This window comes from Heteronotia binoei, chromosome 20, assembly GCF_032191835.1.
Source record: "Heteronotia binoei isolate CCM8104 ecotype False Entrance Well chromosome 20, APGP_CSIRO_Hbin_v1, whole genome shotgun sequence".
In the NCBI taxonomy this organism is placed as follows: Eukaryota; Metazoa; Chordata; class Lepidosauria; order Squamata; family Gekkonidae; genus Heteronotia; species Heteronotia binoei.
The window spans coordinates 67454-179155 of record NC_083242.1 but is presented as its reverse complement, the minus strand read 5'-3'; the positions used below and the strand labels follow the sequence as shown (position 1 = coordinate 179155).

General features: G+C 56.6%; 4 protein-coding genes across 5 annotated transcripts; 3 read left to right on the top strand and 1 right to left on the bottom strand.

Annotated features, from left to right (window-relative positions):
• Window positions 1-41388: 41388 nt before the first annotated feature.
• On the top strand, window positions 41389-47318 carry KDM8 (lysine demethylase 8). Its single transcript, XM_060260698.1, is given in 10 exon segments — window positions 41389-41984; window positions 42233-42405; window positions 45080-45212; window positions 45445-45486; window positions 46428-46476; window positions 46479-46516; window positions 46518-46577; window positions 46964-47011; window positions 47013-47057; window positions 47150-47318. Coding segments are annotated over 10 exon segments (1311 nt in total). The 5' UTR covers window positions 41389-41426; the 3' UTR covers window positions 47315-47318.
• A 562-nt stretch (window positions 47319-47880) lies between these two features.
• On the bottom strand, window positions 47881-57523 carry NSMCE1 (NSE1 homolog, SMC5-SMC6 complex component). The gene is made up of 7 exons (XM_060261002.1): window positions 57397-57523; window positions 53129-53250; window positions 51697-51774; window positions 50721-50867; window positions 50446-50562; window positions 48452-48572; window positions 47881-48125 (listed from the first exon to the last, which is right to left on the bottom strand). Exons 1-7 carry the CDS (start codon window positions 57521-57523, stop codon window positions 47905-47907), a joined length of 933 nt encoding a protein of 310 aa, XP_060116985.1. The 3' UTR covers window positions 47881-47904.
• Window positions 48103-108553, top strand: PDPK1 (3-phosphoinositide dependent protein kinase 1). Of its 2 annotated transcripts, XM_060260695.1 has the most exons (15): window positions 48103-48112; window positions 89618-89642; window positions 93890-94144; window positions 94956-94998; window positions 95336-95473; window positions 95746-95890; window positions 96976-97073; window positions 97471-97546; window positions 98129-98197; window positions 102857-102953; window positions 103674-103847; window positions 104151-104368; window positions 104862-104919; window positions 106599-106751; window positions 107266-108553. In XM_060260695.1, exons 2-15 carry the CDS (start codon window positions 89619-89621, stop codon window positions 107371-107373), a joined length of 1656 nt encoding a protein of 551 aa, XP_060116678.1. In that variant the 5' UTR covers window positions 48103-48112; window position 89618; the 3' UTR covers window positions 107374-108553. The 2 variants fall into 2 exon arrangements, with proteins under 2 accessions (XP_060116678.1, XP_060116677.1); XM_060260694.1 differs by lacking the exon at window positions 48103-48112 and having other exon boundaries at window positions 89480-89642.
• Window positions 57946-84462, top strand: LOC132588569 (uncharacterized). Its single transcript, XM_060261000.1, is given in 26 exon segments — window positions 57946-58030; window positions 60637-60769; window positions 61309-61420; window positions 61719-61899; window positions 63049-63192; window positions 64778-64877; window positions 65651-65717; window positions 65817-65896; window positions 66076-67027; window positions 67029-67320; window positions 71092-71190; window positions 71976-72096; window positions 72555-72748; window positions 73010-73185; window positions 73566-73737; window positions 73846-73948; window positions 74175-74259; window positions 74952-75233; window positions 75357-75586; window positions 78359-78457; window positions 81335-81531; window positions 81949-82094; window positions 82277-82454; window positions 82892-83009; window positions 83227-83311; window positions 84001-84462. Coding segments are annotated over 26 exon segments (4893 nt in total).
• Window positions 108554-111702: the final 3149 nt, after the last annotated feature.

Below are 111702 nucleotides of genomic sequence, written 5' to 3'. Positions count from 1 at the left end.
GAGGAGAGGGAAGGAAGGAAGGAGGGAAGGGAGGAAGGGGGCCATGTGTAGCCAGTTCAGAGTCCACAAGAGCCGGCCCACAAGAAAATGAGGCACAGGCATGCCAAAACTTACAGCCAACAGCTGATTTGGAATCACCTCCAGCTCCTTCCTTCCTCCATCCCTCCCTCTTTCCTTCCTCCCTCTGTCCCTCCCTCCTTGGTGTAGTCAGTTTGGTGTAGCGGTTTAAGTGTGCGGACTCTTATCTGGGAGAACCGGGTTGATTCCCCACTCCTCCACTTGCACCTGCTGGAATGGCCTTGGGTCAGCCAGAGCTATCACAGAGGTTGTCCTTGAAAGGGCAGCTGCTGTGAGAGCCCTCTCAGCCCCACCCACCTCACAGGGTGTCTGTTGTGGGGGAGGAAGGTAAAGGAGATTGTGAGCCGCTCTGAGACTCTTCGGAGTGGAGGGCGGGATATAAATCCAATATCTTCTTCTTCTTCTTTCCTCCATCCCTCCCTCCTTCCTTCCTTCCTTCCTCCCTCCTTTCCTCCCTCCTCAGTGCTGGGACCAGTTGTGAGTCTGGCACTGGGTCACTGTGGGCTGAGGGTGGCAGAACTTCTCCCAGGGCTGTTCTCTGCAGAGCTAGACTGGGAAGAATCCCAGCATGCAGTGGGGGTGGGGGGAGCCACTCAAGCCCTTCTTGGGTATGCCAGGTCTCCAGGGACCCTGCTCCCTTTCCTCCTCCCAGAGCCAGAGTCCTGCCCCCTGAGGGAAGCCACTCTTTCCCATTCTGACTCTGTTGACAGCCCCTCATGTGGCCTAGACTGCCTGGCACCCTCAGCAAGGCTTAGTTCTGGTGCTCCCCTCCCCCCACAGATAACATCTCCAAGACACCAAAGTCAGCGCCCCCAGCAGGCCAGCGTCCTAGGCGATCCCCTAGTTTGCTTACTGGCAGGGCCAGCCCTGGCTGCCAGCCAGAATCGCTGCCTGGAGATGCCCTCCTGGTTTTGATGGGTGGGCTCTGCTGCTTAGGAAGAGAAGGGGAGCGTCTCCCTGGACACCACGGGCAGCAGCAGCCTGCCCCTCCCCTGAGGCCCCCAGCCCAGGGCAGCCAGCAGAGGCCTGAAGACAGGCAGGCAGGGGTCAAAGAAAAGCTTCCTTCTCTGGAGGAAAGCCCTCCCACAAGCAACGCACACCCAGGAAGTCCCGCCGAAGCAGGGCCTCTTGGCCTGCCAGGGGAAAGGCAGTCTGCATTATGACAGGAGGTCTGTGGGGAGATTAATGGACCATTCACCAAGCAGCTCCTACCTCATCCCTCCTGCTAAATAAGTTTTCAGCAAAGGATAATTTAATGGTCAAGTGTAACCTATTAGAGCTTGGCTGAGTAACTGTCCTGCCAGGGGCTTTATTTATGGCTTCCTTGGAGAATATCGAGGGAGGGGGTGTGCACACAGGCTGGGGGGGGGGATGTAATAGCAACAGGGAATAATGCAGCCGGAAAGGGAAGGACTCACAATGTTCCTCCAACACGGGCACTTGCCCTGTGACTGGCCTTGGGGCTGGGCTGATGCTGAGGGCTCGAGGGTGTTGCTGGAACAGCATCCAAAGAGCTGCTTCTCATCCCTCAGCTCCTGGGGAGGATTTGGCCATCCTGGAAAATCCACAAGAGTCTGGAGGGAAAGAAGGCCTGCTGCTCCATGAGACTCTCACTCCAGGGCCCTGACAGAGGAAGAGAAGAGCCTCCTTGTTTTCGACCTCCAGGCCGGCAGGGAAAGGGCACTGGAATCCTCCACTGGGACTGTGCAGATTTGGGGGGGGGGGGGATCCTGGTGCTTCCAGCATGGCCTGAGCTGCACTGAGGGTGGTGCAGAAGCCCCAAAGGGGCCTCCAGGCAGGGGGTGTGCCGTGGCGGAGGTGCAGGTGGTGGGTGACTGGGGTGCTGCTTCATCTGTCTGTGAAGAGACCATCCCTCGCTCCTTCTGGAATGTGCTGGTCAACCCAAAGGAAGAGCAATCCCCAGCAGGTGTAGTGGTGGCCTCCAGCTGCACAGCTCAAATCTGGAGGCTGCAAGCCAGTCTGGACAGAGAGGTCTTCCTGTGCTTCTCAAAGAACCAGTTTCCCACTAGACCTTGAATCCTGGCTTAGCCCTGTCCCCAAACGGACATTCTATGCTAGAATCAGAGAAACCAGCTCTGTGATTCACACTATGATTCTAGTGTAGAAGAATGTCAGCTTGGGAAAAGGCTAAACCAGGATTAAAAGTCTAGTGTGAAGCTGGTCCCAGGCTCAGGCTCTGGGAGTCTCTGGGGCAGGGAGCTTCGCGAGCACCTGTTGCAGAAGAGAATGGCTCCCACTGGGCAGCTAGAGGCTGCTCCTAGCCAGCATGGCCCCGGGGGGGTTCCTTGGGGTCAGGGAGGGATTCCAGAAGGATTTGGCCGCCTGGAAGAACCCAGGAGGAGTGAATGGAGGTGTCTGCTGCATCCTGTGGGGCGGCCACGAAGGCACCATCCTTCCCACTAGGAGAAGCAGAACAGAAATCCCCACTGCTGCCGCTGGACAGCTCCACTCTTACTGGGGGGGAGGGGAGAGGGCAGTGTGCAGGCTCAGCATCATAGGCCTGCAAGGCCAAAAAAGCCATGACTGAGCTGATTTCTGGCCTCCATGTTTGGACCAAAGGGGGGTGGACGGTGGACCCAGCCTGTCCTTGCGGTTCCAGGGAACAACATCCTATGCTGCCCCCTGCAGAGACCCACGATCCCCTTGGCCCCGCAGGGCCCCTCTGCTTCCTCCATCCTCCAGGCCCAGTCAGGTTTGCATGCACAGGCAGTGGCCATTGGTGGGGGGGCCTCCTCCTCCTCCTCCCCCCCCCACCAAACAGTTTCCATCTGGGGCTCCCTGCCGCCCTGCCGGCCCCCAGAGCTCAGGGAAGATGGAATCCAGAGGTGGCAGCAGGACTCTTCCTCCTGCTCGGCTGACTCAGCAAAGGGCACAGCTCCCCCCACCCGCCCGCCCACCAAGCCTTGTGATGAGAGCAGGCCCAGTGAGGTTACTGCAAGCTGGCTGGTGGGCAACCAAGGACCGCCCCCCCAACCCCCTTTGTGCTGGCCCCAGGGCTCCCTGTGCTTTGCACCCTTTGCAAGACGGCAGGACTTGTGATCTGAGGCACCTGCCCTTCCTGGCTTTCTCTGGGGAGAGCTGCCCCAGACCCCCACCCCCCCGCCCCAGACACAGAGAGGGAAGGCCTCCCTCCCCTCCCTGCCAGGAGGAGCGGCTTCACTCAGTGGGGGGAGCCCAGTGGACATCACGCCCCCCTTGGCACCTGTTTGCAGTTGGTGGAAGGCGGCCTCCCCTGGCATGTCCAGAGCCTCTCAGGAAGAGGTGCCTCCTGCCTTTGCGCAGCTGGCAAATGACAGGCAATCATGCCGTTGCCGACGCCGGAAAGGGCAGCTGGAGAGCTGCAAATCCAGAGGCGGCAGCACAAAACTCTTGTAATCTAGCCTGACATGTCAGCTGTACAGCCACAAATCCTGTAAGCAGCAGACCTGACCAGAGCCTCTGAGACCCGGCTGCCCCCTCCCCCTCCCCCCCACGGGGACAGGCACTAAAGACCGCCCCCCCCCCCGGGGTTTCTCTTGCACCCCTCCTGGGCCTCGTGAGGCAGGCGGGGGTGGCCTGATGCTCTGGGCCAGGCAGGAGAGGGTTCTGCCAGACTCCAAGCCTCCCCCACCCCACAAACTGAGCCTGGAGCTTTCCTGGACAGCCCCCCCCCCCCAAAGATTTGCAGGCCTCCCAGGCCCAACCTGAGCAGGTCCATGGCCTATCGCCAGCCCACTGCTGGAGCCACGCCTGCCCCATGGCCTTGGTCAGGGACTCCCACCTCAGAGGGAAGCAGAGAGAGGCACCCAGACCTCAGCCTCGCAGCCCCAAGGTCACAGGGCCACAGCCTCAGGGGCAGCTACCACCTGCCGGCCAGGGCATCTTCCTGCGGGCCTTCTTGGGCCAGGCTCTTTCTCTCTCAAAGGCTTCAGCCCTGGCAGGAAGCCCCTCCCATGGAAATCAGCTCCTCCCCTGCAACCTCCCCCCCCCACCAGACAAGCCTTCCCCAGAACATGTGTGCCCCGCCCCCCGCCCAGGAGGCAGCTCTCTCACTCACTTCCTGGCCCTTGGAGCCTTCAGCCACCTGGCACAAAAAACAGTAGCAGCACTGTGGAAACAGAGGCAGAGAGAGACAGAGGCAGAGAAAGAGAGACAGACAGAGAGAGAGGCAGAGACAGAGAGAGACACAGAGAGAGAAAGACGCAGAGAGAGAGACAGAGAGAGGCAGAGAGAGACAAAGAGAGAGACACACAGAGAGAGACACACACACACAGAGGCAGACACAGAGAGAGAGAGAAGCAGAGACAGAGAGAGGCAGAGAAAGACAGAGATGAGAGAGGCAGAGAGAGGCAGAGACAGAGAGGCAGAGAGAGGCAGAGAGGCAGAGAGAGACAAAGAGAGAGACACACAGAGAGAGACAGGGGAGAGAGGCAGAGACAGAGAGACAGAGACAGAGAGAGAGGCAAAGAGAGAGAGACAGGGAGAGGGAGGCAGAGGCAGAAACAGAGAGAGAGGGAAACACAGAGAGAGAGGCAGAGACAGAGAGAGACAAGCAGAGAGAGAGACAGAGACAGAGAGGCAGAGACAGAGAGAGACAGAGAGAGAGAGGCAGAGAGTGAGACAGAGAGAGAGGGGCAGAGAGAGACAGACAGAGAGGCAGAGGCAGACAGAGAGAGAGGCAGAGACATTGACAGACACACACAGAGAGGCAGAGAGAGAGAGACAGAGAGAGAGACAGAGAGAGAGACAGAGAGAGAGAGGCAAAGAGAGAAACAGAGAGAGAGGCAGAGACAGAGTTAGAGAGGCAGAGACAGAGAGAGACAGAGAGGGAGAGGTTGCTGGACACAGGGACGACAAGGCCCAGAACCCGTTCTGTGGATTTTCCCTGCCAAGCTGCAGCCGCAGCTTCCTGAGCTGAGGCAGGAGGTGACCCTCCGAAGGAAAGGAGCGCTTGGGAGGCGGGAAGAGCCAGGGAGCACCTCACTGGCAGTTCACCTCCCACCTACTTAAGGCTGGCCCATTTAATTAACACAGTAATTGGAGTCCCTGCTTCCAGCCCTCAGACAAATGCAGCCTTTCAGACGTGATTTAATGCTTGCCCTGGATCCTTCTTGATCGATGCACTTCCGAGGCCTGATTAATAGACACCTCTTGGGGAGGAGGGGCTGCCCGCCCGCCTGCCTTCTCTGCCCGGGTGCTGCTCTGCAGGCTCCGTCTCTCAGGCCTGCCCACCTCAGAGCAAGGGAAGGCTGCTGCTGGCTGGCTGACCCCCTGCCCTTGTCCAGAGGCCCCAGCCCAGCGGCTCCTGAGGCAGGCAGACCCCGCTGCAAGCCAAAGGCCAAGGCTGGCGTGGCTCTCCAGTCCTCTGCAGCGGCTGGCGATCCTCTTCCTTGCACAATGGTCCCACAGGCAGGGTTGTGAAGGTCAGACGGGGAGGCGGGGAATAATGCGGGGCTAAGGACATGCTTAAGGAGCCCCGTGGTGCAGAAGCTGGAAAGCTGCTGTACTGCAGTCGGAGCCCTCTGCTCATGACCTGAGTTCGATTCCAGTGGTTCAGGTAGCCGGCTGAGTTTGATTCTAGTTGGTTCAGGTAGCTGGCCCAAGGTTGACTCAGCCTTCCATCCTTCTGAGGTCAGTCAAATGAGTCCCCAGCTTGCTGGGGGGAAAGCGTACATGAGTGTGGGGAAGGCAATGGCAAACCACCCCGTAAAAAGTCTGCCATGAAAACGTTGTGAAAGCAGCGTCACCCAGAGTCAAAAACGACTGGTGCTTGCACAGCGGACCTTTCCTTTTCCTAAGGACATGCTGGTGAGCGAGAGAGCCCTCCCTCCTTATTTCAGAATGACTCCAAAGGCCATCTGAGATGGGCTGCATCAATAAGTATGAGATCGGCCACTCATCGTTCTTCCAGACAGTGCTGAGACTCAGCCATGGAACCTTCCCTTTAAAGGAGACCAGAGTCAGAGGAGGCCACCCGCCTTCACTGGGGCCTTCAGGGCAGGACTGCCTGCAGTCGGAAGGTGAGCTAGGCCAAGATGCAGGTGCAGAGCTGAAAACCAACCAAGCCCTGAGGGAGGCAAAGGAGGCCAGACATGCAGGCTGGGAGGGAGCCCTGCTTCTGAGGCCTGGGCAAGACGATGGCAGGAGCTACCGGTGGGACATGCCTGCCCCACAAACACCTCCCTCCCATCCCATCCCCGCCCCTCCCCTCCTGCTGCAGCCACAGATCTTGCTCCTCCGCCTCCTGTGGCACTTGGCTTCTATTTAGCAATGAAAATAAAGCGGGGCGCACAAATCAGTCTCCATATTCTAAATGGCTCCATTGTTGCTTTTATTACTTTCCCCATTAAAGCTGTCACAATCTGGGCCCGTGCGGAGTCTCCCCGGTGGCTGGCCGGCCGCAGTGGCTGTCATCTCCTCCTCACTGGATGATTTACATAGCCCCCTTCCCCCCCCCCCACAATCCAGCAGGAGGATTATTACCAGCTCCAGTAAGGCATGCTGCTCCCTTGCCTTGAGGGCGACACCTCAGAGAGGTTAAGATAGCAACACGCAATAAAACACACTTGATCATTGCACAGAGTCAGACCCCTGGCTGGACCCCCTCATCTGGGCAGGCGGCTTGGTGCTCCACCTTGGCGCAGGAGTCTAAGAAGGGCCAGCCAGTTCCCCCCCCACACACACACACACACACCACCTCTCTCCCTCTCCCTTTCTCTGTGGGCCTGAATCGTGCCGGGGCGGAGGGGGGGGGCATTCCTGGATTCCCCTTTCCTCTCTGGAGAAATAAGAGGCCTGACTTCTCCTACCCCAGCAAGACTGTTTTGGGCTCTCAAGCGGAACGGAAAGGCTTCTGCCCAGATGTGGCACCTTTTGGACTGAGGTACCAGCAGAAAGAGGCAGGCGTTATCTGACGTTGTGGGAACACATTCACAGGCAGTTCTCATGGTGGCTCAGTGGCAGAGCATCCGCTGAACCTGGCAGCCTCTCCAGTGGGAAGGACCAGGTCGCAGGTGCTGGAAAGACCCTTCTCTGCCTGAGACCCTGAGAGCGGCTGCCAGTCTGAGTAGGCAAAACTGAGCCTGAAGCACAAGGGGTGTTTGAGTCCGTCAAAGGCAGGTTGGTGCATCTTCCCCAAGCAAAGACTATCTGCTAGTCTGGCAAAACTCTTTCCAACATGAAGAGCCTTCAGATCAAGAGCTCCTCCCAGCTGCTCCCACCCCGCTCAGTTCCAGCACCGTGGACAAGAAGGATTCCAGAAGTTCTGTGTCTGAATAGCTTTTAAAAGGGGCCATTGATGACTCTTTCATGCAGGGCAGGAGACATTTCTGTGTGCTGCTGGCAGGGGTAGAAGCAACCTCAGTCTGGGCTTGCCTCTGTCTTCATCTGCCTCTCAAGAATCCACCAGCCGACCCTCCCCGGAGCTTGTCTACCAGGTGGGGCCCAAAAGGCGGGATGGAGGGATTTGACTCGTGCAGGCCTCCTGGGAGGTGAAGCTGTGCCACAGACTGGGAATGCAGTCACTCTCACAGTCCCTCTCTCAGGAAGTGGCTGCCACACCTCTGGAGGAGCACAAAAGCAAAACATGACCCCGGCAGCTGGGACTGCATGGAAGAGCCTCAAAAACACCAGCGGGGGAGTCAGATTCTTTCTCTGCATCACTGCTTTCCCACAACACCAACATGCCTCATGTTTGGACTTTTGCAATGCAGTTGCTGGGGATCATTGCTGAGAGGTTGCCCATATTCAGCACACTGTAATCCCTGAGCCCAACTGGCCTGAAAGATTGGAGAGACACAGAATCTGCAGAGAAATCCATTTTCTGAGACCCAGTTTGGTGTAGTAGTTAGGAATGAGGACTCTAATCCGGGAGAACCGGGTTTGATTCCCCACTCTTCCTCCACATGCAGCTAGCTGGGTGACACTGAGTCTGTTGCAAGTTCTCTCAGAGCTGTTCTCTCAAGAGCAGTTCTTGAAAGGGCTCTCTCAGCCCCCACCTACGTCACAAGGTGTCTGTTGAGGGCAGGAGAAGAGAAAGGGGATTATAAAATGCTCTGAGACTGAGTGAAGTGTGGGGTATAAATCCAAATCCAATCTCCTCCTCTGAGCACCCAGCACTTGAACTCCATGCTGGGTGGGGGAAGAAGTGTGCAATGGGTGGGGGGTACCTTTCAGCTATCTTCATCATCTTGGAGTAGAATTTGTGGTTTAACCCATGCTGCACACCACACCTCTGCCTTAGCTCTTCTCGGCTGTTAAGGTGAGTTTTTGGAAGACAGCTTGAGGAGCTAAGAGTTGATGTGCCATCTGGACCACACGATTCTTTTTGACCGCTTTTGAAGTGTTGTGAGTTCGGCTGTATGGAACTCCCGTCCTCAGCTCCTCGTTCCTTCGAAAGGACAGCCGTGTCTAGGAAGACGCCTCCCATGCACCAAACACATTGGTTCCAACCCCCGCTTCCCAAGCACCTTGCCTGCCCAGTTGAAGCACGTTCCCCTCGCATTGCAGGAGGCCCTGAGCACAGCCCGCCAGACCCAACCATTTCCAAGGCTCTAATCCATGAGAGACACTCACAGCGACCTTCTTAGCACATTGTCTAAGCCAGACCCATCTCCCTTCCATGGATTTCTCATGACACCAAGGAAATATGGCTGCTGCTTCTCTGTGGCAAACTAAGGCCTCCTGGTGGAAGGGAAGATCAGCAGCCCCGGGAGGACACTCTTATGTGGTGGTCATTTCAGGGTGGCAGGAGCCAAGCAGCAGCAGCAGCTAGGCAGGTTGGGTAGCACACCTGCCCTCTGCCTTTGCCCTTCTCAGTGGTGAAGCTGAGTTGTTGGGAGGAAGGGGAGGCAGGGGCTGTGGGCAAAATGTTGAGCGCCTCTTCGCTGGTTTCAGGTTCCCTCCCAGGATTTCTCCCTGTATTTTCACAGACTAGTAAATGGTCTCCGCTTCATTATCTTAAAAGCACATGTAAGAGACTCTCCCAGATGCCTGGCGAACAAGTGTTCCGGCAGGGCTGTTTCAACCAACTCACAAGACAGATCTCTTCTGGCAGCAGCAGCAGCCACCCTTCCCTCCCCCCCTGTAGCAGGAGACACTTCCATGGGCCCATTTTAAAAGCCAGCCGCAGCAGGGGGGTCCTGTCCTCTGCCTGTGAGTGACGCCCTCCAAGGATGTGCCTCTCCCCACCAGTCAATGGGGGCCCCAAGGGGAGGGGGGCAGCCTTGGCCTTCTTGCTAACAGAGGCACTGGGCAGTGACCCCCCCATCAGCCCTGGTGCATCCTTCTCCAGTGGGGGTGTGGTGTGGGGGAGGGTGTCTTGCAGCTGCGCTGGGAAGGATAACATCTGCAGAAGATTCAGGGCTCTTCTGCTGAATGAGAAACCGAAATGGGACTCCTCTCAGCCACCTGATGCCCTGGCACTGATTCCAGACCCCTGGGGAGGTGAGATCCTCCTGCTGAAGCACAGTCACCCAGTTTGAGGAGCCCCCCCTTCCCCTTGCCCCGGAACTCAGCGGCTTCTCCTGCCCTCTTTCTAGCTGGCAGCTGCGGCTGGTGCTTGCTCTTCCCCCCTGCTGACACAGAGAAGGCAGGGATGGCTGCTGGAACCCAGGCCGGGCAGGCGCTGGAGCCCTCCTCCTGGAACAGAACAGTTGCACTCCGGCTCCCGGCAATTAAACTAGCCATGCAAATCCAAGTGAAGGCATAGCGGCCTCTTACAGGGTCATAAAATTATGGCCCGCTTGAGATCACGATGTTGTAAATCACAGACAAGTGAGCCTGGGACCAGGAGCAAGAGGGGAGCAGCCTGCCCAGTTCTCAGCGATGCTGCTCATCCCCCAAGAGCTACGGGATTGTGAAGCCAACAGAGGCAGGCAGCAAGGAGGGGCCCACGCTCCTCCTCTGGGTGGCTGCTGGCTGTGGCTTCCCTCTTGCTTGCCTGAGGGGCTCCCTTGTGGTGCTCTTCTGCAATGGGATTGTGCCCAGGGGCCATGGTGCTCTGTGGCAGAGCCTCTGCTTGGCACACAGAAGGTCCCAGGTTCCACCCCCACTGGCATCTTCAGCCAAAAGGACCAGGCAGGAGGTGACAGAAAGACCTCAGCAGGAGACCCCAGAGGGCAGCTGCCAATCTGAGAAGACAACACTGACCTTGATGGACCAATTGCATGTGTGTGTGAGAGAGAGAGGGGGGGGGGGTGCTGTGGCAAGCCTGTGAATGAATGCCCTCCAAGGGATGGAGGTGGGAAAAGTTCAGGGGCTCTGGCTCTGGGTGACCTGGGTGTGCTGTGAAGGGAGGGAGGGGAGGAGGGAGGGCTGCCCTTCCTGCCACCTGCAGCCTCTGGATTCCATCGGAACCTTTACTGGCTCTAGAGGCAGATGTGTCTGATGAACGTGGCCTGGCTTCTTCAGAGCTGGCGGGAGCTCTTGGGTCATTCAGAACAGGCCGGTGATCCTGGTGTTGCTGCTGGTGAGGAGGACTTTGTGAGTCCCAGCAGGATCTGGGAGGTGCCGTGATGTGTGCATGGGGGGCGGGGGAGAGGGATGCCCACGGAGGGAGTGGGGCCAGAAGGGGTTCTGCTGCTGGCTGGGTCCCCCACCTTGAAGCAGTACAGCAGCCCGCAGACCTGGCTCAGAGAGCTGGCCTGCCCTAACCGGGGGTCTTCAGCCGGGGTCTCAGCCCACATCTGCTGGCTCTAGCCAAGGCCTGCCATGACCAGAAGGGGGGTTCCGCCCGCCGAAGGAAGGGAGGGGGGGAAGGGAGGGAGGGAGGGAGGGAGGAAGGAAGGAAGGAAGGAAGGAAGGAAGGAAGGAAGGAAGGAAGGAAGGAAGGAAGGAAGGAAGGAAGGAAGGGAGGGAGGGGAGGGAGGGAGAGAGGGAGGGGTGAGGGAGAGAGGGGGGTGAGGGAGAGAGGGGAGGGAGGGGGGAAGGGAGGGAGGGGGGAAGGGAAGGAGGGGAGGGGAGGAGAGAGGGGAGGGAGGGAAGGAAAGAAAGAAAGAAAGGGAGGGAGGGGGAGGGAGAGGGGGAGGAAGGGGGAGGGAGAGAGGGGAGGGGGAGGAAGGAAGGGAGGGTGGAAGGGGAGGAGGGAGGGAGGAAGGAAGGAAGGGAGGGAGGGGTGAGGGAGAGAGGGGATGAGGGAGAGAGGGGAGGGAGGGGGGAAGGGAGGGAGGGTGGAAGGGAAGGAGGGGAGGGAGAAAGGGGAGGGAGGGAAGGAAGGGAGGGAGGGAGGGGGTGAGGGAGAGAGGGGATGAGGGAGAGAGGGGAGGGAGGGTGGAAGGGAAGGAGGGGAGGGAGAGAGGGGAGGGAGGGGAGGAAGGAAGGGAGGGAGGGAGGGAGGAGGGGAGAGGGAGGGAGGGGGAGGGAGAGAGGGGAGGAGGGAGGAGGAAGGGAGGGAGGGTGGAAGGGAAGGAGGGAGGGAGGGGGAAGGAAGGGAGGAGGGGGAAGGGAGGGAGGAAGGAAGGAAGGAAAGAAGGGAGGGAGGGGGTGAAGGGAGGGAGAGTGGAAGGGAGGGAGAGAGGGAGGGGGGGAAGGGAGGGAGAGAAGGAGGAAAGAAGGGGGAGGGAGGGGGAAGGGGAGGGGGAGGAAGGGAGGGAGGGAGAGTGGAAGGGAAGGAGGAGAGGGAGGGAGGGGGAAGGAAGGGAGGGAGGAAGGAAGGAAGGAGGGAGAGAGGGGGGAAGGGAGGGAGGGGGAAGGAGGGAGAGAGGGAGGGAGAGAGAGAGGAAGGAAGGAAGGAAGGAAGGAAGGAAGGAAGGAAGGAAGGAAGGAAAGGAGGGAGGGAGGAGGAAGGGAGGGAGAGAGAGAGGGAAGAGAGAGAGAGAGGGGGGAAGGGAGGGAGAGAGGAGGGGAGAGGAGGAGGGAGAGGAGGAGGGAGGGGCGCTTCTTTCAAGAGGATCTTCCTTCATCAAAGATGTTTGTTTTCTGCTCTGGCTGCGCTCCCCCCCCCCATGCCAAGCCCCTTGCGGAAACAAAAGCTCTCTGAGCAGGCTTTTAATTCACAGAATGGTAGTTCTTCATCTTGTAATTTCAGCAAAGTTTCAGACGCGACTGGGAAAAATACAAATTGGCTGCAAGCTGCATCCCGCCCGCCCCCTGTGTCTGGGTGTCTGATTAATGCCTTCCATGATGGGCCTTGTGTGAGAGAGGGGCACCCCCACAGCCACATCCCCCCCCTCACCTGTCATTAAAAGAAGCCAAGCCAGAGGCTGAAAGAAGCAGCACTGACTTTCAGGCTTCTCTCTGCAGGGCCTTGGTAAGGAAAGCAGGAAGCCAGAGTAGGGTTGCGAGGTCAGGGCTGGAAAATACCTGGAGACTTTGGGGGTGGATCTGGAAGTGGGTGGGGTTTGGGGAGGGGAGGAGCCTCAACAGGGTACCACACCAGAGACTCCACCCTTCAAAGCCGCCATTTTCTCCAGGGGAGCTGATCTCTGCCAGCTGGAGATCAGTTGTAAAAGCGGAGATCTCCAGGCCCCACCAGGAGACTGGCAAACCCTAGATGCCCAGGGAGCAGGGCAGCCCAGGAACTACCTGGGCTTGGTGGACTGGCGGAGACTTCTGGGATTCTGGAGACATGCAGGGGTCTTGAATTTGGAGGCTGGGGGAGCAAGAACTCAGGCTCCGTCAGAGGTGGTCACAAAGGAGTCTTGCTTATCAGCTGTTTGGAGCTGTCTGCATTGGCACAAGCACTTCAGGTGACTTCAGAGCTCATTGCTTATTGGCTGCATGAAGTTCCTGGCACAGGCACACCCACTTTCAGATGTCTCTTAAAAATGTGTTATGTTATTGCTGCTGCAATTGGACGATATATGCTTTATTCCGGCTTGTACATCTGTGATGTGAAGAGCTTGAGAAGTTGTTGAAGGTTTTGTAATCGGGAGCACGGCTGGACATTTTTGATTATGCTTATAGAGTTGAAGTTACAACTTGTGATTTCTGAACTCTATTCTGTAACTTTCGCCGCAGCGCACCCCTGCCTCCCCCCTTCCCCTCCCAAGGTGTCCCTGGGCTGGCCTTCAGACATTATGGTCACCCTACTTTAAATGGTATATATTATTGTTAGTTGACAGAAATTTCCATTTGTTTTTTGTCCCCAGTTCATTCCTGTCCTGTCTCCACCTGGAGGCTGGCAAGCCTAGATGCCCGGTGGGGGGGGGGAGGAACTTGGTGGAGTCTTGAGATGGGGGGAGCAAGAACTCCCCATTCCTTGGGGGAGGAGAGGGGAGGTTCCAGCAGCCTCTCTGGGCTCTGAGGCGGCAGCAGCTCTTGTCCGGCTGAAATGAGAACTCCAGGCCAATTGCATTTCACAGACTCCTCCTCTCCTTCTGCCCTCTCGGGAGAGAAGCTAAGCCAGGAGACCGGGAGTGGAAGAAGCTATTGGCCACCATGACAGGGCCCCAGACCCCTCCTCCCCCCCCCCATGCCAGGAGATCCTACAGCCCAGGAAGGATCCCTCTCAGATCCCTTCAAGGGGGAATCTCGGAACTGACTGTGCTTTATTTGGCAACTCAATGTCCAGAGCCACTGGGGGAAGGCAAAAACGGATCCTTTGCACACTTACTGGCTTGTTTTGGAAGGAGGCAAAGAAGAGATGACTTGGGGGGGGGGGGGGATGGCACTCCCAGCCTCGCCTTCCTCTAGGAAGATCTTGTGCGGAGGGGAATGAAGTGCGGTAACCCCAGCCAGCAGGGAGCCTCTTTCTGGGCAGCTGAAGAGGCCTGGCCTCCCCTGGCCTGTGGCCTGTCAGGCAGGGCACCCAGCTGGGTGTTTCTCCATGCAGATGATTGAGCCTCCCTTTGGGAAGGAAAGGGGCTGGTGCACGCAGCTGGGGGGGAGGTCTGACTTCACATCACCAGGGTTGTGTGAGTGACCCCTAAATGTAGGATTCGCATGGTGTGATGTGGCATTTCTGATTGAGGGGGGGGGAACTGCCCTGCCCTAGACTGGGCATCTTTCACCCCCCTGGCATGGCTGGAAGCCAGAAGTGTGAAATGTCACAGACCGGCAGCCGATCTTCCTTGGGTGACTGAAGCCACAGAAAAGAGCCCTGCACAGCCAGCCTGAGTGGGGGGGGGGGTGCCAGAGCAGGTGTCTGCCAGGGGGTGTCCGGGGGGGGGGAAGCCTCACCCAGCCTGCAGGAAGGAGGGGCTGCAGCTGCCACCCGCTGTCAGTCCAAGTGCTCCATTTGTGGAGAGGCCTTCCTCAGTGCCGCCATTTGAAAGGCTAACTAAAAGCCTGCAGGATCTTGCCTGCATGCCTGGGAACTGCGCAGTGTGCATCTCACGTCATCTTGTGCACTTGGCTGGACAGCATAAGCCTGCTGCTCTAAGCAGCCTCCCAATCTCATTTCTTCACTCTCCGCTGTGGGCAGCAGCAACTGGGCCCTGGAGGACTCTGTGTGCGGCTCTAGGGCCGTGCCCCCTGGACAGAACCAGGGCACAGCCCTCCTGGGGCCTGGAAGGAAAGGAACCAGTCGTGACCTTCCAAGGGCCTCAGCAGCTGCTCCACACGTGGCACGGGCGGTGGGGGGGGGGGGAGTGTCATTCCCGGGCAGTTGCTGGGCTTGAGAGAAGGTGCTCTGATAAGGACATCTGTGCTTTAACGTGATCAGCCATGGGGGGGGGGGGCGAGGGGGTGGTGGTGGGGAAGGGGCCTTAGCGGGCACTGCCAGTACTGGTACAATTCTCCCTAATCTCTGAGGGGTCCATCCTGCCAACCTCATTTGCAGTAGAGTTAAAGCATTTCAAGTGCCTGGGTGTGGGGGGAGGAAAGAAGTTGTGCAGAAGTTTCCATTTCCTGTTCACATTTTGTTTTCAGCACAAACCAACGTATGCCGCTTTTGAATTTAGAACATTTAATTTCAATTTAGCACCTTGATACTTAACATTGCAGTTAGATGCGAGGGAACTTCTTGAAAGGGATCCTCAAAGCTCATTTCAAAGACAAAATTCTAGAAGTCCCATTCAGAAGTCTTGCCAGATTTCAATTGCTTGGGACAGAAATGTTGTTGTGGCTGTTTTCATTTCTGTGTGGGTTTTTTTGACACTTTGAAGCTGGGAAGGAACCTGTTCTGGCCCAGCCCAGAAGAGCCACTGTCTGAAACAGGAGTGGGCCACCAGAGGAGAAGGGGCTCTTAGTCCAATCTCGGGCCCGAGGCAACCCTTGGTGGGTGGGGTGGCTTCATTGTGGCAAACGGGGCATGAGCATTCTCCATTAGCAGCAGCGGTTTTGCCCAGGAGGCAGCATCTATCCGTCTGGCAGTCCGCTGGATTCCTTTCTCCCAGCACATGCGTAGCAGGCAAAGGAAGAAAGTCCCAGGAAGTTTTCTTGCTGGCAGGAAAGTGGCGTTTGAAGCCTGCCCCGTTTTCAAACATTTTATCAGCAAGTTTTCAAAGAAGCAGCTGTGCCAAGGAAGCCTCGGCAAGAATTCGCCCTCTCAGCGCTACAAAGCGTGTCAAACCGGAATCAAACAGCTTAGCCACCTGTTTCCACTTTTCAGGCAACCAATCATTGTTTTCAAAGTAACAAAGCTGTTTCCCATTTGAAAGCTGCAAATCAAAGTTTAATTATTTTGTCCTTCAGAGCTTCCCACTATCTTTTCACAGAGGCTTTTTCAGATAGGAAGGCCTATCGCTGGCCGGCGTAAAGAGGGAAGAAGAGGCTGACGGCTGAAGACAACACTCTAAAGGACAAAGGCTCTTGTCAATCTGGAGCTCCCCACTCTGGAGACAAAATGTGCCTTTTATCTAAACCCCAAATTTGGGGCTTCAAAATCTCAATGAAATGCATTCATGCCCTGGCAAAGCAATATTTTAAGCTTCCTGATAACTGAAGAGCAATAGCCATTTTTTGCCAACACAATCGTTTGGGTGGAAATCAAGTTTCCTTTTTTAATCCTTTAAAGAGGGTTCCCCCCCCCCCCCAAATGCAGCCGTTTTTACTGAAGTGAGAGGAATTGCCTCCAGGCAACATCAAAGTTGGAGGGAGCCACGTTCCCTACTGCTGGAATAAAACACAAGGCCCACCTATTCCTTTCTTTACACAACAAATACCCCCTGCCTTTCTGCCCTCATCAGCCACCCAAAGGTGGAGCACAAATGAAAAATGTACATAATAAAAGCACGGCTAAAAGATCATTAAAGCCAAGCAGAAACACATCACTAAAGCAATTACAACCGAGTTAAAATGCAGATGCAAAAAACCCAAAACAGCCATTTGTGCAGGAAGGCGGCATCATGGAGGGATTGCCAGACAGACAGAAAGAAAATGCAATTAGTTTTGTCTAACTCCTGAAGGATATCACTTGGTGAACGAACTGAGCCAGTTTGGTGTAGTGGTTAAGTGTGTGGACTCTTATCTGGGAGAACCGGGTTTGATTCCCCACTCCTCCACTTGCACCTGCTGGAATGGCCTTGGGTTAGCCAGAGCCCTGGCAGAAGTTGTCCTTGAAAGGGGCAGCTGCTGTAAGAGCTCTCTTAGCCCCACCCACCTCACAGGGTGTCTGCTGTGGGGAAGGAAGATAAACAAGATTGTAAGCCGCTCTGAGACTCTTCAGAGTGGAGGGCGGAATATAAATCCAATATCTTCATCTACCTCACAGGGTGTCTGTTGTGGGGGAGGAAGTAAAGGAGATTGTGAGCCGCTCTGAGACTCTTCGGAGTGGAGGGCAGGATATAAATCCAATATCTTCTTCTTCATCATCTGAAGACTCTCTCTCTCTCTTTCCTGGAAGGTCACCTGAGCTGCTTAACAGGATGTTAAAGACCAGTTTGCCTCTTGGGAGGTTTGGCACACCTGTTCTGTCCTGGGCACATTCCCAGCAGAAAAGCACCTTGGAGAGAGGGCATCTTTGGAGTCTCAAACAGACCACAAGCTATCCAATGTTCCCCCAATCACCTTTAGGCTCACTAAACATGCAAAGCACTTCTGCAACATCCTGAAGTTGGAGTAGGCATAACCATCAGGTCCCCTGCATTTGCAATCACAAGAGCTGCAGTGATGGATTTCCTAATCCCTGTAATTCTTCCATGGCCCCATATTTGCATAACAGCCCACTCCCCTCCTGAGCATTTTGTGGCCTGAATTGTGGAGTATCCCCACGTAAGTTCTGCTCTGATTAACCACAGCGACACAAGAGAGTCTGAATCTCCCTGCTAGTGTGCATTTGTAGGTCAAACGCAGTCCTGCCTGTTGTGTTCATGTGCCTGTAGTTTTGACTATTTGAAGATTTGGAAGGGGCTAATCTGTGTTAATGTAACTCTGTGAGCTTGCTTCTTGCTTTGACTTGTACAGTATACAAAGTTTACTTCTCTCCCCTGCAGGGAAGCTGCTGTTTATCCTGGCAAAGGGGGGAGAGATGCAGTCCTGTTGTGCCACTCTTCTGTCACCAGCATACCAGGGACACAAGCAAAGCGTCTGCCTCTAGTCCTGGCAGGGCAGCAGGTGCATGAGCAGAGAAACAGAACAGGAGAATGAGCAGACCAGCCCCCCCCCCCAACTGCAGATACAGGACCCAGAGAAGCCCCCTCCCCTGAGCCACCAGCACCACAGCTCAATGATTAGCAGAATGTGCCAAAGCTGCCTGCAAAATACTCTTTGGCAGGGACATGCTGTTCCGCTGCACATGTGGTAAGTGTTGTGGCTGGAGCACATCACTGTCAAGTTAGATCATCTGCTGAGTCACTCCCTCCCCGCTTCTCCCCTCTGCCTCTTGTGCCTGTGAAGAGCAGACTGAGAGACACAAGAAGCTGTTGCTTAAGAATACTCAGTGGTTACTGAAAGCTACATTTAACACTTGGGTGGATTATGTTAAAGATATGAAAGAACAATCTGGATTTTGACTTGTTAATTTCTGGACCCCATGCAAAGTTTCTTTGCTACAAAATAAAACTCAAAGAGTTCAGCAAGATTCTCAGTATCCCAGCTTTTTGAATTTTATTTTTCAGTAGCCGCAGAGACCCACAAATCGAGTGGGGCCAGGTCCAGGGCAGGGGCTGCTCAACCATTGCCTTTGGTGTCGTGTTCCTGGTCAAATTGCCCCTTCAAGCTACGTTCTGCCCTGCTTGGGGGGGGGGGGGGATTCCTGCATGCTTCCTTCAGCAGGGCAAATGCCACATTTATGGGGGGGGGAGGCCAGGAAACTCCTGGGAATTATTCTTGGGGGGGGGGGCGTGAGCCTGGGGAAGGCAGGTTTGGGGAAGGGAGGACCTGGAGGCCAGAGAGAGTCTAACCTCTGAAGTTGCCATTTTCTCCAGGGGGACTGACCTCCGTAGTCTGGAGACCAGGTCTCATTCCTGGAGATCTCCAGGTCCTACCTGGAGGCTGGCAAACCAGGCTCATTCACCATGTAATCCTAAGGAGAGATGCACCTGTCTAAGCCCACTATGCCATTGAATTTAGAAGGCATATCTTGATTTAGGATGGGATTCTGGAAAACGGTGAGAAGAAAGGGTGGGTCCCCCTTCTCTGCCAGCCCAGGAGCTGTTTCCGCCCCCCCACCCCGGACCTTCTGTGGCCTGACTGCTGCCCCCCTGATGTGGCCAAGGCTGCAGCCCCCCAGTAGGTGGCAAACTGGGCTGAATCTTCCTGCCCTCCCAAGGAGAGCTTAGACATGAGAAGATGACCCCAGACTGGGCTTTTCTTGGTCTTTCTGTGCATATTGATCAAGTAGAGAGATGGTTAAGCAAGTATTAATTGGAAAATGCAAGGGCTTCTCAGACACGCCGGCCAGATGAGATATTTAATATCCGAGGTCTGTATGTACGAGCAATTACCAAAGATATATGGGCAAGCAGGAAACAATAATTAGTGTTCAAAGGTTCAGTGCAATGCCTTGAATGCCAACAGAGGAGGCCAAAGAACCCTTTCCGAATAAATGCTGAATATAAATTCTTCACAGGGAGAGGGGGAGGGGCTCTGAGTACCTGGTGGCCTTGGGTGACCTCCCAGCTGGCCTCCCTCCGCTTGCCCCCGCCCCTTGGAGCCAGCCAGGAATGGACTCACTGGGGAGGGGCTGGGGGGGCAAGGGAGAGCCAGCCAGGCCATGAAGGCCTGCAGAGTTCCCCTGGGCCAAGTGAAGAAGGCAGTGGAGTCACATGGGGCTGCCAACCTCCAGGTGGTAGCTGGAGATCTCCTGGGATTCCAACTGGTCTGCAGGTGACAGAGTTCAGCTCATCCGGAGAAAATGGTCACAAACTCTCCACAAACCCTGCCCTCTCAGGCTCCACCCCCAAATACCCAGGGATCTCTCAGCCCAGAGGTGGCAGCCTGCAGATCTCCTGGGGTTCCAGCTGGCCTCCAGACAACAGAGATCAGTTCTCCCCTGGATAAAATGGCTGCTTTGGAGGGCAGGGCCAGTGGCATTTGGCCCCTCCCTAGCCCCCACCCCCAAACATCCAGAAACTTCCTGCCTGGGCGCTGGGGGAGGGGAGGGGCAGGCAGTGAAGCCACGCCTTCTGGGCCAGTCTGCAGGGGCAAAGGTCTGCCTGGCCCCGCTAATAACCCCCCTCCCTCCTTTCCTCCTCTCTCCCTCCGCAGCCCCTCTAGAGTCTTCTGGAATTCCTGGGCAGCCTGAAAGCCCTTCCTCCTCCCCCTCCTCCTCCAGAGCAGAGGGCTGATGGCTGCCATTAAAGCCACTTTGCTAAGCCACCTACCTCCGTCGCCTTGCCTTTTATTTCCAGTCCAGGAGCAGCTGCTGCGCTTGCTGTGCGGGCCTGCCATTTAGCAGCCTCTGGCCCCATTAAATGAGTCTTCTTGGCCCTGCAAAACACTGATTCGATTAATGTCTCCTCCAGGGCTGGGCAAGGGGGGGGGCTGCCCTCTGCTCCGCCTGCCTGGGAGGGGGATCCAGGGGAGCTGCCTCTTCTCCGAGCTCCTTCTGTGGCCCCTCCTGCTGACCCCCAGCAACACGGCCGGCCACCGAACCTTCCTTTTTGCCACAGAGAGAGAGAGAGGGAAGACGTGGCACGATGGCCGCCCCTCCTGCCCTGCGATGGCTTCCAGCTGACACGGGCTCTGCGGCTAATAAGTCCTGATGAAAGATATGATGTCCCCGTTTGAATTAAAGGGCTGAACCAGAGGCCTGGATTATTTAAAAGCAGCCCCACGGCTGGACGTGTGCCTAGTGCCGGGATCCCGGGGAGGCCTCTCTCCTGTCAGCCTGAATAATTCTCTCTCATCAAATGTGGGGGAAGAATCATTTGATGAAGAAAAGACCAGGCAGCTGCTGCTGGCTGCGTCACACACGCCTGGCCCGGGAGACTGGCCCCAAAAGGCCTCCCCCATGGAGAATGGTGGGGCAGTGGCCAGTGCCACGAGACCCGCAGGCCGTGCTCTGAGACCCGCTTCCAGCCCTTGGCCTTCAGTCCACTTCTGGGCTTCCTCCATTTTCATGGCTCACTTGCATTCAGCGGACCTCTTGTTCCCTTCAGCTTCTTCAGCTCACTGAAGGTCCAGGAAGTGGGTTTGTCACTCCAGCCCCACTCCCCCACACAAAAGGAGCTCTGCATCCTGCCCCACCTTCTATGGGGAGCACCTGTAGCTTAGCCTTCTTTAGCCTCAAAGTGATCCTGGGAGGTAGACAAGAATGTAAGAGCCTCAGAAGAGCCCCCTGCTGGATCAGACCAAGGAGGGTCCATCTAGTCCAGGATCCGGTCCGACACAGTGGCCAGCCAGTTCCTCTGCAGGGCCAACAACAGGGCAGAGAGGCCGAGGCCTTCCCCTGAGAAGAACATCAGAAGAGCCCTGCTGGGTCAGACCAAGGAGGGTCCATCTAGTCCAGGATCCGGTCCGACACAGTGGCCAGCCAGTTCCTCTGGAGGGCCAGCAACAGGGCAGAAAGGCTGAAGCCTTCCCCTGAGAAGAGCATCAGAAGAGCCCTGCTGGGTCAGACCAGGGAGGGTCCATCCAGTCCAGCCTCCTGTCTCACACTGTGGCCAGCCAGTTCCTCTGGAGGGCCAACAGCAAGGCAGAGAGGCTGAGGCCTTCCCCTGAGAAGAACATTAGAAGAGCCCTGCTGGGTCAGACCAGGGAGGGTCCACCTAGTCGAGCCTCCTGTCTCACACAGTGACCAAGCAGTTCCTCTGGAGGGGCAACAACAGGGCAGAGAGGCCAATGCCTTCCCCTGAGAAGAACATCAGAAGAGCCCTGCTGGGTCAGACCAGGGAGGGTCCATCCAGTCCAGCATCCTGCCTCACACAGGGGCCAGTCAGTTCCTCTGTAGGGCCAACAACAGGGCAGAGAGGCCAAGGCCTTCCTAAGAACATCAGAAGAGCCCTGCTGGATCAGACCAGGGAGGGTCCATCTAGTCCAGCCTCCTGTCTCACACTGTGGCCAGCCAGTTCCTCTGGAGGGCCAACAGCAGGGCAGAGAGGCTAAGGCCTTCCCCTGAGAAGAGCATCAGAAGAGCCCTGCTGGGTCAGACCAGGGAGGGTCCATCTGGTCCAGCCTCCCGTCTCACACAGCGGACAGCCAGTTCCTCTGCAGGGCCAACAACAGGGCAGAGAGGCTGAGGCCTTCCCCTGAGAAGAGCATTAGAAGAGCCCTGCTGGGTCAGACCAGTGAGGGTCCATCCAGTCCAGCCTCCTGTCTCACACAGGGGCCAGCCAGTTCCTCTGGAGGGCCAGAAACACAGCAGAGAGGCTGAGGCCTTCCTCTGAGAAGAACATCAGAAGAGCCCTGCTGGGTCAGACCAGGGAGGATCCATCCAGTCCAGCATCCTGCCTCACACAGGGGCCGGCCAGTTCCTCTGGAGGGCCAACAACAGGGCAGAGAGGCCGAGGTTTTCCTTAGAACATCAGAAGAGCCCTGCTGGGTCAGACCAGGGAGGGTCCATCTAGTTCAGCCTCCTGTCTCACACAGTGGCCAGCCAGTTCCTCTGGAGGACCAACAACAGGGCAGAGAGGCCGAGGCCTTTCCCTGAGAAGAACCTAAGCAGAGCCCTGCTGGAGCAGACTAACGAAGTCCATCCAGTCCAGCCTCCTGACTCACACAGGGGCCAACCAGTTCCTCTGAAGGTCTAACAACAGCAGGTCTTGCTTCCTCCAAGCTGGGGTACTAGAGACAGGCAACTTGTGTGTTGATAGAGGCCTGCGCTGGAGAGAAGGTTGCCTCTTCTTCCATGGCTGGTGGGCAGACAGGCAGGACATCCCCTGACCAACCACTCCCTCCTCCAGCTTCCCAGTGAAGCATCTGCCTCACTGACAAGAGGCCTTCTGCGTCTTTACGGATCAGCACCATTTGTGTTGGGAGGGAGGCTGCTCAGTTCACCCCTTGGCCAGGCTGTGCAGGGGCTCTGTGCTGGCTTCTCTCTGGCAGAGCCAGCAAGACAAACTGCTCCAGCCACTCCCAGCAGCACATCGAATGTGATTCTGACCCTCCGGAGTGCAGCAATGTCCCCCCCCCCCAGCTACCCCCCTCCCAGCCATTGGACAGATCCAGGCCTGCTCCTCATGCCAGGCCCTCTGCGGCCCAGGGAAAGGGCTGGTGTCGGAGTTCTGCTCAGTTGGGCACCCCCTCCCCTAATAAGGCAGCAGTGAGAGCTCCTCTCCCGGCATGGTCAGATCAACTCCCACCATCTGCATAATGGGGGGCCTTTGACAAAAGGGGGGGAGGCAGCCGGGCTGCTCCTTGCAGGCACACCCCAACACCCCCCCTCGGAGGAGCCCATCTCCTGGTGCAGGCGGGAGGGGAGGGGGTCGCTGAAACTGGGAAGAGGAGGCTGCCGTGCAAAGCCACAAGGGCCCTGGAAGAAGCCAAGGTCAGGTGCCTCCTCTCTCTCTGGCCCAGAGCAAGGCTAGGACGCCACCCCTCCCATGCACGGGGACAGAAAGGGCACTGGCCAGCCCACTCGTCCTGGGGCCTCCCTGCCTGGGAACAGTGGAGCTGGGGGGGGGGTGTAACTTAGATATTCTGTCTCCTGAGAATTATTAACTTTGCCTTGGTAAATAGGAGTGGCTTATGAAACCCATCAATCTCTGTGAGGAGGTGAAGCCCACTTTTCAGTTATTTAAGAGGAAATTGACACAGAGTTATGAGCTTGGCGGGGGCTTCTGGGGAAGCTTCTCACATTGGAAGTGATGCCGTATCGGGACAACCACATGCAGCCGAAGCCAGCCGCTTATCCAGGCCTAGAGCCACCAAAATCTGACTGCCAGATTAGCCCTGTGTGGGATTATAGCCCAAATCAGCTCAGGGGCCTCATCAGACCTGGGAAGCTCAGCGGGCCTGAAGGACTGGGAGAGATGGAAGACCTCCTTGGAGTTCCAGAGCCAGGAGGCAGGGGCAGGCTCTATTCAGCCCCCCCTCTGAATATCCTCCAGGCCCCCAGCGGAGGTCACCATGGCTCACACACACACACACACAACCCTTATTGCAAGATGAAGAGGCTCACAGAGACTCCTGTGTAGTTAGTTTCAAGTCAAAATGTTGAACGGCGGAACGCGAAGCCCTCTTGGGCCCTGGCTGGTCATGGAGCTGGGCAAACTGGATGCAAAGAGGAGCCCTTTTGTGCTTCCAGGCCCTGATGCTTCTCTGGGGAGATGCGGGGTAGGCGAGCGGGAAGGACCCAGAGCAGCCCCCTCTGCCCACCCTGGAAGAGGAAACCAGGCCCCTTTCCTTCCGGGAGCCCAATCCCTGCCTTGGGCCAGGCACAACGCCCACCACCCAAGCTTTGCTGAGTCCGCTCCCGTCCCGCCCCGCCGGCCGAGGCTGAAAGGCCTGCGATGTGCTCTGCGCCCCTGGAAGCGCCCGTGCCAAGCTCCCAGCCGCAGCCGCCGCCGCCTCGGGTCAGTCGGATCTATTTTTGATGAGCGCTCTGCCTTCCCTCCCCCTCCTCGGACTTTGATGTTGCCCATCCCGGGAGGAGCCCGACGGACAGCTGCCCGCCTGGCATTGCGATGCAGGGGCTGCGGCTCATCTCCAAGGCGTTGGCGCCGGCCAGAATCATCCACGGGATGGCCGAGGGCAACGCAGCCTCCAGGCGCTCTCGGTCAGCCCGGGGCTCATGCACAGAGGGGGCGGGCAGAGGGGCAGGGCGGGAGGGCTGCCTGCCTGGGGAGGCTCTCTGCTCCGCCACGAGCAGTGAGGGGACCAGGAGCGGAGGGCAGAGAGGGCGGCCGGCCGGCTCCCAGCGTCTTCTCCACAACGCCAGGAGCGACACCCGGCTGCTGCTGCTCTTTCCCCCCCGTCTGTTCCCTCCGCGCAGCGATTCTCCGCAAGGCCGCGAGGTGAGGCCCCCCCATAGACCCCCCCTGCCAGGGGCCGCCTCTTGAGGACCCCTCCCCCTCCTCCCTTCGCCTCCTGGGACCAGTGAGGGGCGGGGGGCACCCGGGTCAGCCTCCCACCGCAGCTGCAGGCCCGACTGGCCGGGGGCTGGACCCACAGGGGGGGGGGCTCTCGCCTAGCAGCAGGTGAGCAGCCGGCCCGGGGCGCGGCCAGAAAGTAGGGTTGCCAAGTCCAATTCAAGAAATATCTGGGGACTTTGGGGGTGGAGCCAGGAGAAATTGGGGCGGAGCCAAGATCAAGGCTGTGACAAGCATAACTGAACTCCAAAGGGAGTTCTGGACATCACATTTAAAGGGACCTTTTCAATTCCTCCCTTCCATAGGAAATCATGAAGGATAGGGGCACCTTCTTTTGGGGCTCATAGAATTGGACCCCCTGGTCCAATCTTTTTGAAACTTGGGGGGTGTTTGGGGGAGAGGCACTAGGTGCTATATTGAAAATTTGGTGCATCTACCCCCAAAACAGCCCCCCCAGAGCCCCAGATACCCACGGATCAATTCTCCATGATTTTCTATGGGAATAAATCTCCATAGGGAATAATGGAGTTCCCAGCAGACATTTCCCTCCCCTCCCCTCCCCTCCCCTCCCCCCGCTTTCTGACGACCCTGAAGCGGGGAGGGGGCTTCCAAACCAGGGGAACCCCTGCCCCCACCTGGGGATTGGCAACCCTACCAGAAAGGCAACCAGGCAGCCCGCGCGCCTTCTGTCTGCAGGTGCCCCACGGGATGGGCTGCCCGCCCACTGGTCCCCAGGCCACGGGAGGCGACGCCCGGGCTGCTGCCCCACCCCACCCCGCGCGCTTGTCCCGCCAGCGTCCCAGCCAGGAGGGGCAAGCCAGCCAAGCAAGCGCTGCCAGTTGGGCGTCGTCGAACAATCGCGCCCCGTCTGCAATGCCCGCGCGCTGCTGCTGCTGCTGCTGGTGGCCCCCGCGGGAGGGGGCGGGGGAGGAAGCGCCTCTCCGGCGGCTCCTCTGGCCCCGCTTGCCCGCCCGCCCGCCCGCCGGCCGCCCTTGCCCTTGCCCTCGGAGCCAAGATGCCAGAGCTCCTGCACGTGCTTCTCTGGAAGCCTCCCTGGGCCTGGTCCTTTCCGAAGGAAACTCCCGCCTCTCCGGAGCCTCTTGAGGGAGAGCAGCGGGAGACAAGCAGGACGCCCCTCTGCCTCCCGTGGCTGCTGCGATGCCACCCTTCTTCCCGGCGGCTGGAGGTGGGGCCCCTGCACGCCATTGCCCCGTGGTTGTTGGAGGGGTTCATAGATCAGCCCCGGCCCAAGCAGCCTCCCACGTTATCCAGCCCAGGCAGGGAGGCACAACATGGCTCCTGAGCCAGCCCTTCCGAGTGTCGAAAGCCCTGCTTAGTCGCAGGTTTTAAGCATGTCCAGCCAGGGACAATTCAAACCTGTGCGGAAAAGGACCAACTAGTTTAAACTGGAGCACAGTGCATCATGCGAAGAATTCAGTGTAGCTTATGGAGTCAGAGAGTGCAGCTTCCACACATGCATTGCTGAATCATGCAGCTTCAATCCACTTGGCATATTTTGACCATTTCACACAGTATTCCAGTTGCAAAGTGCTTCAGAAGTGGATGGAAAGTGCATCATTCGGTGGGTAGGTGTGGAAGTACCCCCCCCCCCTCTGGTTTTCAATGCCAGGCCTGCTGGCGCAGTTTCTTTAGACCTGTGACAGGCAGTACTCCCATTCCCTGTCAATACTATGATAAAGAAGTGCAAACTTCCCCAATTGTTAGTTTGGGCAAAAGAGCTAGGAAGTGTTGAACTTGCTATTTGTCTTAGTAGGAGTGAATAAAGCATTTCTGATTTACAGATGAATCCCAGTGAGCAGAATCTGAACCGAGGCTGTAAAACCATCAAATTGACCTTCATGATTCAGGGACAGGCCCTCCACATGATCCTCAGAACAGCTCAGGAAGGCCAGGTTGTCCCATATTCTGTATGTAGAGGTTACATGCCAGTCATAAGAACATAAGAAAATTCATGTTGGATCAGGCCAATGGCCCACCCAGTCCAACACTCTGTGTCACATAAGAACGTAAGAGAAGCCATGTTGGATCAGGCCAGTGGCCCCTCCAGTCCAACACTCTGTGTCACATAAGAACATAAGAGGAGCCCTGTTGGATCAGGCCAGTGGCCCCTCCAGTCCAACACTCTGGTTCACACAGTGGCCAAAAAAACCAGGTGCCATCAGGAGGTCCACCAGTGGGGCCAGGACACTAGAAGTCCTGCCACTGTGCCCCCCACCCCAGCACCAAGAACACAGAGCACCACTGCCCCAGACATAAGAACCTAAGAGAAGCCATGTTGGATCAGGCCAATGGCCCCTCCAGTCCAACACTCTGTTTCACACAGTGGCCAAGAAACTCAGGCGCCATCAGGAGGTCCACTAGTGGGGCTAGAAGCCCTCCCACTGTGCCCCCCCAAGCACCAAGAAGACAGATATCACTGTCCCAGACAGAGTTCCAATGATAAGCTGTGGCTAATAGGCACTGATGGACCTCTGCTCCAGATATTTATCCAATCCCCCCTTGAAGCTGGCTATGCTGGCAGCCACCACGACCTCCTGTGGCAGTGCATTCCATGTGTGAATCACCCTGCCACATGAGGTGAATCAGAAATGCAAAGTTTTGTGGGAACTGCCACAGTGGTTCCTTCTCCTAGAGAGCATGGTAAGAAGCCGTGTGCCAGAGAATTCGGTATGTTGGCTTTTTCTTCTGGGACAGAAGGAATGTTGCAGATGTGGAGGATCCACAGTGTGGCCTCTTCTGGCCTGCCCTTCCTCTGCAAGCTCAGCACAGCAGTGGCTTCCATGACATTAGCACCCTTGCACTTGGAGAGCAACACAGGTGGCACCAGTGTTTTCCAGCCAGATGCTCATCTAGAACAAAATAATCCACGAGGAACCACCGTATTTACCTCTCCTTTTTTAAAAATTGTTTTTTAGCTTGTGGCCTTCTATATTCAAGAGTGGGAGTGGGAGGAAGTGGGCGTGTGGAGAACTTGCACAATGTTGGCTTTTCACATAAAGGGGCTTTCATTGTTTTAATATTACAACAAAAAGACTTCTGGTTCTTACAGGCTTCCCTGTTTCTTGTGTTGTGAGTCACAATACTCCCTTAATCTTTATTGCTAGCAGTCTTTCATAAATTCACATGGTTCCTTTCAGAGCTGTTTTATGGAGGCTAACAGCAAAGGACACCTACTGGCCACTATCCAACACACAGCTAAGCAGGCTTAAAACCACTGAATTAAATGAGCCAGTGAACTTCATTCTGTGTTGGACTGTGGTTGGTCGTTTTGGTTCCATCATGTTGAAGGAAGCCGGTCCCATGGCCATTGCTATGGTTTATGATGGGCTCTTGATTGATTAGGAAAGCAATCCTAAGCAGGTCTACTTAGAAGTAAGTCCTATATTGCTCAGTGAGGCTTACTCTCAAGGACATGTTTTTAAGGATTGCACTGTAATTGGACCAGCTTACTTACATGAGGAACATCTGGATTGTTATTACAGTCCCACTTTGAAGCCCTTCAAATACAGGTGTGAATCAAAACTAGCTATATACTGACACATATTTTTCTCCAATAGGACTTTTGGATAACTGGATTTTTAAAAAATTTGGTTCATTTGGATCAGTTCGCTTCCGTGGTGCCTTTTCCTGTTCCAGGGGTACCTCAAACATCACTTGAAATAATGTGAATCACTCCCAATGGAGAAAGAAATCAGATTGATAATTAGTGTGTCTTTATCACTTTTGTTGGGAAAAATTAGGAATTAATGCAGCAAATTTGATTTTAAAAGTGCATAGACACATTCATTTTTTTTTTTAAAGGAAAAGTGTTTACACAACTGTTTTGGGGCAAAAAAAGTTACTGAGACAGTGAATATGGTGCAAAGATAACATCTTACGTGACCAGTGGTGTGGGTTTTTTGCATTCTCTTTTTTTAATTAAACTTTTAAAAATGATACACAACAAATGCAGTCGAATATTCACAAAATCTTAACCCTTTAAATCACCTCTCCCCCCAGACAAACACCTATAATAACACATTTGTACCATTATCCTAGGATCAGATTCAGACAGGTGAAGTTCAAGAGGTAGATACGACAAGACAATATGATCAAAATAAAAAGCTGCAAAATAAACTCCCCACGTAGAAGATACATCACTTGAAGTAAGTAGTCATACAATGGTGCTTCTTTTGAAGCTAAAGGCTAAACCCTCTGAAGTCCCAGGGACCCCTAGTGTCCTTGGAAACAGTGTCAGAAGGGTAGAACCCCACATAGGATGGTGCCGTTCAAAACATTTCGCATTGGCAGGATCATGAGCAGTGAAGCCCTTGGGCTTGCATTCATGGACGATTTTGAAGTCTAGCAAATCCTGCCTCTGTCTCTGCTTGTGTTTGAGACACTAATTTTGATTTTGGAAGCACTTATTTCTACTGATCTATTGTATGATTTTAACACTGGGTGCTGAGGATGACTGCATCTTAAGTGCAAGTAACACCAGTGACTTGCTTGCAGGGGGCAGGGGGGGGGGGCTTTGCCTTTTTAGATAGGATGATAGGACTTCAGAGTATTTAGTCTAATGAGCCCAATCTTTTACTTCTGATCCTGAACTCTGCGTTTCACCCAATCATAAAACTGCCAATTATCACAGTACAAATCGAAAGGGTTTTCTGTCCGGAAATTTGTTCATAATATTCTGGGCACGGAGCAGAGGTCACAGGGGGGGTGTGGGGGGGGGGGGTATTTGTGAATTCCCTACATTGTGCAGGGGGTTGGACTAGATGACCCTGGAGGTACCTTCCAATTCTGTGATTTTTCTGCCTTGGGGGGTGGGGAGTAGATCTCTAGCTTATTTTTCCCCCCTTTCCCAAAGAGGGCTTTGAAACTGGATTTAAGACTGGAAATTTTCCAGTTAGGTCAACTCATATTTACAACGTTGTTACATCTGTGTGAAAATACAGTTCCTGGTAGTGAAAGAGTCAAGTTAGATTTCTGCATGCATTTTATGGGGATGAAAGCACCGTGCATGCAGCAAGGATCACGGAGGGAACACCAAACACCTGGAGACGGCAACAGGAGGGGACAGAGGGCTCGCCCTGGTGTGTGTGTGAGAGAGAGAGAGAGAGTTTTGGTGCGGGGAAGCGACAGAGCGAGCAGGCCTCTCCTGCCCTGGGGCCTCTTGCCTACTAGGCCCAGCAGCAGGGTCTCCGCCTAGGACAGTAGCGGTAGTTTGGCGCATTGAGGAGGGAGGCTGTGGGCAGCCCTTCAGGTACGCTGGTGCCCAAGGGCTCCCAAGGCCAGCGCCAACACCTTGCCTTCTGCCCAGGAGGTGGGCCCATCTAGTGCAACGTCCCCCCCCCCCCGCTTCCTCCTCCCCACCATTCCCTCCCCTCCTCTTGGCTAGTGCCTTGCGAGGGACTGGAGCGCCCCTGCCCCTTCCCAAGCGCTTTGTGCAGGGCCCGGAGTAGCAGCGGGGGGGCCAAGAAGGTCAAGGAGGCTGCTGCAGGGCGGGGGGAGAGGGGGGGAGGGGGTCCCTGGCCAGGGGTCCTCGTGCTCCAGGGCTGCTCTGGCAGGGGCGGGGGGCTCGAGGGCGGCGTCCTCCCCAGCTCCCCGGGGGGTGTTCCAGGCCCCGCCGCGCCCCGCGGCAGGCAGGCAGGGAGGGAGCGAATCCTCCACGCCGGGCGGGCCGAGGGGCTGCTGCAGCAGGGGGGGAGGAGGGTCGGGCTTTTCTTGGTCAGGGTTGTGGTGGTGGGTGTGAGTGGTGCGCGCGCTCGGCCCGTGCCTGCGCCTGCCTGGGAGTCCTGGCTGACCTCTGGCGCCCCCCTGCGGGCTGCCTGGGACGCCGCAGCAGCAGTGCCGGCCGGGGACTTGCGCAGGGGTTGCCTGCCTCTGCCTCTGCCGCCGCCCCACTGCTGGGACTCCCTCCCAGGCCTCGCCCCGCAGGCTGTCCTGGGCAAGGCGCAGGAGCCCTCCCGAATGCGAAGGCCCCCGCCCCGGACGCAGCTCGCTGGCCTTGGAGGCAGGTGGCCTCTTGCGCAGGGCCGGGAGGAGGCACCCACGTACCCTGAGGCGGGGCCACCCACTGGCAGGCCCTGGGCTTCCCGCGGGCCCCACTGTCGCTGACCCCCCCCCCTCACCCGCGTCCCTCCCTCCCCTGCCGCTTGGCACTGCTGCTGCCCAGGCTTCCAACCACCTGGAGCCCGGGGGGGGGACACGGGGGGGGGCAATGGCGGCCCCTCTCCCAGCTCCCCCCCCCAGCAGGACTGTTGAGGGAGGAAACGGGGTGCTGAGCAGGGGGTGGGAGAGCCTGCCAATAGGAGAAGGAGGCCGAGAAAACTGGAGCCACGCAGGTGCCCGACCTCAATGGGCACTGGCTGCCCAGCCCCGCCCCCCGCACCTGAAAACCAGCCCTGGCAAACGGGGGGGGGGATATCTGGGCAGCAGCTGGCTGAGTAGAGGGGTGTCCCGAGCGTCTGCAGAAGGCCCCTCCCGCGCTGCCAATCAGCCTCCCTCCCCCTTCATTTCAGGATGCCTTTTGTCCTTCCTTTGCGGGGGCACGCAGCCCCGGGGCTCTCTTGGGGGGGTGCTGGTGGTGTGATTTCTCCAGTTTCCTCATCCTCTTGGCTGCTGCTTCAAACGCCCCAATGGCCGGGGGGGGGGGTGGAGGTGGGGGGTCACTCTCTCCAAGGAAGAGCTGATTTGGGCAGAGTCCGAAGTCTTTGAGATGCGCCGGAGGGACTGCAGGCTGATCTGAGCAGGTGAATCATTCACCACCAAGACCCCAGAGGGCCTCTGTTGCCCAGCTTGCTTGGCCATGGAGAAGAGAGGATGCCCGCCAAGGTGGCTCCTCTCCTCACGGGCCTGATCCAGCAGGGCTCTTCTGATGAATCCTGAGGGGGAGACTTGGACTGCAGACGGGGCCACCGCAGGAAAGCCCCGCAAGGACATGCGGGGTGGGGGGGAACAGCTCCGTTATATTTAGGGCAATGTTGAGTTTTTGATTTAAAGAATAAAGGAACTTTTTTAGAATTCCAAGGTGTGACTTGCAATTGGACCTCACTCATGAGTTGAACAAGGGGAGTGTCCAACTCCCCCTTGGTCTCTGGGGCTCCCTGGTGGCCTTCGTGGGGCCCAGGCTTATTCTCGGCATGTGTGTGTGTGTGTGGGTTGGGGGGGGGGGGGAGGCAAGCATCCTGTGAGAGAGCCAGTTTGGTGTAGTGGTTAAGTGTGTGGACTCTTATCTGGGAGAAGCTGGTTTGATTCCCCACTCCTCCACTTGCAGCTGCTGGAATGGCCTTGGGTCAGCCATAGCTGTGGCAGAGCTGTCCTTGAAAAGGCAACTTCTGCCTGAGCTCTCTCAGCCCCACCCACCTCACAGGGTGTCTGTTGTGGGGGGGAGGTAAAGGAGATTGTGAGCCACTCTGAGACTCTGATTCAGAGAGAAGAGCGGGGTATAAATCTGCAATTCTTCTTCTCCTCTTCCCTGGGCCACAGACAACCCACTCGCCCGCACAGGCAGGCAGGGAGGGGGTTTCCTTGAGAGAGAGGCCCGCCTGGGCCGAACTCCATCCCTCTCCCAGGGCAGGCCTCTGGTCCGGTGCTTCTGGGACAGCCATCCAGGAACCCCTCTTGCTTCGCTGAAGGACACAGTGGGGAGGGGGGGGCAGAGGGGCATGGTGAGCCTGTCATTTGCAACTAGATGATGACAGATACGCCAAACAGCCGCAAGATAATTTGCAGATGCTCTTGGATCTTGTCAAGGTAATACCTGGTGTTTGAGCTACCAAAGGCAGAGTCTATCCATTTTTTATTTTGATATTTAGGTTGTTTCCTGCCATCTGCCTCATTGAGATTTCACAGGGCATTACCCTTTATGTGTCGTCCTCGGTCCCAGAGGGGTTGTGAAGGCCCCCATGAGGAGGAGGAGGAGGAGGCGGCGGCTGCTGTGTTGGGGGCGGGCTTTGGCTGTGCCAGGTGTGTGGGGGGAGGTGGCCCAAGTGGAGAAGGGCCGCGCTTGATTGGACAGCAGGGGCTGAGCAGGAGGTGGGCCTCAGGGACTGCTGCTTGGCACAGTGGACTGTCTGCCTGCCGCTCAAGGCCTGGCCCGCCCCACCCCGCCCGGGATATTCCAAAACCCAGATCCAGGGGCCAGTTAATGTTGAACTTTCCCTTGCTTCAGCCCAGCACATGTCAGAGGATATCTTGACCCCAGGAACTGGAAGGGCAGAGGCTGCCTGGTCCACACATCTCTTTAAAAGGAAACAATCAAAGCCTTTGGAACAGCCCCCGCCCCTGGCCATCATTTATTTGTTTGTTTGTTTTAACCTGGCAAGACAGGTGACAGAGGGCAGCCAATCACAAAGCCAATAATAATACTTTTAAAAAGCTCGCCCAGAGATGGGAGCATAAGGGGGAAAGTTGTGTTGTTGATGCCACAAGCACTGTCCAATAAGACCTCGCTGTCCAATAAGTTCCTCACAGTTCTCACAGCCCTGCCGGAAACTCTGGAACAGAGAATAATTTTAAACTTTCCCCTCTCAACCAAATACTGAGTGTTGACTGCAAGTAAGGAGGTCGACTCCATAGCTCAGGCACAGCCCAACCGTTGCTGTGAGTTGGGTCAAGGGAGCCGTGTGAACATCTTGGGTCTTCGGCCATTGGGCTACAAGATTCCCACCGCTGTGTGCCATTTTGTCTCCTGCTGCCTCCACAAAAGAGCAGTGTGTCGGGCACGGGGACAAGCTGGCACCAGCAGGCTGCTGAGGATCCCTTGAAGTGAATTTGCGGCCACAAACAAACATCGTTGCCAACAGGGCAGGATGCTGCTTTTTGGCTGCAGGGTGAGTCCCACTCCTCTGTCCCCCACTGTCTCATCTCGAGAAACGCAAAGGCAGCTTCAGACCTGAACACCCCCCTGGGCTTCAGGCAGGCTGCGTCCTCTGCGAGTCTCTGCTTCAAAGAGCCTTGTGTGTTCAGGAGAGGCAAAGTGAAATAACTCCTCCTTACGCAACACACTATTCAAGTGTGGAACTGGCTGTGGAAGGATGCGATGATGGCCACAGGCATAGATAGCTTTAAAAGAGGATTAGGCTCACGGAAGATAGATTCACAAAAGTTATTGTCTCTCCGTGGTTATTCGTCATGTGACTAAAGGGAACCCCCATGTTCAGAGGCTGCCAACCTCTGAATCCCAGAGCTGGGAGGGGGGGGGGCATGGCCTCTGTGCCCTGTGGCTGGACCTCCTCCAGAGGAACAGAATTTGGGACTGCGTGGACAATTGGTCTGATCCAGGAGGGTTCTTATGGCCCAGTGTTTGTGGGTGTGTGTTCCAGAGCTTTTCCCAGGTGGTGGTTTTAACTCTTGAGGGACTCCCCCAAGGAGGCTTTCCAAAGGACGGCCTGTCCTCAGCCAAGGGGGCTTCATTCCAAATCCAGAAGCTTCCTCTGCCCAAAGTGCTACTGGGGGGGTGGGGCTTCCCAGATTCCTCCTCGGCTGTTCCCCACCCCCCTCCCCGTCCCTGATCTTGGGTCTCTCTGGCCCAGGGAACTTTCTGCAGCCTGCCTGGGCACAAGAAGAGCTGATTTGTGCCAGATGGCTTTTGGGTTGAGGTTTTCTCAGTGGGTTTCAACTGCACGCATTTGGTTTTTAATGGTTGTTGATTTTGTGGTGCTTCTAGACTTTTTCGGTGGCTTTACGATTGTGCGATATTGCATTGTGTTTCCCTTTGGTTTATTTCCTTACTTCATTCTTCTACCCCACCTTTTCTCCCCAGTGGCGACCTCTCCTCCATTTTATCCTCACAGCAGGAAGCGTGGGCCTGGGACGTGGGGATTCGAATGGGGATCCCCCTGATCCTAGTTGGCATTCGAACTGCAACCCCATCCTGGCTTTTCAGTGTGGCTCTCTAGTCGCTTCCTGAAGTGTACCACCTCTAGACAGGTGGCACATGCGTTAGATCAACAAGCAGATTTGTAGTGGACACAAAAGCCCGGCAGTCAGCTTTCCTGTTGCAGTGGGTGTCCCCACAGTTCAGTCTTGGGGAGGGAGTGCACAGACCCCAAAGGAAAACTGAAATTCTGTAGCTCCACCAGCCCTCCCCTCCCCTCCCTCGCCCCGCCCCACTTCCCACCCCGCTGCTGCGTGAGACCAGGCGATGTTTCTGCATCAGGCTGGAGCTCCTGCCTTCCAACGGTGAGAGGTGGAGCAGCTGTTCAGCATCAGGACTTTGAAGATGGGAAGCCCCGGCTGACATCTTTGACAAGTTTGCACACAGTTGTCAGCAGGCAGAGCTTAGCTTGGCGGGTGAGAGCCAAACACGTGACCCGTCAAAGGCTCCTTGCCTGCCTCTCCAGCTGAGCTTCTTGTATGGGGGGGCGGGGGAGGAACACACAGATGATCTGCACAGGGGTGAGCCAGTCCCTCCTGCCAGATCAGGGGAGCCGGTCGTTTGTAGAAACAGCCACGGCAGCTCAGCCTCCAGGAAGGCTGCTTGGCTGCCTGGGCCACTAACTTGTCTGCAAGGAGACACTCCTGCTCTCTGGAAAGGTGTCAGACATCTTCCCTATTTGCACATTCTTTATCATCCTTGGGTGCAGGGTCATCTAGTTCAACATGCTGCACAATGCAGGAAATTCACAAGCACCTCCCCCACCCCACCCCAGCGACCCCTTCCACATCCAGAAGATGGCAAACAAAAAACCCCTCCAGGATCCCTGGCCAAACGGGCCTGGAGAAGAACTGCTGCCTGACCCCAAAGTGGCCCCCAGCATTTCCCTGGCTTGTAAGGAAGGCCCATGAGAACGAAGCCCTGATGCAGCCCTTCCTGCCCTCCTTCCCATGATCTGCCTCATTCACAGGATCAGCCTGGCCACCCAGCCTCTGCCTCAAAACCTCCTCCAAAGAAGAAGAGCCCACCACCTCCCAAGGCGGAAGCCTCTTCCACTGCAGAACCGCTCTAACTGGCAAGAAGTTCCTCCTAATGTTGAGCCAAAAATTCCGTGAATTTAATTTCAACCTGTTGGTTCCGGTCCACCCTTCTGGGGCCACAGAAAACAATTCTGCAGCATCCTCTCTATGACAGCCCTTCAAGAGCTTGAAGATGGAGATCAGATCACCTCTCAGCCGCCTCCTCTCCAGGCTGAACAGAGTGTGCATGTGTGTGTGTGTGTGTGAAGTGCACCAGGTCACTTCTGACTTGTGGCAGCCCTAAGAATTGGCCCCCTCCAGAATGTTCTCTCGTGAACAGCCTTGCGGAGGTCTTGCAAGCAGAGCCCCCCCCCCCCCCCCCCGCTTTCCCTTGCAGGGACTCTCTTCCCAGGAGCCGACCAAAGCCCCACAGCCACAGGGGCAGCTCTTCATTGGCCCTTTTACCCACTGCCCCTGAGGCCTCAAGAGGGACTGGGGCTGTGTCCCAGGGGGGCACCTCTGTCTGGGTCAGGACAGGTGACCCCTCCTCCCGTCTGCCCCAGTGACTATCATCACCAGAGAGACCACTGACTGACTTCTCTTACAGGGTGCTTGAAGATGCTCCTTTCAAATTAAAATTCCTTTTTCACAGTCAACAGCTGCTTCACAGCTTGAAAGCAACAGTTAAGATGAATTAAATAAAGGGGGTAATAAAATCCAAGGCTAACTTAATTTGTCTGCTGCATGCAGACTCTGGTAACGCATTTAAAACACAGCCAAAGATGCCAGAGCACACTTCCCCCACCCCCACCTCGTCACTGTATGGCCCGCATTAACCCAGAGGGGCTCTTGGGCCACAGGCTGAGATGCCCCAAAGGTGCCAGAGGAGAGCGGCCCCAAATGACCCTTCACTACACTCCCAAGAATGTAGGTCCTTAGCACAGGGCCATGCCAAAGCCCTCATTGTGTGTGCGAGAGAGAGATGATGGGGGGGGGGCACACAGGCCAGCAGCTGCACAGGGGTGCGGAGATCCAAGGGGCAGCCATGTTGGTCTGAAGCAGTTGAACAAAGCAGGAGTCAAGTGGCACCTTTAAGACCAACCAAGTTTTATTCAGAACGTAAGCTTTCGAGTGCTCTCTAAGCACACCTCATCAGACGAGGGAGATCAGGTATTGTGGCTGGAATACATGCAGTTTGTCGATTAAGAGGGCAAACTGACTGATCACATGGCCACATAGAACAGTGTGGCTTGGCCATTTGGTCTGGATAGCCATAAAAGGTAATAAAGTTCCCTGCCAAATGGTGTTTCTGCAAATCCAGGTGAATCCCAAAAGGACACGTATTGCCTAGTTGCAGTCCAGCCCACCAACAGGGTGGAAACAGGCCAGGGGGAGGAGCAGGTGTTGGGGAGGCCAGCTGTTGTCTCAGGACAGGGCCCTGCGGCCAGAGGGCAAATACCCCTGACCCCTGAGAAGGACTTCTGCAGCAGAAGAGGGCCAGAGGACTTCTGGGGAGGGGGGATGGATCCTCCAGAGCTTGGCTCTTCCAAGGGAACTTTGGGTTTCCCTGAGTCCTGCTGGCAAGAGGAAAGCAGAATGCAAGCATTTAAATAACAGAGAAAGGCAAGAGCTGAGCAGGCCCCATTTCCCCTCCCCTCCCCCTCCAGGTCCTGCCCAGCTTCCGCTCACCAGAGGCTGGAAACTGCACCCCAGCAGGACTCTGCCTGCACCCCCCCTGGCCCTCGCCTGGCTCTGCCCTTCTATTCAGCAGCTGCGTCATTACAAGGAAAGGAGCCCAGGAGGAGCAGATCTACCTGCAAGTGGTGCTTCCTTCCAGCCTGGTGCTGCAAGTCGCAGTTTCAAGAACAGGTGAGTATTTTTACAGGGATATTTAAAACCGGGGGCACTTTAGGGCTATTAGCCGAGAGCCTAAATTCCAGCTTGGATAATTGCCTTTTGCTTTATTCAATACTCCCCTACGGGGCGTGTCTTGCAATTAATTCCTCACTTCCTGTGACAAATTGTTCTGGAGTACTGCTGTTCCCCCTTTCCCCCCAGCGATGGTGGGAGACACAGGGAGCAGTTAAATAAAGATCATTTTCATCTGTGTGTGTGTGAGACAGAGTGCGCGCACACGCACATGCATAGCCAAAAGTCCCCTCTGATGAGCTGCATGGATGTTACAGGCATATAGTCCCCCCCTCAACAACCCGCCCCCCACCTCCCCTGCTGTCACCCACAATCTTCTCCGCATGAAGACCAAAAGAATAAGATTCCTGCCTACATGTTAAATTAAACCCATTTCAATTATTTCCTTTTTTATTTGTTCTATAACTCTCCTGTATGATTTCTGCTCCCTTTCAGGCTCGCTTATCGTAATAGTACCGTTTGGGCTCCAGCCCTCAAATTTTGCAAAACACCTCAATTGTTTTTAAGTAGGAATGGAAATGCGTGAAGGAACAGGCTCCCGACTTTTTTTCAATCGCTGCCCAGCCATTTGGAAACACTCCCGTGCGTAACCACCCCTCCGCTTTGTGACAGCCAATTAGCCTGCTGCGGAGAGCAATCCTGGACAGGCTGGTGTGTGCCTCTTAGACAGGCAAATACTATTTGCGCACAAAAAAGAAGCTTGAAAAGCTGCCCTGGATCTCCAGCATGGCACAGAGTGGAGTAATTGGTCCCCTTTGTTGCTTCTTTTGGGGGCTGCACCTTGGGAAGTATCTAAAGATCAGCAGGCACTGGAGCTGAAACAAGCAGCTTCTTTCAAGGTTCACATTTCTTTTCCCATGGGGAGGGGGTGCACTGAGTCCAGGGCCTGGTCCCTTGGTGTGGCCACAGGGAGGTCCAGTGTAGGGAGACTCAGCACACCTGGCTGGCTGGCTCGGCCTGGAGGAGAGGGAGATGTCCTGGGAGGAGGCGGCCACGGCTGCGTCACCAGAGTGGACCTTTCTGTGTCCGGGGGAGCGGACTCAGCTGGCCAAGCACACGCTCCAGGAGGCCGGATTAGCCACACGGCTTGGCAGCCAGTTGGGTTTCCTGTGACTTTCAGGAAACGGGCAGAAGTGCAGCCATCCTCTCTCTCCCCTTCCTTATCTTAGTCAACGGTATCTCATCTCGTAATACCAGGGAAATTATGACAATATGTTGTTCTACAGGCAAGTACACAGCCGAGCGATTTGCAGGGCCTGGCAGCTGCCACTCTCCGCAGAGCAGATGGCTGTGATATGAACGCAGTGCTGAGAACAGGCTGATAAAGACATCGCGGTCATTCTGCGCTCCGCACTCCATCACAGCACCCTTGGCGTGCCTGGTGCCGTCAGCTGGAGCAGGGGAGAATTGCTCGCGTGGAACAATTAAGTTGCCACCAATGACTAACCAATACCCTTCCTCCCCGCCACCTCCCACTTGGAGGAGGGAGAAGCTCACCCCTTTTGCCCTCTCCACGGGCAGGGCAAGGAAGGCCAGGCCAGGGGACAAACCCACCCCAAGAAGGAGTGCGTTGGCCACGCAGCAGCCTTCTGAGAGTGTCTCCAAGGGAGCTGAGGGGCCAGGAGCGCTGCCACTTGGAGGGATCACCAGGGAGGCAGAGATCTGGTGTGGAGAGCTCACCTCAGCCAGTCTGCACACTCCCAGGCCCCACCAGCCACCTGGGGCGAGAGTGATGCATAGCCTCCTGGGCCTGGCTGCTGAGCAGGGCGCTTGGGATTCAGATGCGCACAGCCCTGGCAAGAAAGGAAGGGCAACAGCCAGGCTGTGGAAAGCAGACCCACCAGTTGGCTCTTGCCTGCAGAGCGAGGGGGGGGAGGCCAGGGCCCAGAGTCTGGCTTTTGGGGCCGCTCGTGTGTTCCGCTGATGCCCACGTCCCTTCCTGGGACTTTGTATTCCGGGCATCTGTTGTGCGTTGATTACCTCTGGCCTTGTCTGCCATCTTCCTTCACAGATCAAATCACCGCATCCTTTCCCTGCTCACTCACACAGCTGGCTATTACTCACCAAGCTCCCCTGATAATCGCCAGGGGAAGAATTATAACTAAATGTGTACAAGCAAACAGATGTTGTCATTTTGGAAATCGATCCGTCTAGTGAAAATGCCCCCCGGGGGGCTGGAGTGCGGAACGACCGAGCAGGTGTCTGTTCAGCGAACTCAAAGACGGTGCCAGAGTCACACCGCTCATTCAGATCAGCGCGGGGTGGGTGGGGGGGGAGAGGGAAGCGGCCGCCTGGCCCCCTCTGACGGAGGGAAGGGCTCTTCCCCAGGCAGGGCCAAGGGGGGCCTGGGCGCCAGCTGCAGGGGGGGCTCCGTAGTCCCAGGGCACACGCCCGAGCGCCCCTCCCACCCTCCCCCAGGGCACAGGCCAGAGGCAGGGGTCCCAAGCCAGGGAGGCTGTCCACTCCCCTCCGCCTGCAGCCAAGATGTCCCAAGGACCCTCCGGCAGCTGCAGGAAGGAAGAGAGCCTGGTGCAGCCGGGAGGGGCGTTTGCTTGCCCCCCCAGCCAGGATCAGAGGGCTCTTGGCAGGAGCTGGCCTGTCCTGGGGGGTGTCAGAGGGGAAGTCCCCCCCCGCCGGCCTCCCTCCCAGGGCTGTTGTGTGGATGCAAGGGGGGGACCCGAGGGGGGCTCTCCTCCTCCTTCTCCTCCTCCCAGGATCCCCAGCGCGACCCCGCCCCGCCCCCCGGAAGAGCTCAGGCCTCCCGCGGCATCCCCCCTCCCGGCCGCTGGGGGCGCGCTTTCCCCGCCGGCCCCTCCTTCCGCCGCTCTCGGTGGTGCAGCCGCTCTAGGCCTGGGAAGGCCCGTCTCTGCGCCGCCGCCTCCGCTCCTCTCCGCGCGCGCCGGTCAGTGGGGCGGGGCTCTGGGTTGCCAGGGGACTTTGGGGGTGGGGCCGGGAGCAAGGCGGTGGGAGGGAGACCTGGCCCTTTAAAGGCAACAATGGCGGACAGGGGCTCATGGAGCTGGACCCTTTGGAGGGAGTTTTGCCCCCGCCCGGATACCCCCAGAGCAATTCTCCATTATGCCCTATGGGAATCGGTCTCCATGGGGAATAATGGCGCGCCCAGCAGACATTCCAACCCCCCCCTGCCGGAGGATCCCTCCCCCCACCTGGGGATTTAGGCGAACAGGAAATCGCAGTGGAACAATTGGTGAAGCAAAAATAGGAAAACACTGTGTAATTTGCAAAGCAGGAATAAATGCAACCGCTCTTGTTATGCTTTCAGTTCATTGGAGCATCACAAACACAACTTTCAGCCGAAATACTCTGCCTCTTCACTGAGCTCAACAGACAGAGTCCTTCCAGATCAATACTTTGCGATGCTATACAGGTACAATCTCTTGCTGCCTACAAATGTCCTGCTTCTTGGTAGACGCAAGTGTACCCTTTATTCAAGTGTTGTGAGGGTAGAAAAAATACAGGCGGCCAGTGGAAGTGGCGTATGAAACACGGAAGGAACCTTGGCCCCACGTCGCTGTGCCTGTGGGACAGGACTGCTACCCTCACGACACTTGAATAAAGGGTACACTTGCGTCTACCAAGAAACAGGACATTTGTAGGCAGCAAGAGATTGTACCTGTATAGCATTGCAAAGTATTGATCTGGAACGACTCTGTCTGTTGAGCTCAGTGAAGAGGCAGAGTATTTCGGCTGAAAGTTGTGTTTGTGATGCTCCAATGAACTGAAAGCATAACAAGAGCGGTTGCATTTATTCCTGCTTTGTAAATGCCTTACCCACCTGGGGGTGGCAGCCCTACCACACACACACAGGCCTGCCTTCCGGGGGGGGGTGGTTTCCCTGTGGTGGTTGTGGGGAGAGGGAGGGAAGGTGCCTGGAAGCCCTACCACACACACACAGGCCTGCCTTCCGGGGGGGGCGGGTTTCCCTGTGGTGGTTGTGGGGAGAGGGAGGGAAGGTGCCTGGAAGCCCCTCCCCCTTCCCATGAGGCTCCTTCGGGTAGTTATGGGCAGGGGGGTGCAGAGGGCCACTGGTCTCTCCCTCAGGAAACCTTTTGGGGCTGGACTCACACAGCACAGCTGCAGTGGCCATCCTGAACTTCCTGCCCATTGCTTTATGGGGTTCATGGGGGAACTTGGCTCTGCTTCTGCCCCTCCCTTGCAGAGAGAGAACTGACTGTGCCGGGGAGGCCGCAGAAGCGCTGGCAGATGCAGGGGAGCAAGGAGCGGAGGGATCCCATCCAGGACAGCGGAGAGCGGCCGCCTGTCCCTTTGGGCCCAGCCCCAGCTGCCGAGGCCTTGTGGGCCGACCTGCAGGCCCTGCTTCCCGCCACCAAGGAGGGCTTGCAGCTGGACTTCAGGGAGGACGTGGAGAGCAGCCTCCTGCTCATGCTCCAGCAGGCGGCAGATCTGCTCTACAGTGGCCAGGGCCTCGCCTCCCACTGGGGCAGCAGCAGCACCACCACCTGCCTGCACCTGAGCGAGGCAATCCTGGACTACTCTTGGGAAAAGCTGAACATTGGGACGTGGAGGGAGGTGGACAAGGAGTGGCGTCGCATCTACGCCTACGGCTGCCTGTTCAAAGCGCTGGGCTTGTGCCGTTCCGGAGGAGCCGTGGCTGAGGCCGTGCGCACCTGTGACCTGGGGCTGCTGATGGGGGCCTCCATCTTGGACAACATCTTGGCCAGAATGATCAGCGTCCTTCAGCGGCATCTGCCCCGTCCCCAAAGACCTGCGGCTGGAGACGTAGAGGAGCCCCTCCCAAAGGTACTGGGTGTCCTTGAGCTGCTTTTCCGCTGCTCTGCAAACAGATCCAGCCCCCGGCTGCAGACAGGCCGCCGTGAACGTGGGGGACTGAAGTCTCCTGAAGGGCTGCCCTTCCCCCTGCACTCGTGTGTGGCAGGCCGGCCGGCCAGCCAGGGGCCCACTGTCTTGAGAGCCTGTCCTGAGGATCTGTCTGCACAGCAAGGAAGGTTTGAGCTGACAGTTCTGAGAATGCCTCCTTCTCATTGCAGAAAATCCACCTGGCCTCCAAATACCCAGAGGTCCCTGCTATAAAAACAGAAGAGAGGATTTTGCAGCTTTGCTGCCCGTCACTGGAACATTTCCGCGATAACTTCCTGCTCCCTCAAAAGCCTGTGATCTTGGAAGGGATCGTTGATCACTGGCCCTGCATGAAGAAGTGGAGGTGAGGGAACCCCCCCCCCCTTGTGTTTCTGTGGTTGCCTCCCCCCACCATTAGCACCTTTGTGGTTGCTGCCTCTGAGTGGGGGGCGGGGGGGGCAACCTTTTCACAAGCAATGGAGGTGCCCGTTGCAGCCAGCCCACCAGGGACCCAGGAGGCCGGTGGGCGTGGGCAAACCTTCCCTCTGCCAGGCCTTCTGGGGCATGGGGCTCTGTTCTCTTAAGAGGTCGACACTTGATTTGGCTGCCCAGCTGGTGCTGACAGAACAGTGTTGCTTTGGGGGGTGGGGGGGCTTGTGCTCAACACATCTCAGTTCCGCCTGCCAGAAGCGTAGCGTTGAAACATCTCTGGGGTGCCGCAGACTGCAGAGAGGGCTCAGGGCCCTGGGGGGTGGAGAGCATGCTCGGCTGCCTTGCCACACCCTGTGTGATCTGTGCCTGAGCCACCGGAAGGCATCACGGGATTTCCAAAGCAGAGGATGGGCCCCTGCCCACTTCTGCCAAAGCCAAGCAGGACACAAAAGGCTAGAGCTGAATCCCTCGTCTGGGTCTGCGAACGCAGCTTCCCGCTCTGGGTGGAGTGCAGCTAGGACCAGCTCCCTCTGCCTTCCTTTCGTTGGAGGCTCAGGTCGCAAATACGGCATTTCCCCCAAGCCTGGCAACTGGTCCCTGAGTGATCCCTATAACCGTTTCCTTTAGATTAAATTACTGCAACTCTTTGTACGCAGGGCTGCCTTTGAACTTGCTCTAGAAACTCCAGCTGGGCCAGAAAGGAGTGGCCTGTGTCCTCACTGGGACCCATTTGAGAGCACAGGGCCCGCCTGTACTCTCCCAGCTGCACTGGCTCCAGATGGAGGACCAAATCAGGTTCAAGGTTCTGGGACTTACTTTTAAAGCTCTAAACAGTCTGGGACCATCGTATCTACAGGACCGCCTTTGGGGAAATACTCGGAGAGCGTTATGCTCATCTGCTAACAACTTATGGGCAGTCCCTGGCCCCAAAGCGGTCCAGCTGTCCTTGACCAGGACCAGGGCCTTTTTGGCTTTGGCCCTAACCTGGTGGAACTCTTTGTCCGGCGAGACTTGTGCCCTGCGGCACTCGGTTTAGTTCAGCAGGGCCTGTAAAACTGTGATGTTCCACCAGGCATATGGTTGAGGACAGTGACGGTTAGAGATCAGCTGCCTTCCTCTTCCTCCCCTCCCCCTTCTTGCTTCTCATCCCCCCGCCTCCACCGTGCTTGTCTTATTTCTTGTATTCTGCTCCTTCCTGTCTTGATCGTATCCTCCTCCTTTTTCCTTCCTTGCCCTTTTTCTAGGGCTTGTTTTTTCCATCTACTGTTGGGCCATGAACTTCTCTCCGCTGGCCCCTTGCAATGGATTGCTGGGGGCAGATGGATTGTTAGGCTTTAACTTCTCATAGTGGATTTTAAGACTGTACTATGTTGATTATATCGTAAGTCTAACTGTTGGAAGCCATGCTGGGCCCTGCTGAAGGTGCAGGATATAGGCTGGAGCAATCAATCCATCACTGACTCTGCAGTTAAGGCCCTGCCTGACGGGTCGTCCTTGAAAGCAGACTGGTTGTGACCCGGGCAGTCAGGCGGGCTTTCCAGGAAACCTGGATTGGGAAACATTCCCATGCAAAGTGAGCCATGTCGGATTTAGCTGCTTGCACTTCTGCCGAGGAAAGGAAACTTTAACGTCAGCCCACAGCAGCTTCATGTGTGCTGCCTAAATCTCTCCAGAAGCCCAAAGCACTTCAGCTGCAGCCTTGTGTTAAGGGACAAAAACTCTGTCTGAGTTTCTGGAGGCTTCAGGGGAACCATGCCCAGAGAAGTCTTCCCTTCTGCCGCTCTCCTCCTGGTCAGGTTCTCTGTCCATTTATTAGACTCACTTGACTTTACGAACCTCTGCATTTCTAGGAAGAGGAATCTTCCTTGCAGAAAAACCTTCCAGGGCAGAGGATTTTCTGCTGCCAAGAACTGGGTTTGGTTCAGCCACTTCTGTTAGCTCCAAGAGGCCGTGGATCACTCCGAGAACTGTGCCCTGCTGGGGAAGGGAGGGGAGGAGAGGAGAGGAGGGCAATAGTTCGGAGGAGGGCCAGGGAATCCCACATCCCATCTCCCCCAGAAGCCACCCAGGGGCTCCGGGACATCCAAGGCCAGGGGAGCAGCCAGGAAGCCATGAGCTCTCCTTCGCAACGGACGTTTCTGGACGCTGCCACTGAACATGGAAGCTCCACTTAGCCATTGTGGCTCATAGCCATTGGTCGACTCATTTCATTGGATATTGCAGGAGAAGCTGGCTTGTTGTTATTGTACTGTTATGTTGTCAGCTGCCCAGAGCCTCGTTCAAGGGGAAGGACAGGCTAGAAATCTGAACCAAGGGACGGGTGATTGGCCTCCCCCAGCCCAATGGCCTTGTATTTTAGTGCGGCGGCCAGCAGGCATTTTCTCTGTCCGGCTCAGCCTCCCTCCTGCACAGGCGCCAGGGCAGGGTGCCGTGAAGCCACAGCCCCCAGCCCAGCCCAACACTGCATGGACATTGTCAGCTTGCCAGACAGACCAACTGCAGGAAGGAGGCCGTTTGCCCTGCCGCCTCTTCCTTTGGAGACGGGATCAGGCCTCTTGGGAAGAGCCCTGGAACTGAGCGGGGGGGCCTTTTGCTTTTCACTGCAGCGTGGACTACATCCGCCAAGCAGCTGGCAGCCGCACCGTCCCTGTGGAGGTGGGTTCGCGCTACACGGATGAGGAATGGTCCCAGACGCTTATGACTGTCGACGACTTCATCAGCCGGTACATCGAGAACGAGGTTGGAGCCTTTCTGGAGGGGGGGGGGCAGCGGAGAAAGCAGTCTGGCTGGGGAAGACCCCCTCCTGCCCAAGCGCCACGGAATGGGGAGCGCCCTCTGGAAGGAGGGGGGCTACCTTGATGGGGGGAGGGGCCCACTGCCCACCCTGTCCCTTGTTGCCCTCCGCTGCTCTCAGATGGGATGAAGATGCTCTGGGTTCATTTTTCCTCCTCCTCCTCTTCTCTGCCTCCAGGACCACACTGGATACCTTGCCCAGCACCAACTCTTTGACCAGGTAAAGGAGAATGGCGGGGGGGCGGGGGGGGACACGAATTCCCATGAAGCCGCCTCCTACCGAATCAGCTGCCTGGACCCACCGAGCACCAGCCCTGCAGGGTCTCAGGCAGAGCCCCCCCCTCCCACCTGACCCTTGGGGCCGGAGTTGCTGCCAGGGGTTGTGGGGGGGCCCTCTGCATGCCAAGCAGAGGCTCTGAGCTGAGCCCCACCAGGGCCCCTCCCTCTAGGGGAGTGCTGCAGGAGCCTTTCTTCCTCCCCACCCCCCAAGGCCCTGAGTCTGCGCCTCCGCCCAACCCCGCTTCCTCTGAGTAAGTTCCAGCAAAGCTGCCTGCTGCGGCCAGAGGATGTTGCTGCAAGAACACAGAGCAGTCTGGGGAGGGGGGGCAGCAGAGGAGCAGAAAGTGCCCACCCAAAAGTCCCTGTGGGGCTGGTCTCCCGTAGTGGGGGGGGGGGGGACTGGCAAGGCGCCTGCGCTGCAGGACTCTTACTCTCTCTCTCTCTCTCGCATGCATGCGGAAGAGACTATTCACAGAGGAGGGAGGGGGCACAGAGACCATCCAGTCCAACCCCCTTCTCAATGCAGGATCACCCAAAAGCAACCCCGGCAAGGGTTCCGCTGACTGCTGCTTGAGGACTGCCCCGGGGGGGCGGGGCGGGGGGGGGCTCACCACCTCCCTAGGCAACTGATCCCTCTGGCTGTAAGAAGCAAAGTCCTCCCCGAAGCCCATTCCTGTGAGTTCCCCCCTCTGCAGCCCGCAGGTGCTGCACTCTGAGTGACAGCGAGGCCTGGCGTGAGGGCTGGATCCTGCAGGCAGATTTCCTCTCCCTCTTTGCCAAAGGGGCCACAGACAGCCTCACCCACGTTGGAAGCCTGGATTCTCCGGGGGATCCAGAGAACGGCCGGCCTTTGGGTGACTCTCTCTCTCTCCTCCCTGCCAGATCCCAGAGCTGAAGCGGGATGTCGGCATCCCAGACTACTGCTGCCTGGGAAGGGCGAGGAAGACGACATCACCGTCAACGCCTGGTTTGGGTCAGCAGGGGACCGTTTCGCCCCTCCACCACGACCCCCAGCAGAATTTCTTGGTCCAGGTCTGGCCCTCCCTGTGCCTTTTCGCAAGGCGCCCTGGGGTGGGTGTCTGAAGGCAGTGGGAGCAGATCGGGCAGAGGCTTCTTTGTCTCTCCCAGCAGCCTCCTGACACGCTGGAGAGCTCAGCTGCCCCATGGCGCTCTAGGCATCATTCCCTCCCTCCCCTCTTGGCAGGTAGCAAGGAGGAGGGAGGGCAGGGAGGGAGCAGCCCACAGCGGGCCCCCTCCTCTTCGTCCTTCTCCTCCTCGCCTGTCCTCCTGGGATGCAGCGGGAAGCTTCAGCACGCCCTCCCCGCCCCTTCCCCGCTCTGCGAATCAGCAGCAGAGGGTGTGCCCAGGATCCAGCTGCTGCTCTTCCTGCTTCAGCTGCCCAACTTTCCCACTGGCAGGTCATGGGCCGGAAGTACCTGCGCCTCTACTCTCCCGCCCAGTCAGGAAAAGCTCTACCCCCACGAGGGCCACCTGCTCCACAACACCAGCCAGGTGAGTGACCCACCCCCAGCCGGCCGTGGCCCACGTGGCTCTCCCACGGTGGGCGTGAAAGAAAGGCCCTCCCCTCCTCTGTCCCTGCCCAGGTGGACGTGGAAGAGCCCGACTTGGCGAGGTTCCCCCAGTTCGAGACGGCTCCCTTTCAGGCCTGCATCCTCAACCCGGGCCAGGTGCTCTTCATCCCAGCCCAGCACTGGCACTACGTGCGGGCTCTGCAGACCAGCTTCTCCCTCAGCTTCTGGTGGTCGTAGCCCAAGCCTGAGAGCAGCACTCCCCTGCCTCGAGGGAGGGAGGAGGAGGGGATGCTGTGCCAGAGGCATCCAGAAGGAGGGAGAGCACAGCCAGAAGCGCAGCGCGGCAGGGAGGGAGGGAGGCTGGGTCAGGAAGGGTCTGTGCTCAAGGCCACTGCTCTGGCTGCTGCCAGGGGCTTCTCCAGACAGACCCCACCCTTTATGGAGGAAAGGGGCTCTCCTCTTCTCTCCTCTCCTCTGCGGGGCAAGGAAAGGCCACAGGGCAGCAGCTCTCCAGTCTGCCCAGGAAGACCACTCCCTCCCGTTGTCCCTTGCCTCGGATGCCCTTCCCAACAGCCATCTTTGGCTTTCTGCGGCCGTGTCTCCAGGGAAGGAGGCAGCTGGGGGAGTTCACCTTTCCCAGCCCAGCTGCAGAAGCACAGTGCAGAACTGGGGCAGGAAGAGGCCCTGCAGAAGGATGCCAGCCAGGGCAGGCTTTTTCCGGAGGCAGGCTTCAGAGGTTCCCAGGGGGGGAGAGCCCCAGCTGATGCCCTGGAACCCCCCTCAGGCAAGCACTGATCCTTGAGGAAAAGACAGCAAGACTTTTAATTTCAGAAAGACCCCCAAATCCAGAAGCGCAGAAGGGGGACAGTGGCTCCTTTGGCCCAGGGAAACATGCCTGGCGTTTCCTGCGCTGCAAAGGCTGGGAGGACCCCCTCCCCCCCCCCCAGCAGCATCTTCATCGCCGCCTGGGTCCCTGCAGAGGGCGCTCTTCTGCTCTCCTTGGGCGTGCTGGAGGACAACGGAGGAGGAGCAGCCGGCTGGCTCCTTGCTGTGCCAGAGAGAGAGAGAGAGAGAGAAGGCAAGGCTGGGAACAGAACATCAAGAAGAGGCCCCTCCCTCCCTCTGCCCCACCACACAAGGGCACCCGTGGAGCCTTTCACTGAATCACTGCGTTTGCACAAGGCTGGGCTTCTTCCAGAAACGCTCTCTGCGTGGCACACAGACTTCCCTTCCCTTGCTGGCTCTCTCTTTTGGATGTTGCCCTAATAAAAGCCATTTTGTTTGTGGATTCCTTGCCCTGGCTTAATCCAGATCAGGGAAGGGCCCTTCTCCTCCCCCACCCACCCACACGGGGGTTCCTGAAGCAGGCAGTACCTGGAATCCCGTGAGGCCAGAACTGTTTGCAGTGAGGGCAACGGGGCTCTGCTCCCCCTTGGAAGTATCTGGCTAGGCAAGGCGCGTGCACGGAGATCCCACAGTCCCCGCAGACTTGGCTCTGGAAGGGAGAAAGGTCTCAGTTCAGGGGAGGGGGCGCCTGGGGGAGTGGAATTCTCTGTTGGCTGCCCAAATCCAGCAGGGCTCTCCTGCCTTCAGCACTGAGGCTGACGTCGGGCGAATGTGCAGGTGGGAGAGCAGTGGCTGGTCAAGGCACAGCAGCTGGGGAGGGCAGGCTGAGAAACAGGCAGGCACCCCTGGTTCCCGCCCCCCCTACACACACACACACTCCAGCCCGGAGGAGGGCTTGACTGGGTTTTTGGCCATTTTGTGACAGAGTGTTGGGCTGGAGGGGCCATTGGTCTGATCCAACAGGGCTTCTTAGGTTCTTATGTGACACAGAGTGTTGGACTGGAGGGCCATTGGCCTGATCCAACATGGCTTCTCTTATGTTCTTATGTGACACAGTGTTGGACTGGATGGTGCCACTGGCCTGATCCAACATGGCTTCTCTTATGTTCCTTATGTGACACAGAGTGTTGGACTGGATGGGCCATTGGCCTGATGCAACAGGGCTTCTCTTATGTTCTTATGTGACCACAGAGTGTTGGACTGGATGGGCCATTGGCCTGATCCAACACGGCTTCTCTTATGTTCTTCTGTGACACAGAGTGTTGGACTGGAGGGGCCACTGGCCTGACCCAACAGGGCTTCTCTTATGTTCTTATGTGACACAGAGTGTTGGACTGGAGGGGCCACTGGCCTGATCCAACATGGCTTCTCTTATATTCTTCTGTGACACAGAGTGCTGGACTGGATGGGCCACTGGCCTGATCCAACATGGCTTCTCTTATGTTCTTATGTGACACAGAGTGTTGGACTGGAGGGGCCCACTGGCCTGATCCAACAGGGCTTCTCTTATCTTCTTATGTGACACAGAGTGTTGGACTGGATGGGCCATTGGCCTGATCCAACAGGGCTTCTCTTATGTTCTTATGTGACACAGAGTGTTGGACTGGATGGGCCATTGGCCTGATCCAACAGGGCTTCTCTTATGTTCTTATGTGACACAGAATGTTGGACTGGATGGGCCATTGGCCTGATCCAACAGGGCTATCTCTTATGTTCTTATGTGACACAGAGTGTTGGACTGGAGGGGCCACTGGCCTGATCCAACACGGCTTCTCTTATGTTCTTATGTGACACAGAGTGTTGGACTGGATGGGCCATTGGCCTGATCCAACATGGCTTCTCTTATGTGACACAGAGTGTTGGGCTGGATGGGCCATTGGCCTGATCCAACAGGGCTTCTCTTATGTTCTTATGTGACACAGAGTGTTGGACTGGAGGGGCCTCTGGCCTGATCCAACATGGCTTCTCTTATGTTCTTATGTGACACAGAGTGTTGGACTGGATGGGCCATTGGCCTGATCCAACATGGCTTCTCTTATGTTCTTATGTGACACAGAGTGTTGGGCTGGATGGGCCATTGGTCTGATCCAACATGGCTTCTTAGGTTCTTATGTATGGGGCAGTCATGCTGTCTTCTTGGTGCCTGGGGGGGCAGTGGTGGGAGGGCTTCTTGCCCCAGTGGTTGACCTCCTGATGGCACCTGAGTGTTTTGGCCCCTGTGTGACACAGAGTGTTGGGCTGGAGGGGTCCTTGGCCTGATGCAACATGGCTTCTCTTAGGTTCTTATGTGTGGGGCAGTCATGCTCTGTCTTCTTGGTGCCTGGGGGGGCAGCGGTGGGAGGGCTTCTTGCCCCACTGGTGGACCTCCTGATGGTCCCTGTGTGACACAGAGTGTTCGGCTGGAGGGGTCCTTGGCCTGATGCAACAGGGCTTCTGGGCCAGACCCAAGCTGGGCAGCCCTCAGTCTGTTCCCACTCAGAAGCAGGCGCCTGCAGCCCGAGCGCAAGAAGCCCCCCTCTTACCTGGATGACCAGGGCATGGCAGATGTGGCATTTGCGGGCCGTGTCGGGGTAGTGGCTGAGGATGTACTGCTCCAGCTCCAGGATGCAGCGTGGGTGCAGCGTGAACTTGCCCTCTTTCTAGGGGAGGGGGAAAGCAGGCCCTGTTAATGCTGGCCCCCAGCTGGCTCAGTTGCTCGGGTCAGCCCCAGCCCCAACCCGTGCACCACGGAGCTGCTCCAGGGAGAGACAGAGGCCCTTCCGCCAGGGCAGCCGGGGGGGGGGGCAAGAGCCGCTACCTCTGCCAGCCATTTGTCCTGGACCAAGCGCTGCAGGACGTGCTCCGCCTCCCTCTTCTTCATCTTTTTGGGTTTCAGCTGGTCAGCCAAGTTCAAAGTATCCGTGGAAGATGCAAAGCCGTTTTCGGACAAGATGATGAGATCCATCTGTGGCAGGAGACAAAACCAGACACTCTCAGGAATGCTCCTCAGACTCACGGGAAACCTGGATGCTGCGGGACGTTCTCAGTCTGCAGGGCCTCCAAATCCCCCCCCCCCTTTTACAGATAAGTGGAGGCTGAGCCCAGTTATTCTTGCCCCCCCCTCACAGACCCCATGGTTGAATCTGCAGCAAGGGCAGGGCAGGGCTGGGGGGGGAGGGTGCGGCTGCCTGCCCACAGTCACTTAGGCAGTGTTCTCCACACCCAGCTGTGCATTGGAGCAAATCCCCGCCCCCCCCCACAGGCAAAGTTCTGCTCTGGCCAGGACACACGTGTGTGTGCAGTGGGCCACCACACCCTTCACACTCTTTCAAGAAAACAACATCCCCCGAGCGAGCGGAGTGGGCGCCTTCCCTTCTCTCCTTGCATCAGCCTCATCCTTGCGAAAGAAAACGGCCAGTCCTCCCCCTCTTGCAGGGCCCACAAAGGAGAAGGAGCCCTGCTGCCCCCTCCCCACACCCTCCCTCTCAGGCCTCACTGAGTCCAACCAGACTCCAGCCCTGGGCTTCAGCGCCAACCCACACTCCTAATTGTGGGGAAGGGCTGGCTGCTGCTCCAAGTTCTAGCGGGTGTGCTCGAGGGAAGTGCCCGCCATGCATTCTCACTGACCAAAGCAGACGCAGCAGCATCCCAGGCCTCTCTGCCCCCCCCCCGCCCCCCAGGTGCTGCTGGGAAGCAAGGCTGCCAGGTGGGCATCCTAAGCAGGCAGGAAGGGCAGCGGGACACCCACCCCACCCACACAGGCCCCTGAGTGCAAGCACCACCCCCCCCCTCACTGTTTTCTTGAACAGCTCCAGCTCCATTTCCGAGTAGTCGCTCGCCATCTGGGTGACTTCCGATTCTGCCAGATTCACCTGGGCAAAAACAGAAGGGGGCTTAGGGTGAAGATGCTGCTGCTGTCGCAGGCCAGAACTGGCTGCCCCCCACACCGCCCCCTTGTGGGAAGGAAGCTCTGGGGGGGGGGATTTTGCACTTTGCCCTCTCCAGCTGCCCTTGCCGGGCCCTCCCCTGCCCTGGCTGCCTCTGGAGCCATTGGTGGAAGGGGGGCAGAAGGGCTGGACCTGGACTTGAAATGAGGTGTTCTGAGAAATCCAAAGATGCCAGTTCTCTCCCGCCAGGCCTTCCGGGAGAGCTGCGCTTGGTGCATTTTTGCTTCCAATGTCACAGCACAGAAGTATTTGTGGGTTTCCTGCATTGTGCAGGGGGTTGGACTAGATGACCCTGGACGTCCCTTCCCACTGTAGGATTCTAAGTTTAGTTTAGTTTATTTGATTTATATCCTGCCCGCCCCGCCAACGCAGGATCAGGGCGCCTCACAAACATAATAGAATAACAATAAAAACAGTTAAATTAAACAATTTGAAACAGTTTAAACAATTTGGTGCTAATTCCATATGATTTAGGATGGCTTTCAGTGCTCTTAGGCATCGAGTTGGATCTGATATCACGGCGGTGGTCGTCATTCAGTTAAAAGCTAACTGAAATAATACTGTCTTGCAAGGCTTGCGAAACTGGGCAAGGCCCCACAAGGCTCTGACCTCAGTAGGGAGCAGCGATGGAAGGCTCTTTCTCGCGTTGTTTTCAGCCTCGCCTCCCTCTGCCCAGGGATCGATAATAGATGTTGTGTTCCTGGTGGAAGTACCCTCTGGGGAACATGTGGGGCGAGACGGTCCCTAAGGTAGGCAGGTCTCTAGCCACGTAGGGCTTTATAGGTAATAACCAGCACCTTGTAGCAAATCCAGGATACCACCGGCAGCCAGTGCAGCATCCGCAGCCCAGGTTGCATGTGCTCCCGCATGGGGACCCTCAGTAACAATCCGGCTGCAGTGCTGCAGTTTCCAGATTCGGGACAGGGGCAGCTCCATGTAGAGGGCATTACAGTAGTCCAACCGCGAGGTGACTGTTGCATGGATCGCAGTTGTCAGGTTGCCACGCTCAAGGAAAGGAACCAACTGCCGTACCCGCCTAAGATGGTAAAAGGCGGATTTGGCAGTGGCTGCTACCTGGGCCTCCATTGTCAGGGAAGGCTCTAGTAGCACCCCCAAGCTTCTGACCCTGGGTGCCACTGTCAGTGGGGCACCATCAGAAGCCGGTAAGGGGATTTCCCTGCCAGGACCACCGCAAAGGTCTTCATCGGGTTCAGCCTGAGCCATCCTGCCCCAGGAAGACCTTCAGGAAACCTTAGCAGGGCAAGGCAGCCCATCTTACCAAAGCGTACCACGTTGTGCCCGTCTCTTCCGCCACACCTTTCCGGATCTCCAGAAAGAGAGGCTGCAGGTGACGGTTAGCCACACCGATGAAGTCGTCCAGCTTATCAGCAGCATAACAGACTGGGTTTGGGGAGAGAGGAGACACCAGCTGGTCAGGCAACTCTCATAGTCAAAGAATCCTAGAGTTGGAAGAGACCTCCAGGGCCATCCAGTCCAACCCCCTGCACAATGCAGGAAACTCACAAGTACCTTCCCCCTAAACACTCCCCCCTCCCCCCAGCGACCCCTGCTCCAAGCCCAGAAGATGGCAAAAAAGAGAAAGAAATAAAACCCTCCAGGATCTCTGGCCAAACTGGTGTGAGAAAGGGCCACGAGATGCAACCCTTCCTGCCCTCCTTCTCATGGCTCAGAATCAGCACTCTTGTCACATAGCCATCTATTCTAGCCTCTGATTGAGAACCTCCAAGAAGGAGAGCCCACCACCTCCCAAGGAGGAAGCCCATTCCACTGAGGAACCACCCAAACTGTCAGGAAATTCTTCCGTTGTTGAGCCAGAAACCTTTGATTTAATTTCTACTTGTTAATTCTGGTCTGACCTTCTGGGGCCACAGAAAACAACATGAGAAGCTTATGGGGCAGTGTTCCCAAGGCACTGCCCAATTCCCCTTGCCCATCAGAGCTGGGTCAAGGAGCCTCGGGAATCCTACTGTTTATACCATATGAACATATGAAGCTGCCTTATACTGAATCAGACCTTTGGTCCATCAAAGTCAGTATTGTCTTCTCAGACTGGCAACGGCTCTCCAAGGTCTCAAGCTGAGGTTTTTCATACCTCTTTGCCTGGACCCTTTTTTGGAGATACCGGGGATTGAACCTGGGACCTTCTGCTTCCCAAGCAGATGCTCTACCACTGAGCCACCGTCCCTCCCCTGAATGTTGTCCTCTCCCACAATGGGCCATATACTATGTCTTAATCTGTAAATTGTGCCCGCCTGCCTGTGTATATATTATTATGTTTTTAATTGAATATTATTAAGCTATTGCTGTATTTTAACTGTTTTATTGTGACTGTAATCCACCCTGAGCCCATATGGGAAAGGGCAGGATATAAGTCTACCAAATAAAATAAATGGAAATAAATGAGGGCCACTCGTCAGAAGGGCCTCCCCTCTGCTCCCTTGTTTGCCCAGGGTGCTGCAGGTGGCGCCCACAAGGCCCTCCACGCCTGGCCAGGGTTCCCCACTGAATTCCTTTCTTTTCCCCTGGCACAACATTAAGGAACTGCAGGCCTCCACCAACACTTCAGCATGAGGCACCAGAAGCTGGCACAACACGGAAGATCTTATCAGGATGTTTTCGAGCCAGGACTGCAGCGTTGTGAAATCCGGGCCAATCTCCTATCTTGACTCACAGCTTGAGCAACCGGAAGCCCCTGCGGAGTGGGCTTTGTGGGACGTGTGTTGGAGGGGCTGGACCCACGGATCCCCAGCAGGGTCTTCATCCTCTGATCAAGCAAACCGGTGCTTTCTGTCCCACCCCACCTTCTGCATCGGGTGGAGGGCAGTGACAGTATGGCACCCTTTCTCTCCCGCATCCCCTCCACCCTAGGGAGCCTGTGAGAACCGGAGATTTCTCTGCACTACCTCGGATCCAGCACGGAGGCCCAGCTGCTCCCCAGCCCCACAAAATGCCGCAGCTGTGCCTGGCACAAGCACGGGGGCATCCAGTGGCCTCCTCCGACTGGTTCGGGCTTGCCCAGGGCCCCGCCTTCACGGCTGGAGAACAGCAGCCTGGCAGAGGGTTCAGGGGAGGAGGCCACCTGCCCTGCATTCCACTGCCTCGATCCATCAGCACCTCTGGATCTGCCCCCACGCCCCGAGACGGCCTACACGGGGCCCTGTTTGGGCATGCTGGCCCTCTCCTCCATGCTGAGGCAGCTTCGGCAGAGCCAAGGAGGAGATGCAGCGGCTGAGCTGGTGCTTGCGGGAGAGCGCAGGGCCAAGAGTCCTTGCAGCCCAGGAGCCTCAGAATCCTGGGTGGGAGGGCATGATGCCAGTGTTACAATCGAAGGGCTACCAGTGGGGTTTGCTGCCCTGATCCGGACACACACACGCCCCGCTGCCTCTGGGTATTGCTGCCATCCTGGGTAACAACGCTACTGTTGCCACTCACACCACCATACCCTGTTTTTCAGCACTGGCCTCCCCTCAGAGCAAAAGGGGCTATCCAGATGCGTGTTCCTGTGTCTGGCCCATTCAGATACAAAGTAGGTAGGCAAAGTGTGCGACTGCTACAAGAAAGGCGAATGCCACACTGGGGATCATTAGGAAGGAACTGAAAACAAATCAGCCGTTATCATAATGCCCCTGTATAAATCAATGGTGTGACCTCATTTGGAATACTGCAAACAGTTCTGCTTCTCAAAAAGAAATTATAATACTGGAAATGGTGCAGAAAAGGGGAGCTAAACTGGTCAAGGGATAGAACACCTTCCCTGTGGAAAAAGGTTAAAGAGGTCAGGGCTCTTTAGTTTGGAGAAACGATGACGGAGGATGACAGAATAGAGATTTACAAAATTATATATGTCATAGAGCAGGTAGAGCAAGAAGTACTTTTCTCCCTTTCTTGCTATACGAGCACTTGGGGGCGTTCAGTGAAATTAATGAGCAGTAATCTTAGAACAGGTAAAAGACGACATTGGATTTATATCCCGCCCTTCACTCTGAATCTCAGAGCGGCTCACAATCTCCTTTCCCTTCCTCCCCCACAACAGACACCCTGTGAGGTGGGTGGGGCTGAGAGGGCTCCCAAAGCAGCTGCCCTTTCAAGGACAACTCCTGCAATAGCTCTGGCTGATCCAAGGCCATTCCAGCAGCTACAAGGGGAGGAGTGGGGAAACGAACCCAGTTCTCCCAGATAAGAGTCCAGGCACTTATCCACTACACCAAACTGGCTCTCAAAAGCAAGTACCTCTTTATCTAAATAATTAACATGTGGAATTCACTGCTGCAAAAAATGGAAGTGGCAGCTTGAAGAGGTGATTCAGTATTTCCCTGGAAGAGGACTGTGCTCTGGGGGAGAACCTCCTTCTCGGTCGTGGCCCCTGCCTGGTGGAACTCTCTCCAGAGCAGCCAGGCTCTGTGGGAGAAACTAACTTTCCGCGTGGCACGCAAGGCCAGGCATGTGGTTGAGGGCAGTGATGGAATGGCACACTCTCTCACACACTCCCTCTCCAGCATCCCCTCCACCCGAGGCGGCCTGTGGGAACAGGGCATTTCTGTCCACTACCTCAGATACAGCACAGGTGCACGGCTGTTTTTAAGGATTTAAATATTGATCTGATTTCTATTATTTATTGCATCTGTCCTTCTGTTGTACGCTGCCCTGAGCCCTGCTCTAGAGAAGGGCAGCTTAGAGATCAGATTTAATAAATAAATAAATATGGAGCACAGATCCATTGCTGGCTCTTAGTCACTAGACGGAACACTGTCTGGGGCAGGGATGCTCTGTCTCCCTGGTGCTTGTGGGCAAGAGTGGGAGGGCTTCTGGAGTTCTGGCCACATGGGTGGACCTTCTGATGGCTCCTCGGTTTTGGCTGCCGCATGACACAGTGGCCAGATCCAAGATGGCTTCTCTCCTGCTCTTATGTCTAGGGCAAGTGATGCTCTCTATTCTTGGTGCTTGGGGGGCAAGAGTGGGAGGGCTTCTGGAGTTCTGGCGGACCTCCTGAGGACCCCTGGGGGGGGGGGTTGGCTGCTGTGTGACAGAGTGCAGGAGTGGGGGCCCACTGGCCAGATCCTGTTCCTATGTCTGGGGCAGGGATGCTGTCATCTTGGTGCTTGGGGGGCGGCAGAGTGGGAGGGCTTCTGGAGTCCTGGCCTGTGGGTGGGCCTCGTGAGGACTGCTGGGTTGGGGGGGGGGTGGGATCCAAGCTGGCTCCTCTCCTGTTCTGCGGTGCCTGGTCCTGGCCTGGCCAGCCCAAGAGGGGTGACCTTGTCGGAGGGTGGCAAGCCAGCAGCTGCGGTGGGGCTGGGCTTGAGGGCAGCAAGGAAGAGGCAGGCAGGGGCCATCCCCGGCTGCTCTGCTCTCCTGAGCCCCGGGAAGGGACGCAGCACCTGGGAGCCAGTCAGCAGGGGGCGGGGGCAGAGGCAGGCCAGGGCAGAGCACCCCCCCCCCCCATGCCCGGCCGTGTCTGTGGGGGGGGGAGTGCTGCTGCTGCTGGTGGGGCTTCCCCCTCCCTCCCTCCCTCCCCCCCTCCCCGGGTACCTGCGTGGCTGGTGCAGGCGTGGCGGTGGAGGGCGGCGGCGCGGGGGGCGTCGAGGGCGCGGAGGGCCAGCAGCGCCTGCAGGAAGTGGCGGTGGGCCGCGGTCGTGGGGGGGGGCGGCGCGGCCATGGAGGCTGCCTGCCTGGCGGGAGGGAGGGAGGGGCGAGGGGCGGGGCGGCGTCTCCAACGGCCCCTCCCTCCCTGGGCGGGGGGGCGGCTCCTTGCCGGGAAGCGCGCGGGGGGAGGGGGAATGCTCCGCCCCCCCGCGGCCTCGATAAAGGGCAGGGGGAGGGAGAGAGACGCACACCGCCCGCCCGCCCCGTCGAGCAGAGGAGCGGAGCCGCCCCCCCTCCCCCCCTCCCCTGGGCTCAGATCCGCGGCGGGACCTCCGGGGGAGAGGAAGGCTGCCGCCCCCCCGTCCCTGCCGCCCTCCAGGTCAGGCCCCCTTGGGGGGGTCTTGGGGAAGCCCCCCGCCGGCTGCCTGTGGCGGCCTCTCCCCCCCGCCCCCGCAGAAGACGCCGCCGCCTGGCCGCAGAAGGGGGGCTCTCGCGATGCCCCCAGACAGGCGGGCTGCCCCGCTCGGCCTCCTCCTCGCCTCCTCCTTCTGCTGCTGCTGCCGCCCCCTCCCCGCGCCCGGTAAGCTCCCCTCCCCTCCCGGGAAGCCCAGCGGGGGTGGGGGTGGGGGGTCTCTGGGGCTTGGCTGGCTTGGAGCAGGCTTCCGTCCTTTGCAATCACTCCGCCAAGCCAGCTGGCGGCTTGCAGAAGGCATCTAAAGTTAAAGTTACTTTCTTTCCACTCCCTCCCTTCTTGCCTGCCTGCCTGCCTGCTCTCAAACAGCTGATGTTTATGCCTCGTGGCTCTTATGTTAAGCGAGCTTGGCCGCTCCTGCTCTAGAAAATGGCCCGCAAAGGCCCGGGAGTGCGGGGGGGGGGGGACTCCCAGGGACTAGCCGGCTCTGGCTGAGGCTGCCGTGGCCCACCACCAGGACCCCGCACAGTCTTCGTGGGTACTTAGGGGGCCTGGCTGCTCTTCCGGCTGCTGCATTTCTGGTCAGTTCTAAAGGCCTGACCCTGGGGCCCACCTCCACCCTCTCACCCCAGCCTTTCAGCCCAAATGAGAAAGGCAGACTTGGGAGGAGCACAAATGCTCCTTGGCCTGGTCCCCCCCCCCCCCCGCCTGAATACCCACATCTCTGATGCTGAGTTCCGGCCCTTGCAGCTCCATGGAAGCCACGGCGGCGGGGGGGGGGGGCAGTGGCCAAACTGCAGTCTGTGCTGGGGAGGGAGCGGCATAGGTGTGGCTTTGGCTGTCGGAGGAGGTCTGAGCCTTTAGGGTGAGGGGGGGGCTCTTTAATCTCCTGGCAGGAAGGCGGTGCCTCTTCTCCAAGAGGTTGCTTCGCAGAAAGAAGTTATTTCACATATCTGGGCAGATGAAAAGGGAAGTGAGTGGCTGCGCTCTCCTTCCAGGGCAGAGAGAGAGAGAGAGAGAGAGAGCTGGGCTGGGCCTGCTGAGTGGGGGCCTCATCTGCTGACCCACTTCTTTAGGAGGAATCCAGCCATCGTCGTGCCATTGGATTTCAGCGCTTTCTGTCTTGTGGGTCATCCTTTCCCCACACCTGGTTTGTGGCAGTGTCTCCCCCCTCGAGATGCAGCTGCAGGGCCAGCTGTTGCCGTGTGGTGGCCAGAATTGTGGGCTTGACGTGTCTCTCTTCACTGGAACCTCCTGGGTGCCTTTGGCAAAATGGGCTGCACCAATGGGGCAGCGGGAGCCCCTGGCTAGGGTTTTCCACTGAATTGTGTAGCCGTGAAAAATGTGAAGAAGGCAGTGTTGTGGGCCTCTTAGGGTTAGCGGGTCAGGCTCAGCTTCCTCGCTCTGCTGTGGAAGCTCTCTGCACCTGACCTACCTCGAAGGGTTGCTGTGCAGGTGAACGGGAGGGAGGGGATGATGGGAAGCCTCTTCGGGCCCCTTATGGGGAGAAAGGCAGGGGACAAATATCTGAATCGGTTTTCACCGCATAAAAGCTGCAACAGGCACCTCTCCTCTCTGCCCCAAGTAAAGGGGCGACCAAAGATCCTGGCAGATCAGATCCCTAACGGCAAAAAGGATCAGGGAGTCCATGTACAGCGGCAAAGGTTGCAGTGCGGTTGGACTGGAAAGTGAGCAAACAGTGCAGTAAGAGAAGTCTGGCACCAGAAATGCAAAAGCTTTTGGACAGAAGTTAGAAAATGATGCGGTAGAACAAAAGCCACCTGCAGCAAGAAGCAGGGCCCCAAACTGCAGCCCTGTGGAAACATCCACCCGCTCAGCAAGGGAGAATCGCTTGGCTCTGCTCTTGCTGCGCCGAGTGGCCAAGCACTGAGCGTTTCTAAAGACGAGGTGGATTTCCATGGTGAAGTGCATTCTGTCCTCCTAGACGAGTGGCTTCTCAAGGCAGGAATTGTCTGCCAAAGGGTCCCTTCTCCTTCCTCTGTTGTGGGCAGCTGGCTGCAGCCCCACAGAGCCAGCCTTCCCACGGAAATCCTGCAACGAAACCCACAGCAGCGGGAGGAGGAGGAGGAGGAGGTGCTGGCGGCCCCCTTGTTTTCCTGCCTTGGATTTTGCATTGGCAAATCAGCTGAAGAATCTCCCCACCACCACCCTCCCCTGTCACCCCCGTTCAACTCATTGCTTGTAGCATAAGCATCCCTTTACCATGTCCTGATCTCGGTTCCTTTGGGGAAGCCCATCCTTTATGCCTTCCCTCCCTCCCGCTGATCAGTCAGTCATGCACATTTACTGCTGCTGACCACCGGAACCAGAATTTGTGCATTCCTTTTAAATGGGCAGATGAAATGCCTAGAAGCTGGTGGTGCCTTTTCTGGATCAGATGTCCAGTCCAAACAAGTCAGGATTGTCTGCCCAGGAGAGACTGCCAGCGACTCTCAGGGTCTTTCCCACATCCTGGGGACTGAACCTGGGACCTTCTGCATGCTTCAGCCATTGAGCCACTGTGGCCTCTTCCCAAGCGCATTCAGCTCTCCTCCCTCCCGCCATCAAAGTAATTGCGCCGCTAAACATGCACAGATCTCTTCAGGCGCTTGCAATCCCATAGGAAGGACTCGTGCTGCAGAGCACAAGACGACTCTTGCTGCCTGCCCCACTGTTGTCCTGCTGCCCGCCTGCCTGGGCGGTGGGGAGGGCCATGAGGGGCCAGGCGCCCGCTCTCCACTCTCCCTGCAGCAGCCTCTCCTCTTCCCTCCTAGTTGGGCCTCCAGAGGTTCCTGACCTGCAGTGCTACACAGACTATGCCACGCAGGTGGTCTGCCACTGGGATGTGACAAACACAACTGACTGTGGCAGGGAGTTCCAGCTGCGCGGTAGGAATGATGATGGCAGGTAAGTCTGTGGCAAGGCTTCGGGTCCTGCTGAAGGGGGTCACGAGGGGGCTGGGGAGGGTGGCTTCAGCCAGGAGGGGGGATATTCTCAGCCCTGGCTTCCTTCTCCTTGGGGTCAGTCTAGGAGCCTACTTGAAGGGTTGTGCTGTGTGGTTGAATAAGGGCTGGGGGGCGTGGAGGTGGGCAGCCCAGTCTCCCAATCCTGTGTAAAAGCCAGAAAGTTTGACTCCCCCACCATCCCCCAGGAGCAACGAGTTCAGATCTGTGCGTGTCAATAAGCTAGGCGAGGACTCCTGTACAAAATGTCTCTGCAGATTCCCATGCCCCTGACTGCAAAGAATGGGGAGTCTAAAAGAGTTCTGACTGTGCCGATTGTGCAGGATAGGTGGGGGCTGCTTTTGAAAGGAGACTTCCTGTGTGGCGTGAAGGGCGGTGGTCAGAACTTGGGGCGGGGTCCCCTCCCCTCCGACTGGGGCTGTCTTCTGTCCAAGGCTGAGTGTGAGCCAGCCTGCTAAGGAGGCACCTCTCCCATCTTTCCAGCCAGCTGGAGTGTGTCCTCGAGAACAGGAGACTCCCCGAATCTGCCTCAGCTAGCTGCGTTTGCATCATTAATGAGACCATTTTTGTTGGGGTGACGTACTGTTTCTCGCTGGTAACCAAGACGAACCAATCCAAGAACAGTTCCGTTTACCTTGGTGATATTGGTAAGGCACAGTTTGGGCTTTGTGGGATGGTCTGAAGTGCAAAGAAACAGGCTGTGGTTGGGGAGGGGTCTCTGCTGGAGGTCCACAGAGGAACTGGAGGGAAGGGAGAACCCGTAAGGTCTCCCCCTCAGCACTAGTGGCTGTGAGAAGGCCAGCCAGGGGGCTTCTTCCTTGGGTCCTGAAGCCCACCCCCCACCACTCGCAGGGCTTGTCCTGCTCTCTGCTTCTCATGTCTCCTTTTCTCAGTGCTCCGCTGCTGTTTCTCCCCTGAAAGCAGTGAAGCCCCGGGCTCCCACAAACCTCGCTGTTACCAAGAGCCAGGCGAAGAAGTCATTTACACTGACCTGGGAAGACAGCTCCAGTCTGTTTCCCTCACCAGTAAAGTATGAAATCCAGATCTCAGCTGATGGGGAAAAGCAACCGGTAGGTGGCCCGCTTGCCTCATCTCTTTCTCTCCCCTCCCCTGGGAATTTGGGTCCCTGTCTTCACCATCTGCTTCCCTTTGTGTAAGTCTCCAACAGAGGCAAAGACTTTGCTTCCCTGAATCAGAGGTCCACAAGTATCTTGCCTCCAGTGCACAAGATGTGCAAAATCCCAAGGCCTCACAAAATGTCTTGCCAGATCAGGGTTGTTGGGGGGGGGGGGGGTTTGGGGGGGGGTTCCATCTGGGCCAGCTTTTTGTCTCCAGCCAGATGCTCTGGGAACCTTTCTGTTTCCAGCAACCTCTGAAGATGCAGATTCTGTGGCTGCTTCTTGGTTTGCTGTTGCAGCGAGTGCTAATGGGGAGCTCTCTTCTCCAACAAACAGGGGGAGGGGCTGTCTGCTGAGCTCTTGATGAGGCAGGGTGGGGAGGGCTGACGTGCTGCCAGTTGGTGGGTTTTCCGTTCTGTTGACCTGGTCAGGAGGGGTCTGGAAGGGCCCAAGGTACGTCTGCTCTGCACGTAGCCCATCCAGTAGTACAATGCTAAGAACGCATTCCTGGGAATTGCCGCCCCCCCCTATACCTGATTCTGAGTAGACATATGAACATATATATGAAGCTGCCTTATACTGAATCAGACCCTCGGTCCATCAAAGTCAGTATTGTCTACTCAGACTGGCAGCGGCTCTTTCTCCAGGGTCTCAAGCTGAGATTTCTCACACCTACTTGCCTGGACCCTTTTTAGTTGGAGATGCCGGGGATTGAACTTGGGACCTTCTGCTTCCCAGCAGATGCTCTACCACTGAGCCACCATCCCTCCCCTACTCAGGAGTGCTTGCTGAATCACTTGGGCTCTTTGCTGGGGCCCTGGTTTCAGTGCAGATTCTTAGGGGGCCCCAGTGGTGAGAGCTTCTTCCTTCCCAGTGCGGCCTGTGCCCCCCGACCCTTGATGAGGGGCCTTCTCTTCTCTCCGGGCTGAGTGACAAATGGGAGAATTCTCCACATTGATGGGAGCCTTGCTGCCCTCTTGGGGGAGGCTGCTGCCACTTGGAAGTCGCGGGTTGCTGGAGGGGTCCTGGTCTTCTTAGGGGCAGGTGTGAAACTGCACAGCCTGCAAATATCCCACAATGCTTCCTTCTTCCCAGGGCCACATAGATCTCGCAGAGCGCACGGATCGCTATGAGCTCCACACGGACCGGCTCTTGGCAGGAAAAAACTACACCGCCAGGATACGATATCAGCTCAAGGAGTGGAGAAGCCTCTGGAGTGATTGGAGCAGCCCCTGCAGTTGGCGCAACGGTGAGTGCGGGCTCTCTGGCTGAAGGGGCACTGCAGCTGCCCTGGGCACTTTTTGTGGCCAGAGGTTAGCTGAGCCAGGGACTGTGTCGGGTCACAGTCCTTCTGCGATGCTTGAAGGTGCCACGAGACTGATTTTCCTTGTGGGATGTTCCCTGAAGCCAGGATGGCCGTTGAGGCAGGAGAAGCATTGAGGAGGAAACTCAGAGACAGGCACTTCAGGCAGTGAGGCTGGAAGCAGCTTTCCACAGAAGGAACTGGGAGAAGCAATCAGGGAGACAGTGAGGCTGGAAGCAGCTTTCCACTGAAGGAACTGGGAGAAGTAATCAGGGAGATGCATGGAGTGAAAATTGGCTTCCTTGGGAAGGTGCAGCTGGGGGAGAGACCAGGGTTAGGAAAAGAGAGGGCTTGGTGTCATGTGGCATGACAAGGATCTTTACTAGAGTAATTTATTCATTCAAATATCAGTTTAATGTCTATCCCGCCCTTTCCACAAACAGGCTCAGGATGAGTTACAACATGAGAGACCATAATAAAACCATAAATAAAACCAATTATTGCACGATAAAAACATTACCCCTTAAAACCCCTTAAAAGCAAGATGCTGTACGGGAAATCAGTTTACGGCGTTCCAGCACAGTATGACTTTCCTCCTCTGACCTACAGGTCTTGAGTAGTCTCAATCAGTCCTTCATTCGTGTTTAAAAAATCCAATTGCACTCTCAGCACAAAAACAACAGCAGCAAAGCAATCATTTACAGCATAACAGTCACCACCAGCACAAGTCAGTACAGCAACAGAAGTGGCCACAGCAGAGCAAAGCAACTCAGGGGAAGCAATTAAAGCTATCTAGGGTGGAGCCTGGGAAACACCAGTCCATGAACAGCCATCTTCTGGCGGGCAAGAGGTTTTGGAGCAGTGGCGCCACCTTGCAGGGTCTGTCCTTTCTGCCAAAATGCAGGTTGCCCTCAGAGGGAGCCCTGGGCCCGTATCCTTTGTTTGCTCTCCAATGTGGTGAAACATGTCACAGCACTGTATAATCAGTGATTAAACTGCACTTGATCCTGCCCCCTACTCCACCCTTTTTAATTGATTCCCCACAGACAACACGCAGTCTGGGCTCCAAACTGTAAGAGGAATTGAGAATAAAGCTACCAATCTCGTAATGCGCTAGTGGAGAGCCACAGTGTGCCCATGTTTGGAGTACAGCATGCAGTTCTGGTCACCACATCTCAAAAAGGATATTGCAGACCTGGAAAAGTACAACAGATGGTTAAAGAGTTGGAACACCTTCCTGTGTGGGAAAAAGCTGGAGAGTGCAGGTTTTTTCAGTCTAGAAAAAAGACAGCTAAAGGGAAAAATGTATAGAATTCTACATGGGCGGTTGGGGGGTGGGAAGCAGACAGAGGGAGCTTTCTCTCACTCTCCCATAATGCTGGAACTTGAGGGCACTTCATGAAATTGTTGCGGAAGAGGCCATTGCGTGAGACAGGAAGCAGGGCCAATGGGCTTCTGATCCAGCAGGGCTCCGTTCAGCCGGTGCCTCCGTTTGCGCATCCTTCTCGACACGGAATTGGTTCTTTTCCAGATTTCGAGCCGGAACCTGGAGACCAGCTCTGGCAGTTTGTTCTCTTGGTCTGCTTCCTGGTGCTGGTGCTGGTTTCCACCTGTTACTGCTGCTTTGCCAGGTAAGAGGCCGGCCGGCTGGCCTGCCTGCCCCAAGCGGATGGCAGCAGGGTCTGGACAACGCCCCCCCCCCCGACCTCTGCAACACGGGGCTGGCCCTCTTCGGCCCCTGGCCAGTGCAGGAAGCAGTTCCAGCGGGGAAGGCAAGAAGGAGCCTCTTCACCCACGGAGCTGTCTGCTTCCCAGACTGGAGCTGTGGCCTCCTGAAGGCCCAGTGTGAGAAGCCCCCAGGATTCTGTGTGAGGAATGAGCTCTTGGCATGGCATCCTGCCTGCCTGCCAGCCTCCTGATGCCCTGCTCCCTGGCCTGGCCTCTTCCCCTCCCTGCAGACGTGCCTCTCTTGGCCTTGCCTCCCTCTGGCTGTTACCTGGTGGGGGCTGCCGCAGAGCCCATGGCCTTTTGAGCTTGGCTTGCATCACCTCCCCTCTGCTGCAGCAGGGTGCTTTTCCCCCAGCCCCTGTTCCCCAGTGTGCTTTTCCCCCAGCCCCTGCGGGCTTCTTTTCCCCCCAGCCCCCGTTCCCCAGTGTGCTTTTCCCCCAGCCCCCGTTCCCCAGTGTGCTTTTGCCCCAGCCCCCGTTCCCCAGTGTGCTTTTCCGCCAGCCCCTGCAGGCTTGCCTCCCCTCCCCGCTGCTGCAGCAGGGTGGTTTTCCCTCAGCCCCTATTCCCCAGGCACAAGCTGCCCCTCCCAAGTGCCCTGTTTTTCCCCGCTTCCGCCTGTGAGCCGCGGAGGGCAGGCAGTGGAGAGGACGCTGAGCGGCTTGTGCTTCCCTTGCAGGCTGAAGCGCCACTATTGGGACCAGATCCCCAGCCCCAAGATTGTGGACGACCTGGGGAGGAAGCCGGTAGGAACGCCCCCTGCAGGCCGACAGGCAGGCCGACTCCCTGGGGGCCGCCGTTGGGTGGGGCTGCTGGGCCTGACCCGCCCTTTCTGCCTCTTCCAGTGTCCAGTCCCATGGCAGATGCTCCCGGGGGAGGAAAGGAAGGCGCCTCTCTGTGCCACATCACCGGATCTCTTGGAAAGGTAGCCGTATGTCTGGCAAGGAGCCCCCTTCTTTTGTCCCCCTTCCGGGGCGGGGGGAGTTGGTCTCGGCCCACTAGGCTTTCCACTGGGCAGCTGAGGGCGGGAGCAGAAGGCCATGTTCCGGTTTTGGCTGGGCCAGGGCATTCCATAATGGGATTTTGTCTTTCTCCCCCAAACAGGAGCTTCATGGGTTCTCTGCCTAAAGACGGGATGGCTTCCCTGGGCCGACCAGACAAGGAGGCCCAGATGGTTCCCTGGGGGAAATGGGAGGCCGTCCTCACCCCGGAAGTCCCTCCTGTGGAGCCCTCTCTGACCATCTGCAGCCCTGCAGCCGGCCCCAGCACCCAGATGGAGGAGGAGGAAGAGGACCGCAGTGTCCCTCGCCACCATGATGCCTTAGTGGACCTCTTTGTGGATCTCCTGGGGGGCGGGGACTGCAGGGAAGAGGCTGAGAACCCCAAGCCTGTTGGGGAAGAGCCTCTGCCTCCAGCCGGGGTTCCACAACCAGCACTGGGCAGCCTCAGTTTGCTTGGCGAGATGTCAAGGAAGAGCCTGGGGGGGTCTTCTGAATCGGGCTGTCAGAACACCGTCATTGCCACCTCTTCCCAGGCACCAAGCCCAGCCCCTGAGGAGCACCGAGGAGGCGACGACGGCCAGTCCTTTTCCTCCTCCCAATACAAACGGCTTCTCTCTCCCCCTCCCCCTGCAGACCCCCAGGCCCCCCCGCCTTCCTGCTACAAGAGCTTCAGCAGCCTGGGGGGCTGGCCCACAGCCCCCTCCCACCAGCCGTGGGGCCCCCAGCAGGACTTTCCCAGCTGGCCTCTGAGCCACAAAGCAGCAGCCCCGTTCTGCCCTCTCCAGCAAGATGGAGCCGCCTCCTGGAACACTCCGGCCACAGGGGAGGCTTACCTGCCTGGCTACCGGCCCTTCCGGCCAGCCTCCCAGGACCCCAGAAGTCTGGGCACAGGCTCCCCCGACAACCTGCCCCTCCTTGCGGCCTCTGGGAGCGCTCCCAAAGAAGGCCCTCCAGAGGCGGAGAGAGAGCCCCTGCCCTGGGCCTTCAGCCGCTGCCTGCTGGAAGAGGAGGAGGGGGAGGATTGTGGCCAAGAGGGTGCCAGGCAGCAGACAGGATGCTTCCCGCCCCAGGTGCCCGTGGCCCCTTTGTGACTGGAGCCGGACAGAGCATGAGGTGGTGTGCTCAAGGGCCCTTTGCGCTCAGCCGGCTGCTGGGTCTTCCCTTGGCAAACAGCTTCGGAACCTGGAAGTGGGGCACGAAGGGGGAAGGAGGCAGCCTGTCCCTTTGCCCCACCAGCTGGGGCGTTCATGGTATGGGAGCCTCTTCCAGTCTGTGCCATGGGCCCTGCCGCTGCCTCCTGCCCCATGGACAGCTGTGGGGGTGGTTCAGAGGAGGAGGAGGCTGGCCAGTACTTGGCCCTCCCTCTGCCCTGCCAGACGCCTGGCAGGAGCTGCTCTTTCCACCTCCTCTGGGACACGGAGGAGGAGTGCCCCACCATGTCCCTCTGCCACTCTTTCTTTGCAACATTAAAAATATTTATCCAGGCAGTCTGGCTGCTGTGCCCTTACTCTGCTGGTGCCAAGAGACCTGCTTCCAACAAGACTCAGCCCAGGGTGGGGGGGGGGAGGAGGGTCTGTGGCTCCAGCGGTGGGGAGGGGGAGAGCGGAGGGCATTCTCTGGGGCTTCTGCAGTTCAAAGGAGCTCCCATTGGGAGGGGAGGGGGCTCCCTGGGGCTTGACAGTGAGAGGAATCCTGGGGCTTCAGGTCAGCCTGGGACGGAGACAGACGCCCTCTTCCTCTCCTGACCAGGGGTCTGGCTGCCCTCTGGGGACAGCAGATTCTGCTTCGTGGCTGGCCAGACGTGCCCCCTCCCGGCTCTGTCAAAGAGTCACAGGAAGTGTTTTCACTGTAGAAACAAGAGTGTGGTTTGAATCAGGCCTCTGGCACTTCCCAGAGGCTGGGAAACAAGCAGTCAGCCTAGACTTCTGAGGACCTTTCAGCCCACCCCCTCCCCCTGTGAAGGTGCAGCTGGAGAGCAGCTTGGCAAAGTGCCCAGGAGCTTACCTGGGGAAAGAGAACACCTCAGGTGGTGAAGAAGAACCTGTAGATGTTGCGGGGAGAAGGGAACCCAGCACATCCTCAGAGTCCAGAGGAGGGCGGCGAAGATGGTGAGGGGTCTGGAGACCAAGTCCTATGAGGAAAGGTTGAAGGAGCTGGGGATGTTTAGCCTGGAGAGGAGGCAGCTGAGAGGTGATAGGATCCCCATCTTCAAGTATTTGAACGGCTGTCATATAGAGGATGGTGTGGAATTGTTTTCTGTGGCCCCGGAAGGTAGGACCAGAACCAGTGGGTTGAAATTAAATCAAAAGAGATTCCGGCTCAACATTAGGAGAACTTCCTGACCATTAGAGTGATTCCTCAGTGGAACAGGCTTCCTCCTTGGGAGGTGGTGGGCTCCCTTTCCTTGGAGGTTTTGAAACAGAGGCTAGATGGCCATCTGACAGCAATGGAGATGCTGTGAATTTAGGGGGAGATGTTTGTGAGTTTCTTGTATTGTGGAGGGGATTGGACTAGATGACCCTGGAGGTCCCTTCCAACTCTATGATTCCCTGCTCATCCTCTTCTGCATGCAGCCATCTGGGTGACCTTGGGTCAGCCACAGTGCTCTCCGAGCTCTCAGCCCCACCTGCCTCACAGGGGGTCTGTCTGTTGTGGGGAGAGGAAGGGAAGGAGATTGTGAGCCACTCTGAGATGCCCAGTGGAGGGCAGGGTAGAAATCTAATCTCCTTCCCCCCACGATGGTGGCCATTGGCCTCAGGGTGTTGATTTAGCCAGAGGTTTCATCTCTCAGTTAGCCCGTGGCGGGGGGAGCGCCGGGCACTTGCCTGGCTGTGAAGGAGCCAGAACTGGACATCCCCCTCCTCCTTTGGCATGGGGGGGCAGGGAAGGTGTTGGGAGGGGGGGGGGTTGTCAGTCTTGAGGTGCCTCAGCTCTGGCGCCTCCCGGCCTCACCACATCCTTTGCCTGTACAGCAAGAACAGGAGGGGGTGACGTCAGCTGCCCAGAGTGGTGAGGTCGGGCTGCCTCTTACTCATCAGAGAAGGAGTTCCCGGCTGCCTTCAGGAGGGCCAATTCCTGTAAGTCGGGGGGAGAGCCTGCCAGGCAAAATGGGACCCTCGCTGGGGGGTGGGGAAGCCCTTGGGACCAGACTGCTGGAGGCCTGGCCATGGGGGGGGGGGAGCTCCCCTCAGCAAGCAGGTCTGGCCTTTGTGCTGGGGGGGGTGGCTGGGGAGGGGGGCCTTGGCCTGTCCCTGCTTGAGAGGAGGGGAGCAGCCCTCTCCCCCAAGGCTCTGGCTGCAGTCAGTGCAGGAGGAAGGTCCGGGGGCTCACAGGAAACAACTTTCCTGGGCCCTCTGCATGGGGGGGAGGGGTTGTAAAACACAGAACAAACCTTTTAGCTTGAATTGGGAGCACTCAGGTATGCGCAAGTGCTCTGGGACCTTCCCTAGAGGTGGGCAAACCAGACCTGGCAGGATGGATTATGAGGTGTGTGTGTGTGGGGGGGGTGTTTTACGAAAAGGTTTTCCAGACTGTCAAGTTGCATTTTGCAAAGAGAAGACTCAACGTTTGTTGTCTGTACCAAGCTTGTTATGAAAAAGCATTAAAGGTCAGGCATCCTGGCTACAAAAACCAAGTCCTCTCTCTTGGATACAGTTTTTCTCAGACATGGAGTTTTTTTATTTTTTGCCAGCATAAAATTGTCCCGTTTGGCAGCTGCACGTTTCTTGAGGCATTTTGTGCCTTCCGTTATGATTCTGCACAAGTTCAGTCCTTTCCTGGGAAGCGTCCTGGTGGGAAAGCTGCAGTCCTAAGCTCTGCTCATGACCTGAGTTCAATCCGGTGAAAGCTGGGTTCAGGTAGTCAGCTCGAGGTTGACTCAGCCTTCCCTCCTTCCGAGGTCGGTAAAAGCTTGCTGGGGGGAAAGTGTGGATGACTGGGGAAGGCAATGGCAAACCACCCCGTCAAAAGTCTGCCGTGAAAACATGAAAGCAAGGTCAGCCCAGAGTCGGAAACGACTGGTGCTTGCACAGAGGACCTTCCCTTCCCTTCCCTTCCCTTCACGAAGTCCGCTTCTGTTGCTGAGACTCAGAGTGGCCTACAGAGCAAGCAGTGGCGTAAGAAAGACAAGAAATATAAAACTATATTGCAAAATTAGAGAATAATGAAGCAAAAATAGGCTAATGTGTCTAATAAATGATGTGGAGAGGAAGAGCTGCTTTTCAGCCACCAAAGCTGCGACGGTCTTTAATGCTCCCCCCCCCCCTCGCCTGACAGCTCCGCGGGTTTGCTGGGACGCGCCCTCCCCCTGCCCAGGGCAGCTGTTCCGCCTGCTAGGGGTGGGGGCAGCTGCCCCCTGCCCCTGTTGCTGCGGGGCCCCTTCAGAAGGCTTGGCCTGGGGGCGGGACGGGGGGGGGTCCCCCAGAAAGGAGAGTCGCAGCAGGGCACGGCGCCTGCAGCAGAATGGAGGCAGCGGGGGGGGGGGGGGTGCTGCCGCCGCCGCCTTCTGGGAGGGCCAGAGAGCCAGTGGGGCTGCACGAAAACAGAGCGGGGGCCTAGAGGCTGCGGAAGGGCTGGCGGGGTTGATGCGAGGAAGCACTTGGTGCCCCCGGGAACTCCCGGCACAAACGGGAGGCGGCCATCCAAATGCGCCAGAAGGACGTTCCGATCCACTCCACCGGCGGCGGCGACGGGGGGGGGGGGTTGGCTTCTTCTCCCCTGGCTCGGCCAGGCTCCTGCCCCGGGGGGGGGGGGGAGCTGCTGCTGTTGGAGTCTCTGGCGCCCCCCCCCCCGCTTGCCTGGCTGCCTTCTTTCCCGGCCCCTGGAAGCTCCAGAGGAGCACGAAGGCTCTTCTGGAGGGGGGGGGGGGGCTTGGCTGCTGCTGCTGCTGGGGCTGCCCCTTGGGGGCGCGCTTCCTGCTGCCGCCCGTGGCAGACTTTGGCTGTCCCCTTCCGGGCGGGGGCCTCTGCGCGCTGCCGAAAGTGCTCCCAAAATCCCCCTCCCACACACCCGGCGCCCGAGCAGCAGCAGGTCTCTCGCGCAGTTCCCCCGAGGGCAAGGCCAGGCGGCTGCACCCCCCCCCCCGCTGACCCCCCCCCCCCCCCCGGGCCTTGTCTTGCAGGGCAGCCAGCCAGCCCGAGGAGGAGGAGGAGGAGGAGGATGCGGGCCCAGGCCCTTCTGGTGCTGCTGCTGCTGCTGTGCCTTCAGCGCGGCCAAGGCGGTAGGTCTCTCGCGCGCTCTCCTGGCTTGGGGGGCTGGCGGGGGGGGGCAACTGCAGGCCCTGCCTCCCAGACCAGGACCCCCCCTCGTCTGCTTTGCCAGTCGCGCTCTCCTATCCAGTGGAATCCAGCAACGCTTGCGCGGGGGGGGGGGGTGATGCTTCAGCTGATCCTGCAATGAGCAGGGGGTTGGACTAGATGGCCTCGAGGGTCCCTTCCAGCTCCAGGATTCTGCCAACTTTCTGCTCTCCTCTCCCCCCCCCCGCCCTAACCTCGGACTGGTAGGAGAGCCCCCCTAGCCATCGAAACGTCAGCCTGCCCCAAACACGGGAGGGGGGGCGTGGATATCTTGGCGGCTGCCGCTTTGGCGACTGGCAAGGCACAAGTGTTCCTCCCTCGCCCTCTGCCCTCTTCCCTCAGCAGTGCGAAGGCACATGGCTCCAGTGCTGCTTTCAACAAGGGTCTCCTGGAGCTGGCGAGGCTGGGTGTTTGGGGTCTGTTGCCTTTGGATGCATGGGGCAGAGTTCTTTTCTGGCGCCCCAGAAGGTCGGACCAAAACCAATGGGTTGAAATAAAATCAGTTTTCTGCTGCACATGAGGAGTCTGACTCCCCCTCCCCCCAGCATTTTCTATCCTGAAGGAGGCCCCTCCCTTCGTGGGACTGGCTGCCCCAGGATTCCCAGTTGCCGCCTTCTTCTGGCCACCCGGTTGTTCTTGACGGCACTGGTGAAGGCCAATTCCCTCCTCCAGGCACATCCTGATAGGACTGCTCTTTCTCTCCATCCAGACTCAGCTTGCCAGAATCTCAGGTGTTTTGCAGACTATATCCAGACGCTGACCTGCATATGGGACACTGGCCCTGGGGGTGCCCCCCCTGGAGGGAAGCTGCACAATCTAACTGGCTGGTGGTAGGTGCCAGCAAAGAGAGGGAGGAAAGAGCCTGGGCCTATCTCTGGTGCCCCCCACGTCCCTTTCTTTGGAGGGCAGAGGCAGTATCACCCTGGGCAGGCCCTTCACCCTGCCTCTCTGGCCCAGTGGCTCCCCTCCCCTCTGCCCCCCCCCCCCGGGAGACCTCCCCTCCCTCCACTGAGCTCCTCCCTGAAGCACCCAGGGAGGGAGTGGCAGCACGAGGAGGGACGACTCCTTGCACTGCTGGGAGCAGATGTCTGTCATGCTCTGCTGGGTTGCGGGGGGGGGGGCCTTCTGATCTGCCTGAGGAAGAGGCCACTGGAGGCCCTCTCTGGCTACTGCCCCCCCCCACCCCAGGGGTTTCTTCCAGGGAAACACGTGCCTTCTTCTGCCCATCCTCTTTGCTGCAGGGCTGCTGGGCTGCCAATGTGCCCAGAGACCTCTTACATTTCCCCAGGGACTGTGGCCACGGGGGCCCCTGTGCCTTCCTGCCCACCTTCAGTACTGCCAGCCACACACGCTACACCTGGACCTCAGAGCAGAAGCCCCCGTGTATCTTTGGCGACACCTTCGCTGTGACGATGACGACACTCACAGACGGAGGCCCTGCCATTCAGCAGGAATGCGGGCCCTTCCAGTGCCACGAAAACAGTACGTGTGCGGGGGGAGCATTCCAGTGAGGGAGAGAGGAGCACCCAGAAACAGCTGTGCGTCCCAAGCCCTCCTGGAGCAGTTGCGGGGGGGGGGGCTCTCCACTCTCAGCATTGCTGCACTCAGCCTCCATGCTGCTGGTGAAGATGCTGCAGTTATGTCTCACCCACCCCTCCCCACAGCCTCCGGTTCTCTCTGCAGCCCCCCTTTGGAGGCTCTGTCTCTTCTGGGCCTTGACTCTCTGCTCTGCCCCCTCCCCAGTTAAGACTCAGCCCCCTGCCAAAGTGACAGCCACTGCCTACCCGGGTGGCTACAACGTCTCCTGGGAGAGCGGCTACACAGCCTACGACTACCTCCACGGGGAGCTGCAATACCAGCTGCGCTACAGGCTGAAGGGACGCCCCTGGCACCCGGAGGGGGGAGGCATGGCCGCAGGGGTGAGTAGTCGTGGGGGGCAGGGAGCAATGGGCTCCCCTATGGGCCAATGGGGCTTCTGGCTGACCCACCCCTCTGCCTGCGTGGGGAAGCACACCTCTCCTCGCCATCAAAGCCCCAGAGAGACCCCCCCCCCTCGCCAGCACCAAACCAGTGCCAAATGGCAGCATCCCTCATGCCAGGCCCCACAACCCGCCTGGCCCTTGACCCCAGCAGCCTCTCAGCAAGATCCGCCCACTGGACACTGCTGCCTTGAAGTCCTGAGCCTCACAAGCTGCATTTCCCGGCCCCAGAGGACAGCTCCTGCCGCTCCCCTCCCCTCCCCTCCCCCCACCAAGGCCTGCCCTTGAACCCCCTCCCCCCCTGCCTCTCCCTCGTCCAGGCCCTGAAGCCGGTCTTGCAGGACACCCCGACTCTGTGGCTGTCAGCCCAGGAGCTGGAGGGGGGCGTGGAGTACGTGCTGGAGGTGCGCGCCGGTCTGAGGGACCACTCCCACTACAAGGGCACCTGGAGTGACTGGAGTCCTGCCTGCAGCCTCCAGACGCCGCCCAGGGGTAAGTGCCCCCCCCCCCGGGCCGGGGCTGCCCAAAGAAAGGCCTCCTGCAGCAGCCAAGCCCAGCCCAGCAGGGCCCCACTCCACCCCTCCTCCCTCCCTTCCTCAGGCACCGCAGGAGCCCCCGCTGCCGCTGCCTGGGTGGTGCTGACGCCACTCCTCGCCTTCAGTCTCACGATCACCCTTCTGGCCTTCCTGTGCAGGCATTCCAGGTGAGCGGGGGGGGGGGGGAGGGGAGGGAAGAAGGGGAGCAGCCCCCCCAGACTCTGGCTGGAGCAATTTCGGCCTGCCTTCCAACTAGGCCCTCTGCCAGCCCGTGTCCCCCCCCCCCTCACCCCCAGGAGCTGGCTTGAGCTTGTCAGCAGGCTGGGGGGGGGAGGGTCGGCAGCCCAGCCCTTCCTGAAAGGAACCCCCCCCCCGCCATTTTCCCACTTGCAGACCATGGCAGAAGCTGGAGCAGCTCGTCCCCAGCCCTGCCCCCTATTTCCAGACCCTCTACCTGGTCCACAACGGAGACTTCAAGGTACCAGCTGGGGAGGGGAGGGGGCAAGCGATGAGGGTTGGCGTGGCCCTGCCCCTTCCAGAGAGGGAGGGAGAGGGCTGTTCATAGGGCAGGAAGCTGCGGGAGGGGAGGGGGGTTGGGAAAACCTTTGCAAATATGCCCCCCCAGGAGCTCTGTCTCTATTGCCAGGGGGGCTGAAGGAGGGAAGAGGCTGCCCCAGAGAACTAGGCACTGCACTCCAGAGCGAGGGAGAAAAGGGTCGCAGGGTCACCTAAGGGAAGTGGCCCCATTAGGAGGGCTCCCTGAAAGCACTTCCCTTGATGCTGGGGATGGTGGGGGGCTCCTGTGGGGATGGTCTGCCATTCCAGGCAGCACAAAAGCCTCCCCAGGAGAGAGAGGCAACTGACTAGGCAGCTCTCCCCACTGGCACCTCACCTGGGGCCTTTTCCGTGACTTCAGCCGCACTCCTGCTTCCGTGCAGCATTAGGGGGAGCCTGGGGAGGCGGAGGTGAGGCAAGGATCCCCCTCCTTACGACTGCCACCACCAGCCAGCTCAGAGGGCCCCCTCTGGAAAGGAAACGCAGCCTCAGCCATGAAATGCTGGGGTGGGGTGGGGTAGAGACCCTTGGAGCCCATTTGGGTATCGATGGAGGAGCAGGTCTTGCATCACCCGCCCCTCCCTGGGCCCATCCTCTCCCTCCCCCCCTCTGCAGAAGTGGGTGGGCACCTCCAGCGCCAGAGCCCCCCTGGATGCCTCCGAGGAGGAGAGTTGCACGGCCCTGCCGGAAGTCTTCAGGATGAGGCCCAAGCCCCTTCTCGCTACAGCCGACCCAGGGCAGACTGCTGCCTCCCTGCCAGCCTTCGCCGAGGAGAGTCCCAGATCTGCGCTGGAGCAGGCCTACGCCCACCTCCTCTCCATCCACACCGTCACCCTGGCAGATGCCTGCGGCCTGCAACCCGAGGACTACCATTGCCTGCCTGGGGACAGCAGCCACGTGGAGGAGGAGGAGGAGGAGGAGGAGAGCCTGCTGCCGCCGCCTCCTCCTCCTCCACCACCCAGCGACTGCCGGGAGGACTCTGCCTTCTCCTCCTCCTCCTCCGGGCCCTGGCATCCAGAGGCCCGCTTGGCCCAGCTGCAGCAGCATCACCATGGCAGCCCCCTGAGCACCTCCTCCCCGCCCTCTGCCCGCCACCTCTGCTGCAAGCCCCTTTCTCCCGGAGACCCGGGGGAGGGCCTCGACCTGGACACGCTGGACAGTGGCTTCGTGGACTCGGACTGTGGCAGCCCCCCCGGCGACTGGGAGCTCCAGGGGGAGGCCGCCACCTCCCTGCCCAGCTACGTCAAGCAGTGGGTGGCTGCCCGCCTCCCCCCAGCCCAGCACAGCTAGGGGGCAGGAGCCCCCCCCCCACAGAATAAACAGCCCCCTTGCCTCTCTTCCACCAGCTGCCTCCGCCTCCGTCTGTCCATGGGAGCCAAGGGAGGGCAGCGAGGAGGGGCCTTCTTGCCTGGAGGGAGGGGCGCACCTGGAGAAAGAAGCCTGCCATAAGAGCCCAGGGGCGGGGGGGGGGGCTGGCGAAGGGGCTGCTGGCAAGAGGCAGGGCTAGACGGGGTGGGGGGGTGGGGTTGCCAATCCCCAGGTGGGGGCAGGGGATCCCCTGCTTTGGAGGCCCTCCCCCCGCTTCAGGGTCATCAGAAAGCGGGGGGAGGGGAGGGAAATGTCTGTTGGGAACTCCATTATTCCCTAGGGAGACTTATTCCCATACGAAATAATGGAGAATTGATCTGCGGGTATCTGGGGTTCTAGTGGGGCTGCTATTTTAGTTAGAGGCACCGAATTTTCAGTATGGCATCCAGTGCCTCTCCCCAAAATACCCCCCAAGTTTCAAAAGAATTGGACTAGGGGGTCCAATTCTATGAGCCCCAAAAGAAGGTGCCCCTGCCCTTCATTATTCCCTATGGAAGGAAGGCATTTAAAAAGGTGTGTGGTCCCTTTCAATCTGATGGCCAGAACTCCCTTTGGAGTTGAATTGTGCTTATCACACCCTTGCTCCTGGCGCCTTCTGTGCTGCCTGCCTGCCTGCCTGGGGGGAGGGAGGGGCTTCTTACGGGTCCTGGTGGGTGGTGGCCCCGAGGCTCCTCCAGGCGGCTAGCCCTCCACGTGCCTCCCTCCCTGCAGCCGGCCGGAGCGACAGAGAGGGTGGCGGTGGCGCCCCCTGCAGGGCGGGCCGGGGAGGGCGTGGCTGCCGGCTGGGGAGGAGAGAACTCCCTTGGGGGGGAGGCAAGGGTCCCTCCCTCGCCCCCCCCCCCCGGACTGGCAGAAGAAGAAGGAGTCCCGTGGGGGGGGGGCTGGCGTGGGAAGTGCCCCCCTTCCTCCTGGGGAATGTGGGCCCGGCCCCCTTCAGGGGAGGCTCCAGGAGACCCTCATGGAGGGGGGGGGAGGTCCAGGGCTCCCATTGACTGCCCCCTTAGGGGGCCATGATCTCAGGAGCCTCCCCCCCCCGCCGCGCTCCTGCTCTGATTGGGGAGGGAGCCCAGAAGACGCCCCCCTCCCCTCTCCTCCCCCCCCCCCGGGAAGGAAGCGTTTGTAGGTCAGGGGTGGTGCAAAAGGCGCTGCCTCCGAGGCGCCCCCCCCCCCAGCAACAGCAGCAGCCTCGGTTCTTATCTGCGGCTTCTTCTTCCTCCTCCTCACTCATCTGACACGCAGGGGGGGGCTGCCTCCCTCCCGTCCCCCTGGGGCCGCGCCCAGGCTCCCCACCACACCAGTGTCTCCCGGGGCAGCCACCCACCCCAGCCCCGCCGCTGCAGGCACTTTCTGAGCCGCCAAAGGACAGAGGGACAGAGACCCCCCCCCCCACAGCGTTGCTGGAGTTGCCCCGGGACAGGAGGGCAGCAGCCTGCACAGTAAGGACGCCGGGCTGGGCAGCAAGGGGTGGGGTGGGGGGGATTGGGAGCCAAGCAGCTGGCACGGGGTGGGTTGGGGCAGCAGAGAGTTGGCCCAGAGGGGCCACAGAGCTGCTCACCCCCCCAGCCCGGTCAGGCTGGCCTTTGGTAAGCAAGACAGCAGTCAGCAAGGGGGGGTACCTTTCATGATGCCAGCTGAGTCCCCCCCCCCCCCGTAAGCTGCAGAGGTACAGAGCAATGCTGGGGCCTGGGGGGGGGGGAATTGGGGGCAAGTCCTCTGGGAGCCATCGGCAGGGGCCACAAGCCTCTGCTCCCCACTTCTCTAGCAGGAAGGAGGGCAGCCACACCCCAGGCCAAGCCTCTCTGTTCCCCAGGGGGAATCTGGGACTGCCCCAATTCTGATGGGCCAGTCAAAGTCATATTTCTGATGCTCCCCCACTTTTTGAACAACGTACCTGTGGCCCAACAAGCACACCTCAGAAAGAAGGAGCCGCATGGACGAAAGCAGTTCCCCCAAGATGCTGACTTGTGCCTTTATAGCATTTCGACGACTCCTTTCCTCTGAAAGGGACTCTGAGCAGCTGGCATCATCTCCCCCCTCATTTTATCCTCACAACTATCCTGCGAGGTAGGCAAGGCTGGCTGAGAGAGAGCGACTGGCCCCCACGACCCCCCCAGCAGTGGGAGGTGCCAGTGTTGCTGCGTTGGCCTCCCCATCCTGGTCCAGCTGCACCCCCAGGGAGGGGAGGGGAGGGGGGCTCTGGAAGGCATTTCATGGGAAGGATGACCCTCCCCTCCCTCAAGGGGTAGGCAAGAGCCAGCCGGCTCCCCCCAATGCCCCACGTGTTCAGGCCAGAGCTTGGGGAATGGCCTGAAGGGACCTTCCTGTTCTGTTATTTTCTTGCCTCATTTCTTCTCCTGAAAACTGAAAGGGGGAGAGGGCAGAAAGGGGGCCCTCCCCTCAGCCCCTGCCGCCGACTCCTCTGGGCAGCACAGAGGAGGCGATTCTAGCTGGCCTTTGCAGCCGCTTCGTTCCATACAGAAGTCAGCTGTGACCATGACAGGGTGCTGAGCTCCCTGTTGGAGACCACCGAGCCATGAACCTGCAGGAGGGGGGGCTGCAGATGTGCACGAGGCACAGCCCGGCAATGCAGGGGGTCCCCACCACATGGCAGGCAGACGGCAGCCCATAGCTCTGGAAATGCCTTTGACTTCCAGGCTCCTGGAGGATGGGGAAGACGGGCAACCCGCTCCGGGCAACCTGCCTGCTGCTGCAGCTGCTGTTCCTGGCTGCAGAGAGACAGCGGAGGAGAACAGGTAGGCAGGGAGGGGAGAACTACCCCCACCCGCCCAGCACAAAGAACCCCTGGGAACCTGGGCAGGGACAGAGTCCACCCTCTGAAACGATAATTTCCTCTGGTGCAGATCAGTTGTAAGAACAGGACTCCAGGCCCCACCTGGAGGCTGGCAACCAGAAAGCCTCAGAGGCACACCCACACGCACTCAGCCCTGTTCTGGGCAGCCTGCTGCGGTGCAGTTTGCCTTGGGGGGTGGGGGGGAGGCATTTGCTGGAAAACTTCAATTTGGTTTCCTTGCAGAGCCAGTTTGGTGTAGTGGTTAAGTGTGCGGACTCTTATCTGGGAGAACCGGCTTGCACCTGCTGCAATGGCCTTGGGTCAGCCATAGCTCTGGCAGAGGTTATCCTTGAAAGGGCAGCTGCTGTGAGAGCCCTCTCCAGCCCCACCCACCTCACAGGGTGTCTGTTGTGGGGGAGGAAGGGAAAGGAGATTGTGAGCCGCTCTGAGACTCTTCGGAGTGGAGGGCAGGATATAAATCCAATATCCTCATCTACCTCACAGGGTGTCTGTTGTGGGGGAGGAAGGGAAAGGAGATTGTGAGCCGCTCTGAGACTCTTCGGAGTGGAGGGCGGGATATAAATCCAATATCTTCTTATTATTATTCTTCAAGCCGTTCCCTTGAGCGATTCAGGTGGACTTGCAGCATTTCTACCCTCGTTCATTTCAACAGGATAGAAGCACATTTGTAGCTGCCACTTTTTGCCTCAAAGACTTGTGAATGGTGTTGTTCTCAGGGATTTTGCCTCATCACTTGTGGGAGCAACCTGGCTAATTTCAGCCAGGTCAGATATTCCTATTTGCTGGATGCTAAAAATCTCATTTGTAGAGCAGATTCCAGGCTGGATGTGACAACCTCGGAAGGTGGATAGGCTGGCCAAAGCCCCCTGGGAATAAGAACATGCCATTGGCCACCTCCCCCCCCCCCATTTCGACCAGAAAGGGATGCGCTTTCTGTACCATGACAGTGCCTCACGGAGAACCAGCTGCAAAGCCCTCTGGTCTGGGACATTCTGTTTTGTTGGAAACTTTTCTTCCTTTCCCTTTCTTCATCTGTGCAGAACGACGTGTCCTGAAGTTCTGAGGTCTTTGCAACTAATGCTTATTTTTCTTTGAATTGAGTGAAGCAAGACTTGCTGGTGTGATGCTCTAAACAGTCACGCACAGCTGTGTAACATCGCAGGCATTGCCTGGTGGGGGGGAGGAGTAGCATTTGCCTCTGGCCTGTGCCCCCCTCCCCAACTGCTTTCTGCAGTCCTGATAGTCTTCTGAGGGTGCAAGCAAACAATTGTAAGATCAGCGTAGGTTTGCTGATTGGAAAACATCTCTGTCAGTTTTCTTGAATCAGAAATCCCTCACTCTCTTTTCCCTGCCCTGATCTCCTAAGCCAGCCAAGTGGGGTTCTGGAACAATAGCCAGATCTGAAGATTTCCAAATATTACTTTCATTGGTTTCTCGTTCGGATTAGTTATGATACGAATTAGTCACGGTGTTTTAATGCAAAGTGTGACTGTGCTCTGTGTGTTCTGTATGCATATCTCTATTAAAGACGTTTCAGTCCTTTGTCTGTTTGCAAATGTACAGGGAGACCAGGCAGGGGCCGAGTGTGGCACCCACTCCAAGCCCCTTTTAAGTAACCGATGCAGCTGAACTCATCCCAGCCCCCTCAGTTCCTGTCTCTCGAATCCCCGTCTGAGCCAGCCCCTTGCAGCTGGCCTGTGGGTGTGATCCTGGGCACAGGGTCTGAGATGGGGGGCAGGCTCCCACAGACTCCTCTGGCCTGACCTCTCCTTCTTGCAGACGCCTCCAGCAGCCTCCAGTGTCTGAACAATTATGGGTTTCAGGACCGTCGAGTAGACTGCACATGGCACCGGAATCAGACCAGGGGAGAGGGACCGTTCTACCTCCGTTTCTCTGAGTAAGGCCAGCTTGTGCAGACACAGAGCTTCTGTCATGGGGGTGGGGGGCAGCCAGCCAGCCTGCAGAAGGCATTTCTTGTGCCCCAGAGGACATAAGAGAGAGGGGGGCATCTGTGGCTCAGATTAGACCAAGTCCAGCTTCCCACGGAAGGAGCTTCTGGGGCAGCTGCTGAAGCTGCCGGTCACTTGAGGGTCTGGCAAATGCAGGGCTTGCTTCTGGTGGGGGTGGGGAGGCACCTCAGTCGAGGCAGGCTTATGAATTGCAGAGAATTGTAGGGGGTCCCAGGGGCGGGGCAGGATTTTGGGTGTCCCAGGCATGCAAAGGGGCTGCGGCTCCACCCCCCTCCCCATGTGAGATCCCCCTGGCTGGGGGATTGGCACGCACCTCCAGCCCACAAAGCCCCTGCTTGCTGCAGCCCTCTGTCTTCAGAAGCCCCAGACAGCTGCTTCATACTCGCTCACAAGCGCAGATCTCCCCACCTCACCATTGGCTCCCTCGGCTCCTCCCACCTCTTGACTTGCCATGCTTTGCCAGGCCCTGCAGCAGACAGACAGACAGACAGACCAGGCTTCTCCAAGGCTGGGATTGTGACGTGCAGAGCAGGCCCCCCTTCCTTCTGGACTGAAGGCTGCACCCTGGCAGGGAGGCTGGGCCTCTCACTCGGGCTTGCCATCCTCCAGGTGGTGGCTGGAGATCTGGAATGACAGAAAATGGCCACTTTGGGAGGTGGGTTCTGTGGCATCCTACCCCAGTGAAGTTCCTCCCCCCATAACCTCCAGGCAGCCCTACTTTCACTGTAGTTCTGGGCAGGCTGAGGGCTCTTCTTTCTGCATGTGCTCAGAGGCAGCTTGCTGTGACCTCGGGGGAGGCCCCGAGTGAGTCAGCAGGGGCAGAAGGAACCTCCTCGTCTTGCTTCCAGCACCTCAAGGCAGAGGCTGAGTGACCTCACCTGCTGGCTGTCGCCCTCCAACCACACGCGGGGGGATGAGTTCCGCTGCTCTGCGGAGGGACGGGGAGAGTTCGAGGAGAACGACCGCTACGAAGTCTTCTTGCACGACGCCTCCTTGGGAGGGGAAGCTGTCCACCCTCCCTGGACCTATGAGCCCATGCGGAACAGTGAGTCCTCTGCAGCAGCCATGGCCAGGGAGGGAGGGAAGGAAGGCAAAGCTGTTGAGCTCCTGGGCTGCCTCCCCCCGCCCCACGAATGTAGCTCTTGGTTGCCAAATGGCAGAAGCCACCTTTTCGCATTTGCCCCCAAGCAGCCCACAAGTTGGCAGATAGCCAACACAGACACCGTAAAAACCAAGCGTAATTTAGGAAGCAACTCAGTAGGCTGGCTGGCCTCTTGACTGTGGGGTGGGAGGGGAAGTGGGTCCCCTGAATGTTTAGCCAGCCCTTTTGGGCCCTCCTTCCCGTTGGGCCTAGTAGCCAATAGATTCTCCTACGTGGTTCCTCCTTCGTTGGTGCTCCAGGAGAACCCGGGTTTCTCTGAGCCTCCGTGAAAACCCTCTTCTCAACCAGTCCTCTTTCCAGTCAAATGCGATCCGCCCTACGACTTCCAGAGCAACATGAGTGGCAGCAAGTGCCTGATGGAGTGGAAGATGCCAGAGGCCTACGTGGTCATCTGGCGGGCCATGCAGTGGCAGCTGCAGTTGAGGGCCACCCAGGTCCCGTGGGAGGTAAGGAGCGGCTGGGAGAGGCCTGGCTGGAAGGGGCTGCAGCCAGTCAGCATCTGCCCAGGCGGCCTCTGAGGCGGGAGGCCCAGCGCCTCGATCTCCAGGATGGGGGGGGGGAAGAGGGGATGGGCCGTGTCTGGCAGGCCTCAGCCCAGCCTCCTTGTCCTCCAACCGCGAACGAGCAGCAAGCGGAGACCAAGACTGTGGTCAGCGGAGAGACGTGGATGGAAATAGATGCCTCTGAGTTCACTCCAGGCACCAGCTACATCGCCAGAGCGCGCTGCAAAACCCCCGACAGCAACGATGCTTATGTCAGCCAGTGGAGCGAATGGAGCACCGCCACAGAGTGGAGCACCCCCCCAGGTCTGCTCACAGGCGGCCAAATGGCAGTGGGCAAAACATGCCCCTCAGCACCAGGCACCCCCTGCCCCCCTTTGGGTATTCAGCTCATTTCCTGCAGCCTGGGCAGGTGACGCCTCGTAGCCCTGTCTCAACCCCCCACCCACTGCAAGGAGAAGACCCTCCCTCTCCACACTGCCAGCCTTCAGGCGATGCCAGAGGCTGGTACCTCCGGGCCACCCCACCCCGGGCCTGCCACTACGCAGAGGTTGGCAGAGGTGGTTGGGGGTCTCTGCTTGCTGGGAGGGAGGGCAATGGAGGACACAGAAGGGCTCAGCCGGCTGGGCCTGAGGGCTGCATCTGAGGCAGGGACCTGCTGCAGCCTGTGCCTGGCGGGGGCACCGAGGCTGCTGTCCTGAGCCACTGCCTGAGAGGGATGCTTTCGTTCTCTCTGCTCCCAGGACCTCAGCGGCGGCAGCAGCAGCAGCAGCGAGAGGAATCCTTGGCTGCCTTTGCCTCAGTCTCTCTCTGCCTGGGCGCCCTGCTGCTTCTGCTCCTTCTCACCAGCTTTTACTCAAGGTAGGGGCTGCAAGCGCTTGCTGCTGAGCAGGGTGGACCACCCCCTGCCAGGCCATCCCACGGGGGCAGTGAGCACAGAGCAAGGCCTGGAGAGGGAAGCCTCCCCGAGCGGGATGCGGGCACATGGGCATTCGTGGGAGGGGCGCACCATCCTAGGGGTGGCAGCAGCTGCTGCTCCACTCTCCCAGGAAGCACTGGCTGTTCTGTCTCCCTCCAGGATCAAGAGGTGTTGCTTAGCAAGCACCCCCAGCCCCGCAGCCTTCTTCCTGCCCCTCTATGCCTCTCACAATGGGAACTTCCAGGTAAGGGCCTCTCTTCCTGCCCCCACCGCTTCTGGGAGGGAGGCTGAGCAATTCTGCAAGGGGGACTCCACCCGTTCTTCTCCAGGGAATGCTAGCAGGTGTGACCTGGGCAGATGGCAAAAGGTCTGCAAACTCTCCCCATTGCCCCCCCAAGGTGTGGCTATTCCCCCCACAGCCTGCTCTCCCCCCTCCTGGAGGACTTGATTTTGTGCTCTCATCCAGCTCCTCCCTCCAGCCGCAGATGGCAAGACAAGGTGAATGAGCAGGTGAAGACCCTGCAGCTGCCTCCCCGCCAGGGGTCAACAAGGCCAGCCCTGCTCAGGCTCCTCCCAGCTCTGCCCCCTCCCCCCCCTCTCCTAGAGCCACAGCAGGGGGACTGGGGGTGAAGCCGGGAGGGAGTCAGCGGGCAGGGGGGCTGGCTGCAGGGCCCAGGAGGGTTGCAGGGGCAATGGGATCCGGGGTGGGGAGGAGGCCTCTGGGGCACCAGCCAGGAGAGGGAAAGAGCGACACACACACAACCCCCAGCCAGCAAATGAAGAGTGGCATCATGGGTAGAGTGTGGCTGTTGCCAGGGGAGAATCAGGTCTGCTGATCTGAGCAGCAACAGACTGCAGGAAAAGCAGGTGTGCCGGGGTGGGGGGGGTGCATCTGCCTGCATGAACCCAGCACTGGCTTCTGACCCGTTTCAGGCTTGGATTGGGATCAAAGAGCAGGATGGCAGCAGCACTTACCCTGGCAAGGGTGCCTGGCCCGGCCTGGCGACCCCGAGGCCCTCAGAGGGTATTTCCCAGCTGTCCTCTTTCAAGCGCCTCCCGGAAGTGGAGCAGCCGTTGGAGGAGAGAGTTTGCCACTGGCTTGGAGTTCCACAGCAGCAGGACAAAGTCAGCAAGGATCTCATCCTCCAGCGGGGGGAAGCACAGGCCCCGATTCTGCCTGGAAGAGCTCCTCTCCGCCTTGAAGGCCTGCATGCCGCGGGGGAGGGCTTCCCTTATTTGCCATACAAGAACTCCCTGCTTGTGGAGCAGAGCCCCCCACAGGCGACAGAAATCCTTGCCCCCCGCAGCAAACCCTCTTGCTGCCTGGGTTCCAGCCCCACCTCCCCTCCGTGGGTCCTAGAAGAGAGGCCAAGCCGGGTGGAGGGAGGCTTGTAACTGCCCTCTGCAAGCAGGGTCTGGCTTTCCTCCCACCCGGGCAGGCCCTGCGCCCTTTTTGCACATGCTGGCTGACTCCTCAAAAGAAGGGTGCTTTGAGTTCAGCCACTGAAGAGACAACCATGGTCGCTTGCTGGTACTCAAAGCAGATGGGCTGCTATTTGGACTGAGATATGTTAGCAGGCCATCTGGGTGGCTGCAGAATCCTTTGAGCTTATGGGGAAGAGGCAAAGAACCAGAATGGAGCCAGTGTGCACTTTGAAAAGACAGACAGATGTGAGCTGACCAGTGGAGCCACAGCAACAGTGGTTGTGCTGCTTTCGTAGAGATACTTGCTTCCTGTATAATATAAGCCTACTACTGCCTGAATACAAGCCTACTAAATACATAAAGGAATGAGCTGCATCCATATTTGCAATAAGAGGCATGACCAAGGCCCAGCGGAGTCTGATGCTCTCATCTGAAGCCTGCCCTTGGACGGGTGGCCAAACTTGCTTAGCGTAAGAGCCACAGAGAATAAACATCACGACAGGAACGATACTGATTGGATTTACTGGATGTATATCCTGCCTTCCCTGCTGAAGCAGGCTCAGGGCGGTTCACAATAAAACAGTAGATTATAACACTCATTCAATTTTAAACAATTAAAACAAATTAAAAGCTTTAGTGCTAATATCATTTCGTTTCTGGTGGCATTCCGTGCTCTTGGGTATCCTTTTCCACTACTATATCGGCGATTCAATTAAAGGCGAGCCAGAATAATGTTGTCTTGCAGGTCTTGTGGAACTGGGAGAGGTTCTGCAAGGCTCTAACTTCTTCCGGCAGTTGGTTCCACCAATAGGGGGCAGCGACTGAGAAGGCCCTTTCCCTGGTGGATTTCGATCTTGCTTCTCTCGGCCCGGGGATCAATAGTAGGTTCCGCATTCCAGATCTAAGTGACCTCTGGGGAGCATGTGGGGAGAGATGGTCCCTAAGGTAGACAGGTCCTTGGCCATATAGGGCATATATTGCACGTGTCTTAAGCCTTTTTTTGTGCAGAAAGATAAAATACACATGTATGCACTTCAGAACACATGCTAGAATGAGACTTAAACAGAAAGCTGGGAATAACAGTCCCCATAAGACCAGCATCAGGAAAGGTTAGGGAATTATTTTTTGGCACCATTGGGAGAAGGAAACACACATGTACCGTAATCACTGACCACTATTTGCATCATTATGCTTCTCTCTTTGCCTTGACACCAAGGTTAGTAAATACAGCTCCTGCAACAGCTACGAAAATAAGAGGGAATCCTGCACCACCCTCTTTAATTCCATCCCTTCTTCTAGTGGCTTCCTCAGCTTTTGCATTCTCTCTCCCCACTGGAGGTCTCTGGGTGATATCTGTGGAGAAGAGCTTGCAAGCCTGCCTATTTCCACATCCTTCCCTGCTTCACGCATGGTGGAAGTAGTTGCATACCTATAGGTCAGCACTCAAAGGCTGACTGAAGTCCTGATGTTATGCACGCTTGAGTTCCTCCTCAACATCTGGGAGCTACACAATGTGTGTAGACGATCCACATGTGGCTCCCGAGCTGCAGTTTGGCTGCCCCTGCCCTTGAACTTCTCGCTGCTTGGGATACAGTGGAGAGTGCAACTGGCACCTTCATTGCCCCACTCTTGCCAAAAGGGATACTTTTCCAGGGAGGAAAAAGGGCAACACCTTCCTCCAAGGGATGAAGAATGGAGAGCGAATGCCTCCATCTTGACACTGTTTCTGCCCTTGTGCCTGGGCTCCATCCACTCCAGCAGAGATGCTGCTCCTAGCCTCCATGTTTGGTGGTACAGCGACTGCTGGTAGATGATACAGATCTGAAGGCCATACTCATCCCGTCCTTGGAGGAGGCTACTTATTGCTCTGACCTCCCACCCATCTCCCGCTGTGGAACTCTGAGCACTGTACGGCCTACACACCTCTCCTGGGAGATCTCCCTTCCAGGTGAGAACTGCAGCTGGCCCTTTCCAAATCATGCTGGGTCTCTGGCAGGAATGGCAGTTTGCTTGGCTCCCTGTGCCTGCTCTCACCAGGCCAAGGAGCTGTGCCCAACTGCCACGCAATATACTCTGGATTGGTTCTTTTCTGAAAAGAAAAATTAATTCTGATACTAAAGCAGTGGAGAGAAGACAGATGCTGCATTAAACTGGGCCAGATCCTTTGCACATTAGCCTGCCCTGAAGTGGGTCACGCTTAGAAACCCGCCCTTCAGCTCCCAGATAAGACAGCTATAGCTGACCCAAGGCCATCCCAGCAGGTGCAAGTGGAGGAGTGGGGAATCAAACCCGGTTCTTCCAGATAAGAGAGCTCTGGCTGACCCAAGGCCATTCCAGCAGCTGCAAGTGGAGGAGTGGGGAATCAAACCCGGTTCTCCCAGATAAGAGAGCTCTGGCTGACCGAAGGCCATTCCAGCAGGTGCAAGTGGAGGAGTGGGGAATCAAACCCGGTTCTCCTAGATAAGAGAGCTATAGCTGACCCAAGGGCATTCCGGCAGCTGCAAGTGGAGGAGGGGGGAATCAAACCCGGTTCTTCCAGATAAGAGAGCTCTGGCTGACCCAAGGCCATTCCAGCAGCTGCAAGTGGAGGAGTGGGGAATCAAACCCGGTTCTCCCAGATAAGAGAGCTCTGGCTGACCCAAGGCCATTCCAGCAGCTGCAAGTGGAGGAATGGGGAATCAAACCGGTTCTCCCAGATAAGAGCTCTGGCTGACCCAAGGCCATTCCAGCAGCTGCAAGTGGAGGAATGGGGAATCAAATGGTTCTCCCAGATAAGAGCTCTGGCTGACCCAAGGCCATTCCAGCAGCTGCAAGTGGAGGAGTGGGGCATCAAACCCGGTTCTCCCAGATAACAGAGCTCTGGCTGACCCAAGGCCATTGCAGCAGCTGCAAGTGGAGGAATGGGGAATCAAACCGGTTCTCCCAGATAAGAGAGCTCTGGCTGACCGAAGGCCATTCCAGCAGGTGCAAGTGGAGGAGTGGGGAATCAAACCCGGTTCTCCTAGATAAGAGAGCTATAGCTGACCCAAGGGCATTCCGGCAGCTGCAAGTGGAGGAGGGGGGAATCAAACCCGGTTCTTCCAGATAAGAGAGCTACGGCTGACCCAAGGCCATTCCAGCAGCTGCAAGTGGAGGAGGGGGGAATCAAACCCCGTTCTCCCAGATAAGAGAGCTCTGGCTGACCCAAGGCCATTCCAGCAGCTGCAAGTGGAGGAATGGGGAAACAAACCGGTTCTCCCAGATAAGAGCTCTGGCTGACCCAAGGCCATTCCAGCAGCTGCAAGTGGAGGAGTGGGGCATCAAACCCGGTTCTCCCAGATAAGAGAGCTCCGGCTGACCCAAGGCCATTCCAGCAGCTGCAAGTGGAGGAATGGGGAATCAAACCTGTTCTCCCAGATAAGAGCTCTGGCTGACCCAAGGCCATTCCAGCAGCTGCAAGCAGAGGAGTGGGGAATTAAACCTGGTTCTCCCAGATAAGAGAGCTCTGGCTGACCCAAGGCCATCCCAGCAGGTGCAAGGGGAGGAGTGGGGAATCAAACCCGGTTCTTCCAGATAAGAGAGCTCTGGCTGACCCAAGGCCATCCCAGCAGGTGCAAGGGGAGGAGTGGGGAATGCAACCCGGTTCTTCCAGATAAGAGAGCTCTGGCTGACCCAAGGCCATTCCAGCAGCTGCAAGTGGAGGAGTGGGGGATCCAACCCGGTTCTCCCAGATAAGAGAGCTCTGGCTGACCCAAGGCCATTCCAGCAGCTGCAAGTGGAGGAGTGGGGGATCCAACCCGGTTCTCCCAGATAAGAGAGCTCTGGCTGACCCAAGGCCATTCCAGCAGCTGCAAGTGGAGGAGTGGGGAATCATTCCCGGTTTTCCCAGAAAAGAGAGCTCTGGCTGACCCAAGGCCATTCCAGCAGGTGCAAGTGGAGGAGTGGGGAATCAAACCTTGTTCTCCCAGATAAGAGAGCTCTGGCTGACCCAAGGCCATTCCAGCAGCTGCAAGTGGAGGAGTGGGGCATCCAACCCGGTTCTTCCAGATAAGAGAGCTCTGGCTGACCCAAGGCCATTCCAGCAGGTGCAAGTGGAGGAGTGGGGAATCAAACCTTGTTCTCCCAGATAAGAGAGCTCTGGCTGACCCAAGGCCATCCCAGCAGGTGCAAGGGGAGGAGTGGGGAATCAAACCCGGTTCTTCCAGATAAGAGTCCGCAAACTTAACCACTACACCAAACTGGCTGTTTGGTGCAACTTACTGTTGTGAGCAACATGAATTTTTTTTGTATGGATGGACAACTCTTCCCCAAATCTGGAAGGTGAGACTCTTTAGCGGGGGGAGGGAGAACCTCCAATTGTGTTGCAGCTGGAATTTGGAAAGAGCCACACAGTGGCAGGAAGTGACTGCCCCTGGATTGCTAAGCGCTTGCACCATAAAGACACAGTCCTGCGGCATCTCTGCAGGATCTGCAAAGCCCCTGGGGGAGAAGACCAGGCTGGAAGAGGGGGAGGGAATCCCTGCGCCCCGAGAGGCCGCCGCAGGGCTGACTCATTTCCTGCCCTGCCGTCGCTGCGCTTGCAGCAATAGGCCCACCGCCCGCCAGATCTGCACGCAGCCTCTTTGCCTGGGGGCGGACCCGGGAGCTTGCCAGGCAGCAGAGCAGCCCAACCAAGCGCGGGCTGCCTCCGCCACGGCGGCTCAGCGGAAGGGGAGGGGCGGCTTTCTTCCGGAACTGGCAGAAAGTCCCGCCCCGGACGCAGGAAATGGCCGCTCTGGCTCGCAACGGCTTTCGCGTCTCTGGTTCCACTCCCTGGGAAAGGAGGGGCATTCCGGGAAGGAATGAGCTCTTGGCGCAGGCGCAGTCTGCCTTCCCTCCCTGCCCGCGTGGGCGCACGCGCAGTCCACTCTCGCGAGAGCTGCCGTGACGGATGTAGGCTGAGCGGCTTGCCGCTGGGCCAGTGGGGAAGCGGCGCTGGCGGACGTCCCGCCCACTCGGGCGGAAGAGAGCTTTGTTGTGGCTGACGTCACTCACGGAGGACGCGGGCGTCCCATTGGGTCGCTGCTGGGCTCTCTTGGCGGCGCCAGAGTCGGTCGCTCGCTCGGCCCGGCCCGGCCGGAGGGGCCCTGGCGGCAGCGGCAGCACCCATGGCCAGCACCGGCAGCCCTCTGGTAGGCGGGCGGGGAGGCTCGGCCCTTCCTTCCTTCCTTCCTTCCGGCCGGGGGGGGGGGCGGGCAGGGCGCTCCCGTCCTTGAGGCGGCCGCCTGCCTTCCTTCCTTCCCTCCCTCCCTCTCCCGGCCTGTAGGCGGCGCGGCGGCCGGGGCGCTCCTCTTCTTCCCGGCGGGGCCCGTCTCCGCGCTTCGCCCTCGAGGGCTGCCTTTCTCCGCCAGCTGGATGGGGCCTCGGGCCCGGAGCGCGGCGGCAGGCCTGGCCTGGGAGGGAGTGGAAGGGAGCCCTCCTCCTGCGGCGCTGCCTCCTCGGCCGGCTGGTTCCCAAGGGGGGACGCCCCGCTCGCCTTCCGCAGAAATGGTCCCACTTTACGGCGGTTTGGGTTTCACATGTATTTTGACAGCTTTAGCGAAGGCTCTGAAGAGTCACGGATTTCCTCCCTGCCTGCCTGCCTGTTGTTAAGGAGACTCCAAGGCTGCGAGTGTGTGCGCAGGATGCTGTGCCTTTGGCCAAGCCCTGAGCTTGATTCACTCTGTGGTCCTGCTGAGCCTTTGCTTGGGTGACTCTTTGAAACTGCTTGGTGAAGATGAGGGGGTGATCTCAGGTCAGGCATAAACGTGAGGTAGGATTTCAGGTTGCAGGTAACTGAAATGAGATGCATGAAGATGCTGGAAGTCAGTTACAGTCTGATTTCTGTTCTGGACCCATCCTCTGGGTGCTGCTGCTGTTACAGAGAGCAGGGACATTCTGAAGTGCACACAGTGGGGAACCCTTTTAGGTGCACTCTGGGGAATATTAATCATGCCATCACAAAACTGCTTCAGAGAGTTCTCCCTTCCTCCACTGTAGGCTCACAACAATCCTGTGAGGTAGGTTAGACTGAGAGCTCAGCTGGTTTATGGCCTCACTGTTAGTTTCATGGCAGAGTGGAGATCTGAATCCAGATTTCCCTGCAGTTTGTGTTACAGGTTGCCGTTGTGTACTGGTAACAGATGAGGTATTGTTTACACGGGCCCAGGCTAATAGTCTCTAGCCAGATGCCAAGCAGAGAAGGATGTCCTGCCTAGGCGTAGTCTCAAGAACATTTCTCATCTCCTACTCAAGGAGGGTAAAAGCTCAGGGTCAGTGACCAGGAACCAGTTGGACTGCATGCAGTAGGCTGAAGCCAATCCGTGCTACTAACATTTGCTATCTGGTTAACAAGAGCTCAGTTCTCAATGCGGCTTTCAGAATTTTCCTCTGAACCCTTGGTGCAGTTTCTGCCCACCTAGGGCTGGCCCTAGGCAGGCCTGCAGCCCCCCCATAGCCCTCCTCTGTGGTGCTGCTCCCCTCCTCACCACCCGCATAGTGAGGAAGGAGAGATGGTGGTGGGAAATGTGGCACGAGAGCGAGAAAGCGGGGTGAGAGTGGGGAAGGCCTCTGAGAGTCACATGGGGGTGCCCAATTAGGCATTTGCCTAGGATGCCAATCATGGGGGAGCACCCAATTTGGTGCCCCCCATGGCTGGCATCCTAGGCAAATGGCTTTTTTTCCAAATGGAAGGACTGGCCTGTGCCCACCTCCTTCTGATCTCCCTCCCTCTCTCTCCCCCCCCCCCCCGCAGCAAATTAGGGCAATAAGCTGCTGGTTAACCTTTCTGTGTCACGGTGAAAAGGTCAGCCATAAGGTCAATGGCAAGTCAGGTCAAAAGGACCTGCCATAGTCGAGAACCAGAGAAAATGATGATGAATACTGGATTTTTACCCTGCCCTTCACTCTGAATCAGAGTCTCAGAGCAGCTCACAATCTCCTTTACCTTCCTCCCCTACAACAGACACTCTGAGGTAGGTGAGGCTGAGAGAGCTCTCTCAGAAGCTGCACTTTCAAGGAGAACTCCTGCGAGAGCTATGGCTGGCTGAAGGAGGTTTTTAAACAGAGGCCAGATGGCCATCTGACAGCAATGAAGATCCTGTGAATTTAGGGGTATGTATTTGTGAGTTTCCTGCATTGTGCAGGGGGTTGGACTAGATGACCCTGGTGGTCCTTTCCAACTCTGTGATTCTAAGGCCATTCCAGCAGCTGCATGTGGAGGAGTGGGGAATCCAACCCAGTTCTCCCAGATAAGAGAGCTATGGCTGACCCAAGGCCATTCCAGCAGCTGCATGTGGAGGAGTGGGGAATCCAACCCAGTTCTCCCAGATAAGAGTCAGCGCACGTAACCACGACACCAAACTGGCTCTCCTGAAGGTTCTGTATCCTATTGCAGAAATACACCTTGTACTTAAGAGTCCTGTGTATCTTCTTGTGTGCACGGCTTGTCTTTGAAGTTTTTTCAGAACTGCCCAGAGTTTCCCATTTTTCCATTAGAAAAATTGGAAGAAAGGTCTCAAGGAAAAAATGGGGAAAGAACCCCATTTTCCCCTTGAAATCTTCCAGTTTTTGTTCTCATGCAATTAAGTGACCAATAGGCTGACCCCATTGGGCTGGTTGTCCAGAGTAGACCCTCTCTCCAAAGGAAATAGTCAGAAGCATGTCCTGCTCACACCTGACCGTGGTTGGGGGTGTTTAGAAACAAACTCTCTGCGATGAAACTGCCTCCCTGCAGCATTTCCCCAGGGGCCAGCAGAGGGCATTGCGGTTTTCTTCAATGTGATGGGTCCTTTTGCCCTCCCCAGAGAACAAGCACGTCAGTCTCTCTGCTGAAGGACAGATGGACACACCTTGGACATTAAAAAGTGACACTGTCCAGAAACCTTGATTGGCTGGGATGCTGTGGCCTGGCAGGCGTCATTCTTAAGCAAAAGAGCTTCAGAGGGAGGCTACAGCTAGAAACAGCTCCATTAGTGCCTAGTTAAGATGAGGATTGAATAAGCGGCAGTTGCATTCATGGTGTTAAATTAGTTCGAGTGCCGGATGAGTACTTCTTCACTTGTGGCTGTTTTGAATATTCATTATGCATCTTGCGCATGTCGAACAGTGTTTGGAAATGTCATAGATCTTTTATTTTTCCATCACTTGACTCTACTGATTTTTCTTCCCTCTGGGGGGGTGAGAGAGAGCTGACAGAGGTCCCACTTAATTTATCTGAAGTGGACTCAAGTCTGTGAAGACTTCCGCAAAATCCCCTCTCTCAGCCCACTCCCACCCCCGTTTGTCTTTTGGACACTGCAGGGCTCCGGTTTGTGCTTCTTGCAATAGACTGACATTTTAGCCAGCAGTTCAGTGAAAGTCTTTGCCAAATCCAGGTTCAGGCCTTCATTCTGGTGTTGCCCCAAGTCATGTGCACATCTTGGTGAAGATCTGGAATACTGAAATGTCGCTTTAGTAGCTGCAGCAGCTACTACTTTTTGCACTCAACTCCACCCACACTGCACAGCCTGCTGACTTCTGTGCTGGAGGACTCCATGCTGCACGTTGGCTTCTGTGCTGGAGAACTCCACACTCCAACTGCTTGCCCTTCACTGTTGGTTGGGCAGGAAGAGGCCGCTTCTCATGGGCAGAGTTACAGGCTGACATGGACTCTTGTCTTCCACAGATCTTAAAGCATTGTCCTACCATTGTCTTGCCCAGAAGGAGCGGGGTGGAGGTATCAGAAATGGAGGCATGTTCTCTCTCTCTAGGGTGGGAAGACTAGGGACATCTACAAGCCATGCCCAAAGGAGGGTAGCACCCTTCAGTTCTCTCTGGTCCAGGTATTGCCCAGCTGAGGGCAGGACTCTGCAAGGCTGACTTCCTCCAACGACCAACACTTGAACACCCTTTGCTTGCTGTGTTGTTGTTCACTGATCTCTTGGGATCCGTGCAGAAGGTTTTTCACTTTCCTGACAAGAGGGTTATCTGCCAACCTGGCTCCCTCACTGTTGACTCATGATGCCAGGTTGCTAGTGAATGAAATGGCACCAGCCCAGATCCTGGGGAGATTTTACTCCTTGCTTCTTCCCCGTTTCCGCCTCTGCTCCATGGCTTGTAGCAGGGCCTCCTCTCATCCCATTCCCTGACTTGCTGCTTGCATCATGCGGGTTTTGGTGAGGACCTCTGAGGGTAGCTTTTTGGAAGTCACATGTGGAATGTCTGTTATTGGCTTACGTTTTGTGCTTGTTTGATGCCCTACAAGATCGACGGGACTAATGGCTTGATCTTACAGCTGAACACTCCAGCCAGTCCTGGCTGTTTCGTACAGGTGAAGATGGAAGATGGGGGGCTTCGGTGCTTGTGGTGGTGGGGGGTGGTCAGTGTTTTGAGATTTGTTGTCCTGTCTTCTCTCCTGCAGTACGATGCTGTTCCCATCCAGTCCAGCGTGGTTCTGTGTTCCTGCCCATCCCCATCGATGGTGAGGAGCCAGGCGGATTCCAGCTCTCCGCCCGTTGCTGCCACCTGTGGCCGCAGACAGGGGCTGAACATGGAGAGCACTGCAGCTGAGCCACGGGCCACTCCCGTGTCTTTGCAGCAGCCTTCACAGCCACGGAAGAAACGCCCAGAGGACTTCAAGTTTGGGAAGATCCTGGGTGAAGGATCCTTCTCCACGGTGAGTGGCTGCAGCAGGTATCTGGTGCTGAAGGTGGGGCCCACCAGCCACACGGCCAGTGTTTGCAATGCCCCCTCCCCCGCCCTTGAAGGGAAATGAAGCAGCCAGGGGGCCTCTTTTGTTGCTCTCTTCCAAGTGCCTGTTCTTAGCACACTGTGGACGGCCTCTTCCAGGCTCTGCGGACTGGGGGGGGGGCCTGGAAATATGCAGCCTCAAACCAGGTTTTCTTTATCCAGAGGCTGCCCCTTTCCCTCTCTGCAGGCTTCCCAAAGGGGAAGGCGTGCTGTGACTTCCTTCCTTCCCTTTCCTCACCTGGCCCCAAAGTCTTGTGCTGCAGAAACCCTGCAAGGATATCTGGATTGTCCTTCTCTTGGGTTCTGCTTATGAGGAGGAGGAAGCTGTTCAGAGGAACCACCCCCCTTTTGGGTGCAGGATGGGGTGCCTGAAAGATTAGTCCTCTGGTTGCCCTGGCTGCTTGCTGGATGGGCTGAAGAAGCCAGTGTGGTTCCATTCGCTTCCCACGACTGACCCCACAACATCACCTTAAGTGCTTGACTCTGTGCCAGATGTAGCAGGAATGGAATTTGTTATCTTGGCCCATGCCCCGCCCCCCCGGTCATTCCAGAATCCTCCTCTTGAGTGTTTTGGAGGTAAATCTTGTGCTGCCTCTTTCTCCTTGCCTGCCGAGCCCTGTGAGCCAGGGGTGTGCTGGTCATGGTGGGGGGTACAGCTGTGTGCATTTTGAGGCTGACGGAGTTGCCTCTCGCATCTCGTGCTCTGTATTGAGAGAGTTCTTTCTTCTGTTAAACAGGTTGTTTTGGCCAGAGAAGTGGCCACCTCCAGAGAATATGCCAGTGAGTAGCCCTTTTCCTTCTCTGGGGCTGGGTGGACCCTCATGTGGGGAAGGAGATGGCGTCAAGTGCTGCATGCCTGTGACAGACCTCTTGTCGATTGTCTACCAAGTTTTCTCCAGGGGCAACTTATAACTTCTTTATCTTTTTTAATACCTAGCATATTATGTATTGTTTTCGTAAATTGTTTATTGTATGCATTCAGTGATCTAAATTGGACTTTTGTATGTTAGATTTATATCTCTGTTACTTATTTTCCCTATGTTCTCTGTTCCCCTTGTATTTGATTAGATTCAATTAAATAAAATCTATTTAAAAAATAACTTTATCTTTTTACAAGTTAAAATTCTAGAGAAGCGTCATATCATAAAAGAGAACAAGGTGCCCTATGTGACCCGCGAGAGAGACGTGATGTCGCGCCTCGACCACCCCTTCTTTGTCAAGCTCTACTTCACATTTCAGGATGATGAGAAACTCTGTATCCTTTGAGTCGGGCCTCATTTGTGACATTTTCTGGAATAGGGAACGGGGCAGAAGCAGAGTAGTGGGTTCTTCGACATGTTGTCGTGTGTGTTTTTTTGTGATCCCTCTGGATCTTGTGAACTCGGCATCTAGCAAAGGAGTCAGAGTGCTTGGCTTGGGCTTTTGGCATGTAATGACATTTGCTGTTCTGCTTCCCCGGTGGATGGAAGGCCCGTCTGTTTTCACTCAATCTGCAGGTCTGCTAAGAGTCCTTAATGCTCCCCTCAGACTTTGGCCTTAGCTATGCCAAAAACGGAGAGCTGTTGAAATATATCCGCAAGATTGGCTCCTTTGATGAGACCTGTACCAGGTTTTATACTGCTGAAATGGTGTCTGCATTGGAGTATTTGCATGGGAAGGGAATCATTCACAGGTGAGGTTATGGATTCAAATGCCCATCCTTTCTGGTGTGCGTTGCGATGACTGTTGCGGCATGTTGTGCTCCAGTGCAGATGGGGCTTCCATGGACATGGAAATTCTGGTGCTTGTGAAGACTTCACTGATAGTTCCCCTCGGAAGCAGCGCTGATGAATGCGTGGAACTGCTCCCTTTCAGCTCTCATGAGAGTGCTTGGAACCCTGTCTCCCCCCCATCCGTGACAGCTTGGCGGGTGAAGACTGTTGGTGGCGACTGAGGGAGCAGAGAGGGTCTTTTTGGAGCTCTCTCCTGTTGCTTCCTTTGCAGTACAGAGACCGCTTGTTCTCTGTGCTGAATCCAGAACCTGCAGTACTCCCTGGGCTGTGTTTTGAACATACCAAGCAGTCTGCATCGCCCCTTCTCTCTCCCTACCCCCCCTTTCTTCTTCCAGGAGTCCCCCCCCCCCCGGATCTGCTTCCTGATCTCCTCTTTGCAGCACATCCGGCCCCTGCTGACGGGCAGTTCTGCCTGTCCATCTGTCCAGTTGCATATTTATCCTGTCTCTCTTCCAAAGAGCAGAGGGCATCATGCCTTGTTCTCTCAGCCGTCATCTCCTGTGGGGAGTCTGGTGCAGTGCACTGAGGCTGGTCACTTGCCAGCCCCCCCCCCCCCCCGTCCATGGAGAGGAGGAGCAGGGCAGCTTCAGGGAGAGTGGCGTCGTTTTCCCTTCCTCTGTCCATCTCTCGAAGGGCCTGGGGTTGGCCTTGAGCCCCCTCCTCAGGGGGAGCTGCTGCCTTGTTACTAGGGTGGGGGGGAGCCCCATGAGCTCCCTTCCCAGGGCAGGGCTGCTCTTGCCTGAGGTGAGGCAGGAAAGTGGGCTCCTCCAACCAGGCTGGGCTTCCTGTGGACATGTGGGGATGAGCGGGCGCCCTTCCTGTTGGAGTTGGGGCAGTAAGAGACCTGAGTTGTTCTCACAAAGATGTGAAGGGGGGGGGGTTGGCGGATTCGGGCATGTTCCGGGGGCGGGGCGCAAATGGGGAAGGAGCTGCAGCCAATATTATGTGGCGCAGGCTTGGTTTAAACTTGCTTTGCCTTTCACAGGGACCTAAAGCCGGAAAACATCTTGCTCAACGGGGAGATGCACATTCAAATAACAGATTTTGGGACAGCAAAAGTGTTACCTGCAGACAGTAAGCAAGGTACAGTCTCTCTTCAGGTGTCGTCCTGAAGGGCTTCTGGAGCTGCCTCCTTGGGCATTCAGGTGGACCTTCGTCCTGTCCTTCAAGCATCCGCTGATGACAGTCCTAGCAAGACTTCTAACTCTTATGGTGGGAAATTAAAGCCAGTTTAGTGAAGCCCAGTAGCTTGGACAGCTACGCTTCCATGCAAGCGAGAGGGCCATCTGGAACCCCCGAGCTCTCAGTGGGCACAGGCAGAGAGGGGGCCTGGCCTGTACAGTATCCTCAGTGGGTTAACCCTAGAAACAGCTTTGAACTGCCTGTCTGAAATGCACACACTGTTTGCAAGCTGCCAGGCATGTCTTCAGTGGGGCCTCTGTGGAAGTCCAGAAGCTCAGCTCTCGACTTCTTCTTCCAGCACGGGCAAACTCCTTTGTTGGTACAGCGCAGTACGTGTCTCCGGAGCTATTAACCGAGAAGTCTGCCTGCAAAAGGTGAGCAGCTGGTGAGGTTTTGGAGGGCTGGCATGAGGGGGGAGGGTGCCTTCAGCATGCTCTTATCAGCTGTTTCCATGACACAGTGCGTCATGCTCTGAGGAACTTTTTGGCGTATCTATTTAAATGTTTTTACCAGCGTTAGGCCCACCCATGAACACTGTGATTTGCATAGACTTTCTCATTGGGTTTGTAGAACTGAAGGTATTAAAATCCAAATGCTAATGAATGGCAGGTGTTCCCAGGCTGGAGGCTACTGCTGGCAATTCATCTCTCTTCAGCCAGCGGTGCTGGGAAGGCTTGACAAACTCCTTGTTGCCAGAGCTGGAGTCTTGCGCTCAGCTTCTCCGAAAGATCCTTGACATGCCCTGGTGCTGGCTCCTCTGCCCGGTGGTGGGGAGGGGGGGATCTGCTCAGACTTCCCTGGGTGGGAGCCACAGGTGGCCACAGCCTTTCCCTCGGTCTCCATCCGTGGGCCTTTGTAAGCTGCAGAGGCTGCCGTCAGCAGCTGCCCACACGGTGCTTCGGCACAGGGCTAACTCTCTCTCTCTGTTATTCCTCCTCCTCCATGTCTTGATGAAGTTCTGACCTGTGGGCGCTCGGCTGCATCATATACCAGCTGGTTGCAGGGCTGCCGCCATTCCGAGCTGGGTAAGAGACTTTGGACTTCATGTCTTTTCATTCATTTCCTGGTTGTGGTGTTTTTTCAACTCCATGATTTGGATAATGTTGAGACTGCAAGGAAGGAAGGACTAGCGCCATGTAGCCCTGGAGGCTGGCTGTTCTGACCAGCTGTCTGGAATGACAAGGGGAACGGCCTGGAGAAAATGATGCAGGGTGAGATGGGTGCGTGACAGGCCCAAGTTAATGAACTGCAGAATGCACACCCTGCTGAGCTTGGGGTCAAGGCCCAGCCTCCCCACATTCCACAGGCCCGGGGTGGGTGAGAAGCAACTAGAATGATTAAAGGGCTGGAGCACTTTCCTTGTGAAGAAAGGTTGAAACGCTTGGGGCTCTTTAGCTTGGAGAAACGTCAACTGCGGGGTGACACGATAGAGGTTTACAAGATAATGCATGGGATGGAGAAAGTAGAGAAAGAAGTACTTTTCTCCCTTTCTCACAATACAAGAACTCGTGGGCATTCAATGAAATTGCTGAGCAGACAGGTTAAAACGGATAAAAGGAAGTACTTCTTCACCCAAAGGGTGATTAACATGTGGAATTCACTGCCACAGGAGGTGGTGGCGGCCACAAGTCTAGCCACCTTCAAGAGGGGTTTAGATAAAAATATGGAGCACAGGTCCATCAGTGGCTATTAGCCACAGTGTGTGTGTATATATAAATTTTTTTGCCACTGTGTAACACAGAGTGTTGGACTGGATGGGCCACTGGCCTGATCCAACAGGGCTTCTCTTATGTTCTTATGTGACACAGAGTGTTGGACTGGAGGGACCATTGGCCTGATCCAACAGGGCTTCTCTCATGTTCTTATGTGACCCAGAGTGTTGGACTGGAGGGGCCTCTGGCCTGATCCAACATGGCTTCTCTTATGTGACACAGAGTGTTGGACTGGATGGGCCGTTGGCCTGATCCAACATGGCTTCTCTTATGTTCTTATGTTCTTAAGCGTGTTTTCCACATGCATGCCTTCTTGGGCCAGGCCTACCCAGCTGCATATGTTTGTCAGCACGATCCCCTTCTCACTGGCTTTGGGGTTGCTGTAGGGCTACAGGCCTCCCCCCCCCAGCCAGTCATGCTTGGAAGCCTCATGCTCCTGCCACTTCCCTCAGGTCAGCACATGCCCCCCCCCAACCCCCCAGAGTGCCAGTGCCTGCCGGAGTTGGCTAGCTTGCAGACGTTCTTCATGCCTGTCTTCCTTCCCTGTGTGGTCAGGATGGAAGGAGGTGTAGTGGTTAGTGCCAGTCTGGGGTAGTGGTGAAGTGTGTGAACTCTTATCTGGGAGAACAAGTTTGATTCCCCACTCCTCCATTTGCATCTGCTGGAATGGCCTTGGGTCAGCCATAGCTCTGACAGAGGTTGTCCTTGAAAGGACAGCTGCTGTGAGAGCCCTCTCCAGCCCCACCCACCTCACAGGGTGTCTGTTGTGGGGGGAGAAGATATAAGAGATTGTAAGCCACTCTGAGTCTCTGATTCAGAGAGAAGGGTGGGGTATAAATCTGCAATTCTTCACATGCACAAATCTTCCAATGGTTCTGAAACAACCAGTCTGCAAGTTGTTGTTTTGTCAACTCTAGCAGTGCTTTTCTACCAACAGGGTTGGTAGCTGGTATCTCCCCCACACACATTGTGGACCCCCCAGTTCACTCCTCCTACTGTTCCTGATGTCTCCAGTCTCCTAGGAGCTTCAGCAGCATTTTGAGGAGTACAGCAGAAGAGGGAAGAGAAGGAAAGTTACCTTTTCCTAATGGGAAGTTACATTGTCATCCAGCTGTTTTCTTTTAGTCTCACTGTGCATCATAGCCCCACTGTTGCCACTTCACAGTAACACAGGAGAGAAAAGTCTTTGGGGTGCAAACCTTGGTCATTAGAGCTGCTCATAATGGGGAGGCTCTGACCGTTTTCTTTTGCCCAGCATTCTGTTGATCTGTAGGGCTGTTAACACAACTGTAAGGTATAATCAGACCACAAGCTGAACAAACCCTTGTCTCAAGTATGGAATATAATCATCCACCCTTGTTTTGAAGAAACTCTTCTAGTTGCCAGTGACAAAGGAACAGAAATGTTTCAGGTTCCCCAGAATTCAAATAAGTCAGTAGATGTAAATTTTGACCCAGTTACCTGAGATATATTTGCCGTATTGTCTGTGCCCCAGAGGTTCACATTTGTGTTGAAGTTCAGCATCAGTCTCCCCAACGAATTCTGGCACTGTTATCCAGTCACTTGGATGTTCCATAAATCTTGCATAGAATACAGAAGATGTTGCTTACAAGGTTGTTATTCTGAATGCATTTCTAAATACTTTATGATATGGGGAGAAGTCCAGAGGCCAGGCTGTCCATTTAACGTCTGTGTAACAAGACCCACCACCTGGGCCATGAAGCGCCTCCTGTTTGTATTAATTCCCCCAAACCCCCAGCCACGATCTCCTAGCCTCATCCCTGGAGAAATGTCTGATCTTCCCAGTCATGAGGAGTCCGGTTATTCTCTTACTCTCTCCGGTCCCATGGCATCACATCAGGCCTCTCTGGTTCTTCCCAGGTTGGGATAAATTTGTATTCTATCTTGACGCAAGCCGTTAGCTCATAGGCCTGAAGCCGCTCTGCAAGCCGTTAGCACATAGCCCTGAAGCTTTCGGGGAGGGGGGGGCAGGGGCGGACATACCTCCTCTCAGGATGCCCCTAACTCTCAAGGTTGTTAATAAGATCTGGTTATTAGATATGGTGGAACTTTTCACCCACTTTATGCCATTAAGTCTGATATCCACAATCCAGGGCTGTCTGACTAGTTGTCCCATTCCATCAGCCAGTTAGGGCTATTTGGAAGAGTGTGTCTCCTTCAAGTGAGCAGTGAAGTGGCCAAATTTGCGGATGACACTAAATTGTTCAGGGTGGTGAGAACCAGAGAGGATTGTGAGGAACTCCAAAGGGATCTGTTGAGGCTGGGTGAGTGGGCGTCAACGTGGCAGATGCGGTTCAATGTGGCCAAGTGCAAAGTAATGCACATTGGGGCCAAGAATCCCAGCTACAAATACAAGTTGATGGGGTGTGAACTGGCAGAGACTGACCAAGAGAGAGATCTTGGGGTCGTGGTAGATAACTCACTGAAAATGTCAAGACAGTGTGCGTTTGCAATAAAAAAGGCCAACGCCGTGCTGGGAATTATTAGGAAGGGAATTGAAAACAAGTCAGCCAGTATCATAATGCCCCTGTATAAATCGATGGTGCGGTCTCATTTGGAGTACTGTGTGCAGTTCTGGTCGCCGCACCTCAAAAAGGATATTATAGCATTGGAGAAAGTCCAGAAAAGGGCAACTAGAATGATTAAAGGGCTGGAGCACTTTCCCTATGAAGAAAGGTTGAAACGCTTGGGACTCTTTAGCTTGGAGAAACGTCGACTGCGGGGTGACATGATAGAGGTTTACAAGATAATGCATGGGATGGAGAAAGTAGAGAAAGAAGTACTTTTCTCCCTTTCTCACAATACAAGAACTCATGGGCATTTGATGAAATTGCTGAGCAGACAGGTTAAAACGGATAAAAGGAAGTACTTCTTCACCCAAAGGGTGATTAACATGTGGAATTCACTGCCACAGGAGGTGGTGGCGGCCACAAGTCTAGCCACCTTCAAGAGGGGTTTAGATAAAAATATGGAGCAGAGGTCCATCAGTGGCTATTAGCCACAGTGTGTGTGTATATATAATTTTTTTTGCCACTGTGTGACACAGAGTGTTGGACTGGATGGGCCATTGGCCTGATCTAACATGGCTTCTCTTATGTTCTTATGTTCAAAGAGAGAGCCAGCTTGGTGTAGTCATTAAGTGTGTGGCCTCTTTTCTGGGAGAACTGGGTTTGATTCCTCACTCTTCCATGTGTACCTGCTGAGTGACCTTGAGTCAGTCACAAGTCCTTGCAGAGCTGTTCCTCTCCAGAGCAGTTCTTTCAGAGCTCCCTCAGCCCCACCTACCTGTGGGGAGGAGAAGGGAAAGGAGCTTGTAAGCCACTCTGAGACTCCTTTGGGTAGTGAAAAGCAGTGTATAAATCTCACCTCCTCTTCCTCCTCCTCTTCTTCCTCTTTGTCTTTTTCTTAAAGTGGCTCAGCTTTTCTTCCTGTGTTTGCAGACAAGGAAATCAGGTCATGAGTGCACTTAAATAAGCACCATTTGTCTACTCTGGCTTTTCTCTGTCTTCAGCATCTCTAATTTAATATTTAGCTCCATTACTGATTCATTTTCCATCAGTCTTTTGCTGCTTCTTACTGCCTATTTGAGTGTTGCAGCTTTAAAAAAGCAGCAACAAAAGCAGCAGCTTGAATTTCCATAGATCCAAGTGGGCAGCTGTGTTGGTCTGAAGCAGCAGAACAAAGTACCTTTAAGACCAACTAACTTTTATTCAGAATGTAAGCTTGAATTTCCTTGAAGGAAGTATTGGGAGGTTGCTTTCTTCTCTGGTTTGTTCCTCATCCTTCTGGTTAACAGCTGATGCCTTCTGTTCTTTGTGTGCCTTGTTTCTTTCTCAAGATGAGTGTGTGTTTGTATAGGCACACACATGCAAATATATAAAATCTTCAGGCTGACTTATGAAGGGAGACGTATGTGCAAATGCCACATTATCTGTTTTTTTTTCTTTCCAGAAACGAGTATCTTATATTTCAAAAGATAATCAAATTGGAATATGAATTCCCAGAGAAGTTCTTCCCCAAGGCAAAAGATCTCGTGGAAAAGCTTTTGGTAAATGAGTCCTTCCCCCCCCCCTCCCGTTGTCACAGGATGTTTCATGATTACCTGAAGGTGCCCAGCTTCCGGCCCTCTTGCTTGGGCTCAGGTCACCATGCAGAAGAGGCCAGAGGAAGCCTTGCTGCCCTCCAGTGCAGTTCCTCCAAATGCCTGGACCATGGCTGAGACCCCACCCCAAGCCCTGTGAAGCTGGCCTGCCCTTTTTCTCAGCCTTTGCTCCTCCCTACAGTTCTCACTTTCCAGCCCCAGTGCCTTCAGTCTCCTTCTCTGTAGCACCCTGTCTAACCCGCCCCCCCCCCACCCGCCCAGCAGCCATAGCAGGAGCCCTTCCAGACCGCGAAGAAAGTGCTCACAGCCCTCATGGGACTTAGACCAGGCTCCTCATCTGTTCAGGTGATGCTCTAACAGGGTGGCTGTGAGGAGAGGAGAGGAGAGTGATGTCTACTGCCCTGAACTTTTGGGAGGAAGCACTAGATAAATAGCAGGCGAAATGGTTAAAAACAGACCAGCCCTTTCAAAGTCTGCCAGACCTAGAGTTGCTTTTTAGATGAATATCTTATAATACATTGACACTCCCAATTTGATTTTCTAAGTGTTGGCACCTGAGAAATTTAACTCTGACTTCAGATTGGCAGTTCTTGCCTGTCTTTGGCTTGATTGTTAGCTTTTGGGGTGGAATGTTTGCTCAACACTGTCCCTGGCATCTTTGTTTAGGTTCTAGATGCGACCAAGAGGCTTGGCTGTGAAGAAATGAGAGGCTATGAGCCCCTGAGGGCCCATCCGTTTTTTGATTCTATCTCCTGGGAGAATCTGCATCACCAGACACCCCCCAAACTCACAGCATATTTGCCTGCCATGTCCGAGGATGATGAAGACTGCTACGGAAATGTAAGTTCCAGAGTTGATCCAGAGGTTGGCCCTCCACTACAGAGGCAGCGACCAGTGGCCCTCAGTTTCGAGGAGAGAGGCTGCCTGCCCTGTGCCCCAGGTGGGGGCTTCTCTTCCCTCCCTTCTACTGCAGTGGAGGGTGCTGCAATCCCTGCCTCCTCCACCTCTCTCTCTGGTGCCCTCGATGTGAGTGGAGCGGATCTCTCCAGGTGGCCCAGAAGGTACCGGGTGGGAAGCAGATGAGGTTTAGAAGACCACTTTGCACAGGGATGAAAGGAGAATAACCTCCAGTGTGTTTTGCAGTATGACAATCTCCTGAGTCAGTTTGGCTGCCTGCAAGTTTCTGGCTCCGCCTCCTCCCACTCGCTGTCTGCCCCGGAGCCACGCCCACAGCCTGCATCCGGCAACAACATAGAGCAATACATTCATGACCTCGACAGCAATTCCTTTGAGCTGGACCTTCAGTTCTCTGAAGAAGAAAAAAGGTTGCTGTTGGCAAAACAGGCTGGCGGAAACCCCTGGTGAGCCGCCTTTGGGGGGCGGGGGGGAAGCACCAGGGACTCGGGGCTGGCTGAGATAGCTGGAAGGAGGCCTGGCCAAGGAAGAGCTGTCAGCAGCGTCACCCTGGGAAAGAGACTGCCACCACTGGACATCGAGGCAGGCGGCACAGTTGAGCCTCGTGGGGAGCACTGCTGGGTGGGTGGGTGCTCTGGGGCCTGATCCCGCTGGCTGAAGAAGCGGCTGTTGGAGGCCTGGCAACCATTCCTCCGCTGGTGGCCCTGGGAGGGCGGAGCACCCGCTTTGTTTACAGGAGCTTCAGACTCCTTAATCGCCAAGAAAAGGTTCTTGAGCAGCTGGGCAAAGCTTGGGAGAGCAGCTGCCCCTCGCTGCCTCCCTCCCACAGCTTCCAGAGCCCACCCCCTGAGGAGGAGTTGTGGCCTTCTGCAGGGGCTGGGAAGGGTGAGGAAATGGTGGCGGCTGGAAATGAGAGGAAGCCCTGTTCTGTCTCCCCAGGCACCAATTTGTAGAGAATAATTTAATCCTGAAGATGGGGCCAGTGGACAAGAGGAAGGTAAGTCCCTCCCCCCCCTCCCCCCGGTGCTTGAAGTCTGACATGGGCAGAGGGGGGTGCCGTGATCAATTCTGGCAGTGCCGCAATGCGTAAAGCAAGGGGGAGGGGGTCAGGAATGGTCGGGGAAATGTGCTTTGAATTGTCTTAACTGAAAACACCTTTGAATGTTTTGCTGGATGCTGGCAGTGGAGTGAGAGTTCCCCATGAAAGGGCTGTGAAGCACCCTGTGCGAGTTCTGAGTGGTCCGGATCTCGGGGGCCTTGACCACAACACAGGCGACCAGGGGCTTTTCAGTGTCTCTCTCTAGGACCACTTGCTGAGCGCATTTACTTTTCAAATAATATTTTTCAAAATGCTGCTTGTCTCACGTGATATCACGTGACATACACACCTACATGCAGTTGTTCTGTGTAGTCAGAGGAACAGCAAGAAGCAGAAGCAATGAAATTCGTTCCAGGTGATCCACTAAGTCTCCCCAGCTATCATGATTTCCAGATCCTCATTCCAGATGAGATGAGAGCCAGTTTGGTGTTGTGGTTAAGTGCACAGACCCTTATCTGGGAGAACCAGATGGGCAGCCGTGTTTGTCTGAAGCAACAGAACAAAGTTGGAGTCCAGGAGCACCTTTAAGACCAACAAAATTTTATTGAGAAAGGAAGCTTTCGGGTGCTAGAAGCACACTTCATCAGACAATGAAATACATGCCGTTATCAGTGCTACATACAGCTTGTGGCTAAAGTTAAACATGAAAAATTGGACAGAATCCAGTGGTGAAATAATGAAATTAACAAATTGAAAGAATAACAGTTTTGTCTGGATAGTATAAGTTGTGTAGGAAAACAGCAAAAGGTAACTGGAGAATGCTGGTGAGAAGGGTAGTAAATGCAGAGTCTGTCAATTGCTCTATTTCTCCTCAAGCAAGGGTCAAGCTGAGACCATCTTATTCTTAGAGGTGTTTCTGTCCACTCAGTATACTTTTTAATGTACCATAGCATTCTAAATATCATCCCAGTTTGCCAATACAAAAAAAGAGAAGACATTAGAACACAGTGATGGGTTTAGCATATGTAATGAGGTAAAGAACCATATCCCTTTCTCCAGTTTGTCAATACAAAAAAGACGTTATTCTGATACACTGATCTGAAAGAAGTGCATTGGAATAAAGTGGATGGATGGCTCTACTTGGTAAGAATGGGTTTAGCATCTGTAATGAGATAAGAAACAAATATCCCTGTTCAGTCCCAGGGAAGTGTTTGTTCTAAGTTTCATAATAACTTGTAACTCAGCAGTTTCCCTTTCTAGTCTGTTCCTGAAGTTTCTTTGTCATAAAACAGTTACTTTGTGGTCACCCAATGACGGTCCTGGAAGGCTGAAGTTTCTCAGTGATGTAATTCCTGGTGTCAGATTTGGGCCCAGGCCATGCCTGTCCCAGAGCATCGTTATGAGCCATGGCCTCCGAAAAGGAGCTGCTGTCCTGCTGGCTCTGTAGTTCTCCAAATGGGAAGGGCACTCTTGCTCATTTTGCGTTGAGTGGGCCACCTTGCTTCCCTCGTGTATGAACTGCAGGAGCAGAAAGGCTGCTTGGAAGATCTTGTGTGGAGTGGAACTCAAATTTAGGGTCCCAAATGAGGGCAGGTGGAGTACTGTAGGATGAAAATGGCTGATTCTCTCTCTCTCAGGGCTTGTTTGCTCGGCGGCGACAGCTGCTCCTGACTGAAGGACCCCACTTGTACTACGTAGACCCTGTCAACAAAGTTCTGAAAGGAGAGATTCCGTGGTCGCTCGAACTGCGGCCAGAAGCCAAGAACTTCAAGACCTTTTTTGTTCACACAGTGAGTGAGGCATGCCTTGAGCCATTTGCCGTAGGCAAAAGGCTGGTTCAGTTGCTACTTAGCAGTACAGGGGTGGCCAGTGGTAGCTCTCCAGATGTTTTTGCCTACAACTTCCATCAGCCCCAGCCATTGGCCATGCTGGCTGGGGCTGATGGGAGTTATAGGCAAAAAACATCTGGAGAGCTACCATTGGCCACCCCTGTAGTAGTAGTGGTTAGCAGGGAATGTAATGTGAGAGGAGAGGAGGATTTCCCTATTTTAGACAGCTCTCTGAGAAGCAGAGGAGTAGGGAGAAATTGGAGAGCCATGGGGGCGTCTTTGTCTTGGCGTGGCTGCCCAAAGAGGGGGCTTGTGCTGCTGCAGCTCAGAGTGATGGGCCACCATTTTCTTGTGCAGGGACCTCACTCACATTCATCCTTGGCGGGGTGGGGAAGTGAGCATCTTGCTTTGTGGTGCATTGTGCTGCATCGACTTCAAAGCCAGCCTTCGGTGCTGAACTGTTGTTTCCTTCTAGCCTAACAGGACGTATTACCTGATGGACCCAAGTGGGAACGCGCATAAGTGGTGTAAAAAGATCCATGAGGTCTGGCGGCACAGATACCACCAGAATGCTGCGAAATGAAGCTGCTCTCTGGCGCCTCGTCTCCCTCCTTGCTGCTCAAGCACCAGCGGACCTTCCCGGCCCGTCTCTAGGGGAAGCCAGTGGCCCAGACTCATTTCCTCCTGAAGGAGAAACCAGCCCATGGGATTCAGGGTGGCTTTGCTTGCTTTTCTGCCTCTTCTGAGGCTTCCACGTACTCCGCTGCAGTGAGTGACCAGCTTCTTCCCCGTGCCCTTCTGCTCCGTTTCTGCTGCAAAGGAGAAGGGTCTTGGCGCCGCTGGCTGTGCGGCCAGTCAGTTAAGCGAAGCACATCTAGCCTGATCCGCAGGTGCAGCCCAGGTCCCATCGGGGCTGGAAGGTGACTGTGCAACCGCTCTTCATCAGGGAGCTTGGAGGGGCCTTCCTTGTGGGAGAGAACCCCCGTGATGCTGCTGCTGCTGCTGCCACCGCTGCCACCCCACCCCTTTTGTCCCTTCCATAGGCTCCTTGTTCTCCAGCACTTGCGAGGGCAGTGGGCTTGCCCTCATGGGACTCTCTGGCCGCGTTCAGATTTCAGGATTCTCCACGGATGGTGCTCCCTTGTGAGCTGTTGCACATTTTGCTGGCACACTCCAGCGCACGTGGGAGGAGGAGAGGGAATTGTTGAACACAGCACTTAAGTTGTTCGCAATCTTGACACTCTGATCTCATAAAATTTTGAAATGGAGTTTTAATTTGATGCATTTACATGTTTAAGGAGCGCTAAAGTTACCAGCATGCTTTTAACTAATAACTAACTACAAGGTTAACTAGTTCGTACAAGACTTTCTTGATGTAGTAAGTAGACTCTTCACCTTTTTGGAAGAGGAGAGCGAGCCCATTTCTTTGCAGGGTGCGTTGCAGGGAGGGGGCTGCGATGTGTGTTTGCGGGGGAGGGACAAGACTGAGCAACGGATGGCTTGACCAGGTGTCTCTGTATAATGAGGTGTACAAATATTCCTGTCTGGTTCATTGGCCAAGCATCGGATCTTTTAGCGACTTTGAAAATATTTTACATGATTTAAATATATTTAAGCCCCTCCACTAATCGGACTAATTGTTGTGTTCCTGTAAAAATGTTGATACCAAGGAGGGACAAACGTATGGTACTTGAGTCATATCTATCCAATGTTTCATATCGTTCTTTGGTCCTTTTCCAATTAAACTGTCATGGTCAAATGTTTCCTGTAAGAGAAAAGATCTTGTTTTCTCAGTTCAGGCGTCCCTCCCTGTGTGTCTGTGAGGCTGACTGGGACTCCTCATGATGGGATCCTGGCTCGTCCCAGCATGCTTTGCAGTCGAATGCCAGAGTCCCACACAAGACTGCGTGGGGCCCCTTCCTCCCGCACTGCAGCCCCATGCCTTGAGCGGAAGCTCCCCCTTGAGAAAGCTGCTGCTGCTGCAGACACTTGTGTTGCTTCTCTCTGTGTGTGAAGAGAAATTGTTGTGTCATGTGAGTCTGTGAGCTGGGGTGGCCGGGCCAGATGCTGGGGGTACCCTGCTGTGAAAAGTGACCAAGCCTCCTTGCCCCTAGGAGTTGAACTTTACACACTTCAGGTGTGTGTGTATGTGGGGCGGATGACTGTGCATATGAGCATCCCTCCAAATGCTGATGGTTTGGTCCCTGTAGGAAGAACAATAGAAAGGTTTTCAAGTGAGCTGAGGGCGGGTTCAGGTGCCGTTTGCTGGGCTTGCTGTATCCTGCTTTCTCTTGGGGTTCATGAGACAGAGATGAGTTCTTGTCAGAACTGCTTACCTAGGCAGATTATATTGGATTTATATCACGCCCTTCTCTCTGAATCTCAGAGCAGCTCACAATCTCTCTCCCTTCCTCCCCCACAATAGACACTCTGTGAGTTGCGTGGGGCTGAGAGAGCTCTAACAGAAGCTGCCCTTTCAAGGACAACGCCTACAAAAGCTCTGGCTGACCCAAGGCCATTCCAGTAGCTGCAAGCAGAGGAGTGGGGAATTCAACCCGGTTCTCCCAGATAAGAGAGCTCTGGCTGACCAAGGCCATTCCAGCAGCTGTAAGTGGAGGAGTGGGGAATCACACCTGGTTCTCACAGATAAGAGAGCTCGGGCTGACCCAAGGCCATTCCAGCAGCTGCAAGTGGAGGAGTGGGGAATCACACCTGGTTCTCCCAGATAAGAGAGCTAGGGCTGACCCAAGGCCATTCCAGCAGCTGCAAGTGGAGGAGGGGAAATCAAACCCGGTTCTCCCAGATAAGAGAGCTATGGCTGTCCCAAGGCCATTCCAGGAGGTGCAAGTGGAGGAGTGGGGAATCAAAGCCGGTTCTCCCAGATAAGAGAGCTAGGGCTGACCCAAGGCCATTCCAGCAGCTGCAAGTGGAGGAGTGGGGAATCAAACCCGGTTCTCCCAGATAAGAGAGCTATGGCTGTCCCAAGGCCATTCCAGGAGGTGCAAGTGGAGGAGTGGGGAATCAAAGCCGGTTCTCCCAGATAAGAGAGCTAGGGCTGACCCAAGGCCATTCCAGCAGCTGCAAGTGGAGGAGGGGAAATCAAACCCAGTTCTCCCAGATAAGACAGCTGTGGCTGACCCAAGGCCATTCCAGCAGCTGCAAGTGGAGGAGTGGGGAATCAAACCCGGTTCTCTCAGAAAAGAAAGCTATGGGTGACCCAAGGCCATTCCAGCAGCTGCAAGTGGAGGAGTGGGGAATCAAACCCGGTTCTCCCAGATAAGAGAGCTATGGCTGACCCAAGGCCATGCCAGCAGCTGCAAGTGAAGGAGTGGGGAATCCAACCCAGTTCTCCCAGATAAGAGAGCTCTGGCTGACCCAAGGCCATTCCAGCAGGTGCAAGTGAAGGAGTGGGGAATCAAACCCGGTTCTCCCAGAAAAGAAAGCTATGGGTGACCCAAGGCCATTCCAGCAGCTGCAAGTGGCAGAGTGGGGAATCACACCCGGTTCTCCCAGATAAGAGCGCTATGGCTGACCCAAGGCCATTCCAGCAGCTGCAAGTGGAGGAGGGGAGAATCAAACCCGGTTCTCCCAGATAAGAGAGTTCTGGGTGACCCAAGGCCATTCCAGCAGCTGCAAGTGAAGGAGTGGGGAATCACACCCGGTTCTCCCAGAAAAGAGAGCTCTGGCTGACCCAAGGGCATTCCGGCAGCTGCAAGTGGAGGAGTGGGGAATCACACCTGGTTCTCCCACATAAGAGAGCTGTGGCTGACCAAGGCCATTCTAGCAGGTGCAAGTGGAGGAGTGGGGAATCAAACCCGGTTCTCCCAGATAAGACAGCTGTGGCTTACCAAGGCCATTCCAGCAGCTGCAAGTGGAGGAGGGGGGAATCCAACCTGGTTTTCCCAGATAAGAGAGCTCTGGCTGACCCAAGGCCATTCCAGCAGCTGCAAGTGGAGGAGGGGGGAATCCAACCCGGTTCTCCCAGATAAGAGAGCTCTGGCTGACCCAAGGCCATTCCAGCAGCTGCAAGTGGAGGAGGGGGGAATCCAACCCGGTTCTCCCAGATAAGAGAGCTCTGGCTGACCCAAGGCCATTCCAGCAGCTGCAAGTGGAGGAGGGGGGAATCCAACCCGGTTCTCCCAGATAAGAGAGCTCTGGCTGACCCAAGGCCATTCCAGCAGCTGCAAGTGGAGGAGGGGGGAATCCAACCCGGTTCTCCCAGATAAGAGAGCTCTGGCTGACCCAAGGCCATTCCAGCAGGTGCAAGTGGAGGAGGGGGGAATCCAACCCGGTTCTCCCAGATAAGAGAGCTCTGGCTGACCCAAGAGCATTCCAGCAGCTGCAAGTGGAGGAGTGGGGAATCACACCCGGTTCTCCCAGATAAGAGAGCTCTGGCTGACCCAAGGGCATTCCGGCAGCTGCAAGTGGAGGAGTGGGGAATCACACCCGGTTCTCCCACATAAGAGAGCTGTGGCTGACCAAGGCCATTCTAGCAGGTGCAAGTGGAGGAGTGGGGAATCAAACCCGGTTCTCCCAGATAAGAGAGCTATGGCTGACCCAAGGCCATTCCAGCAGGTGCAAGTGGAGGAATGGGGAATCCAACCCGGTTTTCCCAGGTAAGAGAGCTCTGGCTGACCCAAGGCCATTCCAGCAGCTGCAAGTGGAGGAGGGGGGAATCCAACCCGGTTCTCCCAGATAAGAGAGCTCTGGCTGACCCAAGGCCATTCCAGCAGGTGCAAGTGGAGGAGGGGGGAATCCAACCCGGTTCTCCCAGATAAGAGAGCTCTGGCTGACCCAAGGCCATTCCAGCAGCTGCAAGTGGCAGAGTGGGGAATCACACCCGGTTCTCCCAGATAAGAGAACTCTGGCTGACCCAAGGCCATTGCAGCAGCTGCAAGTGGTAGAGTGGGGA

Bases quoted from the DNA above. Each gene is read 5' to 3' on its own strand.
- NSMCE1 (XM_060261002.1), bottom strand. From the start codon at position 57,523: ATGGCCGCGCCGCCCCCCCCCACGACCGCGGCCCACCGCCACTTCCTG. The intron at 48,573-50,445 runs GTAAGAGGGGGG...TCTCCCTTCCAG, and splicing joins GCCATGCCCTGGTCATCCAG to AGCCAAGTCTGCGGGGACTG. The intron at 48,126-48,451 runs GTACTGCCTGCT...TCTCTGGCACAG, and splicing joins CTGGCCTCACGGGATTCCAG to CAAGGAGCCAGCCGGCTGCT.
- PDPK1 (XM_060260695.1), top strand. From the start codon at position 89,619: ATGGCCAGCACCGGCAGCCCTCTG. The intron at 94,145-94,955 runs GTGAGTGGCTGC...TCTGTTAAACAG, and splicing joins GTGAAGGATCCTTCTCCACG to GTTGTTTTGGCCAGAGAAGT. The intron at 97,074-97,470 runs GTACAGTCTCTC...TTCTTCTTCCAG, and splicing joins ACCTGCAGACAGTAAGCAAG to CACGGGCAAACTCCTTTGTT.